The following is a 123603-nucleotide window of genomic DNA, read 5'->3' as shown; positions in this document are numbered from 1 at the left end:
TAGCAAAGTCAACGCGTTTTTGCCCCTGGTCAACGCGAATTTGCCCCTGTTTTTACCGTTGACCAGGGGCAAAATCGTGTTGACTTTGCTACAGTTAAGGGCAAAATCACAAAGTTAGAAAAGCAAGGACAAAATCATAATTTCACGTCAAAGTAGGGACAAGAACACAAGAGCCCCATATTGTTATTAACACGACAGGGCTACATCAACAGTATATGGGCCTGTAAATCACAGCGATCGTTACATTTACAAGCACACGCAGCAACTAGAGCCGGCCGCGGCCCGTCTTCTGATGGGCCTTACACGTACAGCCCACCGTACACTCGGGATGGGCCCTACGGCCCCTCTTCGACAGTTCGACGAGATACCCCCCACATCCCTCTTTCAATGCTCTCATCACTCCCGCACGGCCCGACCGCCCAACCGCCTGCCTGTGCGGCGGGGCCCGCCTCTGGCCTCGTGGACCCCGCCGCCCGTCGATACTCCCGATGCCCGCGGCCGCATCGCCACCCCGCCGTGTATAAAGCGCTCGCTCCGGCCAGGCCACTCTGCTCCAACTCCAACCTACCCAGCAGCGGCCAGCCACCTCCCCGTCGCTCTCACGCTCTTCGTGCCCGCCGCCTCCCCTCTTCGTGCCCGTCTGACGAACATGGCCTCCATCGCTGGATCTTCCGCCCTCTCCTTCGCCAGGCCCGTCAAGGTAATTATGCTCAGATCCGAGGCCGCCAGCGCCACCTGCTGCTGTTCGTTGTCCGCCCGTCGGTCTCTCAGCCTCTAGATCCTGCCTGCCTATCGCGTCCCGCGCAGGGTTTGGGGGGTTTAGTAAGGTTTCCTGCCTCTGATGCGTGCGCGTGATCTAGAGAGACCTTCGTCCCTCGGCGTGATTTGCACTCGTGGTGAACTGAAGAACTGGTGACTCACCACTGCGAGAGCATGTGTTGGATTAACGGCTGGGTGAAGCCTTTTTTTTTCGTTTTAGGGGGAAAGCTGACCTTTATGGGTGTCCATGGCTTCACTGAGCCGTTTCTAAAGGGGATTTGTGCAGATCTGCTCATGCAAAGTTGATGATCTTTCACAAATGGGTTCCGTGATGGGATCACTAAGAATTTTCTTTGCACGTACACGATGAATTTTTCATTTATTTATGTAACCATACTTTGGTCTTACAGGCTTAGGTCATGGACAGAATGGTTGATGCGTGTTCAATTGATATACTGCACATAATAGTACATCTTTGATTTTCACTCAATAATATTTCTAATAGAATTATTTATTCCTGATGGGTTTTCAATTGAAGGGGATAGAGTTGCAATCGTAGTTCTATGTTTCATAGCCTTGATTTTGGTCACACGACAGGTCAAATATTTTGATCCTTCTTCATGCTCCTTAATTAACTGTACTCCCTTGAATTGCAGGCAATCAGCACAAATTCTCTAGCTTTCTCCCCAGTGAGGAAGGGTAACACATTCCTCCACTTGCAACCAGTGCCTATGAGATCTGTTTCCTGCGCTGTGAGTTTCATACTTGACCTTTCAATACACAAGTACATTGGGCTACGTTTTTTATCCTAACAAAGCTAGTGATTTTTCTGAGTTATTGCTTGTGTGCATTATTATGACAAAGCTATTGATTTCCCAATCTACCGTGTCTGTGGATCTCAACTGAACTACTAGTAATCTATACTAATGGTCAGGAATCACCAAAGTTCCATATTGTTAGAAGGGCTCTGTTTTCTTTCCTTACCTTTTGTAGTTTTGTTCTGGAAATCAAGGAAAAATTGTAGTGCTCTTGATCTAGCAAGATACCAATACTTCCAGTGACACCTTTTTAAATATATATTCTCTTATACTGCAAACGTAATGACATTTCAAAATATGGATTGTGACAGGCCAAGAAGGATACAGTGGACAAGGTTTGTGAAATTGTGAAGAAGCAGCTTGCTCTTCCTGACCACACTGAAGTTTGTGGTGAATCCAAATTCTCTGAACTTGGTGCGGATTCACTGGACACGGTAAATCACAATATTTCTTGCTGATGCCATCTATATAGTCACTTTTTAAATGATTTTGTGATGGAAATGTATGGTTGTTAAATCTGTCAATAAACTTAGCCTAATGCAACTACATTGTCCCATTTTTTCTTTTTCCTGAATAATTAGATAGACTGCAAACTGTATGTAACCTATGACCTATCCACTTCGTACTTAGGAGTTAGGAACTTTGATATAACCACTGTACTCCATACTTACTCCTTCAGGACATTGTCAGTCAGTCTGTAATTTGTATTCCCTATAAGGACCAAAGAATCTCTTCGAAAGAATGTTATGGCTAGTATCACAGATAATGCTTTCTCCCTCCCTCCCTCCTCCCTGGATGAATCAACTTTGTCATAACTCAAATCTTTCTTAAGTTTGACCAATTTTATACAAAAAGGTACTAACATCTCTGACAACAAAAAAAAAACATGAAAATATATTTCGTGTATCTAACTATACTAATTTTGTGGCATAAATACCAGACTTTTTTCTATCAAATTCAGCCAAACTTCTGTTGCTATGCCCGTGTGGTAATAATACGAGATTTTTCTATCAAATAGACTTAGGACATCTCTAGAAATGGATTTATTCAGGCCGGAGGGAGGTGATCTAATTTGATAGACGAATGCTTGCTCTTTTGGATATTTTTTTCCTCAAGATTTTACTTAAGGTCCTTCCAAATTTGTCACAGGTTGAGATTGTGATGGGCCTTGAGGAGCACTTCGATATCAGCGTGGAGGAGTCCAGCGCGCAGACGATCGCAACCGTTGAAGACGCCGCTGACCTCATCGACAAGCTTGTTGCTGGGAAGGCATAGATCTGTATCTCCTCTATCATTGGCCTACCACTCTATGTCTCTCCCTTGATCTAGGTTTCTATGGTCTGAAGACTGATTTTCGCTGCACTTCTGTTGCTATGCCCGTGTGGTAATAATACGAGATGTTTTATTAAGCGGTTGAACATTACGGTGGTGTAATCTGTTACTGCTAAGGTGCATTGTTGTATGAATTGTTTCTCCCCCAGAAGAAGAATCAAACCATCCGGGATTCTAGGATCATACTACAATTATTACTTGAAATGATGAGCAACGCCGAACCTTTTTATACAGGTCGACTACATGTATTTTTAGATGGAAACACAGTTCCATTAATCAACAAGCTCCGGCCAAAATCATTGGTCACATACTTACACGAGGAACAACAAAGTCGGGGGCAATACAGTCCGAAAGAGAGTTGCAACTTCTGGGACATTTATACAGAGAACAAAACTTGCAAAATCGGAAGCCATTCTACTCTTAATCTCCCTAAACAATGGCCCCAATTTAGCTCTGTTATGGAGGAAAACAATGTGAGCGCCGAGCATCAGATTCTGTGCATCAGTTTCTCAGTCATCGCCCAGATTCTATGCATCAGTTAATTATCACCCGTTACATACCCAGGGTCCAGGAAGGTTGTCAGTTCGAGTCCTTTCAGCAGAGCCAAGCCTTGAGCATGAAGGGCATTGGATAACTTGTTCAGCGCCCCCAGTTTGTGCCGCAAAAAAAAAATTCATTCCACCTGTCATGCTAGATTGGAAAAAGGCTTTGTTTGTACACACCCTCTAGTGGTGGCTTCCTTTTGTGTTTCTGATGAAATGTACTACTTCTGTCAAAAAAAAAAACAAGAAAGATGCAATTTTATGACTTCAATAGGTATACTGTGAAAATAGATATTTCATAATTTATCGAACTTCCTTCGTAAAAGTCAAACAAACCGCGATATTTCTGCTTAATCAAATCCTAAAACTTTTGCTTAAAGGCTGGCTCCATAGCCATTAGGACCTAGTGCAACGTCAGTTTCATTCCAAAGACAACTTTCTTAGTCTCCTCTTCCTAAGAAGATTTAATCAGATCAGTGTCATCTTGCTTAAGTTTTTTAAATCCTTCCCAAATGACTATGTAAGTTGAATATTCCTTGTTTCAGAGCCTCCAAACAATTGCTTATAGTATTGAACCACATGATTCATGATTTCCTTTTAATTGGTAATTTGACATGTTTAGTGTCAAGATGGATCACCGTTCCTTTCCTTCTTCCATTGGCATGTTGATGGAAATCTTGAATTTGGGTCCCCTAAAGTTAGCCAACATTTGCCTATCCCCGGTCTCCAAAGATAGGCTCGGAGTCCCTCCAAGATTGGTTTTCTTTTGCTTTGTAGGTATGACATGGGCAATGTGGAAGAACCGTGACGAAATGGCGATTGAGAAGAAGTCTATTAGCAATCTAGATGTTGTGATTTATGCTAGTATATCAGTTTCATGCAAATATGGATAGAGTTGCTCAAGGAGGAAAACAAAACCAATATGAAGATTGTGGCTCACCACTTAATTGAATGGATGGGCAAGAAGGAGGCTTTAAAGGAGCAAAATAGTCCTTTTGTAGTTTTGTTCTTGGTCAAGGCTAGCTATCCTTTGTTGTTGGTTGATGCTAAATACTCCTTTTATACCGTAATGAAGCTAGTTTCCCCAGCTTGTAAGACTTTTAACTAGCTTTCTCAAAAGCAGATGCCCTGTTCGCTTGGTTGATAAGCCATGGCTGAAAGTACTGTTGGTTCGTTGGTTGAAAAAGTACGGCTTATAAGCCAAGTGAACAGGTTGAGAGATATTCTCCTATCAAAAAACAAGTATTGTGTGTTTTGACTACTACTGTGCTTTTATGGGATCTATGTACTAATACTTGACAATGAGCTTCAACTCCCTTGCAAAGGCCAGAACTCGGTTATTCCAAGCGTAAATGTGGTGGATCAAAATGCTTGTTCCTACAAGTGTCATTATGATAATTCAGAATCCTACAGCCGTTGTATCCGTGGTTTGTTATATTTGTAATGGGTATTCAAGGAATCCTTGTGAGTTGTCAGGCTGAACTTGTAGAAACAGTGCGTGAAGGAATTTGTATTCCTGGAACTGGCCTATGTGTGCTATGCTACCCTTTTATCTGTACTAATGGGAAATAGAATTTATTATCCATCCTTCTAAAATGCTCACGAAAGGTTATACAACAGATGTGTTAAGTCTAAGCATAAAGGAACCATCCATAGTGTTAAGCTTCATCTACTCACGAATTGTTTTTATGTAATTAATATATTACAATCTTTGTTCGTGATTCTTATGTCTCGTAAGGATCATGGTGATCCTAGCAAGCCTTAGCTTAGTGAAAAACGTGCTTAGACACGTCACGGGAAAACAAAAAAAAATAAAAATCATATTTGTGTCATTTTCTTTCAGGTAACAAAATCATGGTCTATGCAAAAGATCCCGCTAAAAAACTACATAACTCTCATGTGTCTCTGAGAAAAAAAAGGAAAGAATGAAAGGTATAAAACTATACGTTGTATGCCTGCGTAGCCTTGTTGGTACCAAACTCTTAATAAATACACAAAGAAACCAAAGGACTGCTTGAATCCCTAGAGATTTTGGAATTTAAAGTCCATAATTTAGCTACGATCCAAATGTCTATATATTGCTCCCCTGTTCTAAATAGTAAGGTGTTTTGGCTTTTTGCAGATAGATAGGATTACTATGTGGCAGAACTGCCCGAAATAACATACTTACGGAGCCGCTCGTCTTTCACCAGATCCATATTTTTTCTAAGGATCCAATAATAAGAACGAGTTACAATACTTAATCCATTTCATACATCCAGAGTTCTTAAAAATTACATTATTACATTTTCAAAGACAGTGCAGAATATTAAACGGCGGAATTAAAAATAAACATCTATCGATAATGAACAAGGATCCGTCTGTGCCCACTAGAAGAATCCTTCACACAACGATACTCCTCAAGCATTACCTGCAATAGGGGTAAATAAACCCTTAGTACACAATGTACTCGCAAGACTTATCCGACTAGTGAAAATAATTTTCCGACTCCAAGGGATATGCAGAGCTTTATGGTTTGCTGGTTTCTTTATTTGTGTAGAAAGCGATACTAACAGTGAGTCCTTATTTATGTTATTATTAGTAGCCATGATTAATTGAATATCTAGTCATTCTATGTAAGCACATATACTACTTTTAAGCCAGAGTTGAGCAATCAGTTCTATTTCATTCCTTTCATCTTTCAGTTTTTACTACGGTGCTAGACCCAAAACAAGCCGTACCGGATTGCCCGGTGATTCGTAAATCAATGCCTCCAGGCACAAGCAGGACCAACCCATCACCCTCCTATTATGGGGTCCAGGTCTCCGTTCAAACTTGGACTCCAAGCCCTCGCTCCTAAGTCCTAGACTTAGTGCGGTGCAAGGACCTCCACCATCCCCGCCTCCAATCAGTCAGGCCGAAAAGAGCTAGAACCCGCGACAAGAGAGCAACGAGTCTTTCCTGCGTCCATACCCAAGTATGTGCTCGAGATAATAAATCTGTGACTTGTCTCGAGACTTATGCAAGGACCGGTCCTTAACCGACACAGACAGAGAAAAAGTGTAACCAAGCTATGCCATGTTGGCCGCAGGACAATCTCTTACACCCACCAGTACCCAAACCATATCCCTGCCCGGTCACTATTTTTCCTTTCCACCACTTTATCATGAGTGATCATAATTATCACCTATTGTGAGTAATGACAGGTTACTCACGCTACCGATACCCTGAGCAAAGCAGCTACTCGACCTATACTAGTAGGACTCATAGGTAGATATATCTATGCATGTAGTTTTTATAAAATGCATGTAACATAAATGCACATCATATATGTATTCAATAATCATTCCAAAATAGGGGTATGCACCAGGGCTTGTCTTGGGCAGGCGGTGGGTTAACAAAGTCAGCAACGAATGGCTTTGGGGCTCCCTCCTGCACGAGAATCTCCTCCTCGTATTCCTCAATGACCTCCTCATAGTCCTGCTCGTCCATGAGCACGAACTCTACCAACTCATGATCTACATGCATGAAATGATGATGCAACACTTAGTAATACGACAACAACAACTCTTAAAATAAAAATACATCCATCAAGCCACTAAGCTAGTTCTACCGACAAAGGTGCTAAGTTACCTACTGTTAACACTAACAAGTATGCCGCATGCCATATATTATCTTCGTAACTAAAGGTATTCTTACTCTTAATACCGATTTACTCTATATATGATAAAACAAGGAGCACTAGCTACTCTATTTATCCATCTACTCTAGGGCTACAAAATTTACAGTGAGTACATAATAATCTAATGAGCCCACTGTAAAATATTCATGGCTAAAGCTATCACCGATTTGCCACAAAAATTCCTACAAATATTAAGCTAACTAATACTAAGCTTTCTAAATTGAATTTATAAACCTATCATTATCACAGCTAACTATAAACTAACTACACCAACAGATAGATAACATTTTTGTGAACCTAAAAAATTTTGTTTCACTATTTTTGGACACCTATAGATTTTTCTACAATTTTACAAAGATCAGCTCACAACTAAATTGATTAAACATTTATTAATTCACTGAAAATGGAAAACCGAATTCCTCAGCGCGGCCCACGAACGAGTGGCTCGGCCCACTCTAGCGCCCTGCGCGCGCGCACGCGCAACACACCGACGAGGCCCACGTGGCTTGGCCCACGTGCGACAGCGGCCCAACACAGGGAAACCCACGCGCGCGCCAACGATTTTGCAAAAGAGACCCCGACTTTTAACTAAATGAACCCACAGTCCTTTCTACTATTTCACTCCCTCACTGACGCTCGCACTTAACCCCTCGGTTTACTTTAAATTCATGTTTCAAGGTCCCTGGCTAAAACTTAACAGAGGTCGCGGCTCCTCTGGCCAAACGCCGACAAGCATGGACCTCCTCAACCTCAACCATCACCTCCCTAGCATTCTACGAATGAAGCGCAGTCGATCGAGGTAATAAACACCACGATTGGTGCCACACAGAAGCGTGGCCACGCACCACGGTGGGGTTTGGCCGCGGTGGCACTGACGCCGGCAAAAACTTCTAGTCCAGCACTACCATCACTGCCTAGACTCCATGCCTAGAGTACTGATAGCATTCTAGAGGTCCTAGATGTATCAGTTCTACTCCCAATCAATCCGGCCATGGACACCGCAACTACACTACGTCCGTCGGTGGTGGACATGCGCTCCGACAAGCCTTGGCCCAAACCGACTCAACCAGCTACCCTAGGAGCAGTAGGACCTCACCAGTGATGCGTAGGACAGCTTAGACAAAGTCGTGGGGCATGGCAAGGATGCTGGCTATGTACGTGGGGTCGCTCTGGTTCACAGCAAGCGCGACGACGACGTCCCCGGTGACCTGCTGCTCCACCAGTGAATTTGCTACATGGGCGAGGCAACCAAGTCAAGGAGACGTAAAAGCACTGCTCAATTGAGATAATGGAGCAATGAGCGACACCCTGGCCGAGCACCCGCCTCGATGGCCATGGCGGACTACCACAGGGAAAAGCTCCGCATTATCTCACTAGAAGATGGTGGCTCGTCGGAACAACTCCAATCGCGAGCTAACTACCAGAGCTAGTTGGGTGCAGGGCTAATTGGATGGAGGTGGACTATGCAAGGCCAATTAGATGGACGACGACGTTCGGACTTAAGGGGTCGACGGCAGGGGAAACCTCCAATTGAAGCCACGACACCATACGGCCGCAATAGTGGCAGTCTTGGTACGATCATAGACTCCAAACCAAGCTCCAGACGCATGCAATTACGAGGATAGGGCCCGGCTCTACGGGTTGCCTTGGCATGGCTTAGTTGGCCGACGCGACGCCATTCAAGGCGATGTGACGGAGAGCTTGGCGTGGCGCAATCACTAATTGGGAGAGGGTGGCAGCGCGACGATGATGGCTCCACGTGCGTGGACGTGATGGCAAAGGCAGGCGGGGCAAGCCCACTCGCGTGCAGCCATGAAGGGTTAGCGGCAGCAGTGATCGGGCAAGCGGTGGCCAAAGCACAGCTCGACACGATGGCAATGTCAGAGCGGCCAGGCCCGCTGGCGTGGCGCGCGTGCGTGCGTGGGTGGGAGCGTGAGCGCGTACCGGGGCGCGGCAACGAGGGCAGTGGACCGTAGTGTGGAGCCAACGGCATGCCCGCCCAACGTGGTGGCACACGCCGAGCCGAGGCAAAGGGTGACCACGCCCAAACACAGCAGCCGTCGGTAACGTGCCATGCATGGTTTTTAAAGTTGCTAAAAAATCCAACTCAATGATCCAATTGCTAAACCAACTATTTAACGCTCGAGATGGCATGTCAAACTACTAAAACCAACCATGAAATTACACTACTTCTTAATCCAATTCACCTAAAAAAATTCTTAAACCTAGCTTCGTCCAAGCATTTTCTGACTTAGAAATTTTGGCTCAGTCTTAAACGGTTTTGTGTTGAATGCGATTTCCAAGCTATTAAGTAAGCTATCTAGCGAATCCCATGCTCGACCGCAAGTATTTCACCGCCACCTATGAAGTTTGTACTACAAACTTTATTAAAGTTTCATATATGCATTCTATAGCATTCTTGTTCAATAAAAAATCATTTAGAACCCTAAGTGACATAATGCGACATGAAATATAACATTCGTTTTGCGTTTTTGATGAATGTTTCGAGTCATAGAAATTGATTCACACATTATATTTTATACATTTACACATAAGTATGATGCTCATGCAGTGTTTTAGCAAATGACTGTACAGTGTAACACCGAGGGTGGTATAAATCTACCCCCCTAAATCAAAATCTCGACCTGAGAATTCATGTGCCTAGTGTGGAGATAAGAAATACATTTCAACGTAACCCACTACCTATTTGAACCAGAGAGAAGATGGGGGTAATGCTTCAATATATAGCTCTCTTGTTCCCACGTGGCCTCATCCTTAGAGTGGTTTTGCCACTACACCTTGTAGGACTTCACTACGTTGTTCCTCTCTTTCCTTTTCATCTAGGATTTTGACAAGGTGCTCAATGTAAGTCAAATCAGGCTGGAGTGGAAGTCCTTCAATTTCTATAGCTTCATCGGGTACCCACAAACATTTCAACTATGAGACGTGAAACACATCGTGTACCACCGATAAAATATCAGGAAGCTAGAGACGATAAGGAACTAGGCCACACTGTGCCAACACCTTGTAAGGACCCACATATCGAGGGGCTAGCTTGCCATGGATACCAAACCGATGCACCCCTCTCATAGGAGACACCTTGAGATATACATAATCCTCAACTGCAAACTACAAGGGCCTTCTTCGCTTGTCCGTATAAGATTTCTGTTAGCTCTGAGCTACCTTCAAGTGACTCTGAATAATGCTTACTTGCTATCAAGCCTCTTTGATAAAATCAGGCCCAAAATATCCATGGTCTCCCACTTCAACCCAGTTAAGTGGCGTCCTACACTTTCTTCCATACAGAGCTTCAAATGGTGCTATACGAATACTCTCTTGGTAGCTATTATTGTAAGAAAATTCAGCTAACTTTAAGCATCCATCCCACTTCTTAGGAAAAGAAATGGCACAAGCTCTCAACATATCTATCGGCACGAAAACGCGTCGACAAATGAACAAGGCAGAAGGGTCTGCTCGATGGAGCTAGAGATCCATCTAGCTTCAACGTAGGGATGATCAGTCCTACGTACTTCTCCCGAGACGTGCCAGTCAATTTGACCCTACAATTGACAAGGAGAGAAAGTTTATTAGTAATTTAAGGTGGAACATGCCGGTCTGTGCCCAGATGGTTCCAAGTGTGCCACTTTGAGAGCAGCCATATAGGAAGAGCGACTGAGTAGCCGATCCGCACAGAAATTGGCTGTTACAGACTATAAAGCTTGTTGGTAGCGATTGATTTTATGTTGACAGGTACAATGCATGTATATGTAAATGAGATCATCGGCTAGGTGGATATTATCAGTATGAATCATTGAGTCGATGAGTCTAACGAGAAAAGATATAACATACGAATAAATCGACTATCTAATACAAATGAATCTATAGACGCTCTGAATCTAATTTGTTACCACCAACAGTGAGGTTCGATCGAATCGATGGTAGCTATGATGATAGTAACAAACTAAAACCGAAGAATCCACAAAGACATCCATACTTCAACAAGCTTTTCGAAAGACATGCTATACGTGAAGGCTCGGATGAATCGGCTAAAACAGTCGATTCAGATGAGAAGGACTACGACGTGTGAACAATCGACTATTTCACATAAACAAACCTATGGCTTCCTCAGACTCAACCTGCTGTCTCTAACAGTGGGGTTTGACCGGATCGATGCAGCCATGGAAAAGACAATGAATCAAACCCTTAAAGCACACAGATCTATTCACGATTAACAGAATCATGGACGCACACCATAGGCGTTAACGCACAGGCGATCGGCTATTTAGACGATGCAGGCATAGCAAACAGCTAAGGTCATTCATAACCAAGAACAAATCTACTAACTAGCATCCTCCAATCTACAGTGCCATCAGTGGGGATCGACCGAATCGTTATAGCCATAATGGTGAACTATAAACCAGATTCAACTAGCCAGCAAACCTCTTTAAGATTATTCATGCCTTAACCGTGTACTATGCGTGATCAAGATCAAAGTAAAAACAGCCAATAAAGCATAATCTGTCGCTCAGAATAAGAAAACATCGTGTTATAGTAAAGCGAATGACGGACTAAAAGGATATAAGGCCGATCTAATTCGATCTTGACCGGGTGGATTGATGTTGCTGAAGCTAATAACGATGAAAAACATTAGCAAGATCGATAATTTAATGAATCTACCCAAAGGATGCCACCCTTAGATAGAGCCGATAACTTGACCTTAATCTAGTTCGAGCAGTGGATGTTGACTGGATCGATGCAACCATACTTGAACTAGACAAGAGTTGATAACTATCTTATACCAGAGTCATAGTGGAGGTCGACCGGATTGATGCAGCCGTACAAACAGAAGTATAAGCCATGACAGTACTTACAGACAAGCCGGAGGTCGGCCGAATCGATGCAGTCCTGCTCGCTGAAGAACTCGTCGAGATCTACTCTACTCCTAGTCCTAAGGGGTGGCCGGAGCTGAAAAAAGTAACTTATATTTGATTGATTGTGTCTCTTTACAAGGAGCAGGGGGTACATATTTATACTCTGCAGTAATGATCCAGATGAGCTATGTACATAACTTACCTAACAATAATATCTAAATGAAAGGAAATATTAAAATACATAGACTCTAATTTCCCTTATGCAGAGTCCTCGCTGATAAAGCTTCCTTGTTTGATTCGTGTCTTTATCCCGTTCGGTTCAACCGGCGTAGATTCAGTACGTAGACATGCCACCTTACCGAGCCATATATGGACACAACATCTAATCGGCTATGTATATACACGTATGTGGTACATGTCCTTGCTTCTTGCATTGTCAATGTGCATCTGGATGCCATATCCTGAATAGAATAATATTCCCTTTCCTTTGTTGCACATACGTGATGCATCTAGAGCTTTCCAAACACATCATCCTGCCAATGATATTTCTTTTGTTGCTTTACGTGATATATCTATCAGGCCGACTTCAAGATGTTGTACGCCATCACTGATTTTCTCAAATATTCCATATATTAGCAAATCTTTTAAACTTGGCCGAATATAATAATCAACCGCGCGTGAGAATATCTCTAATAATTCTCTCAAGTCATGACACGTGCACTTTCCTCGATCCTTTTGACTTTTTCCTTATTTCACATGAGCAGATCTTGGGCGTCGGGCTTCACTAGAATTGAATAATATTTCCTGACCAGCTCCCAAATATCCACTAATTAAGAGTTTTTTCTTGTTTTTGATATTATCGGACGATCTCTTCCTCTCCAGGGTAAGCTTACCAAATTTTGGTGTCAACAATATCATCAAGCACCTAGTTCACCCTTTCTATTTGGCCATCAATTTGTGGATGATATGCTGAGCTCCTAAGGAGACGAGTACCGAGACATTGTTGTAGTTGCTCCCAGAAACAAGAGACAAAAACTGACCCTCTATCAGAGATGATAGTAAGGGGAACTCCGTGTAGGGTCACAATCCAATCAAAATATATCTCAACATACTTCTTGGCTGTATATTTAGTGTCCACCAGAATAAAATGAGTAGACTTAGTGAGGCGGTCCACAATGATCCAAATAGAATCATAGCCCTTGGATGTGCGGGGCAAACCCACCACAAAGTCCATGGAGATATCTTCCCATTTCCAAATAAGAATGGGCAAAGGCTGCAAATATCCCAGAGTTCGCATATGATCTGCTTTAACTCTCCCACAAGTGTCGCACTCCGTGATGTACTGGGTGATGTCCTGCTTCATGTTGGACCACCAGTACAAGTAGTGCAAATCGTGATACATCTTGTTGCTCCTAGGATGGATAGACAACTTTGAATGATGGCTTCATTCAAAATCTTCCTTCTTAGCTCTTCATTTGATGGAACCACCAATCTATCTTTGTATCTCACTACTCCTTGCTCATCAATACTAAAGTGAGGACCATGCCCTTCAGCAAACAATTTCTTGATGGGAGGAATTTCTAAAGTGTCTTGCCTCTACTCCAGAATAATCTGCTCTAGCAATTCTGAGGTCAAGGCAATGTGAGCCAACACCTCTACATGGTTGAGAGACAAAGGTGTTTCTTCGACCTAATATGACTTTTGGCTCAAGGTATCAGCTACCACATTGGCCTTTCCTGGGTTGTAATGTACCTCCAAGTTATAATCCTTGATCAATTCCAACCATCTCCTTTGCCTTATATTCAACTCAGACTGAGTAAAAATATATTTGAGGCTCTTATGATCTGTAAAGATATGTACTTTATTGCCCAACAAGTAATGCCTCCAAATTTTTAGAGCATGGACCACAGCAGCTAGCTCTAAATCATGAGTGGGGTAATTCACTTCATGCTTTTTCAGTTGGCGCGAAGCATAAGCTATCACATGCCCATCCTGCATAAGCACACATCCCAACCCCATCTTTGAGGCATCACAATATACATCAAAAGGTCTATCAATATCTGGTTGGGCCAACACATGAGTAGTGGTCAAAAATGTCTTCAAAGATTGGAAGGCTTTTTCATAGGCTGGGCTCCAATCAAACTTGGCTTCTTTTTGGAGTAGCTTGGTCATCGGTTGAGCTATCATGGAGAAGTCTAGAATGAAACACCGATAGTATCTAGCTAGACCAAGGAACTGACGAATTTGGTGCATAGACTTGGGAGACTTCTAAATCAACACATCTTGCACTTGATAGGGTCTATAGAAATGTCGTCTAGTGTCAACACATGCCCCAAAAACTACACTCGATCTCACCAGAATTCACACTTGCTGAATTTAGCATATAGCTTATGTTCCCTCAATCGAGTCAGTACTATCCAAAGGTGTTGGGCATGCTCTTCATCATTCTTGGAATATATTAGGATGTCATCAATGAATACCATAACAAACTTGTCCAACTTCGGCATGAAGACTGAGTTCATCAGGTACATGAAGAATGCAAGAGCATTGGTAAGACCAAAGGACATGACCAGGTATTCATACAGCCCATACATAGTAGAAAAAGTTGTCTTTGGTATATCTTGTGGTCTAATCTTGATCTGATGATAGCCTGAATAAAGGTCAATCTTGGAGAACACCTTGGCACCAGCTAGCTGATCGAACAAAGTATCTATGTGGGGCAAGGGATACTTGTTCTTAATGGTTACCACATTAAGAGGGCAGTAATCCACACACATCCGAAGAGTGTCATCCTTCTTCACAAAAATGGTTGGACAACCACATGGTGAAGAGCTAGGATGGATAAAGCCTCTTTCCAACAATTCTTTCAACTGCTTCTTCATTTTAGCCAATTTCTTTGGAGCCATGCGGTACGGGTGTTGGGAGATAGGAGCAGTACCAGGCTCTAGCTCAATGGAAAACTCCACCTCTCTGTCCGGTGGCAACCCATATAGATCTTTAGGAAAAACATCTAGGAACTCACATACCACAGGGATGGAGGTAAGATCAGATGAGGCTTCAACATGAGTAGCAACAGGTAAGACTAGATCTGAGGGTACAAGAAGAGACATCCTATCCTTAGAAGAAGTAAGTCATAACTCCATAACTCTATGCTTTAGATCCAAGACTACCCTATACACCCACAACTAGTTCATCCCAAGAATTGCATCTTGCCTAGGCAGCACCATGAACTAGAGACGGTAAGTGTGAGTGGCTAATACCAAGCTCATTGTGTCTGTCCGAGTATTGATGCACATCTGCACACCCGGAGTATGGATTCTATAGGCAAACGGTATAGCCATAATGGGTATATTGTGCCAGTCTACAAATCCCATGCTCATGAATGAATGTGATGCACCAGAATTAAACAACACATAAGCTGGATGGGAATCAATGGTAAACATACCAACCATCACCGGTTCCTATTGTAATATCTGCTCAGCATCCGTGAAATTCACCTATCCAGACCGGTTGACTGGCACTTTTTTCTTTATCACTGTCCGCTTGACTAGCCTGGAGTTAGACGATGGTTGAGCAGACTAGGCTGACTGGTTTTCAGGACACTCTCAGGCATAGTGGCCATCCTTGCTACATTTGAAACAAGCACCTAGCTTGCTTCCTTGTCCTAGACAAGGTGGGACCTGCTACCCTTGGGGCTGCTGATGTGGCACCTGCTGAGTAGGTGCACGGTATTATGTGGAAGGAGCCTGAGAAGTATGTTGGGGCTATCGAAACGAATGCTCGCCTGATGATTGATAGGGCACCTGCTTGACAACCTGTACCTTTTGAGTATGGGGATGACTAGAAGACCCCATAGCCACCCGCTTTTGCTTCCATTCTGCCTGGGAATCCTACTGCAAGCCCTCCATGGCGATGGTAGCATTCATCATAGCCCCAAAGGTCTGATAGTTCCCACTATACAATTCCTTCTGAAGGCTACAAGAGAGGTCATGATAGAAGCGGTCCCTCTTCTTCTCATCTATATCCACATGAGTTCCCGCATACTGGGACAAGCGATTGAACTTATTGACATAGTCCATTATGGACATACTCCCTTGCCGCAGGTCTAGGAACTCAGTCAGCTTCCTGTTGAGAATACCAGCAGGAATATAAAATTCTCTGAGTGCTATGGTGAACTCCTGGCAGGTCACCCGGTGATCTGGCTACTACATGGCATTAAAGGTATCCCACCATGCACTCATGGACCCCAACAACTATTGAGCTGCAAAGCGCACCTTCTGCTCATCAGTCACAGTGAGCAATAGAAACTTATGCTCTAGAATGTGAAGCCAATGCTCTGCATCTAGGGGCTCAGCCAATGGTGTGAACATGGGTGGGTGCGTCTTGAGGAAATCCTGATACGAGTAGGGTCCTTCAGGACCGTGGGCACCAACCCCGTTCCAACCATTGCCCCTGTGGCCTCCATGGGCGAAGCCACTGATAGCCTATGCCAGTAGTTCCATGGCACGTGTTGACTCCCGGCGAGCAGCCATCATTTCCACCATCATCTCCACGTGAGTCATTGAAGGCACGGTGGCGGAGGAGGAGGAGCCAGAAGTGGAGCCTCATGGCTCTCCCCGCCGTGTTCATTGGCCCGACCACTTTCGCCTTGGCCTTCACCAAGACCGTGGCTCGCCCTGGCACTAGTGCTCCCATGTCTAGACCTCATATTCATTTGTAAGAGATAAGAACCAACCACTTAGGATGCATGTATGTATCGGCTTGTACGCTCACTCAAGCTGGAATATAGCGGCATTCACAAAATTTCAGCACATTGTACACTCACTTTTCGTATGCTAAGTGATTTCTTACGCAATGTAAGTTAGTGTACCTACAGAAAACTGATTAGATAAAATCAGTGCCGCTATCCTAGATAGACCATATTGCTAGGGCTTATACTTATTTACATAATTTTAGCACATCCTACTTTTCACAAAACTTTTGTTGGTCAAATTTTAAGTTTTAGAAAAGAGTGATGAAACTCGTAAACTCATTATTGGCTCTGGTACCAACTGTGGCAAAACCGCTTGAAATAACACACTTACAGAGGCACTCGTCTTCCACCGGACACTAAGCACCCCGAAAGCAAGCTACAGCAGGCGGTATCCGTCGGGCACACCCCAAGGGAGAGCCCAAAAGATCCACATTTTTCCCAAGGATCCAATAATAAGAACGAGTTACAATACTTAATCTATTTCATACATCCAGAGTTCTTAAAAATTACATTATTACATTTCCAAAGTTAGAGTGTGGAATATTAAATAGCGGAATTAAAAATAAACATCTATCGATAATGAACAAGGATCCATCTGTGCCCGCTAGAAGAATCCTTCACACAACAATACTCCTCAAGCATTACCTGCAACGGGGGTAAATAAACCCTGAGTATACAATGTACTCGCAAGACTTATCCAACTAGTGGGAATAATTTCCCGACTCCAAGGGATATGTAGAGCTTTATGGTTTGTTGGTTTCTTTATTTGTGTAGAAAGCAATACTAATAGTGAGTCCTTATTTATGTTATTATTAGTAGCCATGATTAATTGAATATCTAGCCATTCTATGTAAGCACCTGTACTACTTTTAAGCAAGAGTTGAGCAATCAGTTCCATTTCATTCCTTTCATCTTTCAGTTCTTACTACGGTGCTAGACCCAAAACAAGCCATACCGGATTGCCCGATGATTCACGAATCAATACCCCCAGCTGGGTACCCTGAAAACACATGCCCTGCTTGTACCCTAGGCACAAGCAGGACCAACCCATCACCCTCCTGTCATGGGGTTTAGGTCCCTATCCAAACATGGACTCCAAGCCCCCGCTCCTAAGTCTTGGACTTAGTGCGGTGCAAGGACCTCCACCATCCCCGCCTCCAATCAGTCGGTCCAAAAAGAGCCGGAACCCATGACAAGAGAGCAACAAGTCTTCCCTGCACCCGTACCCAAGTATGTGCTCGGGATAATAAATCTGTGACTTGCCTTGAGGCTTATGCGACGGCCGGTCCTTAATCGACACCGATAGGGAAAAGGTGTAACCAAGCTATGCCCTGTTGGTCGCAGGACACAACATCTTACACCCACCAGTATCTAAACCATATCCCTGTCCGGTCACTATTTTTCCTTTCCACCACTTTATCATGAGTGATCATAATTATCACCTATTATGAGTAACGGCAGGTTACTCACGCTACCTTACCCTGAGCAGAGTAGCTACTCGACCTATACTAGTAGGACTCATAGGTAGATATATCTATGCATGTAGTTTTCATAAAATGCCTGTCATCATATATATATTTAGTAATCATTAAAAAATAGGGGTTATGCACCGGGGCTTGCCTTGGGCAGGCGGTGGGTCAACAAAGTCAGCAACGAATGGCTCTAGGGCTCCCTCCTACATGAGAATCTCCTCCTCATATTCCTCAATGACCTCCTCGTAGTCCTGCTCGTCCACGAGCACGAACTCTACCAACTCATGATCTACATGCATGAAATGATGATTCAACACTTAGTAATATGACAACAACAACTCTTAAAATAAAAATACATCTATCAAGTTACTAAGCTAGTTCTACCAACTAAGGTGCTAAGTTATATACTATTAACACTAATAAGTATGCCACATGCCATATATTATCTTCGTAACTAAAGGTATTCTTACTCTTAATACCGATTTACTCTATATATGATAAAACAAGGAGCACTAGCTACTCTATTTATCCACCTACTCTAGGGCTATAAAATTTACAGTGAGTACATAATAATCTAATGAGTCTACTATAAAAATTTCATGGCTAAAGCTATCACCGATTTGCCACAAAAATTCCTACAAATATTAAGCTAACTAATACTAAGCTTTCTAAATTGAATTTATAAACCTAATAAATTTTGTTTCACTATTTTTGGACACCTATAGATTTTTCTACAATTTTACAAAGATCAGCTCACAACTAAATTGATTAAATATTTATTAATTCACTGAAAATGGAAAACCAAATTCCTCAGCGTGGCCCGCGGGCGAGCAGCTCGGCCCACTCTAGCACCCTACGCGCGTGCACGCGCAGCACACCAGCGTGGCCCATGCAGCTTGGCCCACGTGCGACAGCGGCCCAATGCGGGGAGACCCACGCGCGTGTCGACGATTATGCAAAAGAGACCCCAGCTTTCAACTAAATGAACCCACAGTCCTTTCTACTATTTCACTCCCTCACTGACGCTCGCACTTAACCCCCCCCCCCCCCCCCGATTTACTTCGAATTCATGTTTCAAGGTCCCTGGCCAGAACTTAATAGAGGCCATGACACCTCCGACCAAACGCTGGCGAGCATGGACCTCCTCGACCTCAACCATCACCTCCCTAGCATTTTACGAACGAAGCGCAATTGATCGAGGTAATAAACACTACGATTGGCGCCACACAGAGGCATGGCCACGCACCACATCGGGGTTTGGCCACGGTGGCACTGACGCCGGTGAAAACTTCTAGCCCAGCGCTACCATCACTGCCTAGACTCTATGTCTAAAGTACTGATAGCATTCTAGAGGTCCTAGATATACCAGTTCTACTCCTAATCAATCCGGCCATGGACACCACAACTACACTATGTCCGCCGGTGGTGGCCACACGCTTCGGCGAGCCTTGGCCCAAACTGACTCAACCAGCTACCCTAGGAGCAGTAGGATCTCACCAACGACGCGTAGGACGACTTGGATGAAGTTACGGGGCACGACAAGGCTGCTGGCCACATACGCGGGGTTGCTTTGGTTCATGGCAAGCACGGCGATGACGTCCCCAGCGACCTGCTGCTCCACCGATGAATTTGCTACATGGGTAAGGCAACCAAGTCAAGGAGACGCAAAAGCACTACTCAATTGAGACAACGAAGCAATGAGCGATACCCTGGCCGAGCACCCGCCTCGATGGCCATGGTGGACCACCATGGGAAAAAGCTCTGCATTACCTCACTAGAAGATGATGGCTCATCGAAATGACTCCAATCGTGAGCTAACTACCAGAGCTAGTTGGGTGCATGGTTAATTGGACGAAGGTGGACTATGCAAGGCCAATTAGATGGACGACGGTGTTTGAACTTAAGGGGTCGACGGTGGGGGAAACCTCCAATTGAAGTCCTGACACCGTACGGCTACAACAGTGGCAGTCTTAGCATGACGCTAGACTCCAAACCAAGCTCTAGACGCGCACAATTATGAGGATAGGGCCTGACTCTATGGGTTGCCTTAGCGTGGCTCGGTCGGCCAGTGCGACCCCATTCAAGGCGATGTGACGGAGAGCTTGGTGTGGCGCAATCACTAATTGGGAGAGGATGGTAGCACGACGGTGATGACTCCATGTGCGTGTACGAGTCCGACACGACAACAAGGGACCGCAGCGCCATGACCCGCAAGACAACGACGGCACGACACTGCATGCCATAGTGGCTGGCGCCGGTCCGGGGAGGCAGTAGCATGGTGACGCACCGAGCACGGACATGATGGCGAAGGCAGGCGGGGCAAGCCCACGCGCGTGCAGCCGTGAAGGGTCAGCGATAGTAGTGACCGGGCGAGCGGCGATTGGAGCGCAACGCGACCGGTGGCGCAGCTCGACGTGACGGCGATGTTAGAGCGCCTAGGCCCACTGGTGCAATGCGCGTGCGTGCGTGTGTGGGAGCGTGAGCGTGTATCGGGGCGCGACAACGGGGGTAGTGGACCGCAGCGTGGAGCCAGCGGCATGCTTAGCCAGTGCGGTGGCACGCGTGCATGAGCGTGCGTGTCGGCGAACCAGCGCAGCGTGCTGAGCCGAGGCAAAGGGTGATCGCGCCCAAACACAACAGCCGTCGATAACGTGCCATGCACCGTTTTTAAAGCTGCTCAATAATCCAACTCAATGATCCAATTGCTAAACCAACTATTTAACGCTTGAGATGGTATGTCAAACTATTAAAACCAACCATGAAATTATACTACTTCTTAGTCCAATTCGCCTACAAAAATTCCTAAACCTAGCTTCGTCCAAGCGTTGTCCGACTTAGGAATTTCGGCTAAGTCTTAAACGGTTTCGCGTCAAATGCGATTTTCAAGCTATTAAGTAAGCTATATGGCGAATCCCGTTCTCGACCGCAAGTATTTCATCACCACCTACGAAGTTTATACTATAAACTTTATTAAAGTTTCTTATATGCATTCTATAGCATTCTCGTTCATTTCGGCTGAGTCTTAAACGGTTTCGCGTCGAATGCGATTTCCAAGCTATTAAGTAAGCTATATGGCGAATTCCGTTCTCGACCGCAAGTATTTCACCACCACCTACGAAGTTTATACTACAAACTTTATTAAAGTTTCTTATATGCATTCTATAGCATTCTCGTTCAATAAAAAATCATTTAGAACCCTAAGTGACATAACGCGACATGAAATATAACATTCGTTTCGCGTTTCCGATGAACGTTTTGAGTCACAAAAATTGATTCACACATTATATTTCATACATTTACACATAAGTATGATGCTCATGCAGTGTTTTAGCAAATGATTGTACAGTGCAACGCCGAGGGTGTTACATACTATGTTCTAAATATAATATATAAGTAGCAGAAGTTACGTATCTAGAAAAACCAGAATGTATTAGAATTTGACAAGCTGACGAGCTTGAATTTTCCAATTAAGTAGTTGGATTCCACGATCCCACAAACTAAGCCTAACAGATGTGTCACATAATTTAATATATTCCGAGAGAACGTCAACCAGTTCCTATGCCATCAACCACTGAGAGCAAGTATAATAATTGTTTTATAGCTTAAGCTAGTCAACCATTTTGTTGATGCGGAGGAGAGAACGAAGAAGAGATGATAGAGTTTGATTCTCATGCAAACAATAAGATGAGCACAAAAGACTATACAATAGTGGACCCAGATAATAATTGTATGTGAGGTGAAATAGAAAATAGAATGTAAGACATAATAATAATAATAACAATAATAATAATAATAATAATAACAACAACAATAACAACAACAACAACAACAACAACAACAACAACAACAACAACTTTTTGTAGACAAATACTACCTCCATTTTTATTTATATGTCATATTAGGTTTGTCCTAAATTAAACATTTGTATCTTTATTCATTGATTTTTTTTTAAATTATGTAGGTTCATGACATAACATTTATGTTTTTAGATTTATTATGAAAAAAATACTTTCATAATATATAATTCATATGTTGTAGAATAATAAGAACTTTTTGAAATGAATAGCTAAAGATAATAATGTCTGACTTAGCTTAATATGACATGTAAAAAATAGAGGAAGTAGAAGAAAACTATTGTATAGTTTGACACTAATAACTTGATTTATAGCCATGTATTTAGCCCTATTAATAAGCTTGCTCTAATGCTCAACGGCCTTTGGATGTACTCCGTGCAAGTGATTAGCAAACTTAGACTACGTGATTTTTTTTCGAGTCTCCTACAACTAAAAAGAACAAAAGTAAGATAAATTTTTGGTGTGACTTTTTTTGGTCGCTCCTCCCTTCCGTCCGTGCGATACCGCGGCTCCAACCTCGCCACCCATGCTGAAGCCGCTACGATAGAAATGGACCTGTCCACGAAACAGGCCCGTCTACCACCCGTGCTGAAGCCGCTGCGATAGAAGTCTTCCTGTGATTTTGTAGTCTGCCGACATGTGGGCCCCTTCTCTCTCTTCCGCATGAGTCCTCTCCTTGCTCCTAAGCCCCTACCCCAACGCCGCCGCCTACCGCCGCCTAGCCCACCCCTGCCGGTTCTGTCGGCTCATCCCCTGCCCTGATTGGTTTCCCCTCCCTACCCCCTCCCCTGATTGGCGCACCCCTCTCCTCCCCAAGATCACCGTTGCCCGTCCTCCGCGTCCCACCCCCAAGGTCGCCTCGCCCGTTGCTGATCCCATTCGCCATGGTAGTGGTGATCGCCGTTGCCCGTCCTCCGCGTACCTCCCCATATTCATCCATCGCTCCGCATCCCTCCCCCAGATCACACGTCCAGCCCAGGTAGCGGATGGAGGAGCAGGCCTCTGGCCAGAATGGCCTAGATCCCCTTCACCATGGTAGTGGTGAGATCCATGGTGCGACGGCCGTCCCATCGGTGGGATGGAGGCCATCTCTTCAGGAACAAGGCCAAGTTCCAGCCGCTGGTGATGGAGGGTGGTGGCAGCAACAACTTTTACGACGATAATGTTAGTTCTATGGTGCCATGGCCTCAAATCCATGGGTTTCCAGCGGTGAGGTCCCACTCCATCTCCTCAAGGTCCAAGAGCCGGAGATACATTGGTTCTAATTTTTCCCCTTTGGAGATCAATGGTGTTCCAGGGCACCGATGGCTTCTGGGTGCACAACAACATGGGAAGGCTGGTGTTCTGAGTCAACAACTGCATACGCGTTGCTGAGCTACTGCTCAAGGATGGGCAGGGCATGCTACTCCTGTTCATCAGGTCACAGCCCACAGGTGAGTGGTGGTTACTGCTTGGCTTGCTTCCTCTTCTGCATCATCTAGCGTCACAACAAACTGCATGTATCTGCTCATTCTGCTCTCTTATTGCTAGCCACAGATCGAAGGAGAGAGAGAGTATAAATGTATTCCCTGAAGTGTAAGAGCCGGTTTATAACTTTCTATTGATTTGATTAAGGATCAAAATAAATTGTGGAATCATTTGTATTTATATTCACGGCGTTTGTGGAGGTGGCTAATGAAACTGTGCAGCTTAGATGACTGCACAATTATTGTCCAAATCTTTAGAGACAAAACTGTTTGCTCTGGTTAGTGTGGTTAATGCAGCGATGATGCCTTGCTATAGCTTCTTGGTCTGTGATTTGTGAATTGTTGATACATAGAGTGCTAAATATATTCCCATGGATATATTTTGTGCATAAAAAATATATTTCAGTCGTATCATATATATCATCAACTAACTATAGATTATCTATCATCTACACAGATCACGATACAAGTCCATTGTTCCTAAACAATCAACTCAAGGATCTTAAGACAGTTTGTGAGGTTTGTTTCTCATTCTAACAAGGCAATTTGTTAATTACTTTTACTATATTTTTTGCCCTCCTGCATCAAGTGGTTATGGCTTTTCAAGTAATAAAACAATTGGTGGGAGTGGTGGCTTTCCGCAAGGAAGGCGGTGCCCAAGGAAATCAGAAAGGGCTTTGATTCCATGGTATTGTTAATTGGTTGGATGCTTTAGAAGGAACGCACTGAGAGAATGTTCAGCAACAAAACCAGGACAGTGGTGTGGCTGCTTTAGGATATGATCGACAAAGGAACTCTTTGGGATATGGCAGGCTTCAGACAACTCTGGCGGCTCTTACATCAGTCGTAGTTTAGTGTCCCTGTTTTGTAATGGTTTGTATTCCTTTGGCCCTATCTGTTTGGTAATCCTTGGATTACCAGAGTTTGTATTTGTTTAAACTCTGCTTCCTCTTAATCAAATACATAACTCATGGTACGATAGAGAAAAAAGGCTCTATTGTTGGATTACAACCTTGTTCTGAACATTGGAGCTACAATTGTTTTTTCATATATAGTGATGTTATGGTGCAATAGCATTGGGGTGGCAAATTGTACTTATGCACATACTTGTGTCAAGTAAAAGTTGGCCATTTTCAGCAGTCGCTTGCAACTTTTAAGTGTCTGTCATTTATGTGATGTTAGGTTTAGTCGGTTAGCCCTGACCTCTATTTAGACAACAATACTAGGTTGTTCACATACTGGACTGTAAGTCTCACAAATTCAGTTTCTCTTGCTCATATTATTAATGTTTTAGTACTTGATTAGCATATATTATAGCGCAATGATGCATCACCTCATTCATTGCTGCATTGCTTTGCTATTGTCTATTATGCAGAGTGATTCATACCAGGCTACAAGATACTGCAAAGGGTGCCAATGGTATCCCTACTCCTTACTATTCTTGTTCTACTGCTTGTCGGAATCGTCCATTCAGTTCCTCTAGTTCTAAAGCTCTGTGTGTGATTCGGTTCCAAAGTATAGCAACATGTTGGTTTCTTCATGGTAATTCATGTTTTAGAGATATTAAAAGAACGCATGGACATTTATTATTTTTTAGTAACAATTTAATGCGCTCATATTTACACTATCGTGGTATATTTTTTTCCATTGCAACGCACGGGTATCTCCTACAACTAAAAAGAATAAAAGTAAGACAATTTTTTGGTGTGACTTTTTTTGGTGTCGCTCTTCCCTTCTGTCCATGCGATACCACGGCTCCAACCTCGCCACCCCGCGCGCGTTCAACAGGAAACATCGCGCCGGATGAACCAAAAGGAAACCTCCGCCTGTAGTCTCCTGATTCCACGCCTCTCTGCTCCATCCACGTTTATGACAACGCTGTCTAAAAGGAAGGCTCCAATCTCATAAAGTGCAGCACTCTTTCCCCTTCCCCCAATCAACGCTCTGTAAAAAGGAAGCATCGGTCAATTCCATCTGTACCAAAACAATCGCTGAATTGGTGGCTCGGCCGAGCAGGCAGTTGCGGCGTCCGACGAGCGCCGAGGGCAGGCGGTGGTGGTGGTGGTGGTGGTGCGTGGCCGCGAGCGTGAGCATGGGGCCACCGGGCACAGCAGCTAGCAGTAGCCGAGCACCGGGGAGGTGGCGGCGTGAGCCTACGGGCTCAGCCACGGGCGTGGAGGTAGAGGGATGGTAGGCTCCGGCACGCCACATGCGGGAGGCGGCACCGCGGTGGCTGGGCCCGACCGGCCTACTGTTCGAGAAGGCAGAGGCAGCAGCAAGCATACCTCCTGGTTTGATCTGCTTCACCTCCTGGATTAGTAAGATCTACCCTCTTCCCTCTTCGATTCTGGCATCATGTATTGCTCATATATGACATCTCCAACTTCAGTGTTCGCTCGTACGTTAGGGACTTCATGACCTTGGAAGAGATGTGCCCTGTAGCACCACTCACAAATGGGCATTCTGGCATTCAAGTAGGTTCAGTAGCCACGTAGGGGAGGTGTTTGTCAAAATTTCCCAGAGAAATGTGCTTGCGGTTTTTACCATTTGTTTTGTTCTAATCTGTGTCTTTTTTCTTTCTAGATATTTGAGCTAGATCACCCGAACATGTTCAACCAAACATTATGTTGGATCCAATGAGTATATACTGAATATATGGCGATTGATGATCAACTGCAATTTCTCAGATAATATGTATGTTTTTCCACCATTTATATAGTTTCAATGATAATTTTTGTTTTTTCTGAATCGACAACCTAATCTGTATCAGACTACCAGGACACACATATACTAGCTGAAGCTTCTCTGTAAGAGCTTCAGAAATGATCTGTATTTTTCTTACATAAATTTGCATTGCTATAGCTGGGTTTAGTGTTTTATTTTTTATGGGGACATTCTAATAAACATCCTGTTAGTTGTTGCCAAATTTCTGAGAATGTTTATGAAACTAGAATAGTCTCTCGGTTTAGTACTTCTCAGTTAGCTCTCAGTTTAATAATTCTCAGTTTAACATGTTCGGGTGATATATACAGTACAGAGAGTATTGTCCTATATATACAGTATAGAAACTAGCTCTCAGTTTAATAATTCTCCTTTGATTAATTTTGTTCCCTATAAATTTTTGTCAGAGTATAGATATATACAGTACAGAGAGTATTGTCCTTAATTTTGTTCCCTAAAAGTTTCAGCTATGCATGAGCTGCAAAGCTGCCAAATGAGTTGCAAAGCTGTCCTTAATTTTGTTCCCTATAAGTTTCGGCTATGCTTTTGCAGCAGCAAGTATCCAACTCCATGCCTCTCCTTTTCAGATTGCATTTGAGAACCAGGGGATGTATGCAAATCGCCACATGTGCCCACCACTTTTTTTTTCAAAAGTCAAAGCACTTCCTGAATACGTTTCTAAGTAGTAAAACATGAACATCGAGTAGCCTGGGTTGTAAATAAACTATTTCCCCTTCTATTCATCATCTGGCGAATGCTTGAGAGTATCTGATGACTTTGCTTTACAGACTTGATTTAGGGCAGCTTTGTCTGCTAATTGCCCAAGTTTTGCTGATGAACCACCAAGGTCCTCATCATGAAGAGAGCAAGATAACTCTTCTACTCAAATTGGGAGAAAATAAAGTTGATCTTTTAGATGTGAAAAAAGAAACTAGCAATGGATTCCCTTTAATTGACAGGAAGGAGGCAGCAGGAATTTACCATGATAACCATTTTTCTGTATTAGTTTGCTCCAAGTTATTAATCCACAAACCTTGCAACCTTTTCTGGATGAGAGGATGTTGATGTATGGAAGAAAAATATAGATCATTTCTGTATTAGTTTGCTTTAAGTTATTAATCCAAACGACCCCTTATTGATTTCTACACTGAAAAATAATTGTTCTCGTGCATCATTGGAAGACAAGATTAACACCTACAAACAAGATAAGATAGTATAGTATTAGCCATGTGACAGGTACTAATATTTACATATATACTCAAACATATTTACAGGATGGTATGGAGATGCGGCAGAACTTATTCATGGATTTATTTGCGCACGAAAGAAATGGATATCGGAGATTTCTTTCTACCAATATAAAACATTATCTTAGCCACATCACAAAAAAGATCTATAAAGTAGAGTTTGTGAGCCTGTGACGCCGCGCTCTTCGTGACTTGTGTTAATTTTACACACTTTGTTTTTTGAATTAAATGTCACTTTAACATTTGTATTTAATTTTTACAGTATTGTTATCTTATCGTGTGATTCGTATGTTTTAAGTATAAAATGTTAGCTATCTCGTAGCAACGCACGGATACGCTACCCATTACCCTACAAATATGAAGACTGGTCGTAGAAATGTACAGATTATCCGCGATTAGAAAATTAAAAACACACAAGATAGATTGATTGTGGATCAAATCCATGAATTACGACCCAATACCACGCCACGCCATTTCCATCAAGCACTCGCAGTTGCAGCTAATCCTCGCGCACAAATAGGTGGGGTCCAAAGTCGCAGGGCGCAGGCCCTAAAAAGTTCGCACAAAGGACTATAGGAGTATCGAAGAAACAAACAGCAAGCAGTTGTGGACTTGTGGTCTTGCTGACTACTTACGGATAAATAAAATCTAATTGCCCTATTAACACATAGGGCGTTTGGTCTAGTGGTATGATTCTCGCTTTGGGTGCGAGAGGTCGCGAGTTCGATTCTCGCAACGCCCCACACTGCCCCTCTTTTGTTTTAATTGATTTTTTTAAATATCAAACATTATTAATCAAGGGACCGGCGTATACACCCGAAAGAACGTAACGTTGCCGTGGCGTTCCTGTGCTTCTCGTTTCAAATATATTGTTTTTCAGATTTTTCTGAATCATCACCTGACATTCCCGGGGGTTTTTTTTTTTTGCGTTTCTCTGCTTCTCCTTTTCAAATATTGTTTTTTAGCTTTTCTTGAATCACTAGCAAATATATATGTGTATTATAACGGAACATACAACTTATTATGCAGAAACTTGAATGCCTTGTGGCTCTGAGATTGATACAACAATTGTGACATATGTTCTAACACGGTCAGTTGAATGATTTGTGGCTCTAAGATTTATACAACAATTATATCATATACTCATATATTCTAACGCATTTTCGAACCAGACTCTGTGCCATGGCTAGATACGTGCTATTCGAAACATGGTCTTGCGTTAGATTTGGATTGTGCTAGTTTTGGATCGGAAACATGATCCTATATTAAATTTGGATTAGAAATGTGTGAATGGCAAGAGCGAAAGACGGACAGGGGATACTATCATACTAGAGTGCGATGAGAAACTAGCAGTGAGAAATGATGATGGGCGAAGCAAACATAGCAGTGCGTTGCAATAGGAGAAAGAAATGCCATGAAAAACCAAAAAGGAGATGCTCGCCCCCTACATATGTGTTATGTTTTTTTCATTTCTATAAACTTTAAGAGATAAAATTTACTCATTAATTTTCCATATGCGTTTTTAATAATGAATATGAATCTTTACTTTAAGTCAATGTTGGCAATGATATTATAATGTCCTATTAAGTTTGTGTAAAATAGAAACATATTCTTAAGTTTTTTTCCTTCTATTGCAAAGCACGAACATAATCATAACTTTAACTCCCATAATATCCATGCGTTGATATAGTTAAATATCAAGTTCGGTGACTTCCTTTGAGAATTCATAAAAGCCTGTAATTCTAAAGTTTAATCTAAGTCGGTGAGAAGTTCATCGTAGATGTGTTAGGGACCGGTTTGTTCACTAATATTTATAATGAGACCTATTTTAACTTTTATGTGACAACCCTCGTCGTGGATTGCACTAGTGTATGGGTATAGCCTGGGGTGTATTTATTTAGACCGAATTGGACAACAAATTTCTCATCTCAATTCATAGAACCTAGGTTTTTTTAAATAAACTGAATCTAGTTTTAATATAACAAATTTTGTTTTTAATCTGATAAAAAAAGATGCAAAAATAACTTGGTGGTGAAACAATTGTCAATTGTCCAAAGGCTCATGTTGTTCTCCATTTTACTCTGTTTTCGCATTTGTTTTGTGTGAGCATATTCCCTTAACCTGCCCATGAAAAAATATATATTCTCTTAAATTAGAAAACAAAAACCCAAACCTAGTGGTGGAAAAAATTTCATGAAACAAAAAAAACTAGCGGTGGAAAAATTGGGAAACAAAAAACCGATAGAAAAAAAAGAAAATAGAGTTATTCTCGCACATGACTGATAAAAAAATTAAGATATTTTGTCTCTCCAAGAAAGTTAGAATCTATATCTATACCTAATAATATAGAGGCAAATTTTTTGGGCATTTTTTTTCGTCCATCCTTTTTTTTTTGTCGTCTCCCTCTAATTACCGGACAATGGAGAGTTTCTTCCCGGGCTGGCTAAAAAGCGAACGTGGTGAACGATCAGACAACCCCGCAACTTTCCTTTTTTGGCAAATTTTTTTTTTGCAATTTTCCATTTTTTTTGGAAAGCTTTCCATTTTTGTCAAAAAAAATCTGCAACGTTTCCTTTTTGGAAAGTTACAAAGTTATACTAGTTATACTCACAACTTTTATGTATAACCTCTGGAACAAATTTAAAGAGATAACTTATACATATAACTTACACACATGACTTTACCGTATACCTTCAACTTGACAAAGTTACGCACATAACTTATACATATAACTTACTACGTGACACGCATAACTTTTATGTATAATATGTCGCGGAACAAACTTATCAACATAATTTCTTTCCCAAAAAGCTAAAAAAATATACATAAAACTTTTATGTATAACTTAGATATATAACTTGATGAATGGCTTAGATGTAAAGTTAGACGTATAAGTTATATTAAGAACTTAGAGATACAAACTAATAGCGTAACATATATAAAAATATGTTGATAATATAAAAAGAAAATTGATAGACTACTATAAAAGTAAAAAAAGAGAAGAAATATATTATTAATTAATTAATATAAGCGCTGGAGCCATGCAGACGACTTGTATTAATTACATCGAACTTCTATTCCCTCCGAACGTTCACGAATACGGAGTATCTCGCATGGAAAAAAAAAGAAAAACGAGTCCGAGTCGTAATTAATGGAATAGAAGTAGGAGGGAGTGTTCATGGAAGCTGAGCGAAACGAGCGCCGATCTGGAATTGGGTCATCCGTATCCACAGCCCGTGGAGTGAGCCGCGTGCACCGTTCGCTTTTACTATATTATTTTACGAGATTATAGTAACTCCTTACTAAGTGGTTTAATATAACGTTATGGTAAATATCCCCATGTGTTATAGTAACCCAACTATCGTAAATATGTATTTATATTATGATAAATTAGTATATAAAATTATAGTAAATGGAGGTGGCTACAGAATAACTTATTTTGTAGCCGGCTATTGAATAGCCTCTCCCTATATATATATATATATATATATATATATATATATATATATATATATATATATATATATATATATATATATATATATATATATATAACCCGTGCTCATATGAGTTACATATTGGGTTGTGTATGGTAAATTCGGTTTTTTTCTTTTCCTATTCCGTCATCTGTTCGGCCTTTTTCTGTTTTTTTAGACTATCTCCGATCAATTACCATATTCGATCCATTTTTTATTTCAATATCTGTTCCACTTCTTTTCCTGATTTCCTCTTTTTGTTTTCTTCTTCTTTTTTCTCTTTTCTTTTTTGGACTATCAAGTCCATTCATGCCCTTTCCCTTCTTATTTTGCATGTCATCTTTGTTTTCTCGATTCTCTCATGATTTTTTATAAACATAATAATAATAAACACAATATTATGGGTCTTTGGATCCTTCATTCATCCATAATCCTTAATAATCAAATATTCCTACTACTAAATTATTGATCTAATTTGATTAAGAATAAAAATTATTCTTATTATGACCTAGCTGGTGCGCCGCGGGAGGCGGTCGTGGTGGTAGCCGAGCGGCGAGGCGGCCACGACAACCTGTTGGGGTGGGGAGGCGAGAGGAGAAGGTGCAGGGGGTGGGGAGGAGGTGGTGGATGCTGCGAGGTAGCTACCGACGACGATAGCGACGGCGAAGCGAGACGCGGCCGCTAGGGCAGAGCCCTAGCAAGCGAGGCGGGCTTCGTGCAGGGATTCCTCTTTCCCACTAAACTTTTCCGCTCTTTCATGGATAATTAAGTATGTTTATATATTTCTACTGATTTTGCACGAAATAAGGAATTTGCTAATTTAGCTAGCATTATTCTAAATTGCACTTTTATAGACGGTCAATGTCCTAATGTAATTATTGTTTCATTGCCGATGGATTAAATGCAAAATATACATATTAGTAACTAAGTAGAGGTAAAAGTTTTGATTTTCTCCCGTTGCAACGCACGGGCACATTTGCTAGTAGCTTATAATTTGGAGCGGAGAGAGTATTAAGTAGAGATAAACTCAGATTCAGAAGTAAGGAATTATGTCAGGTACACCAATAATACATTTGTCAGTTAGTCCACTAGGCTATATATTATTGCTATTATTAAACACCAAATCGACATCTGCATACATGTTTGCTCATCAAATGAACACTATATATATATTCCTATAGATAGAGGTAATATACGTATGTATAAAGCTTACAGCGACAACCGACAATCTGTTCCCCACCCAGCCACGAATGGATCCGATCGACGACGTGACGACGTCTCCGGTCAGATCATCGTCCCATGGTACAGCAGCATCCAGACCGCATAGCCGAAGCCGACGACGACTGAATTACTGCGCGGCGCTGGGCGACCTCTTGGAGCACTTGGCCTGCACGGCGAGCGTGGCGGTGGTGCCGGGGCAGTTGACGTCGCCGCCGTAGACGTCGGCGGACACGGGCAGCGTGCAGATGCGCTGGCCGAGGCAGGACTTCTCCACCACCTCCTTGGCGCGCGGCGTGTGGCAGCTGCCGATGGTGTAGTTGCCGCAGATGCCCATGGGGTTGCCGTAGCTCGCGAACACCACCTGCTGGATGAGCTTCTTGGGCGGGCACGTCAGCGTCGCCCGGGCCTTGAGGTCGTCGGAGTTGGCCGTTATCTGGCTGTCCTTGCGCTCCCACGACTTGATGTGCGCCGGGTTCCGCTCCGAGATGTAGGTGCAGATGTTGTCGCGCTTCACCGTCAGAATCATGATGGCGTCCGGCCGCCCGAACTCCTCCTCGAACAGCACCAGCACGTTATCCTTCTGCCGCAGGTAGGACCGGGGCACGTGGTACCTGCCCTTGCGCGCATGCATATCAGCATATATGCTTATATATATATAGTTGACAAAACCTAAGAATTACAGCAAATTACTAGTAAGAGCTTAGAGCTTACAGCTGCTGCGATGGCCGGCCGAGGGCGTGCTTGTAGGAGATCCAGTAGCGGCCGATGCCCTGGCCATTGACATACATCATGCCCTTGCCCATCGTGCTCATATCCAGCACGATCGGGTCCTCTCCTGACGGCATGTCGAAGTGCCTCTGACAAAAACACACGCAGCAAAGTTAACAGAGAAGCGCGCACAAACACACCAACAATTGTCGTGATGAGCTAGTTCACCTTGTACCAGGTGAGCGGCTTGTCGTTGACGGCCGGCTTCCAGGTGACGCTGGCCATGCCCTTCTCGGTGTAGATCTCCTTCTGCTCGCCGACGAGGCCGACGATGTGGCCCCAGCCGTTATTCGTCAGGTCCAGCGTGCCCGCGTTGAGGCCCGTGATCTGCACCCTGTCGACGCCGGCCAGACGGTGCTCCAAGTAAGCGCCACTGTCCTGAAACAATCGTTTCCAACCGGATCGGAGCCTGATCTCAAGCAAGAACAATGCTCTCCGATGCGGCATATGCACAGATGAATCTAACAATCCACACCCACCATCATTCCCATCGACGATGCCAAGACGGCGACGTGATTCACGCCCTTTTTCAGCTCCATGGGCTTCTCCAGCGTGAACGCCTTGTTCATCTTGGTCCCGTGCCCACATCCTGCACACACATGTATATATACATACAGTGGAGTTCATTCAGCTTCTTTCTAGCTCCTCAACTATTGCTGCAGTCTGGAAACCAAGTTGTATTACCTACGAATTTGTTGTTGACAAACGCCACGCTGGCGTGCCCATGGCTGTTGACCTCGAGCACCGTCTTGATGTCACGGCGGATCGGCATGTCGTCTGGCTCCAACTTGAAGCTGTTGCACACACAGGCAGGCAGGCAGGCAGGGATCGACACTCAGAACACCCAAACATACATGACACCACCTACCAGCTTGAAGCTTTGAAGCAAGCAAGCAAGCGACCGCGCACCTGGAGGTGTACCAGACGTAGTCGGTCTTGTCCTTGGTGAGGTTGTAGAGATCGCCGGCCTTGCGCGTCCTGATCTTGGCCTGCTTGTACTTGGGCACCTTCTCCTCGTCGAACATCTGCCACACGTTGTTCTGCGTCGTCTGGTCCGCGAAGTGGAACGTCCTCTGGTTGTGCTGCGCGTTCACGTGCTGGGTGCCGAAGACGACGGTCTTGCAGTCGGCGAGGATGCTGATGGAGTGCCGCGGCACGAAGTAGGACTGGCCCCGGAACGTCAGCGTCACGTCGTCCTTGGTGTTGTGGTTGGACAGGAACGCCACGCACACCTTCTGATCCGGTATCTCGAACACCCTCGCCTCGAACTGCTTGCCCAGCTTCTCCGTCGACGGCGTCCCCCAGAGCAGGGCCTTCTTGCACAGCTTCAGCGCCAGGTGCAGGTCCCTCAGATGGCCCCACTTAGGCTCCTTGTACAGACCTGAATATAGTCCATCAATCTTCAGAGTTGACAAAAGGAAAACTAGCAACTGATCGATCGCAATCAGCTACTGCCAACGTCGGCCGGCGTCTCACCGAATTCATCGAGAGGTGCCTCGTCGTAGTATTTTGGCATCACAAAGGCAGCAGATGTCCTTCCAAAGTTTGTTCCACCATGGTACTGTACAGAGTTTCAAACAAAGATATGTAATGTAACCGTGCGGTTCAGCGACAACGACAACAGTTACTGTCTCATCCTAAAAGTGTCATTGAGCTTTCTTTTTGTTATTTCTTTTCATACTACTGTTGAGTACCATGTAATAGTTTGTCATAGTACCGCCCACGGAGAAGAAGCGCGCCACCGCGAACGCAATGTCCTCAGCAGAACGCTGGGATGGTGGGTCACCGAAGACTCTGTACCTGTTTACATACACCAAGAAAATGATTGATTTACGATGAAGGTTCCTATGGATAGTGATCTAGCTTGTTGAGCAAAGGTAAGTTAGTGGATTACTATTGCTGGAGAAAGAACTTACTGTGCTGTCCAGTTCTCAGTCCACAAGAGGGGCAAGCTCTTGTTCATTGGACCTGGCCATGTATCTCCACAGTTTCTCCCATTGCAGGTAGGAATCTACACAAGAAGAAAAAAAAACCCAGCGTGTTATTGCTGGTATCTTTTTAAAGCAGTGCAAATTTCCTTATAAAAAAATAGTACAAATTTAGCTCAAAAGGCTATCATTTTGTTAGTTTGAGAGTAACAACTACTGAAGTTTGCTATTCTCAAACTCTAAAATGTCATCTGAATGCTAAGCCTATAAGGATTAACCCCAGTTTGTTGAAGAGGGAAGCACAACATATATATTCGGTATAAAAAAATGAAAGTTACCACATCACCAGGAGCTTTGGTCTGCTTGCACATGATCCATGGTATGCCGATGTTGGTGCCGATGGCCATCTGTGCTGCCCAGTTGATGTACTTGGTGCCCTCATCTTTGAACGCCGCTTCCAAATGCTGGTACTCATTCTCAATCTGGTTCGAGATTTGGGCACAAACATTTTGTTACAAAGGAACATATTTAATAACCAGATAATTGTCCGTCAGGCCAGGCCAAAAAGCCAGAAAGGATTATGTATAGCTAGAGCATTGTTCATCATCAGGCCAGGCCAAAAAGAACCTCAAGAGGAAGAGGCTGCTACAACAGTTTTGACTGTCTAACTATAACCTGTGCTAGAATGATGGGGCCTCCTTGTGACGCGAAAAGGTTTGCATCCTTGAGCCTTTTTATTATGATCTTCACAAACGTCTCCATGTGCATCTGCGTAAAAGAAATCAACAGATCACATATCATCATGGCTGACATTTGCCTCATGCACAATTAGCTGTTCTGGTTATCAGATAGATAGTGATCACGTACCTTGTATGGCTCGTTGTTCGTCCGGAACACAATGTCAGGGATCTCCCTTAGCCAGTAGGGCAGTCCTCTGACAAAGAATTGGTACAGAACAAAAAGAAATGAAAAAAGTTAAGTCAGAACAGAAGAAAATGGAAAGACTTTGGAAGATCATACCAAATGCTAATTGGTACAGAGCAATGAAGGAAGAGATGTGGAAGGCACACGAACAAACCCATGGTTCCATTCTGCCTGGATGAAGGGCCCGAGCCGGACCATGGCGAACATGTCGTGCTCCTGGATCAGCTTGAAGAACCTCACCATGTCGTACTGCCCCTCGAAGTTGAACTGCAAGGGAATTAAGGAACGCAGGTGTGTGTGCGTTAACCGATTGATGGATGGATCGGGCGTGTCGATCACCATGAGCTAGCATTCTCATTCTCCTGTTTCGCACGCGCATCGATTTATCGGATCATCGAATCGAGAGATGCGGTATGTACCTGTCCCTTCTCGGGCTCGTGGATGTTCCAGAAGACGTAGGTCTCGATGGTGTTGAGCCCGCCCTCCTTGGCCTTGGCGATGAGCTCCGGCCACATGTCCGGCGGGCTCCGCGGGTAGTGGATGGACCCGGAGAAGAAGATCTCCCGGCGGCCGTCGATCATGAGCGAGCGGCGGTCGTAGCTGACCACGGTGCCGTTCTTGGTCAGCTGCCACGCCGCCGCGGCGCCTGGGACGAGCGCCAGCGCGGCGACCACGACGAGCGCCGCTGCCGCCGCGGCGAGCCGGACGCGGTGGGACATGTCGACATGCATGCGTCCGGGGGACGGGGGAGGGAGACCGGGACGGGACAGCGGACGAGGGGCGCGAGGAGGGGAGAGAGACTAAGGGCTAGGGGTTCGCGGCCCCTAGTAGTAGCGATCCTGAAATAGGAAGGGCGCGGGAAGGGAGGGGCCCGGAGGCCGCAGCGGGGGGGTGAGCGGCCGCCCGGGAACGCCGGGCGCCGCGGGCGGGTTCCAGGAGACCGACGCGTGGGCGCGCGCGCGGGGGAACGCCTGCTGCGACAGCACCGACCACCACTCCAGCCACGACACAGGCAGGCAACGGTTGCCGCCGCGCGCGTGCGCGTACGCGCTGGGTTTTGTTGGTGTGCTTTCTGATGGCAGCATGCGTCCGCGAGAGGGAGAGAATGGCAGCAGATTAAAGAGAAACCATTTCGGTTATGGACGCGACCTCATAAGCTGCAGTTTGTGGCGATGTAATTGCGGAATTGTTACCTCTTGTTGTCATTTGAATGTTGTGCTAAATTGTGGTAGTCAGCTCCTCCCATGCAGTCCGAGGCATGGCGGCCCGACCCGAAGCGGGCAAATTTAGCCTGACACGAGTACGGCCCGCCCCGGTGGCGTATGGGCCCGGGCTGGCACGGCCCGGTATAGCAGGCCGGGCCTGGGCCTTACCCTAGGCATGGCGTGCCAGCCCGGCATGGCTCGGCCTTCAACGACCAGCCCGGCAGTGGCCCGTTATCCCCCAGCCCAGTCGGCCAGCCAGCCCCAACGGCTCCCCGCGGCTGCGGCCCCGTGCCCCCGCCTACCCCCCCTCATATATAAGTGGGAGGCTGCGACGCTCCCTCCCCTCACCCCGAAACACTAAATCATTTCCCCACCCGCTGCGCCGCTCTCTCGTCTCGCTCTCGCCTCGCGCATCGTGGTCTCCTCTGCTAGCGTCTGTCCTCCCCGACTCCGGTGACCCCGACCTCGATCCGCCTGTTGCCGGCGATGACGCTCCCTTCTCCTCCTCCGTGACCCTGATCCCTCCCTCTCTGCCTCTCCCTTCTCCCTCTCCCTCTCTCCCCTCTAGATCTCGGTGATGTGTGTGAGTTCGTGTCCCCGTCTATCCCCCCTCTGTCGCTCGCCGTCGTTGCTAATCGGTGTGTCATCTTCCTCTAGGTGGCCCTCGTCTTCTCTTTCTCTGGCACCGGGCTCTGGTTGCGTAGGTATGAACCCTAACCCTAACCCTTTTTTCTTCTCTTTGCGCAGGTCGGTAGCTTATGCGTCGTCCTCTAGCTGTGGCATAGAGCGACCAAGATGGCCCCGCGCACCGTTGAGGAACGGGGCTGGAGAGGATGACGACGAGGGCGCCATGGCTGAAGACGATGTCATCTTGCCACCAGGTTTGGCCCCCGAGGGCGAGGACGACGATGATACCCGTGAGGACACTGTTGCGTTGTTCGGTATCGATGTCAGTAGCGGCTCTGCTCCGATCGATCTAGATGGCGGCGGCGGCGGCGGTGATGAAGGGGCGACGACGACTGGGACCCCGGTCGCCTCCAATAGCTCATCTCCATCTGTTGTTGGTACCTCTTCTGTTGGTAAGCGTAAATCTGTTGTGGGCTGATTTTGATGAGGTCTATGAGACTGTGAATGGTAGACAGATTTGCACTAAAGCTACCTATAAAATGTGTAAGCATATGTTGTCTGCTAGATCTTCTGCTGGCACTGGCCACTTAAAAGAGGCGCCAGAAATTTTGTAGGAAAAAAACTGATCAAGCTGCTAGGGTTCAGTCTAGGCTTGCTTACAATTCTGATGGTTCTGTGCATAACTGGGACTATAAACCTGATGTTGCTAGATCTGAGTTATGTCGCTTGATTGCTAGGCTTGATTTACTGTTAGATATTGGTGAGACAGAGACCTAGGAGGAGTACATTGTTCGTGCTCATAACCCTAGGTTTGTTAAGGTATCTAGACAGACCACCATTAAAGATCTTAGTAAGTTGTTTACTGAACGTCGTAATATGCTTAAGAATTCTGTGTTGTCTGCTGCTTCCTCTATTGCTTTGACTTTAGACATTTGGTCTGGTAATGCTAAGGAGAACTATATTAGTGTTGTTGCTCATTATGTGAATGTTGATTGGGAGTTACAGAAAAAAGATTATTGGTCTTAGGTTGATAGAGGTGAAACATTCTGGTAAAAATATTGTTGAAAGAATTGCTTATTTGATTGATGAGTATGGTCTGATTGATAAGGTTTTCTCTGTAACTTTAGACAATGCTTCTTCTAATGCTAAGGCTATGAATACTTTGATATCTATGTTTGCTGGTTATTCGGGTCCTGATCCTTCACCTGAGCCTTCAGATCCTTCTAAGCGTAAGTATAGTCTTGTGCATCAACGTTGTGCTTGTCATATCATTAATCTGACTGTAAAATCTGGTTTAAAGAGGTTTAAACCTTACACAGAAGATTTTAGAACTACTATTAACTTTTTAAATTCCTCTAATCAAAGAATTGTTATCTTCAAGAACTATTGTACTGCTCAGGATGTTAGACCTAGAAAGTTTGGCTTAGATATAGATGTTAGATGGAATGCTACATACCTTATGCTTAAACACTTTATTCCATATAAGCATGTTTTTTCCATATTCATTAATTCCAATTATGGCTCACAATTGTTGTCTGCAAGGCATTGATATGTAGCTGAAAAGATATTGAAGTTCCTGAAACTATTTTATGACTCCACTGTTGTTCTTTTTGGTGTTTACTATCCAACTAGTCCACTTATTCTGCACCATCTGCTAGAAATTTCTTCTCATTTGCATGCAAGTGAAAAAGATCAAAATCTAATAGCTGTTGTATATCCTATGAAGCTTAAATTCCTTAAATGCTAGTAGGATATACTTCTGTTATATTCATTTGCATTCATTCTTGATCCTAGAGCTAAGATGAGAAGTTTATTTAATATTCTACAATTACTTAAAGAGACCACTGGTTGTGAGTACAGTTCATATTATGCTGATGTGAAAACTGAAATTTACAAGTTGTTTAATAAATATGAGAGAAAGTTTGGTACAGCTAGGTCTCAAAAGGCTGCACATCCTGCAAGCCATATAGGTAAGAAAAACAGGCATGGGGAAGAATCTTTAGAGGCCTTAGATCTAGAATTGTTGGTCCTTCCCCTGCCTCTGCCCCTACTTCATCTTCATCTGGTTCTACTGTTTATGAGCTCTCAGTTTATCTGGACAGTGACAATGTCACTGCATATTAGGATGATTTTGATTTACTTCTCTGGTGGCATGACTACAAACTAACATATCCAATCTTATCTATAATGGCTAAATATATTATGTCAGTTTCTGTTTCTATTGTCTCTTCAGAATCATGTTTCAGCTTGACAGGAATGATAATTGAAGAGCGGTGACGGCACTTGTTGCTTGAAACTGTGGAGATGCTAACCTGCATAAAGGATTGGGAGTTAGGAGAAAGAAGCTTAGAGCATGTTGTTTACAACCAAGAGTTGGAAGACTCCTTTAAGAATTTGTATCTTGATGAAGATGAATATGGGGCTGTTGCTGGTACAACTAGGGCTGGTGCTACATTTGGGGCTGCTGGTACATCTGGGGCTGCTGGTACATCTGGGGCTAGTGCTGGTTAGTGTGAGACTTAGTGAGTTAGTGTGAGACTTAAGAGATGAGAGTGTTATCTGATGCTGGTGCTGGTACTTAGTGAGTTAGTGTGAGACTTGAGAGTTGAGACTTGAGAGAGGAGAGTGTTATCTGGGGAGTGAGGACTGGAGTTGGTGCTGGTACTTAGTGAGTTAGTGTGAGACTTGAGAGAGAAGAGTGTTATCTGTATCTGTCATCAGTGAGACTGTGACTGTGAGACCTTTGAACAATTGTTTAGTTTAAGAGCTGTGCTGCACTCCTTTTCTCTTTCTAGGGTTTCTCACAATGGTGAGTTTTACCTAGAAAGGTTTTTAATAAGGCAGCATTGCACAAACAGCTCATTTATCTTATCTCCTTTGGTGCCTTTTGTTTAGTTGGATTAGGTCATTTGGAGTTTGCTAAGTTCTTGACTTAGAAGTTAGAATATGTGATCAGTTTGTGTCTGAGTAACTGAGTTTGGTCATTTACTTAGAAGTTTGAATCTATGAATAATTATGATTGTGAATGAGTCATTTGGTCATTTACTTAGAAGTTTGAATTTGTGAATAATTGTGATTGTGACTTGTGAATTGAGATTTTGAAATTTGAATGAACGAATCTGTGCTTAGTGTTGGATGAGAAGCATTTTGAGATGCCTTAAGGTCATCGGGCTTTGGGCTGGCACGACCCGTAGATCTGGCCGTGTTTAGCGGCCGGCACGACACGAATTACGGCCCATAGTACCGTGCTTGGGCCGAAGGCTAGGCATGAGGCCCGAAGAGGCACGGCCCGGGTGGCATGGCGTGCCGTGCCGGCCCGACCCCTTACGGGCCGTGCCTAGCTCGTGCCAGTGCCGTGCCGAGCTGGGCTGGCCTGTTGGCCATCTATAGCTCCTCCTCACTGATTTTGCAATGATGGGTCCAATTTCTATATGAAGGCGACGACACTTACCACGTAACGATGCTTGAAGAATGATCCCTGCAATGCGACTTGGCAGAGGTAGACCATACCGCAAAATTTTTATGGGCCAGGCAAACCATGGGTCGCTTATATGCTTCACACAGGTGATGGCTGTCAAAATCGTAATTTTAATCTCCTCGCATTTACTGCACCCCTATCATCTCTCAATCCAGTGTTGAGTTTCTGCAGTTCGATATGTGTAGTAAATGTTATAAGTATTATGTTATTGGAACAATCATCGCGACTACTCTAGTTAATGAAGTGGTATGATCTTTTCTCTGTCATACTAATTTGTCATTAACTTGCTAGAAATCTACTTATTCAGGGATAGAGGGAGTAACAATCATACATAAGTGGCACATGAAACTTACCCGACCTCTTATATTTCACCTTCATAATGTTGCTTAATTAATTACATTCTCTATGTCGAAATGAATGTTATTCTATAAACCTGAACAAATGTTCGTCTAGATTCATAGCAAGAATGACAACTTTTTCAAATGGAAGGCCTATTTTTCAAAGCGCAACTTCATTTCATAAATTATTTTTCCTTCGTGTGTCCCTCTTTTCACCGTTGTTTACACCTAGAACACGGTATGTTTGCATATCTCCCTTTTATTACTTACTCTCTTGATTAATTTTTCTCTACGTCCACAAACAGATTTTTTTGTCCTTGGCTTAAACAAGTAGATGGCAACTTAAGTTCTCAAGTTTGTGTGGGAGCAAGCTCATTTGGTTTATTTGGTTGAGTCGAAATTATTTGGTTTTTGACAAAAAAGATACTACCGTCTTATTTGCAGATTGTTTTTAGAGCTACACATAAGACACAGTTCTGGTCCATCTTATAAAAGGACCAGGACTGACCAACGTTAAAATGGACAAGTTGTATCCCGAAGACAACAGCAATTGAGATCTTCGTCAAACATGGATGGCCGTTTTTGAATAGGCTTACAGCATAGTTTATTGTTACTTCTTACGATCTTTTTGAGTGCATAACTTATGCAAAGATCGGAATAAAACTTAGCAGCAAAAACACTTTCCAGAAACTGAACGAAACACAACTATAGTATATGCTATCAAGTTTATACATTAGAGTGCTTGCTAGTAAAGCACTATGTGATCTGTTCCAGCTTGCCCCTTGCTAAGAAAATAAACATTGGAGCTGCCCTAAGCCTGCCGGCTGCCGATTATTAGAATGTAGTAAAAGAAAAAGGCCCAGTTGCATTTGATTGGGCTGTCATGTCAATAGGGCCGTAGCTAGGCCGAATTCTGGACCTGAATAAACACGCTTTCAGCACGGACGGGTTTAGCGGCGAAAACAAGAAGGAACAGGTTACACCGAAATAAACGCAACAAGCCTTGTGACAACTGGCCCCACTCGACAATGGTCCCACATTCCATGCACGCGGGCTGACTGAGCCACCGGCAGCACCCGGTAGCCGTAACTGTCACGGGTGGATTTTTATTTTATTTTTAACACTTTTTCTAAACTAATTTTAAATCTAATACTGTTTTTCCCCTAAACTAATACTTTTGGCCGCACTTATTATCATGGCGCGGTGAAACGCCTGTGCCGCGCCATGCATGGTGGCGCGGCCAGAGGATGACGTGGCACTTCCACGCGCCATGGCCGCTGACGTGGTAGGAGCTGCCGCGCCGCCATGCATAGCGCGGCACTGCTGCGCCCCCGCCCACAGCGCGCCCCTTCGTCAGATGTCTTCTACCTTACCGTAACGATGGTCTGTTCTCCGTTCAATGTACCTTTTTTCAAACTTTATATCCCGCTTCTATGTCGTTGTACTTATCCTATTAGATTTTATCTCTTGTTTCAATGTCGCTGCATATACTGTATCCATCTTATCGATTTATCCTTACTTGACATAGCACTGCGTTGCTGAGTCTAGTTTCGTAGCCCTGAACTATAGGCCATGCCGCTTTGCTCTGTTACGCAAGATTGGTCATACCGTCTAATCAGAACCAACTTTTTGCAGTCTGAGACGACGTGCCTATAGATGCTGCTGTCGGTGCTGTAAACAACTACAAGTGCTGCCGAGACGTATTGAAATGAATATGAAGCAAATAAATGGAGTCCATGCGCAAGTTGACAAGTTGCCACATAATATTTTCATTGGTTCATGAGTCTGCAAGTTTCGGACGACAATATTTGTTCGACGTTCGACATAACAAACTAAGTCCTAGGAGTGTAAGAATCCCTCAGATGCCTTTGTCTCTTTGGATTTGTAGTCAACACATTGGAAGTGTAGCCAACGTCGGTGTGGTCGCATTGCCGGTGCGTACGGCTCGTACCCTGCAAGTATACGATATGCACGATTACTTATAATCTTTATGATCGTTAGTTCATGGAGCTTACGTATTTAAAGAAACTACCTTTGTTACTACCTGTGAGGCTCCTTGGGTACCAAGCGGGGCACCACCTAGCTGAGAAATGCCGATCTCGTCCTACGGCCAATCGTCCCACTGGTCGTGTTGTATGTAGAAGCCCGGGGGGTCGTCGTCCTCGTCCTCGTCCTTGTTTGCAGGGTCTTTCGTAGCGCTATGATGTGGTGATGTACGCACTGCGGAAGTGGCACCTGTCACCTGCTGAGAAGAGCCGGCTGGTGTCCTCAAAGAGCCAGAAGACGTGCCACCCGACTGTGCAGGGACTGTCGGTTCCACCCAAGGAGTGTCCATGTAGCTCAACTTCTGAGCTAGCTTCCTACAGCTCCGCTTCACCTTCTGCATAAATAGACGTTAAAGTTAGTGCATTTCCCAAACGTATATACACTAAAGAAACATTTTCGGAACAGACAAGTTTATATTTACCTCCACAAAAGCCTCGAGAACGCCTGGCCCCTACCCTCTAACTCGTGAAGCCAAAATGTTGCTTCATTGGACATCCTTGATAATTATGTCGCCTGGGTACAGAAACACAGTTGAACAGTTTTAGTACACATACTTAATAACAAATGGATAACAAATTATACCATTCGAGTATCTTACCACGTATCTTTGAAGCGGGGCTCTCTATAGTTGTGTGTCGTCCCTAGTGGCAACGTCGTACACATCTTCGATCACATCTTCCTCATCGTCCTCGTCAATCGCCTCCTCAGTGTACGAGGACTTGATATGTGTCCTCGTAGACTTGTGAAGCCACCGCAGGTACTCGTCGAAGGTGTGCTGGTCATGTGGGGGACCCGCATCGACCGGCTGCCGGTCCTTGTTCTGCCACAATTGGATGTACGCGTTGTGTGTCACGCGTCAATCCTTGGTCTTGTACCTCTTCCTACGGTCATACCTACAATAAAACGATTGTTAGTTATACCATACACACCTCTGAATTGTAGCTTTGTTATTAATCGATAATGCACCTATGCAATTCTTGGTTTGTGGAGTAAAGCGGTGGTGGGTAGCCTGTCATTCTTCCAAACTGCCTGCAAACCCTGATTGGCAAGTAAATCTCGACCATGTGGAAGAAAATAAGAGGGACGTTGTAGCGATATTCGTCTGACTCATCCCTAGTGATAGGACTCAGATAGGTTGTGATATAGTGTACATCAAACAAGACACATGTATGATAGTAAAGAGAGCATAACCTGGTGCTGTGTTAGGACATTGAGATCGTCTGTGTACTCCCTATACTTGCGCCTCGCATTTTCTCTAACTAACTCTGCTTGCATCTAGATGTACAGAGCTATAGGGAGTGTATCCTACCCGTTCTAATGCTGCATTGAACACGATAATAAATTAGCCATTAATAATTTAATCATATGTAACTGCCTCGAAGAATATAGTGGACCGAAGTACTTACCGGTAAACCAGTAGCAAGGGGCCTCCCAACAGGCCATCGTTCCCAACACCAAACCTGGAGTAGGTAGGAGCAACCCCCAAGGTTCTCATACCCTGAGGTGCGACAGCAGGCAATGCATAGCTGTCGATACGTCCATGCTAGAACTGCGCTACCCTAGTTGTACACCGCTATGTTATCCCATGGCTAGCATAGTATGTTAAGGAAGATCCAGCTGATAGTGTTGCCCGAGGTGTTTGGGAAGAGGAAAGCACCAAGGAAGTGCTAGAGCCACACTCTAGCGAATCTATCGATCTGAGCCTCATCAACCTGTGGGTCCAAGTAATCAAAGCACTCTATGATCCATGACGACGAAACACCATAACTTTTCCTGAAATTCACCAAAGAAAATAAGACCCGATGGCTGCAGGAAAGTAATGCAAGTATTGAATAGGCTTGAATTGCTCACTTATTTTTCTTGGAAACCTCGTCATCCGGTGGAAGAAAGCCAGTGAACTAAGCCACCAGCTCCCTCCAGTGATCGTTGTCAACTATACCTGTCACTGGAAGCCCCCCCAACCGAAGGCCAAAGATAGCCTTCACGTCCTGCATGGTCAAGGTCATCTCACCGCAAGGTAGGTGGAACGTGTGGGTCTCAGGCCTCCACCTGTTATAAGAATAGAATGACTGTTAGTTGCCTCAAATTTTTTATAAGAATGTTTACGTACAATGAAGGCACTTGCACCTGTCTACAACTGTAGTAAGTAGTGCTGGGTCAAGGGGTGGAAGACCGTAGTTGACAACACGAACAAGCTCAAGAAAGCCGGCACGCCGTATGTACGGCGCATAACGCTCGTCCCACTAGTGCGCCCTGGTGTGCGTGTGGGGCCTCAAAGGAGGCAAGGGCACCTCTACATCGGTGTCACTCAAGAAGTGTGCTCGGTACGGCTCGTCGTACTACACCTCAAGAAGGGGGTACAACAGATGCTGCATGGGAGAGGCCATCCTGTTAGAAATTGATAAACAAAGGGTTAGAGTATTCAAATTAACATTATGTAGCATTGTAAAATTTGAACTACTTGTTATGCAATAGGAACACAATATGAAAGCACATGTATATATTCAAAGTAACATTAACAGAATTATTAAACAACTTCACTAGGAAAATAAGCAACTTCTATGTATTCAAACGGACAAAAACGTCATTAAAGCTAGGAGGTTCATCAAACCATTCCAAATCACTGTATCACGCTCTACTAAGTACCGACACTTGAAAACTAATATCTATACTGACAACCTTTACTACTATAAACTAACTAAATAATAAATACCTAATCAATCCCTAAACCCAAAGGCCTAACTAACAGCAACCTAAACCCTAACTACATAACCAAACCTTAACTATACTACAACACACAACCTAAACCCTAAAAACTACCTACCTAAATAAACAAATTCACTAACCTAACTATACTAAATCACTAACCCTAACTATCCTAAATTACTAACCCTAACTAAAATAACATTCATAATAACAATAAATCGAGAGAGTGAGCTACCTTGATATGAGCCAAAGAAGAGGAGGCGACGCTAGCAGGCGAGGCGGCGGTGGCTGGCGTAGGTGAGGAAACGGCACTGGCAGGCGGCGTCTGGCGCAGGCGAGATGGCGGCGGCGCCTGGTGCAGGCGACGCGGCAGTGCTGGGCGGGCGGGGGCACAGGCGGCGACAACGTTCAAGGGCGAGGGTGGGCGTAGTGGGGGCGTCATGGGATTTAATTGGGCCTTGTCGCACCACTAGCGATGGCGCATCACAGCCGCGCCAAGATGGGTGGCACGGCAGACCCTGCCACGCCGCCGCCACATCATCCTCTCACCACGCCGCCATGCATGGTGTGGCACAGGCGTTTCGCCACGCCATGGCAATAGGCGTGGACAAAAGTGTTAGTTTTGGAAAAAAAACAAACAGTGTTAGATTTAAAATTAGTTTACAAAAAGTGTTAAAAAAAATTCCTCGGGTGTGGGTGCGGCGCAGACGAGATGAGGCGAGCAGATGCAGCCCGAGCGGGTGGTTCGTTGGCTTGGCGTGGCATCGGCAAATCAAGGCCAATCGAATCTGTCGCTCGCGTTATCTTCGTCCTCGAGTTGTCAGTTGTCGCCTCCTCCCCCTTCCCATCCCCACTGCGCAGCTCAACAGTCAGTCAGTAGTCGCCCCCACACGCCTCCACTCTGCCCATGCTTCCCCACCGGCTCTTCGATCTCTAGGAATCCGTGGCTGAGGCGCCGGCGATGGCGGTCCCGTGGTCGACACCGACTACCTATGCCAGGTCGACAGGGCACACCGCCACCTCCACGCCCTCATCTCCAACAAGGGATGCGCCTCGATCATGCTCCGCCTCGCGTACATCGCCAATCACTCACCTCCTCGCGCACTAGTATACTACTCCCCCAGACCCCCAACTACTACTGAATTTTTTTTCTTCATGGCCCTATTGCCTCTGATTGGCATGGGGATTCCTTGGCTGTTGGACTCTCTCTTATTGGCTTAGCGGCCTAGTCTATGGCATGCTTGCTTGCTTGCTGCTCTCTCATGCTTCATGGTTGAGCTCATTGGCCTGGTGCCCTGGTTCCGTGCCTAGTCGTGGCTTCATCTAATTTGGTTTGGCTTTTTGGTGAAGGAATTTGTTGAGCACCTTGCCTGCGTGTGCATGCGCGTGCCCTAGCGTTAAGAGCATCCTAATCTTAGTTTCCTTGCTATGGCTATCGCACTGATAAGCGAAGAGTAGGGGGTGATGAATTTTGAGTTGTTAATTTCACATCTGGTTCCGTTGATTATGTTATAAAGCGGTTAGGATCTTCTTCTCTCTGTCTTTCATGATCAACATAGTAGATGAAAATAGAATACGCAGACACAAGATAGGGAGACTATTCTTTATTCATCTAAATATTGGTGATTACAACATAGAACTCCCACGTATATATAGTCCTGCCAAGGTTTAAAAGTTTTGGTAAGAGCCCACATACAAACGGAATAGGATTAGGATTTCTCCCTCTCCTTTCCATATAGGATGGAGTCCGTATGTTTTACAATACCCTCCCTTAGACGATTACCACGATATGCACATGCCTCATTAAAAACTCCATCCAAAAATCCAGTGGGGAAAAATGGTTCTTGGAGAAAAGAATACATCGCATTCGTAAATTGCATTGCACATGTGTAGGGTCGAGATGGTGGACTAGAGGGGGGTGAATAGTCCTTTCTAAATTTAATCGCGTCGGCTAACCGAAACAAGTGCGAAATTAAAACAATTGGTCTAGCCAAGACTACACCCCTCTATCTATGTTCTCTAGCACCTTGCAATGATTCTAATTAAGCAACTAAGGTGCCAAGCTAGCTAGAGCTCACCTATCCAATTCTAGGAGCAAGGTCATACAAACCTATGCCACTAGTATTTTGCACACCGGGAAGCTCCTACACAATTCTAGTAAGCAAAAGCCCAAAGCTCCTAAGCTCACTAGCAATGCTCAATAACAAGACAATCAATGCCTAATTAGAGAGCGCAAATACTTAGCTACATAAACTAAGCAATGTGACTAACAAGATTACACAATCCAAATTAGCCACGCAAGGGAGCTACTTCTATGCTACACAAGCAAGAAGGTAACTAGTGAGCTACACAAGCTAACAAATTACAAGAGCAACTACACAAGCACAATGTATATGAAAGTAATTACAAGCTTGTGTAAGGGGATTGCAAACCAACGGGAGGAACAATGTTGACACGGTGATTTTCTCCCAAGGTTCACATGCTTGCCAACACGCTACATCCCCGTTGAGACAAGCTCCAAGGTTGCCAACGGTCCTCTTGCTAGTGGTGACCCACAAGTCACACTCTCCCACGTGGAGTGCTTACCACAAGCTCTAGCACTTGATCCGGTCGGACCACTTGTTGCCATTCGTGTCTTGCTCTACTAGAGTTGCTCTTTGCAGCTCCCGTGGGGTGAGCACAATGCCCCTCACAAAGCTATTCTTTGGAGCACTGCATAAGCTTCTTGTGGGCTTCGACGGAGACCACCACCAAGCCATCTAGGAGGTGGCAACCTCCAAGAGTAACAAGCACCACCAGCTTGCAAGGCGACCACCTAGTGCCACTCGATGCAACCTCATGATGCAATCGCACTAGAATCGCTCACTCATACAGTAGGATGATCACTGTCAAGCATGTGTGATATGGAGGGCTCCTAAGCACTCTCAAGCATGGACACAAAGTCCCTCAAGGTGCTCAGCTCTAGCCATGGCTGAGATGACCTTCTATTTATAGGCCCCACAAAAATAGAGCCATTGTACCCCTTCAATGGGGATAGCTCGTGGTGACCAGATGCACCCGGTCTAGCGTCCAGTCAATGGATGCACACCATAGGTCACCTCCATTCAACCTCAGTCGCTTGATCTCAATGATCAGTTGCCACGCGCTAATGGTCAAGTGATGACTGAACGCAGCAAAGTGCCAAGACCGGATGCACCTCTACCGAGTCCGATCATTTATAGAGAAGTTCCATTCATGACCGGACGCGTCCACTGCTGCACGATCGGACATAGACTAGCCAAAGTCTAGTCATTTATAGAGAGCTCCCCGAGCTTCTATGTTGCGACCAGACGCGTCTGCTCCTGCATGACCGGACGCAACACCTGAGTCCGGTCATTCTCCGAATGCCATGCGTCACTACTGTTCCTCAAGCCAGCACGTCAGCGTATGTCAGAACTGACCGAATGCGGACCCTAAGCGTCAGGTCACTCTTCATGCCAGCATCTAGTGACAAGACCGAGACCATGTGCTCACTGCTGCCACTGACCGAATGTGCCGGTCCTGCTGAGGCTAGCGTCGGGTCACTCATAGTGACCTCCTTTCGCCTCCGTTTCTTCACCAAGTTGATCCACATCAAATCCAACTTCTTCTCCTTTGTAAATGTGCCAATACCACCAAGTGTACATCACCATGTGTATGTGTGTTAGCATGTTCATAATCATTTTTCAAAGGATTAGCCACGCCACTCGATCCTAGTGACGATGCAAAGTTAGATCACTCGAGTGGCACTAGATGACCGATATGCAAACAAGTTTGCCCCTCTTGATAGTACGGCCATCTATCCTAAACCCGATCATCAACTTCTCCACACACCTATGACTAGTGAAATAAAATGCCCTAGGTTAAACCTTTGCCTTGAGCATTCTATTCCATCTCCTTCATTGTTGATGCAACACATGCACCAACCAATCACCAAATGATATGATCCACTTCATATCATCACGTGACCGTATTGGTTCATCGATCTTGACTTCACTTGCTTTTCACCGTTGCCTTCGTCCATCAGCGTCAAGACTTGCTCAAGCTTCACCGCCACACGATCCATCGCTCCAAAGCCTCTGACTTGCCCTTTACGCTTGCAACCGGTCCATCAAGCCAAGTCTTGTCTTGAACTTCTCCACCTTGATCACATGACTCAATGTCATGTCTCATGTGCAATGAGCTCCATCATCATCACATGTATGAGCTTCGCAACATCTCTGAGCCATTTCAACCTTCATGGCATATGTTGCTCACACACATGTATCTATAGACTAATCACCTGTGTATCTCACATAAACATAATTAGTCCACCTAGGTTGTCACTCAATTACCAAAACCACACAAGGACCTTTCAATCTCCCCCCTTTTGGTAATTGATGACAACTCTACAAAGATATGGAAATTAAGCTCTTTTGGATTCATGTTGCTTGCCCAAGCAATTTTACCATGTGTAAATAATTTTGGACAAGTACCACAAACCTGAAATAGTAGTATTAGCTCCCCCTACATATGTGCTAGAGTGTTTGGTTTGAAGCTCGCACATATGCATAGATTGGAATTGTGGGAGAGTAATTACTACCAAATGATGCTAAGGTGTATAGAGTAAACCTTTGAAGTGTGATACCAATCAGAGTTGCACTTTTAACACCATCTGTAGCACCATGAGTAGCTAGACAACAAAAATACTAGAAACCCTGTGAGATCAACATTATAAGCAAGGTTCTAGTACCACGTATAAAAATACAAGTCTAGCTACCATCTTATGCATGCTAGTTATCAAATCATCATTCAAGTTCTATAACTAGCATACACCACACAAGCATGCATATTAAATTTAAAAAAAATTATGCAATGCAAGCAAGCACATGACTATGCACATATCAAATGCAACCAATCAAAGTTCATGAGCTTGCTCTCCCTACTTGTGTGCTTCTCTTGTCTAAGAATTATGATCCATCTCTTTTCTTCATTGTTGCTCCCTCTTTGTCCATGTCCATGTCCAACCTCTACTTCTTTTCTTAAATGTCTCCCAAAGCTTTCATATCTTTGTACAATCTCTCCCCCTTTATCATTAATTTCCATAAAAGGTGTGCTTCTCATTGATGCAAAGACTTGCTTTTGGGTAGATGGTTAAGGCTTATATCTTGCATTTTTTATGGACATCACTTGATTATTGGAATGACACCACTTGTAGATACCACTTGAAATGTAGGGCTTCTTGAGATACCACACATAGGATCTTTGATCTTGATACCAATTTATGGGACACCTCCCCCTATGACATATCATGAGTCATCCATTTTCTAAACTTGAACTCTTGTAGGTGAGGGATGCATTCTTCATTTGAGGATCACTTAAAGTTGAGGATCACTTATGGAACCATCGTCTTGCATGATTGATACCACGTGTAGAAGTGATACCACTTGAAAGAATTTTATAGTATGGAACCACTTGTTGTATTTATCAATAAAAATTATTTCTTGAACCTTTGCTATCATCATGAGTACCACTTATAGGATATCACTTGTGAGTTGATCTAGATATCACTTGTGAATTCTTGATGAAATACTTGAGTCTAGATACCTCTTGAAACAAACAAACTAGATATCTATTGTACTGTTGTCTTGTGCTTGTACTCTTATCATTATCATGAGTTTCTATGGTTGACTTGAACTAAATTGATTTGCCTAAGCTTATAAGTCCGGTTTGAACCAATGGCAAGCTTCTTCACACCTCTTGCAAGGGTTATCTTGCCAATATTGTACTTGTCACTTGTTGGCAATCAAATTAAATCAAATACTTGGGTTCACTGTCTCATGAACAAATTCATATACTAACCACTAGATCAACTAATCATTCAAGCAATAGTGGTAGGCTATGAATTTAAAACTTTCATTTGTTATGCATGATCCTATAAAGCATGTACTATATGCACTAATCGCATACTAGTAAGAAATAAAATGATCATGCACATTACAATGATACATTTGCTATGTTGGAGTAGAGGATAGTCACATAGATTCCAATTCATTTCTCCAATAGCAATGTGAAGTCCAATTATAAGCTTTGTGAAGACCAATAGATACCATTTTGAATTTCATTCTTCACACATATGAAATGAATACCACTTATAATCAAGTGCACTATCTTGTTGTAGTTAGCTTGCTTCATCTTTTGATCAATGCTTGCATGAGAGAATTATTTGGAATACCACTTGAATTGCCTTGACTAGCTCTCTTTTGGGTGTTGCTTGCTTTTCTTGATCAACCCTTTTGATTGCTTCAACTAAGCATCTCAAATGTCCCTCGGATCACCACTTCCATATTAGCCTTCCAAGTACCACACTTGGTTTACCTACACATAGGCGGCAAGCCCCTACACTAGGGAGAAGTGATCTCTCTCCAAAAATCATTCTTGACACTTACTTGAAATAACTTGATTGATTGATCTAAGTGATGGACTTAACTTAATGAGTAACCTTGATTTCCTCTTTAAGTCCTTTTCTTTCTACTTGTTTAAGTCTTTTTCTTTCTACCAAATGATCTTCAATAATCTATAGAACTTAAACTTCATCTTCATCTTGAGTTTGATCTTGATCTTTCAATTTGAGTACCAAATATGTGCAAAGTACACTCCTCAATGAAATTGCCTTGTACTCTTTGCTTGTCATGCTTCTAGATCATCTCAAAACCAAACTTAGGTACCTCAACCACTTATAAACATGTTACCAACTTGAGGACCTTTTAATCAAAGTGACTCTAGATCAATCCAACATTTGTCACTTTTCTGGCAGATTTTGTATCCTTTAATGAGAAATGCATATCTCCCAAAGTACAAATACAAACACCACGAAATTTGGTGGAGATGTGCTTCACTAAGTTATCTAGCAGCTATAAAAATTTGAGATTCATTTGACTTTTATATTGCTACCAGATTTCAATTCTTCCACCACTGTTATATGCTAAAAACTGATGCACTATAACTAACAAGACCCACTCCAAAATCAAAGCATCTCTTATCCAATTCTCATAAAATTTGTATAGTATCTTATACCATAAGTATAGAGCATGTACACCAATGTTTATGCCAATCCAATAAGTTTTGATCACTCAAACATGGCTAAGATCACAACTCACTTAGATTTTCAATATAGTACAGATTTGAATCACTTGAGCTATACTTTATCAAATGTGAATCAAACTTGAAATCAACTTGTTTGAATACTTTCACAAGACATAAATCCATTCAATCCACTTACTAAATGTCATCTTATGAATTTATCCAACATAAATCAATCCAAACTTGATTACTAAGCAATTATCTATTCAATCATCTTATAGCAAGCAATCATTGCATATTTATTCAATTTAATCAACTCATATGCACCCAAATGAAATGATCAACAAGAGATATACCTTGGTTAGCTCATGATCATCCAACTAGGAAGCTTTAACTCAAATATTTTTACAAGCCATCAAATAATTCAATAAATCACCACAACTTGAATATGACACTTGTATGTTGATAGCACTTGAACTTCACTAATTCTTGGCTTGGCATTGGGATAGAATTGCATTAAGCTTCAATGCTTGATTATGGTGATCAATATAAAAACAATTGAATCAAGCCTCCAATGCCATGGTACCTACACACATTCATCCACTTTTTGATGGTACCCAAACAAGTTTGGATCCACTCAAGTTAGGAGAAACATACTTAGGCAAAGTCTTAGTATAAGTAGCGGAATGTTTTGCAATAGCAACCATAGAGGTACCATTACCATCCTTCCTAAGCATATAATCATCATCAATTGAAATAGGCTTATGAATGTTACCTAGGGGACATGAATATGCCATGTGTCCCCTTTCCCGGCATGAGTAGCACTTTCTCTTTGATTGAGCCTTCTCTTCCTTGCTCATGTGGTGCTTCCCATTGCCTTGCCTCTCATGAATTGCTTGAGCCTTCTTCTCAAGCTTGGTAGGACACTTATAGGCCAAGTGTCCTGTATTTCCACACTTGAAGCACTTGATGTGAGCATAGACTTTTTTCTCATCTAGTGTCTTGCTCATCATCTTGGCATCTTGAGTTTGCATTGGATGCCTTGCCTTTCCACCCCTTCTTGTTTTCTTCTTCTTCATCATTAAGTCACCACCATCTTCATGATAGATCTTGACTTGCTCTTGGGGTGTCTTCTCTTGCTCAACTCGTGGCTTTGGTTGAGGCTCTTCTAGTTGCTTTGCCAATTGCTTGGTTGGGCACATTGAGGTAAGATGACCCCAAGTGCGGCACTTAAAGCACTTGACATGCTTTAGCCTCTTTTCTTCCTTTATCTTCTTGAGCTTCTCAATGTTAGGGCAACCATTTACAAGGTGTCCTGCTTCATGACACCAGTAGCACATGGTATGAGAGAGCTTTCTTTGTTGTAGCTTCATCATCTTTCTTTCTCTCTTTCTTTCGCCCTTTGTCATCTTCTTCTTGAAGCCAAGGCCACACTTGTCACCATAGTTTCTTTGAGTCTTCAACATGTGCTCAAAGGTGACTTTTGAGTTGTAGCACATCTCTAACTTGTTGCTCAATTTCTTCACTTTATTTTTTGAGTTTATTGTTCTCCTTCAAAAGGTTAGTCTTACAAGACAAGGAAGTAGTACAAACATCTATATGTGAAGAGCATGGCATATATAATAAATTATCACAAGAGGTGGATATATCCTTCTTGCCTGCATCACAAGGGTTAGCAACAATATGTGATTGATCAATTGACCTATGTGATGAGCTCTCACTAGTTTTAGTTTTTTCATTGGAAAGCTTCTTAGTGAGAAAAGCATGGTCTTGTACAAAGTTATCATGAGCAACACTAAGTTCCTCATGAGCCAATTTTAGCTCCTCATGTGAACAAGTAGTAACATAAAGTAGATGCTTTTATTGTTCACATGTGTTCTTTAGAAAAGAGTTTTCATTTTTCAATTTCTCGATTTTAGCCATCTCTTTTTCTAAAGCTTTGATCATGCAACCATATCTATCTAGAAGCTCCTCATATGAATCAAGATCAATCATATTTGCATTAGATACCTTAGTGTCACCTTGTGACATGAAGCAATGTGATGTAGTTGGAGAGCTTAAAAAACATCACTCTCATAGCCCAAGCATGATCCATCATTATCACCATCAAGTGTGCATAGAGTAGCATCATCATTGGCATCACTTGTGGCATCATCATCAATCTTGTCAAGTGATCTTGTCGTATGATCATCATCATCATCACTTGACCATGAGGTGGAGCAATTTTCCACAATTACCGAATTGTGGCTATGCTCAATATCCTCATGTGCCTCCTTCTTGGGCTCATCATCATCATCAAAGACCATCCCATACTTCTCATTGAGATAACTCCAAATCTCATGAGCGGTCTTCATGTCAATGATCTCACCAAATATGCTATCATCCAAAGATCTATACATGATGTCAATAGCTTGGGTGTCAAGATCTAGGCATTTCTCTTGTGCTTGAGTTAGATTATTTTCATCCAACACATGAGAAAAAACTACATCTATCATCCACCATATTTTAGGGCAAATAAACTTAAAATTTCATATCATCCAATTTTCCCACCGTGCAAAATATGTGCCATCAAAAATATGTGGACACACAACATCTAGCCCATAAGTCGCCATCCTCTTGGGTCGGTGAAGACCGAAAATGAGAGACCTAGTTCTGATACCACTTGTAGGGTCGAGATGACGGACTAGAGGGGGGTGAATAGTCCTTTCTAAATTTAATCGCGCCGGCTAACCAAAACAAGTGTGGAATTAAAATAATTGGTCTAGCCAAGACTACACCCCTCTATCTATGTTCTCTAGCACCTTGCAATGATCCTAATTAATCAACAAAGGTGCCAAGCTAGCTAGAGCTCACCTATCCAATTCTAGGAGCAAGGTCACATAAACCTATGCCACTAGTATTTTGCACACCGGGGAGCTCCTACACAATTCTAGTAAGCAAAAGCACAAAGCTCCTAAGCTCATTAGCAATGCTCAATAACAAGGCAACCAATGCCTAATTAGAGAGCGCAAATACTTAGCTACACAAATTAAGAAATGTGACTAACAAGGTTACACAATCCAAATTAGCCACGCAAGGGAGCTACTTCTATGCTACACAAGTGAGAAGGTAACTAGTGAGCTACACAAGCTAACTAATTGCAAGAGCAACTACACAAGCACAATGTATATGAAAGTAATTACAAGCTTGTGTAAGGGGATTGCAAACCAATGGGAGGAACAATGTTGGCATGGTGATTTTCTCCCGAGGTTCACATGCTTGCCAACACGCTATGTCCCCGTTGAGACAAGCTCCAAGGTTGCCGCTGATCCTCTTGCTAGTGGTGACCCGCAAGTCACACTCTCCCACGTGGAGTGCTTACCACAAGCTCTAGCACTTGACCCAGTCGAACCACTTGTCGCCCTTCGTGTCTTGCTCTACTAGAGTTGCTCTTCGCGGCTCCTGCAGGGCGAGCACAATGCCCCTCACAAAGCTCTTCTCTAGAGCACCGCACAAGCTTCATGCAGGCTTCGATGGAGACCACCACCAAGTCGTCTAGGAGGTGGCAACCTCCAAGAGTAACAAGCACCACTAGTTTGCAAGGCGACCACCTAGTGCCACTCGATGCAACCTCATGATGCAATCGCACTAGAATCGCTCACTCACACAATCAGATGATCACTATCAAGCATGTGTGAGATGGAGGGCTCCTAAGCACTCTCAAGCATCAACACAAAGTCCCCCAAGGTGCTCAGCTCTAGCCATGGCCAAGACCACCTTCTATTTATAGCCCCCATGAAAATAGAGCCGTTGTACCCCTTCACTGGGCACAGCTCGGGGTGACCGGATGCTTCGGTCAGATCGACTGGACGCACCCGGTCCAGCGTCCGGTCAACGAATGCACGCCACATATCGCCTCCATTCAACCTCAGTCGTTTGATCTCAATGGTCAGTTGCCATGCACCAATGGTCAAGTGATGACCTGACACAACATAGTGCCAAGACCGGACGCACCTCTACCGAGTCCGGTCGTTTCTAGAGAGGTTCCATTCACGACCGGACGCGTCCGCTGCTGCACGACCGAACGCAGACCAGCCAGAGTCCAGTTGTTTCCAGAGAGCTCCCCGAGCCTCTATGTTGCGACCGAACGAGTCCGGTCCTGCACGACCAGACACAACACCTGAGTCCGGTCATTCTCCGAATGCCACGCATCACTGATGTTCCTCATGCCACCACGTTAGCGTATGTCAGTATTGACCGGATGCAGACCCTGAGCATCCGGTCACTCTTCATGCCAGCGTTCGGTCATGACACCGAGTTCCCACGCTCACTGCTGCCACTGACCAGATGCGTCGGTCCTGCGGAGGCCATCGTCCGGTCACTCACAGTGACCTCCTTTCGCCTCCGTTTCTTCACCGAGTTGATCCACATCAACTCCAACTTCTTCTCCTTTGTAAATGTGCCAATACTACCAAATGTACATCACCACGTGTATGTGTGTTAGCATTTTCATAATCATTTTTCAAAGGATTAGCCACTCAACTTGCCACGCCACTCGATTCTAGCGACGATGCAAAGTTAGATCACTCGAGTGGCACTAGATGACCGATATGCAAACAAGTTTGCCCCTCTTGATAGTACAACCATCTATCCTAAACCTAGTCATCAACTTCTCTACACACCTATGACCGGTGAAATAAAATGCCCTAGGTTATACCTTTGCCTTGCGCATTCCATTCCATCTCCTTCATTGTTGATGCAACACATGCACCAACCAATCACCAAATGATATGATCCACTTCATATCATCACATGATCATATTGGTTCATCGATCTTGACTTCACTTGGTTTTCTCTGTTGCCTTCGTCCATCATCGTCAAGTCTTGCTTAAGCTTCACCGCCACGCGGTCCATCGCTCCAAAGCCTCCAACTTGCCCTTCACGCTTGCAACCGGTCCATTAAGCCAAGTCATGTCTTGATCTTCTCCACCTTGATCACATGACTCAATGCCATGTCTCATTTGCAATGAGCTCCTTCATCATCACATGTGTGAGCTTTGCAACATCTCCAAGTCATTTTCACCTTCATGGCATATGTTGCTCACACACATGTACCTATGGACTAATCACCTATGTATCTCACATAAACACAATTAGTCCACCTAGGTTGTCACTCAATTTCCAAAACCACACTAGGACCTTTCAATCTCCCCCTTTTTGGTAATTGATGACAACTCTACAAAGATATGAAAATTAAGCTCTTTTGGATTCATGTTGCTTGCCCAAACAATTTTACCATGTGAAAATGATTTTGGACAAGTAACACAAACCCGGAATGGTAGTATTAGCTCCCCCTACATATGTGCTAGAGTGTTTGGTTTGAAGCTTGCACATATGCATAGATTGGAATTGTGGGAGAGTAATTACTACCAAATGATGCTAAGGTGTATAGAGTAAACCTTTGAAGTGTGATACCAATCGAAGTTGCACCTTTAAGTTCATCCTTAGCACCATGGTTAGCTAGATAATACTTGGAAAAATAAAAAGCACTAGATACCTCGTGAGATCAACATTAAAAGCAAGGTACTAGCATTACTTGAAAAACATACCAAGTGTCTAGCTATCATCCTATGCATGCTAGTTTTCATTTCATCAATCAAATTTTACAACTAGCATACATCACACAAGCATGCATATTGAATTTAAGAACTTATGCAATGCAAGCAAGCACATGAATATGCACATATCAAATGCAATCAATCAAAGTTCATGAGCTTGCTCCCTCTACTTGTGTGCTTCTCTTGTCCAAGAATTTTGATCCATCTCTTTTCTTCAATGTTGCTCCCTCTTATCTTATCTCTCTTGTACAATCTTAATCTCTAGGCTTTCATATCTTTGTACAATCTCTCCCCATTTGTCATCAATTTCCATAAAAGGTGTGCTTCTCATTGATGCAAAGGTATGCATTTGGGGTAGATGGTTGAGGCTTGAATCTTGCATTTTTTATGGACATCACTTGATTGTTGGAATGACACCACTTGTAGATACCACTTGTAACTTGTACCACTTGTATCTTGTGTAGGGCTTCTTGAGATACCACACATAGGATCTTTGATCTTGATATTAATTTGTGGGACACCTCCCCCTATGTGATAGCATGGGTCATCTATTTGATACACTTGAGCTCTTATTGGTGAGGGATGCATTCTTCATTTGATGATCACTTGTGGAACCATCGTCTTGCATGATTGATACCACGTGAAGATGTGATACCACTTGAAAGAATTTTCTAGTATGGAACCACTTGTTGGATTTGTCAATTTTGACCATTTCTTGAACATTTGCTATCTTCATGAGTACCACTTATAGGATGTCACTTGTGGGTTGATCTAGACATTACTTGTGAATTCTTGATGAAACACTTGAGTCTAGATTCCACTTAGAACAAACAAACTATATATCCATTTGCATTGTTGTCTTGTGCTTGTACTCTTATCACTATCATGAGCTTCTATGGTTGACTTGAACTAGATTGATTTGCCTAAGCTTCCAAGTCCGATTTGAACCAATGACAAGCTTCTTCACACCTCTTGCAAGGGTTATCTTGCCAATGTTGTACTTGTCACTTGTTTAGCAATCCAAATTAAATCAAGTACTTGGGTTCACTAGCTCATGAACGAATTCATATACTAACCACTAGATCAATTAATCATTCAAGCAATAGTGGTAGGCTTATGAATTTAAAACTTTCATTTGTTATGCATGATCCTATGAAGTATGTACTATATGCACTAATCGCATACTAGTAAGGGATGAAATGATCATACACATTACAATGATACCTTTGCTATGTTGGAGTAGGGGATAGTCACAGATTCTAATTCATTACTCTAATAATAATGTGAAGTCCAATTATAAGCTTGGTGAAGACTAATAGATACCATTTTGAATTCCATTCTTTACCCACATAAAATGAATACCACTTATGATCAAGTGCACTTTCTTGTTGTGGTTGGCTTGCTTCATCTTTTGATCAATGCTTGCATGGGAGCATCAACATGAGAATACCACTTGAAATATCATGATTAGCTCTCTTTTGGGTGTTGCTTGCTTTTCTTGATCAATCCTTTTGATTGCTTCAACTAAGCATCTCAAATGTTTCTCGGATCACCACTTCTATGTTGGCCTTCCAAGTACCACACTTGGTTTACCTACTCATAGGCAGCAAGCCCCTACACTAGGGAGAAGTGACCTATCTCCAAGAACCATTCTTGATACTCACTTGAAATGACTTGATTTATTGATCCAAGTGATGGACTTAACTTGATGAGTAATCTTGATTCATTCTTTAAGTCTTTTTCTTTCTACTAGTTTAAGTCATTTTCTTTCTACCAAATGATTTCCAATAGTCACTAGAACTTAAACTTCATCTTCATCTTAAGTTTGATCTTGATCTTCATCTTGAGTACCAAAAGTGTGCAAAGTACACTCCACAATAAAATGACCTTATACTCTTTGCTTGTCATGCTTCTAGATCATCTCAAAACCAAACTTAGGTACCTCAAACACTTGTAAACATGTTTTCAACTTGAGGACCTTTCAATCAAAGTGACTCTAGATCAATCCAACATTTATCACTTTTCTGGCAGATTATGTACCCTTCAAAGAAATAAGCATATTTCCCAACGTACAAATCCAAATACCACTAAATTTGGTGAAGGTGTGCATTACTAAGTTATCTAGCAGTTGTTCACTATTGCCTTCATCCATCGGCGCCAAGTCTTGCTCAAGCTTCACCGCCACGTAGTCCATCGCTCCAAAGTCTCTGACCTGCTCTTCACGCTTGCAACCGGTCCATCAAGCCAAGTCTTGTCTTGAACTTCTCCACCTTGATCACATGACTTAATGTCATGTCTCATGTGCAATGAGCTCCTTCATCATCACATGTATGAGCTTTGCAACATCTCCGAGCCATTTCAACCTTCATGGCATATGTTGCTCACACACATGTACCTGTGGACTAATCGTGTGTATCTCACATAAACACAATTAGTCCACCTAGGTTGTCACTCAATTACCAAAACCACACAAGGACCTTTCAACATGTTGTCTTATTAAAAACCTTACGTGAGAAACCTTCAAGTAAAAACTCACATAGGAAAAAAAGAGTACAACATTTAACCTTCTTGGTCATGTATTCTTTAGAATATTCTATTCTTCATGAATAGATATTTATCTTCGTGATCTATGCATAAACTTCAGTGTTTTAGCAAATATGATCTACATGATCTTTGTAACTCTAGTGGTTTACCTTCAAGGTAGATTCAATAAAATATGCTCCCCCTCATAAAGCCAAATTTTGAACTTCATCGTTCAAACCACACTTTTCATAAATGTGTGCTTAATTAATGATATGTATTACCAAAAAGTTGGCTCATAATTCTTCTATGAATTATATGGATATAAATAAGAGCAATATGCTTCATGCATAATGACCACTTATCAATTGTGCAAAACAAATAAATTTATCCTTTAAGGTAACAAATCCTTTCAGAGGATTATGAGGGTAAATAAGTTCATATTCAATATTTTCTAAATAGTTTATCAAACTTATACTAGAGTTTGAGTACTTATAATTCTTTCTTAGTGGATTTTCAAATTAAATGTTCTACAAATCTTTAGGACTTTAATTGTACTACTAAATAATAAATCTAGTCTTGCATTTGGCATTTAGGGGATAATTCAATTGTCAAAATCACCATTATTCTTATACCTTCTATGGTATTTAGAATTCCACATTTTCTTTCTCTCGGGTCTACTTTCACTTCAGGAATTAATGGTGTTTTTCAAGAATCGACTGGTAAATCCTTCATGGATTAAATCCTTCAAGGATGTTCTCATTCTTAGTGAATAATATTTCTCTTCTATGAGATATATTCTCTACTACATGAGAGATTATTATGTGATATACACAATAAGTAGTGTTATTCACTACAAAGTCATTCGATGACTATTCCTTCTAGGACATGCCCTTCTTGAGACTTCAATAGTCATTCAGGAATATATTATACCTTAGACTTCTTAATACTTGGTATTAGATTTAATTTCTATATGTTGCGATTTCTATTCTTCAGGAACTATATGGATTTTCATAATCCACTTACTAACTGCATATTTCATAATCATTAATTTCATTTGCTAGAGATGTAGCGGGACATTTATTTCTTCTTAGTAGAAGATTCAACCTCAATTGCTTTCCTCATTGACCCGATATAATCGCTACAGGCGACTTTGCCATGAACTTTGTTTTCTAGATCCAGGTTCTCATAAGAGAAACATTTGCAATTATAGAGGGAGCGTTGTCGACAACTATTATTTTCTCCCAATATTCTCACAATGTGAGATTATTCTATCTCTTTGTTATTTCCCAAACAAGAGATGATTTGTTGTTCTGCATATCCAACACTAATGATGCGTGCTCTTAGTGTGTTGGATTTCATGTTCATGATGATCCTCTTCATGAGGTGCTTAACCTTCTTCATGAGGTATTCTCTTCATGAGAATGGAGGAGTTTGTTCCTATTTCATTTGACAAGTATACACTAAACTAGAATCCACATGCGTCCCCATAGATTTTAGCTTAATAGTATATAATACTTAGTTTACTACTAGTAAAAACTTCTGATTTATAACTTCAAGTTACTCCTCTCATTTTTCAAAAATATCTGGCATATACTCTGCTTCATACTTCATAAGAGCATTTGTCAAACTATTGTTTGATTTAGTGCATGAATAGCTTCAAGGAATATTTTTCTCTTATAAGATCATTTTCCTTCTACGGAGATAATATTTGGCATTCAAAATAGGCTTTCTCTCCCCCCTAATGCTAATATTAGATCTTTAAAAGTATAGTTCAAAAGATATCCTCTATCATGGGCTTAAAATAATCAAATTCATGCATCTCCAACTACAAGCGGATGCCCATTCATGTATGCTATGATGAAATTTTATGGGAAACATTCACGCACATATTTAAATATGGGGGTTATTATACACTAAATACAGTGAGCTAGAATACATAAAGTGCACTTAAGAATGTTCAGCATTCCTACAAATTCAGGGTCTCCCCCTAATTTACACATATCATAGTTTTGAAAACTATTTTATTTTCTAGCTTCTTTACTGTTTAGCCAAAACATTGATCCAAGTACTCATACCAAATTCACATGGAATTTCTTCTAGAATTTTCTAATTTTCATTAATGCAAAATTCCTGAAATACCTTTTCTTCATAAATATATCCCAAATCATCATAAGTGTTTTATCTATCAACCCAATTTCCACTATAATCCATCCTATTTAATTGGGTCTCTTCTCCATTTAGCCAATTTTAATTTAAGAAAACCCCCGATCTTAGGCTACTTGGCCCTAAACCAATTTATTGCTTAATATGCGATCCATTGAAAGCAAGATATTTCTTAGTTCAACGGGAACTATAGACATAGCGTACTAGCTAGCCAATCTAATTACGAAGAAAGTGCAAGGTAGCTACTAGCTACATATATAGCTTCTATGCTAATATTCATGCAGGACTGGCGATAGTTGCAGCTCGACGAGAGCACAACATAGTGATATACATTCAAGTGTAATGTGGAATGGATAACAACAAAATACAAAGCTACAAGCTTGCTTGCAATTAACTCGGTCGGAAGGGACATGACTAGGATTTCAAGTCCTGATACATACACTTAAAGATAGATTTAGAAAGACTACGTCTATTAAATATATATTACCCATATTTTCTTACGCCTTTTCCCAAAAATTCCTCCCTCTCATGCTATAGTTACTTCAAGAAGTAATGTGCTTCATGCATCATCTATGGATAATCATTCCCAATTTTTTATTGAATCTAATCATACTTCTAGTATTCATTGGTTGTGGCATGAAATTCATACATTCAGTGTACAAAACATATTCAGTGTAGGACAAACTTCTAGTTTTTTTGGGCTAAAGTATTAAATACTTAGTTTTGGGATTATATAATTTTTTGGCTAAATTGATCCTTCTAAGATCAATTAATATGCCAGTATACTCCAATTGTTCATGTGCTTCTAGAAACTTCAGTTTCCCTTCTACCTCCATGGTAGTAGTGCACAAAGAACTATAACCTTCATGGTTAACTGAGGCTTCTTCGTGGATAAAATTGATGCAAAACTTATTTAGATAGGCAATAGGCAATAAATCATTCTAGGCAAGATTAACATATATTACTACAAGTAAAAATTGCAACTAAGAATATTAAATGATTCGTATTAGTCTTCAAGCTAATAAATAAACCATTAACTCTTCTATGAGTATATGAGAACCACTTAAATCAACAGAAATTAAAACTTAATGCACCACCGCTACTACTAATACTTCTAGATAGTAATTTTAAAGACAAAATAAGTATGTAAGCACATGATTTAAGTTCTCCTAGAGAAACCTTAAAAATTCTTATCCATTCTTACATGTCTTAGCTTCTATACGTGACATTTAGCAGCTTCATGCATGCTTTATTTCATAGTGGTGACATGTAATCATGATCCTTCTAGGAGTGTAACATATGCAAGCATATATCCTGGTTCATAGAGCTTTCTAAAAATTCTAACTCAAATTCTATTTGAGTGATATCTGATAATAAATTCAAATACTTCATGTATTACATTGCTCTTTGATATTATATACACAAGAGACATTTCTTCAAGAAAAATCTTATTTACCATCTTATTTTCTAGACATTCAATACAAAGCTTCAAGCTATTGTTTATAGATCAGCATTATACCTCAATATATAGGCATACAAGCTTGAAAATTCGACTTTCAATGCAATGTATTCTTCTATAATCATAATTTAGGATTGTTCTCATCCAGTGAGTACCACAATGCATTTGTTATTTCTCTCGGCCATATACTCATTCTAGAGAGTAATCACGAAGTATATATCCTGAATTCACTACACTTCAATGGTAGCAAAATGTCCTGCATGGATTTAATAATGACCATAACAAATAATTCTACTATTCAGAGTAATTCCAGGATATTCTTCTTCCTTTAGGGATGCATATATTAACAAAAATTGGACCATGTGCACATAAGCTTACTACATGTAAACAAATAGCAAGGTGCAAAAAGATAGTAGACGGTTATTTAAAATATTCTTAGAAGCGTCCTAGCATTTTCAGGATTATGGTATATGCAAATTTTCAGAATTAATACTAAGTATTCGTTCATCCCAAAAATCCATTATACTAGGAAAAAAATATGAGCGTCTCTCAAAGGTGACAAGTCTAAGATCTGCAGGATTTAGAGATCCCATATACTTTATACCATGTTTTTAGTGTAATCGTTCAAGATTTTATCCTTGCCAATCACATGGTAGAAAATTTATGATGTGTGATAAATAAATGCATTCACAAGAGCATAAAAAATATCAACACAATGCGGTTTAGTGCCGTGAGGACCACGCTAAATTCTGGTGAGGGGTGTGTTGCTTACAGAGTCCCATCAGTGGCAAGAGCCGCAGAGGGACGACAGTAATTCGGTAATTCCTCCTCGTTGCACTTGACGTGCATGGTTGCTGCCAGCCAACCACGCATGTATGCATCGGCAGATATGGCGCGTGGCGTGCGAGCCGCGCGGCCACCTCCTCGTTGGGCTCCGTTGAACTAGCAATGACTTCGAGTCGGCCTCGTGTACGTACGTACTGCGTATTGTGGGCCTTCGGCAGCGTGCAGACTGCGTAATACAAGCTGTGAGGAACCGACATGGCGGCAGATAGTGCAACCTGCAGCGTTGTGCGAGCGCCGGCCGTGTACTTACTGTACCATGGTTCCATGGCACGTGATGCTGACGGGATTCAACCGGAGGATTCAATCAAGCTGCCAGGGCCTGATGAGCTTGCCGGTGGCGTGCAAGCCGCCGACAGCTTCAGCGACACGGCTGTCCGAGCTGCGGCAGTGGCCCGAGTGCTACGGGTTTGGCATGCTGACCTACAGGATCCTGGCCGTGATACATTTATATATTATATTATATAAAAAAAAGGGTGCCAAGACCAACTCCGTTTCGTTGCGTTTAACTTCTTCAGGGAGTCTGCCACATGTCTATGTCCATGCAGGGACAATTTCCATCACAGTTGCTGCTATATGATAAGGTCAGTTTTTGTGTCGTGCTTGGCTTCATGCCATGGCCTTCATGGCGTTAAAAAAACACGTAGATTGAAACACACCACGAACCTTCTGAGGTCCGATCGTTTATATCAATATATATCTTCTACTTATAATTTTTGTTAGCCCTAATACTGGTGACGTTCAAGTCAACATACTTGTATTTGTTCTTGCATGTAGGATGGCGGCAACAACGACTTGCTAGTCGGTGATAGCCTCGGGAACGTTCGCATTTAAAGCCTACAGTTTCGGCGTATTCTGTTCTAGCATGTGTTTGGTGCAAGTTCATCTTGTATACGTGCAAGTATACAGAGTATAGCTGCTGGCATGTGTAGGATATACATGCTACTACGTGCATTGATAACTAGGGCAAAATATTAACCCGGCTCGAGGTCGGGACAAACGCGATTTGCAAGATGCGATTTCATTCCTTATAGGATGTCAATTTGATCTACCTCACAAGCCGCGTAGTGCAGTGGTTAGTAGATACATACCACATTGGATGTTTGGCATTATCGTAGAATTGTCTGCTTGACGACGACGATGCATGTCGATGCAGTGCAGATTAGTTGTAGGTAGAGGTAGCAAATCTATTCCGCTAACAACGTCGGGATGTTGACGTCGTCGAAGTAGTCGCAGTGGTGAAAGGTCCTAATGGCTAGAGGGGGGTGAATAGCCTATTAAAAATTTCTACAACAACACTTAACAAACCGGTTAGACAAATATGAGGCGAAGCAAGTGTTGCGCTAGCCTACTAAAAATGCAAGCCACCTACCACAATTCTAGTTTATATAGTTTCTATCCACACAATAGCTATGACACTACACTAAGTTAGTGTACTCTCAAAAGCTAACTAAAGAGCCACACTAACCAAACTAACAAGCTCTCACAACTAGCTACACTAAAGAGCTTGACAACTAGTTTGCGAGAATGTAAAGAGAGTGAGCAATTTGTTTATACCGCCGTGTCGAAGAAGAAGCCAATCAATCACAAGAATGAATACCAATGAAGACCAATCACCTCAAAATCAAATGATGAGCACGATGTTTTTTTACCGATGTTCACTTGCTTACCAGCAAGCTACTCCTCGTTGTGGTGATTCACTCACTTGGAGGTTCACGAGCTAATTGGCATCACACGCCAAACCCTCAATAGGGTGCCGCACAACCACCACAAGATGAGGATTACATAAGCCACGAGCAATCCACTAGAATACCTTTTTGCTCTCCGCCGGGAAAAGGTTAAGAACCCCTCACAATCACCACAATCGGAGCCGGAGACAATCACCACCCTCCGCTCGACGATCCTCGCTGCTCCAAGCCGTCTAGGTGGCGGCAACCACCAAGAGTAACAAGCAAATCCCGCAGCGAAACACGAACACCAAGTGCCTCTAGATGCAATCACTCAAGCAATGCACTTGGATTCTCTCCTAATCTCACAAAGATGGTGAATCAATGATGGAGATGAGTGAAAGGGCTTTGGCTAAGCTCACAAGGTTGCTATGTTAATGTAAATGGCTAAGAGAGTGAGCTTAAGCCGGCTATGGGGCTTAAATAGAAGCCTCCACGAAATAAAGCCATTGTACCCTTTCACTGGGCACAACACAGGATGATCGGACGCTCCGGTCATATCAACCGGACGTTGGACCTCAGCGTCCGGTCATGCGATGCGTGCCGCGTGTCCCCTCTCTTTAAAAGTTGATCGCCCGATCTCAATGGTCAAGTGATGACCGGACGCTGCAGCTCAAAGTGACCGAACGCTGAACCCCAGCGTCCGGTCATGCTCGACCGGACACACTCAGTGTCCGGTCACTCGGCGACTCCTCTGTGTGCGACCATGTTAGTTTGACCGGACACAGTTAGCCAGCGTCCAGTCGTTTCAGCGCCAGCGTCCGGTCGACGATCGACGCTGCGCTTCTTCTGCTGCTACTGATCGGACGCACCAGTTCTTCAAAGACCAACGTCCGATCACTTACGGTGACCTCCGTCTTTTCTGTCTAGGGCGCCGGTGGCACTGTCGGACTGTCTGCACGCTACGGGCGGACACTCCGTCGGTGAAGTTCCTAACCCTTGCTCAAATGTGCCAACTACCAAGTGTATCACCTTATGCACATGTGTTAGCATATTTTCACAAAATATTTTCAAGGGTGTTAGCACTCCACTAGATCCTAAATGCATATGCAATGAGTTAGAGCATCTAGTGGCACTTTGATAACCGTATTTCGATACGAGTTTCACCCCTCTTAATAGTACGGCTATCAAACCTAAATGTGATCACACTCTCTAAGTGTCTTGATCACCAAAATAAAATAGCTCCTACTATTTATACCTTTGTCTTGAGCCTTTTGTTTTTCTCTTTCTTCTTTTCAAGTCTAAGCACTTGATCATCACCATGGCATCACCATCATCATATTATGATCTTCATTTGCTTCACCACTTGGAATGTGCTACCTATGTCATGATCACTTGATAAACTAGGTTAGCACTTAGGGTTTCATCAATTCACCAAAATCAAACTAGAGCTTTCAATCTCCCCCTTTTTGGTAATTGATGACAACCCTTTTGAATTAAATTTAATTGAATCCATGTTGCTTGTCCAAGCATATTTACCATGTGTAAAAGGATATGGACAAGTTTTATGAATCCCAAATGGTAGCGATTGCTCTCCCTACATATGTGCTAAGAGTTTGGATTATAGCTTGCACATATGCTTAGATAGAAAATATAGGAGACAATGTCTACCAAATGATGCTAAGGTATAAAAGATGGACCTTTAAAGCGTGATACCAATCGGAGTGCACCATTATACCATCCTTAGCACCATGGTTAGCTTGATACCACTTGGAAACACTTGGAAATGAAATCATTAGATATCCTATGCATGCTAGTTTTTCGTTTTATCATTCAAACCTACAACTAGCATACACCACACAAGCATAGATATTGAAATTTAAAACTTGTGCCATGCAGGCAAACATATGGAATGCACATTCAAATGCACCATACAAGTTCATGTGCTTGCTCCCCCTACTTGTGTGCTCAAAAATTTAATTGATCCCTTTCCTTAGTCATATTCCTCCCTCTATGTCAAATTCTTCTCCTTTGTTGTCTTTTCACTGTCTTAGTACACGAATATCTTTGTTTTTCTCTCCATGTACTAATATCTTTGTTTTTCTCTCCATTTACCATCAATGACCACAAAGGTTCAAAATATAGATATGTAGAGATTATCAATGTTAATCAATGGTGTGAGGATCATATTTCCAAATTTGGTTCAATCTAGATCATTTGCCAAAGATATTTAACTCGGTTTGATCCAAGGACAAGCTTCTTCACACCTCCAAATAAGGGTTATCTTGTACCATGTTGAGTTAAACACTTAGAGCTCATTTTCTAGATTAAACACTAGGTTTACAAGGCCACAAATATATCATATGTTACCACTAGATCAAAATAAGTATAGAAGCAATAGTGATACCATATAATCATCAAATTCATTTGATTTTTATTAATGAGCCTATTAAAAGTGAAAGATGTCTAGATGCACTAAACATGTCCTTAGCAAGGATGTATGCCATACCAATCAACTTTTACCTTAGATTGCTCGAAGGAGAGGCATGTCATATAAGTGGAGGGTGCATCAACACATATTTGAGAAATCTAATATGTTCAACTCATTCCTTAGCTTGTAAAACCTTTTCTTATCCAATGACTTGGTAAATATATCGGTAAGTTGATCTTCGGTGTCTACACTCTCAATGCAAATGTTCCTTTTTTGTTGGTGATCTCTTATGAAATGATGGCAGACATCGATGTGCTTTGTTCTTGCATGTTGAACCGGATTGCTGGTCAACTTAATTACACTCTCATTGTCACATAGCAATGGCACTTTCTTGAACTTGATTCCAAAGTCACTTAAAGTGGCCTTCATCAAAAGTATTTGTGCACAACAACTACCGGCAGATATGTATTCGGCTTCGGCAGTTGATAATGCAACACTATTTTGCTTCTTGGATAACCATGAAACAAGTGATCTTTCCAATAATTGACATGTGCCCGAGGTGCTCTTTCTTTCAACTTTGCATCCCACATAATCCGAGTCAGAATAACCAACTAGCTCAAACTTTGCTTCTTTGGGATACCACAAACCAACATTTGGTGTATGCTTCAAGTACCTCAATATTCTTTTTATAGCCTTCAAATGACTTTCTCTTGGTGAGGCTTGAAATCTTACACACATGCATACACTAAACATGGCATCCGGCCTTGATGTGGTCACATAGAATTAGTTTTCAATCATAGACCGATATAATTTTTGGTCCACCATATTTCCACTTGCATCACTATCTAAGTTGCCATTTGTGCCCATTGGTGTACTAATGGTTTTACTATCACTCATGTCAAACTTCTTGATCATGTCCTTGATATACTTGCCTTGACTCACAAATGTACCATTTTTCAATTGCTTGATTTGAAGATCAAGGAAGTAACTCAACTCTCCAATCATGGACATCTCAAACTCATTAGTCATCATCTTTCCAAACTCATCACAAAAATCTTGATTGGTTGATCCAAATACGATGTCATCAACATAGATTTGCAACACAAACAAATCTTTTCCAATCTTCTTGATGAAGAGAGTGGTGTCAACCTTGCTCATCATGAACCCTTTAGAGAGTAGGAAGTCTCTTAATCTCTCATACCATGCTCTAGGTGCTTGCTTCAAGCCATATAATGCCTTCTTCAACTTGTACACATGGTCAGGCTTCTTGTCATCTTCAAAACCGGGAGGTTGCTCAACAAATACTTCTTCATTGATGTAACCATTAAGAAATGCACTCTTAACATCCATTTGATAGAGCTTGATGTTGTGGGCACAAGCATAGGCTAGCAAGATTCTAGTAGCTTCCAATCTAACAACCGGGACATATGTTTCTCCAAAGTCAAGACCTTCAACTTGTGTATAGCCTTGTGCTACCAATCTTGCTTTGTTCCTTACTACTATCCCATCTTGATCTTGCTTGTTTCTAAAGATCCATTTGGTTCCAATCACATTATGTCCCTTTAGTCTCTCTACTAATTCTCATACTTAATTTCTTGTGAAGTTATTTAACTCTTCATGCATAACATTCACCCAATCAACATCCTTCATTGCTTCATCTATCTTCTTTGGTTCAATGGATGACACAAATGAAAAATGCTCACAAAATGAAGCCAATCTTGATCTAGTTTGCACACCTCTTGAAATATCACCAATGATAGTGTCCAATAGATGATCCCTTACAATATTGGTTGATTGGAGGATTGAAACTTGATTGCTTGCACTTGCTTGATCATTGGGTTGAGATGATGTACTAGCCACTTGTACTAACTTTATTTGTATCATCTTGCACATTTGAGTTAGAGAGCCCTTGCACTTGATCATCTTCATCATCATTCACTTGCCTAGGCCTCAATTCACCAACATTTATGTTCTTCATGGCATTTGAAAGTTGAATGCCTCTAACATCTTCCAAGTTCTTATTCTCTACTTGTGAACCCTTGGTTTCATCAAATTCAACATCATGAACTTTTTCAAGAGTACCACTATCCAAATTCCAAACTTCATATGCTTTGCTTGTAGTGGAGTAGTCAAATAGGAATCCTTCATCACATTTCTTGTCAAACTTGCCCAATCTAGTGCCTTTATTCAAGATATAACATTTGCAACCAAAGACCCAAAAATATGTAATGTTGGGCTTTCTACCATTCGATAGCTCATATGGTGTCTTCTCTTTCAATGGGTGACAATAGAGGTGGTTGCTACAATAACAAGCCATGTTGATAGCTTTGGCCCAAAAAGATTGACTAACATTATACTCACTAAGCATAGACCTTGTCATATCAATAAGTGTTCTATTTTTCCTCTCAACAAGGCCATTTGATTATGGAGTGTACTTGGCCGAGAATTGATGTCTAATTCCAAATTCATCACACAACTCATCAATTCTAGTATTCTTGAACTCACTATCATTGTCACTTCTAACTCTCTTGATGGTTGTTTTAAACTCATTATGAATGCCCTTGACAAATGATTTGAATATTGCAAACACATCACTCTTGTCCACTAGAAAGAATACCCATGTGTATCTAGTGTAATCATCTACTATCACAAAGTCATATTTGTTACCACCAATGCTAATGTATTGTGTTGGCCCAAACAAATCCATGTGTAATAACTTAAATGCTTTACTAATGCTCATCATGCTTTTCTTAGGATGTGTGTTTTCAACTTGTTTTCCGGCTTAATAAGAGCTACAAAGCTTATCTTTTTTAAACACAACATCTTTCAAGCCTCTAACCAAGTCATGCTTAACCAATCTATTCAATTGTTTCATTTCAACATGACCAAGCCTTCTATGCCATAACCAACCCATGCTAGACTTAGTGAACAAGCATGTAGACAATCTAGCATCACTAGCATTGAAATCAACCAAGTATAGATTCTCATATATAAATTCTTTGAAGATCAAATTAGAGCCATCTACACTTATGATCTCTACATCATCTACCCCAAATATGCATTTGAATCTAAGATCACACAATTGAGCCATGGATAGCAAATTGAAGTTCAAGCTCTCTACTAGCAACACATTAGATATGCTCATGTCATTGGATATTGTAATCTTACCAAGCCCTTTGACCTTATCTTTGCCATTATCACCAAATATAATACTATCATAACCATCATTGCCATTGGTGTTGATTGAGTTGAACATTCTTGCATCACCGGTCATGTGTTGAGTGCACCCACTATCAAGAACCCAATGCCTTCCTCTAGCTTTGTAATTGACCTATAAAAGAAGATTAATTCCTTTTAGGTACCCAAACTTGCTTAGGTCCTTGAAGGTTAGTTACTAAGCTCTTTGGTACCTAAATGGCTTTCTTCTTTGAGCCCATCCATAGTTTACCAATGAACTTAGTCTTTACACCATTTGCACCCTTGGTAAGTGCATAGAAAGAATCAAGCTTAATGGAGGATACATTAGCATGTGACTTATTGTTCACGCACTTTTGCTCTACATGACCAACTTGCTTGCAACTAGTGCAAAATCGATCATTGTTCTTCACAAAACTAGTCTTATGAGGAGCAAAGGCCGCCTTGTCTTTCTTGAGGGTATAGCCCAATCTCTCTTTATAGAGAGAAGCTCTTTGGCTACCCAAGCATATAAGCAAGCGGTCCTTACCACCATAGGCCTTGGCCAAGGTGTGAGTGAGCTTATTGACCTCCTTCTTAAGGTTCTCATTCTCAACCATTAGTGAGGCATCACAAGTGAGACCATCACTACTAGATGAGGTGGAAGTAGAAGTACTATAAGGAGGGTTAGTGGGAGAAACAATGATAGGCATAGATAATGATTCATCAATTATATCACAAGTTAAGCCTACATTGCAAGTTTCAACATACTTCTTTTTATTTTGCTCATTAAGCAAAGAGGAATGAGATTTTTTAAGCTTCTTGTGAGCCTTGCCAAGCTTCCCATAAGCTTCCTCTAGCCTCTCATGAGTTGCTTTGAGCTCATCAAGGGTTTGCTTAAGGGCTTTTACCTCCTTATTCAAGCTCTTGCATTCCCTTCTCTTAATGTTAAAGTGTTCTTTAGCATCTTCTAGCATGTCAAATAATTCATCTTTAGTAGGTTCATCATCATCACTATCACTATCATTTTTATTTTTATTTTCGTTATCATGTTCTTCATCACTTTCATCATCATAAATTTGTACCTTAGTGGCCTTAGCCATGAAGCATGATGGAGTGTCGAAGAGAGAAGGCTTCTCATTGATTGCAATGCTTGCAAGTGCCTTCTTGGTGGTCTTGTCATCATCACTATCATCATCATCACTTGAGGAAGCATCACTATCCCAAGTGACCACATATGAACCACCCTTCTTCTTCTTGAAGGTCATCTTGTCCTTCTTCTCTTTCTTTTCCTTCTTGTCCTTCTTGTTCTTCTTGTTGTCATCATCATTGTTGCTATTGTATGGACATTGAGCAACAAGATGATCTTTGCTTTCACACTTGAAGCACATTCTTGACTCTTCTTTGTTCTTGGATGAAGACTTCTTTCTTCTAGCATGGTAGCCCTTCTTCATCATGAACTTGCCAAATTTCTTTACAAAGAGAGCCATCTTCTCATCATCATCATCATCATCCCATGAGCCATCATATTCACTTGATGTTTCTTGCTTTGCCTTGCCCTTGGATGATGTGGCTTTGAATGCCACACTCTTCTTCTTCTCATCTTTCTTCTCCTTCTTTTCTTCCTTCTCATCATCATCTCTATATGTATCATCGGTCATTATATCTTCCAACACTTGGTTTGATGTCATGGTGTCCAAACCACTCCTCACTAGAATAGTGACCAATGTGCCAAATCTTGACGGTAAGCATCTTAAGAACTTGTGGGAGAAGTCCTTATCATTCACCTCTTCTCCAGTGCTTTGAGATCATTGACAAGCACTTGAAGCCTATAAAACATCTCTGGCACACTCTCATCCTCCTTCATCTTGAAGCTTGCAAACTTCTCTTTAAGAATATATGCCTTTGCACCCTTCACGGCTTGAGTTACTTCAAATGATTCCTCTAATTTCTTCTACACCTCATGAGTCATCTCAATATTCTTGATTTGCTCAAATGTTCTCTCATTAATTGCATCATGAATGACAATTAGAGCAATGTCATTGTTTTGGAGAAGCACTTCTTCGGCCGCGGTGGGATTCTCGAGATCATCAATCTTAATTTTGGTTTCTACCACCTTCCACACTTTTCTATTGATTGACTTGATGTGTGTGGTTATCTTTGATTTCCAATATGAATAATTTGTGCCATTAAATTGGGGTGGCTTCTTGGTGTTGTTGATTTGAGTAATTTTTTACACCGAAGGTTGTTAAGCCTCAAATCACGGTGACCTCGGCTCTGATACCACTTGAAAGGTCCTAATGGCTAGAGGGAGAGGGGTGAAAAGCCTATTAAAAATTTCTACAACAACACTTAACAAACCGGTTAGATAATTATGAGGCGAAGCAAGTGTTGCGCTAGCCTAATAAAAATGCAAGCCACCTACCACAATTCTAGTTTATATAGTTTCTATCTACACAATAGCTATGACACTACACTAAGTTAGTGTGCTCTCAAAAGCTAACTAAAGAGCCACACTAACCAAACTAACAAGCTCTTACAACTAGCTACACTAAAGAGCTTGACAACTAGTTTGCGATAATGTAAAGAGAGTGAGCAATTTGTTTATACCGCCGTGTCGAAGAAGAAGCCAATCAATCACAAGAATGAATACCAATGAAGACCAATCACCTCGAAATCAAATGATGAACACAATGATTTTTTTACCGAGGTTCACTTGCTTGCCGACAAGCTACTCCTTATTGTGGCGATTCACTCACTTGGAGGTTCACGAGCTAATTGGCATCACACGCCAAACCTTCAATAGGGTGCCGCACAACCACCACAAGATGAGGATCACACAAGCCATGAGCAATCCACTAGAGTATCTTTTGGCTCTCCGTCGGGGAAAGGTCAAGAACCCCTCACAATCACCACGATCGGAGCCAGAGACAATCATCTCCCTCCGCTCGACGATCCTCGCTGCTCCAAGCCGTCTAGGTGGCGGCAACCACCAAGAGTAACAAGCGAATCCCATAGCGAAACACGAACACCAAGTGCCTCTAGATGCAATCACTCAAGCAATGCACTTGGATTCTCTTCCAATCTCACAAAGATGATGAATCAATGATGGAGATGAGTGAGAGGGCTTTGGCTAAGCTCACAAGGTTGCTATGTCAATGTAAATGGCTAAGAGAGTTAGCTTGAGCCGGCTATGGGGCTTAAATAAAAGCCCCCATGAAATAGAGCCGTTGTACCCCTTCACTAGGCATAACACGGGGTGACCGGACGCTCCGGTCATATCGACCGGAGCTGGACCTCAGCGTCCGGTCACGCGATGCGTGCCGCGTGTCCCCTCTCTTCAAAAGTTGATCGCCCGATCTCAACGGTCAAGTGATGACCGGACGCTGAACCACAACGTCCTGTCGTTTTCAGTAAGCATCCAGAGGCGACTTTTTACGACCGGGCGCGTCCGGTCATGCTCGACCGGACACACTCAACGTCCGGTCACTCGGCGACTCCTCTATGCGCGACCATGTCAGTGTGACCGGACGCAGCCAGCCAGCGTCTGGTCGTTTCAGCGCCAGCGTCCGGTCGACGACCGACGCTGCGCTTCTTCTGTTGCTACTGACCGGACGCACCGGTCCTTCAGAGACCAGCATCCGGTCACTTACAGTGATCTCCGTCTTTTCTGTCTAGGGCGCCGGTGGCACCGTCGGACTGTCCGCACGCTACGGGCGGACACTTCGCCGGTGAAGTTCCTAACCCTTGCTCAAATGTGCCAACTACCAAGTGTATCACCTTGTGCACATGTGTTAGCATATTTTCACAAACATTTTCAAGGGTGTTAGCACTTCACTAGATCCTAAATGCATATGAAATGAGTTAGAGCATCTAGTGGCACTTTGATAACCGCATTTCGATACGAGTTTCACCCCTCTTAATAGTACGGCTATCAAACCTAAATGTGATCACACTCTCTAAGTGTTTTGATCACCAAAACAAAATAGCTCCTACTATTTATACCTTTGCCTTGAGCCTTTTGTTTTTCTCTTTCTTCTTTTCAAGTCTAAGTACTTGATCATCACCATGGCATCACCATCATCATGTCATGATCTTCATTTGCTTCACCACTTGGAATGTGCTACCTATGTCATGATCACTTGATAAACTAGGTTAACACTTAGGGTTTCATCAATTCACCAAAACTAAACTAGAGCTTTCAAGCGGGACGGCGATGGTACAAGCGCCGGCATCGAAGAACGGTGACAGCTTCAACGACGATGTTGACGAAGAGCTTGTCGTGCTGATAACATGTTATAAAACATGTTGCCAGCGGATAGGATCTTTCCCTCTCCGTCTCTCATGATCAACATAGTAGATAAAAATAGAACACATAGACATAAGATAGGGAGACTATTCTTTATTCCTCTGAATATTGGTGATTACAACATAGATCTCCCACGTATATATAGCCCTGTCAAGGTATAAGAGTTTTGATAAGAGCCCACGTACAAACGGACTAAGATTATGATTTCTCCTTCTCGTTTCCTTCTAGGATATAATCCGTATGTTTTACAATAGATTAATCTTGTTAGAATTGCTAAGATAGAGCCCTCAGTCAAATCACAACCATAGCCGGCAGTAGTGCTGCCACTATCACAACCGTGTTTCTCAATTCCATAGAGAGAGCGCGGAAATCTCACACAAGATACCTGTTCTAGCTCAACTGGGATTACCTTTGCTTTTATGTGGACTGTGGAATTGCTGAGAGGTGGATAGGGTACCTCTGTATTCCTGTATGAGTTAGGACCTGGGAGAAAGTATTTTATCCACTAATAGATCGAAATATATGGTGCTTACTTAGTAACAGCTTATGAGAAGCTCCAGTAGAGCACAATTTTGTAGAGGGCCACTCCAACTGATATGGCGACTAGTCTATATGTTGGAGTTCCCATACTTTTAGATAAATTGGACTCATATTTATACCATTGATATGATAACCAGTTAAATCACACCAAATTGGCCTCCATTTTCTGTAGGATTCATCCAGGAATGTATTCTGCTTAATATGGATTTAGCTTACACCGTTCTTCCTGTTGTTCAAACACTGAAGACTTCTTTGTTCTCCCTTGCAGATGGCATGATGCTGGAACTTATGACGTGAACACAAAAACCGGTGGAGCAAATGGTTCGATTAGATATGAGGAAGAGTACACCCATGGTTAAAATGCTGGTTTAAAGATTGCTATCGATCTCCTTGGTATGCATTGTTTATACTCAATACGATACTGGATGCCTATGCAATAATATTATATCAACCTATAAACTATGTATGAGCTAATTGAACGAGGATTTCAAAGAAATCAATTTGCACCTTTTACTAGTTTCTTTCTGATTAACTGAAGCTCCTTTTTTGTGGCTGTGGGTTTTCTGCTATCTTCAAGGTCAGATAACAAATATTGGATTTTCATGTCAATTATTCTGGGATGATAAATTGAAAAAGTTATATAGTATGCTTTTAGATGCTTAGGAATTAGGAAAGAAGTCCTCCCATAAATATCTACTTGGTCAGAACTATTAGTTTGTAGGTCTATGACTTGTCATGCAGACATGCAGTTAGACTATGTACTCATGACAATGGTTCACTGTATACCATAAAGCCTTAAATGTAAAATCAGAAGTGTCTCAGTCAGAGCAACTGCAGTTTATGAGAATGCTACTTCGTTTGTTAATCGCACTCCATGTGGGATGATGGTGATTTGTATTTCTTGTTTTCTTCTGTATTCGTTCACTGCTGAAATAACTGAAATCAGTACTATTGCTTATTCAATTGTCTTTTGTTTCCCTCTAGAGCCTTTCAAAGCAAAGAATCCAAAGATAAAATATGCAGACCTTTATCAGGTAATTTGGGATCACCTTGAATTTGCTCTTCTATTTGATGTCTGGCTTTTTTTTAACCTTGCCAGGATTGGGCTTTTTAATCCTGTTGGGAAGGGTGAAACTCTGGATTCAATATAAATACTAACCTACTTGCAATTATAAACAGCTTGCTGGAGTGGTTGCAGTTGAAGTGACCGGGGGGACAACTGTTGAGTTTGTTCCTGGCAGACGTGTATGTAGAAAAGAACATTCCTTCATGATTGGATTCATCTTTCCTGATGTTCACTCTTTAACTGGTTGACATTAATCAGGATTCGTCATTCGTCAGTGTGCCCCCGTGAAGGGCGTCTGCCGGATGCTAAGAAAGGTACTATTTACTACCTTGGGCTGTACTTGTGTGGTTGTAATTGTAACATGTCATGTATCCTAACTCTTTTAACGTGTTTATTTTGGAAGTTTGAGAGGGAAGGAAGGAAGTATGGTACTTGTGTTATTCATGTGTCAAACCTTCTTGTTGCTTCTCAGCATCAAACTGTTATGTGTATCCGCCTATCTGGGCTCCATGTCTGCATGGATTTCTTACATGAAGTTTTATTAAACAATATAGATATCATTTTCTATTAGGAGCTGTTCCTGCCTTTCTTCATATAACTAGTACTATATGCAACATGCGTCTATATCCAGCTTTGGTAATTTTTATCCTCATGGTTTGGTGTTATTTTGAAGTGCGGACTGGTGCAAGCGGTAGAGTCTTACCGCCTGTAACCGGAAGGTCCCGGGTTTGAGTCGCGGTCTCCTCGCTTTGCACAGGCAAGGGTGTAAGGCTTACCACTGACACTCTTCCCCAGACCCCGCACAGAGCGGGAGCTCTCTGCACTGGGTACGCCCTTTTTTTATGGTTTGGTGTTATTCTGTACTTATTATTTGATCATATCTGTTGCTAATGTACATCTCTTGGTTTTTTAGCTTCTTTGCATGAATAGGTGCACCACATCTGAGGGACATCTTTTATCGAATGGGCTTATCGGACAGATATTTTAGCTCTGTCAGGGGGGCATACTCTGATAATTTTTTATAGTCTCTGAAAGAATTCCTCATTTGTTCATAAGTGCATCTTAATACCTTTGTTCTTTTAGGGAAGGGCTCATACTGAGAGGTCTGGATTCGAAGGTGCCTGGACAAAAGAGCCTCTTAAGTTTGATAATTCATACTTTCTGTAAATTATACACCGCGTGTGTGTCGTACCGTCGTGTATGATATCATACACGACGGTACGACGATTTGTTTGTTCCGTCCACCTCAAAATACTAACCGCAGCAAGCATGCGGAGTTGGTTCGGGAGTGGGTGCACCAACGACAGACGACACCCGGCACGTGCGGATGAGGGCACCGTCCCGCTGCAGTATCCCCCCATTATAAACACATGATGACGCTGGAGTTCACCAACCTGAGTGTCTGACTGTCTGCCTACCTGGATGAATCTGAAACTGGCGGCGATATATGCTGCTAGCTGGCAGCTCTGTAAAGTAGTACATATCCAGTCACGTTTGTGTATGTTGACTCTCCGGATTAGGCTCTGTTTGTTTGTAATAAACCACCTAAAAGCATAGCCTCCTGTATTAGATTAGGATGCAAGGTCAAGGACGGCAAACAGACAAAAGGCACACGTGTTTAGTTAGTGTGAGGAAGGATATATATGACGACACTGACACGGACCCCCGGCCAGTTCACCGCGCCCGGCGCGCATCAACTTTGTTGTATCATGCACTGCCCGTGGCACGACGATCGACCACCTAACTCTTGAAAACTCCATCACCAGGAATACAAATCGTGAGGCTGAATATTCACGGTCATTGCTTAGAAATTGGAATGCGTGGATGAATGCATGTAACGTGACACTGAACTGTTTGGAGTTTGAAGCTAGCCACGGATGAGGGGAGGGCCAGACGTCCAGACCTACCACCACGCATGAATCCATCACCCAAAGAATGTGTTTGGTAGGCAGTAGGATCGGACGGCACATGGCAGGGCGAAGGGAGTAGTTTCGACTTTGGAGCGTTGCGGGACCGGCCGGCCAGCCGACCGAACTGATTCATCGGCGGCGACCTGTCGCCGTCGTGTGTCGTCCCTGACGGTCCAGTTCAGTGCGGTGCAGGTGCAGCAGGGGCGATCGAAATGGCTCCTCCGATCGATCAACGAGGTGCTTGGTAGGTGCTAACGTACGGCAATGCGAAAAAAGATTGAGACGATTCGGTCCATTGTTTGGTTGGTTGGTACACTGATCATTTGCGCAGGTTTGCGCAAATCCAGTTCAAGGTTTTCGTCGGGCCGTGATAGTTCCTCCTAACGAGACAGGCAGACAGGACCTGATCGGTGCACCTATTTTGTACGACCTCCGCCAAAAAAAAAATACAATTCTCGAATTTCCACGAGTCAAACAGCACGTACTTATTCACTGCCTCCATCCACAAAAAATGCAATTCTCGAATTTCCAAGAGTCAAACAACCTGAGTCTTGACTAAATTTATATAAAAAATACAAACATTTGTGATACAAAATAAATATCATTAAATTAATTATAGAATATACTTTTATAATAAATTAATTTTAAGACATAAATGTTAATATTATTTACTATAAATGGTCAAACTTAAGCTCGATTGACCCATAATTGCATTCTTTTGGGAACGAATGGTGTAGTATTTTTTTAAGCAAACAGAGTGAGTAGTATTATATAGGCGAGTTGTAATGCAACTCACGTCTTGTTGTATGTTTTTTTTTATGAAACTAGAGCGGCTGAAACCCAGTATAGACTTGAAATTGGACTCCGTACCATTGTTACATAAACGTGTGCGATTCTAACTTATATGGGCATGGATTGCGAGTTCAGTAGCATAGCGCACACGAGACAAGGAGAGACTAGGTGCATTATGGGAAATAAAAAAGATGGATGAACGAATTCATTTAATCTTTAATATTAAAGTATATATATGTATATATATATATACATATATACATATATACATATACTTTAATACACACACACAAAGATATAGATGTTGTCGTAGATAGATATAGATGTAGATGTAGATACATATATAGATGTAGATGTAGATGTAGATATACACACTGTTCGCTTGATCGTATCAGCGATGCTTATCAGCCATGATACAGTGTTTTTCTCTCACAACAAAACAGCATCAGTCGACTTATAAGCCACATAAACGATCAAGCGAATAGGGTAGATACATATACAGATATAGATGTAGATACATATATAGATGTAGATGTAGATATAGATATGGATATATAGATTGAATTATATATATAATATTCTTTGGTTTCATTTCATCTATATATATATAGATTAAATTATATATAATCTTGCGACTAAATTGTATATTATTTTTATGTGTTTATATAGTCTTCTTTGGTTTCATTACATCTACCAACAGAGAGTGTGTGTATAGTCCCGTCCTTGAGTAGTGGTTTGCCACGCACGGCAATATCCACACAAAACAAGGTGCTGCGTGTTCCGTTCCTAGATACATATAACAACTACTGTACATCATACACGTGAACACGTCGAAGACTGAAGAGGGTCACGGCAGAAGTTTTTCCGTGAGCTGCTGCAACAAGAATTTCAGTTCTACTGACGACAATCAGCGCTGCCGCTGGCCTACCGTGCTAAACGCGGGTCGGGTCGTCGGGCCGTTTCCGTCCCGTCCCGTCAACTCACACCCACACCCAGACCGCCAGGCGCCCAGGCCCTGCAACCCAACCCAACCCAACCCAACGTTTGCCCACCTACGGACAGTCGGTTCGCTTACTCGTATTTAATTTATTAATTAATAAATAATATTTTTTTAATATCAAATCAGTCAACAATATTTTTCATGACCTTAACTTGTAAGCCCAAACCAGCCTAAACCACCAGCGCGCAACTCCCTTTCCTTCCCCCTCATATCTCATTTCTCGCCGCTGCCAACCAACCGCCTATAAAACCCGCGCCCCCGCTCACCCACTACCTGACTTCTCCAATCCAATCGCGGAGCTCGCTCCCCTGCCCTGCCGTGCCCAGCCCAGCCCAGCCGCCACCCGCCGCCGGCCGCTCCCGCTCCCGTTCCGGTTTCCGACACAGCAAGGCCAAAGCGAAAGCGAAGCAGCAAGCAGAGACCGATGGGGCGTTCGCCGTGCTGCGAGAAGGCGCACACGAACAAGGGCGCGTGGACCAAGGATGAGGACGACCGCCTGGTGGCGTACGTCCGCGCGCACGGCGAAGGGTGCTGGCGGTCCCTGCCCAAGGCGGCGGGCCTGCTGCGCTGCGGCAAGAGCTGCCGCCTCCGCTGGATCAACTACCTCCGCCCCGACCTCAAGCGCGGCAACTTCACCGCCGACGAGGACGACCTCATCATCAAGCTGCACAGCCTCCTCGGGAACAAGTACGTGCCGCCTCTGCTCCCTACTCTCACTGGTTGCCTCGCTCTGCTGGCTTCATCGGCGCCACCCAACCAAGCTGAACATCCGATCAATCAATTGCCTGCAGGTGGTCGCTCATCGCCGCGCGGCTCCCGGGGCGGACGGACAACGAGATCAAGAACTACTGGAACACGCACATCCGGCGGAAGCTGCTTGGCAGGGGCATCGACCCCGTCACGCACCGACCCATCGCCGGCGCCGGCGCCGGCGCCGGCGCCGGCGCCGTGACCACCATCTCGTTCCAGCCCAACCCCAACGCTGCCGCCGCCGCAGCAGCGCAGGCGCCACAGCAGCCGATCAAGGCGGAGGCGACGGCCGTCAAGGCGCCCAGGTGTCCCGACCTCAACCTCGACCTCTGCATCAGCCCGCCGTGCCAACAGCAGGAGGAGGACGACGAGGAAGACGAGGAGCTGGACCTCAAGCCCGCTGTCGTCGTCAAGCGGGAGGTGCTGCAGGCCGGCCACGGCGGCGGCCTCTGCTTCGGATGCAGCCTGGGCATCCAGAAGGGAGCCCCCGGGTGCAGCTGCAGCAGCAGCAACAGCCACCACTTCTTGGGGCTCAGGGCCGGCATGCTCGACTTCAGAGGCCTTGAGATGAAGTGAATGATCGATCGAAATGGCCAGCCGAATTCTTCTCTTTTGTTACTTTGGTTCTTGCCGTGTTGGATTTGGGTAGGGTAGCTAGTTGGTTAGCAGTTTTTATTAGTAGGAGGAGAGAGAGTGCAGGATGAGGAGGAGAGCCAAGACGGCGAGGAGGATTCGTGGCTCGTGTCACTACTCACTACTACCTCAGAGAGCACAGTGGTAGAGAATAATTCCTCCCTGCTCACTCTTCCCATTTTGTGTAAAAAAAAAATCCCCTGGCTACCTGAATGAATGTCAGGAATAATCATATATACTCTGATGCTAGCTAGCAGTAGCAGGAAGGTAGTACATGTAAATTTTCAGCCTCAACGTCTGTTTTGTGGAGAACATATAAAACAAGAGTCGATACAGAGCGTATGCTCTGTTCTCTGAATACCAGATCCTCCCTCTGTTAGTATTCCAGATTGTATACGCTGTGGCATGTGCTTTGCTTACCCATTGGCCACTGGTTCTCCAGATTTAGCCGTCCAATCATGGTGCGCTTAGCTTATCTGACCTGACCACACAGCCTGCATGATCGCTAAAGACACTTGTGTTTATTGGCCATGCAAAAGATCTTGGACCTGCTATACTAGAATTGTTCTGCTGGGTCTCAAGAGCACTTTCTTCCCGGATCCTTTGCCTTCTGCTAGTGGTAAAAAGAAAAGTGTCCCTGACCCGTCGAGAGAAAAAGAGGGACGAAAGGAAAGATCAACGGAACAGTTAGCGAGGTGAAGCTCCAGCAGCAGGAGCGCGTCTCCTCCTCTTTGTGAGGTCGCCATCGTTTCGGGCGAGCGGTGGCAAGTAGCCGGTGAGAGTAGAATGCTGCAGCAGCGACAAGGAAAAGCAGCGGCTTCGGGTGGCCGAACCGAACGGGCACAGGTCGCTGTCGCCGCCGTGAATGCGGTGATGGATAAGCATAGGAGGATTATTTGATAAAGGGAATCATGAAATCGAACTAATTTATATATAAAACTAAATTAATTTGAAGGATCACGATTCTTGCAAAATCCCTACGTTCCAGACACGCCCGGAAGCTTTCGAGCGTTCAGGACACGGAACGAACAACAGGGATGAAGCCTGAATGGCAGGACGCCACGCGCCCAAGAGATTTCGCGGCGAACTGCAGACAAGCAGTCAGAGGGAGACGGTGCATCGACACGCTGCTCTGCTGCCATTTTTCTTTCTTTCGGGGTACACAAGTACAATCCTTTTTTTTTCGAAAGGCGGCAAAATTTTTATTAGACGAGAAAAAATAAAAAATAAAAAGGGGTTACGGCATTACAACAACGAGCCGAGAGCTCGTGACCACTCCGGCACTGAGAAAAGACCACTCAACTCTGTAGACTACCAAAGGAGTAAAAGACCGAAAAACAACTACCCAAACTGCCACCTTGAGAGAAAACACAAAAAAACGCAACAGGAAGAAAAAATACTGCTACTAACTGGCTTCCACATTTGGTCACGTGGCCCACTGATATTGATCGACCTCTTCTTTGCGTAAGTAAGCCACGTCTCTTGCCTGTAAACTTTTGTTTTGAAATGTTCTTCTATTTCTCTCTTTCCATATATTCCACCAAAAATATATCATTAATCCATTAAAACCTCTCCTACGAGCTCTGTCTATCTTCACTCGACATTTGCGCCAGTAACTATGCAACGACCCATTAGTACCAAGCGTATCAATGATTGACAACTCAAACCACGATTTCAGGATAGACCAAACATATGTCTTGATATAATTTCACGATTTCTTCTTTGATATAAATCCACCGCGTTCTTTCTTCTTGTGAAGCGATATGTCTTGATCGTTGTCTTTTGACTAAAGAAATTAGAATATCTAAGAGCATATGCCGCGCGTTGTTTGTGGAGCTGTGGATGATTTGGATTTTGAAATAAAATTAGACTGGATATAATTATGTATATAAAAGATAACTATTATAATTAATGTTAGCGAATGACGTTTCATGTTAATATGGACAACTTAAATGCATATTAATAGATAATGTATCTCGTTGAGGTATGTCATAATCGTATATGATAGTGTATTATAATTGCATCTTACAGTGAGCTACTGAGACAAGCAATGTAAGTGTCGAAATCGAACTCTAGTGGGTTTAAAATTATATGATATAGATAGGGTTGGATAAAATACTCGCAGCTCGTCAACTCGCTCGACTCGTGTTCGGCTCGGCTCGGATTTTTCACGAGCAGAGCTAGAAGTCTAGCTCGCTATTTTAACGAGCCAGCTCGCGAGCTGCTCACGAGCTCAAACGAGCTGAGGCCTATCAACCCATGACCATGAATTCAGAAGATGATGATGCTGACCTAAGTGTACACCTATTCTATTGGTGCGTAATCCTTATTTTCAGCTGTTTCATATGAATTTTGATTTTATAATTGTTGTGGTACTTAAATGTTGATTTATGGATTGTTTTCCAGAGAGAAGATGATGCTGACATTGAATTTGTGGACTTTCTAAGTCCGTGGTGGCAAGCAACTAGTAAGTATGCTGGAACTACATGGATAATGGATGGACCAGCTATGTTGCATGATTGATACTTTTGATGAACCTGATATGTATTAATCATGTATGGTTGTATAATGGTGAACATCACCTTATGAAATTATTATGACGTAAACATTATAAATATGTGTGTCCTATTTTTTTTTTAGCTCGCGAGCTAAACGACGAGCCAAGCTGAGCTGCCCCTCTAGTCATAATATTAACGAGCCAAGCAGAGCCGAGCTAGCTCGTTAGACTAACGAGACAGCTCAAGCTGGACCTAGCCGAGCCGAGCCGAACTAGCTTGATATCCAGCCCTAGATATAGACATAGATACACATATAGATATAGATATACTCCTCCTAGATTACTTTAGCTACAATATATATAAATTAAACTTGTCTACCTTCAATCATAATATCTAAAACCTACAGTAAATCCTTCTAGATTTGCTCTAACTAAAAAATAGATTTGAGAATTAATATCTAAAATTATATATATATATATATATATATATATATATATATATATATATGTCATTGCTGGATCCATTACCAAAACAACTTTTATAAAATGTCTATATATCTCTTTTCATTTAAGATAGTATATTCTATTTTCATTTAAGATAGTATATCTTATATACTTTTAACCAAATGAAAAAGATTTAACTAATCGTAAATATAAATAGATTTAGTGGGATCGGAACAAGTATATAAATTCAATTCAAGGTGCTGCTCCAGAAAAAAAAATTGATAGAAATCGGACGCATGAGCACGCCCTGTTCTATAGCAATACTTTAATAATACTTTTCAATGAACGAATAATGTTTTTCTCTCACAGCAAATCAGTCTGACAAACACGACCAATGATTCCATGTCGATCGTCAACTTTATGATCTAGCAGTGCTTATTTGCATTTTTAAAAAGAGAGAGAGAGAAACACTTTCATGTCTCCTGTGTGCTACTGAGCCCCGGAATTCCGGATGGTGGTTTCCACTTCCGTTCGCTGACCCGGATTCCGCTACACTGAACCTGTCCGGTTCTTGCCAAATTGGTGAGCAACTTTCACCTTATTGGCTAAACGCCTAAACCGCATAGCTAATCCTAGTTTATGCAGCGGTGGTTGCCGATTTCGGCTGCTGACGAATTCCCGCTGCTGTTTCTTTCCCCTTCTTTTCACTAGCGCCACTGATCCCTTCCATTTTCAATAACAATAGGCATTGCCTAGTGTGGTATGTTGCTACTGGGATTACTCAAACGCCGAGAGGCGGTGTTTGGCTCCGAGTGCAACGGATGGTCTGCAGGGGCGCATGGCACTGATAGTGAAAGCTGAAGCCTCTGGTTCGTCCCCTGCAAACATGAAGGTTTTAAAAATTGATGGGCTGAGTGATCTTGTCCGTGTAGAGCCCAGTATAACCATAAAAGCACCTGTTTAATATTAATACTAGTATACTCTACCTTAGTCGGATTGTGTGATATTTGTTTCTTGGACAGTTGCCATCTTTTTTTCTTCTCTTTTATTTGATTATTAATCTTGCTGACTGTTCTCGATTCCACGGATGGATGGATTCGTCGTCAGAGACCCCAAAGACCATGGTACAGTGTCCACGAGATGAGACGATCGACTGGAATGGCTGGAGAGAGATCGGTGATGATGATCAGGATGAATGGACTGAAACAGATCAGTCTCATCGCCATGAGTTTTTCCTTTCTGTCCGGTCGTCCGGACAGTTTGGTAGGCGGCAGAAGCTTCCACGTTCTCCCTCGTGTTTCCTTCGGATTCTGTTTGTTTCCTCCTCGTCATGTTACTTTCAGCTGCCCTTTTGCTCCCGTTGGTTAGCTACGCCCTCCGTTCCAAATCATTAGGTTTTGAAAATTTTCTGACTTTGAATTTATAAAAAGAAATGCACCAATAACACCTTCAATATCAAATAAGTTTTATTAAATTGTCCATTAGATATGTCTTGGTATTGCGTTTGTTTAAATTTGTTGAATTTTTATTATATTTCTCTAGAACTTAGTCAAAGTTTGAAAATAAATAACGTAAAACAAAGTAAAAAAATAAAGCCTTGTGCATTTCCCAAGACATAGCTTTGATCTCGCACACGTTTCTTCTCCTTCCAATTTCGAAATAAATAAAAACTCTGTTATATTAAAAAAAAAACAGAGAGAGAATTGCTCCGGTAGTCCTCTTTTCTAAAATTGCACGAATCTCAAAGCGGTCCACCCAATTAGTTAATCATTTTTCTCAATTATTATTATTTATTACCAGCCCGGCCCTTCCAAGACCAAAACAAAGCTCAGCCCAGTCCAAGTGCATCACGTATCCATCTCCCTTCGGATCGGTTCATGATGGACGTCCGCAGCCGACTAATGGCCATGTCGCAGTTAGGCGAGGATGGCCACCGTGGCTGCACCGTGGCCGAGGCAGCACCCTCTCACAGATCCCACATTCCCGGGCGCTGGGCGGCGGAGGTAGAGCCGGCGGACGGCCTACAGTATCCATGAAGCATCGCTCCAACTCAATCCAAGACAAACTAGTAAAATGCCAACAAATTAACTGCTTCTGTCATAGAACTCATAGTTTGCAGAAAATCATGATCCAATGCAAAATGCCAACAAATTAACAGCTTCTGTCATAGAACTCGTAGTTTGCAGAAAATCATGATCCAATGCGACACTAGTGGAAGGACTGCACAACATCCTATACGGAAACGTAATGAAGCCGCTGACAGCTTAGTCCTGATACAGGATAGAATCAGAGCTTCCGAGCACTGAACCTTCGTTTATGAAGAGCAATCTTGGAGATAAAGTTGAACTGACGGGACCTAATGGCATCCTGGTAATAGCCTGATTACTGAACAATTCCAACAATTCAAAAGCCACAATTCAGAAGAAAAAAAAAATCCAATTTTATTTGCTGCATCAAACCAATATGATGCTATAAAATGATTTGATTCATTGAGCATGATATCAATAATGTACGTATACGACAACACATGCCACTGGAGTTTTGATGCATGCTGCACAGTTGATAACAGTACAGACAAACAGGCTTCATCACTCTAAATTCTAAAATACAACGCTAATGTTTTGATGCATGGCCGTGTGTAACACTCCAGCACGGGAATACGGCTAAGATCCACTCTACACGTTGAATGGACCACACCTGCTAATTAACTCTCTTGTGCTTTCGTCCTCGCTTCACGCAAAATATTCGAACCGGAGTTAATTCCCTCCCAGGCTTAGGCTTTTAAGTTGGTTCAGTTTTCCCTTAGGTTCCGGTACGGGACTAAAGCCGTAGCTACAGTGTTCCACTGATATAGTAAACAACAACAGGAGCTACAGTACTCGTCCGTTCGGCCCAGCCCATCGGACCGGCCCAACTTGGCCCATTTTAGCGGGTCCCACATACACCCACGCTTGAGGACTCGACATCCTCGTCGAGGGCCGAACCAACCTACCCAAACGGGACAAATGTCCAGGATCGACTCTTTTGGCCCACGTCCATATTCCCAGCTCCCTGGTCCCAAGTGTCATGTTGTCGGGTTCATAAACCCGGGGTCCCTAAAGGGCCCGCTTCCTAGCAAAAGCTCGGCCCAGCAGACGACATTACGAATGACGCACAACTCCCGGGCTGGTCCAAATACCTAACGATAGGCCGGAAGAGCAATCCAGCCTTCGACCGGAAGGCCTGGCCAAGGAGGTGAAGGTGCTCGCTTCCGACTCCGATCCGCTTCTCTGACCGGAAGGCCTGGCCAAGGAGGGGACGACGCTCGCTTCCGACTCCGACCCGTTTCTCCGACCGAAAGGCCTAGCCAAGGAGGGGACGACGCTCGCTTCCAAATCCGACCCGCTTCTCCGACCGGAAGTACACCGAACCTCTACTTATAGCTCTTTCTTCGACCAGCGTGGTTGGAGCCAACTGGGAACGACCAAACGGGGACGCCCACTCAGTAAAGGACCCAAGAATCAGGCGGAGCAGATAAGGCAAGGCGCTCAAGTCAACCGCAATACCGAGGACCGTACCCTACACACCTGCAGAACAGTACTATCAGGCCATGTCGGAAGGGTGCTTTACAACCTTCCAGACATGTCAGAACATGAATAGTGTTGTGGGCATCAACATTTGTCCTACAGTATGGTAGGCGCCGACATTTGCCATACCAGAAGAACATGATGGAGCCTATCACATTCATTTGGGCGTCAACAGTATTGTGGGCGCCGACAAACTGTCTTGTACCTAATGGCGTGGGCAACAAGACTAGGTAGCACACACGCTCTCTTTCTCTCACACGCTCTCTCTCTCACTTGTAAGTCTATCCCTTTCACCTATAAAAAGGGATGCGCTCTCTCCTAAAAAGGACGGTCAAATTCTGACTCACTCTTTGCTAGCTTTAGACATTCTAAGCACTAGAACAGCTTCACAGCCCTAGAACACTAAAGCTACATAGAACATACGTTCCAATACTTAGCGCACGAAGGAGCTCCCGTCACTCTTGGCCCTTCAGCCCATAGTCTGACTGGACCTCTAACACCCCCATCTTATTCCCACTCGTTTGTAACCCCACAACAAACTTTGAGCACCTGGGCTCAGAAATAAAGTCACCGACCGACTCAAACTGGACGTAGGGCACGTTGCCTGAACCAGTATAAACCCTGTGTCATTGAGTGCTCGGCCACATCCGATCACAACGTAGGACAAAACAACAAATATTTACTTGTTGGTCACTTTTCGCACCGACAGTTAGCGCCGTCTGTGGGGAGGACGCCATACGTTCACGCTTTTAGTCATCGGATGGCCCACCTTTCCGCCATCTTCGTCAAGACAGGCTCAAGCGATATGACTCGCTTTGTCTCGCTAGAGTTTCCCGCGCTCCCACCTATTAGGATGTGGGTTCCTTTCGTCTTCGAGCCATCCCGAACCTTCCTCTTCGGAAGCCTAAACTTCATCGCCGACTAGCTTGGCGTGCTTCGCCTTCGCGAGGAGGCACTTGTCTCCGCGCCGGTCAGAGGAGGAGCGCCCTCCATTAGCTCTAGGCCACCCGGCGACCTCAACGACGAGACGCCTATGCTTTGCTCTGAGTCCATGTTGGGCTCAAACCCCACTATGAGTAATGTATATATTGTTCTTTACCCGCTATTTAATATCTTCCGCCGACTCTCCGGAGGGACCCCGTTGTCCTCGCCGCGACCGCCATGTGACCAGTTCCCTTATGGCCTCGCGTCCCCCATGGATGCATATGTGTGGGGTCTCCGAAAGATGCTGACGTCGCCCCCTCTTACATCTGAATTTGTGGGGATGACGGGCTATGCTCCTGCCTCTTTCCACGACCTCGTGGATGATGAGGTTGAAAGCGACGGCTCTAGCATCGGTGATGTCGTGGCACCTAGCCACCCTCTGTCCTAGGAGTGCGCTATGGTGGACGCTCTGGGATAGCCTCCGGTGGTAGCAGAGTCTCTATAGACTCACACCCCTCTGGATCCTCGTGTGGAGGCCCTCGTGAATGCGCAGGAGCACGGTGAGGAGCTACGACAAAGGTGGCAGAGCCAGCCGCCACCGGTACCGATGCGCTCAGTGCAGCACTGTAAGGTCAAGATGGCGGACTAGAGTGGGTGAATAGTCCTTTCTAAAATTAATCATGTCGGCTAACCGAAACAAGTGTGGAATTAAAACTATCGGTTTAGCCAAGACTACACCCCTCTATTTATGTTCTCTAGCACCTTCCAAAGATACTAATTAAGCAACAAAGGTGCCGGGCTAGCTAGAGCTCACCTAACCAATTCTAGAAGCAAGGTCACACAAACCTATGCCACTAGTACTTTAAACAACAAGGGAGCTCCTACACATGCTAGTAAGGAAAAGCACAAAGCCACCTAAGCTCACTAGCAATGCTCAATAATAAGGCAACCAATGCCAAATTAGAGAGCGCAAATGCTTAGCTATACAAACTAAGCAATGTGACTAACAAGGTTACACAAACTAAATTAGCCATGCAAGGGAGCTACTTCTATGCTACACAAGCAAGAAGGTAACTAGTGAGCTACACAAGCTTAACTAAATATAAGAGCAACTACACAAACACAATGTATATAAAAGTAATTACAAGCTTGTGTAACGAGGATGCAAACCAACGGGAAGAACAAGGTTGACACGGTGATTTTTCTCCCGAGGTTCACGTGCTTGCCAACACACTAGTCCCCATTGTGTCGACCGCTCACTTGTGTTTCGGCGGCTAATTGGCATCACCCGCCAAGCCCGCATGTCGGGCACCGCAAGAACCTACCCCAAAAGTGAGGGTAGCTCAATGACATACTTTACTAGAGTTGCTCTTCGCAGCTGCCGCGGGGCGAGCATAATGCCCCTCACAAAGCTCTTCTCCGGAGCACCACACAAGCTTCTTACGGGCTTCAACGGAGACCACCACCAAGCCGTCTAGGAGGTGGCAACCTCCAAGAGTAACAAGCACCACCGGCTTACAACTCAATCATCTAGTGCCACTCGATGCAATCGCACTAGAATCGCTCTCTCACACAATCGGATGATCACTATCAAGCATATGTTAGATGGAGGGCTCCCAAGCACTCACAAGCATGGACACAAAGTCCCCTTAGGTGCTCAACACCAGCCATGGCCGAGACCCCCTCCTATTTATAGCCCCACGGGCTAAACTAGCTGTTACCCTTTCACTGGGCAAAACTCGGGACGACCAGACGCTCTGGTTGTATCGACCAGACGCACCCTGCCAGCGTCCGGTCAACGGATGGCTACCACATCATCCTTGGCTTCAAATACTGAGCGCCCGATCTCAATGGTTAAGTTACAACCGGACGCTGCACAGTGAATGATTAGACGTTGCTGCGCCTGAGTCCGGTCGTTTCTAGAGAGCTCCCTGAGCCTCTGTTTTGCGACCGGACGCGTCCGGTCCACCATGACCGAACACAGAACAAGTTTGCCCCTCTTAATAGTATAGCCATCTATCCTAAACCCGGTCATCAACTTCTCTACACACCTATGACCGGTGAAATGAAATGCCCTAGGTTATACCTTTGCCTTGCGCATTCCATTCCATTTCCTCCAATGTTGATGCAACACATGCAGCAACATGATCAACAATGATATGATCCACTTCATATCATGACGTGATCATATTGGTTCATCGATCTTGACTTCACTTGCTTTTCTCCGTTGCCTCCGTTAGCTAGATAACACTTAGAAAAATAAAAAGCACTAGATACCTCGTGAGATCAACATTAAAAGCAAGGTACTAGCATTACTTGAAAAACATACCTAGTTTCTAGCTATCATCCTATACATGCTAGTTTTCATTTAATCAATCAAATTTTACAACTAGCATACATCACACAAGCATGCATATTGAATTTAAGAACTTATGCAATGCAAGCAAACACATGAATATACACATATCAAATGCAATCAATCAAAGTTCATGAGCTTGCTCCCCCTACTTGTGTGCTTCTCTTGTCCAAGAATTTTGATCCATCTCTTTTCTTTAATGTTGCTCCCTCTTGTCTTATCTCTCTTGTACAATCTTAATCTCTAGGCTTTCATATCTTTGTACAATCTCTCCCCCTTTGTCATCAATTTTCATAAAAGGTATGCTTCTCATTGATGCAAAGGTATGCATTTGGGGAAGATGGTTGAGGCTTGAATCTTGCATTTTTTATGGACATCACTTGATTATTGGAACACCACCACTTGTAGATACCACTTGTAACTTGTACCACTTGTATCTTGTGTAGGGCTTCTTGAGATACCACACATAGAATCTTTGATCTTGATATTAATTTGTGGGACACCTCCCCCTATGTGATAGCATGGATCATCTATTTGATACACTTGAGCTCTTGTAGGTGAGGGATGCATTCTTCATTTAATGATCACTTAAAGTTGAGGATAACTTATGGAACCATCGTCTTGCATGATTGATACCACGTGAAGATGTGATACCACTTGAAAGAATTTTCTAGTATGGAACCACTTGTTGGATTTGCCAATTTTGACCATTTCTTGAACATTTGCTATCTTCATGAGTACCACTTATAGGATATCACTTGTGGGTTGATCTAGACATTACTTGTGAATTCTTGATGAAATACTTGAGTCTAGATACCACTTAGAACAAACAAACTATATATCCATTTGCATTGTTGTCTTGTGCTTGTACTCTTATCACTATCATGAGCTTCTATGGTTGACTTGAACTAGATTGATTCGCCTAAGCTTCCAAGTCTGATTTGAACCAATGACAAGCTTCTTCACACCTCTTGCAAGGGTTATCTTGCTAATGTTGTACTTATCACTTGTTTAGCAATCCAAATTAAATCAAGTACTTGGGTTCACTAGCTCATGAATGAATTCATATACTAACCACTAGATCAATTAATCATTCAAGCAATAGTGGTAGGCTTATGAATTTAAAACTTTCATTTGTTATGCATGATCCTATGAATTATGTACTATATGCACTAATCGCATACTAGTAAGGGATGAAATGATCATACACATTACAATGATACCTTTGCTATGTTGGAGTAGGGGATAGTCACATAGATTCTAATTCATTACTCTAATAACAATGTGAAGTCCAATTATAAGCTTGATGAAGACCAATAGATATAATTTTGAATTCCATTCTTCGCCCACATAAAATGAATACCACTTATGATCAAGTGCACTTTCTTGTTGTGGTTGGCTTGCTTCATCTTTTGATCAATGCTTGTATGAGAGCATCAACATGAGAATACCACTTGAAATATCATGATTAGCTCTCTTTGGGTGTTGCTTGCTTTTCTTGATCAATCCTTTTGATTGCTTCAACTAAGCATCTCAAATATTTCTCGGATCACCACTTCTATGTTGGCCTTCCAAGTACCACACTTGGTTTACCTACTCATAGGCGGTAAGCCTCTACACTAGGGAGAAGTGACCTATCTCCAAGAACCATTCTTGATACTCATTTGAAATGACTTGATTGATTGATCCAAGTGATGGACTTAATTTGATGAGTAACCTTGATTCCTTCTTTAAGTCCTTTTCTTTCTACTAGTTTAAGTCCTTTTTCTTTCTACCAAATGATTTCCAATAGTCACTAGAACTTAAACTTCATCTTCATCTTAAGTTTGATCTTGATCTTCATCTTGAGTACCAAAAGTGTGCAAAGTACACTCCACAATCAAATGACCTTGTACACTTTGCTTGTCATGCTTCTAGATCATCTCAAAACCAAACTTAGGTACCTCAAACACTTGTAAATATGTTTCCAACTTGAGGACCTTTCAATCAAAGTGACTCTAGATCAATCCAACATTTATCACTTTTCTGGCAGATTATGTACCCTTCAAAGAAATAAGCATATTTCCCAATATACAAATCCAAATACCATGAAATTTGGGGAAGGTGTGCATTATTAAGTTATCTAGCAGCTGTTAAAATTTGAGATTTATTTGACTTCTAGATTGCTACCAGATTTGAATTCTTCCATCACTGCTACATGCTAAAAACTGCTGCACTATACCTGATAAGAATCACTCCAAAACCGAAGCATTTGTTATCTAATTTTCATGAAATTTCTACATAATCGCATACCATAAGTCTAGAGCATGTACACCAATTTTAATGCCAATCCAATAAGTTTTGATCACTCAAACATGGCTAAGATTACAGCTTACTCAGATTTTCAATATAGGACAGATTTTAATCACTTGAGCTATACTTCATCAAATATGAATCAAACTTGAAACTAACTTGTTTGAATACTTCCATAAGATATATATCCATTCAATCCACTTACTAAATTTCATTTTATGAACTTATCCAACACAAATCAATTCAAACTTGATTACTAAGCAATTATCCATTCAATCATCTTATAGCAAGCAACATTGCATATTTATCCAATTTAATCAACTCATATGCACCCAAATGAAATGATCAACAAGAGATATATTTAGGTTAGGTCATGATCATTCAACTAGCAAGCTTCAACTCAATTATTTGCAAGCCATCAAATATATCCAATGAATCACCAACAACTTAAATTATAGCACCTGTATGATGTAGCACTTTTGGATTTCACTCAATTATCATGGCATTGGGTTTGGATGTCCACTAGGCTTCATATCTTGACTCAACATATGATGATCAATGTGAAATCAATTGAATCAAGTCTCCAATGCCGATGGTACCTACAATCAATCATCCACTTTTTGATGGTACCTAAATAAGTTTGGGTACTCTCAAGTTAGGAGAAACATACTTAGGCAACGCCTTAGTATGAGTAGCGAAATGTTTTGCAATAGCAACCATAGAGGTACCATTACCATCCTTTCTAAGCATATTATTATCAACAATTGAAATAGGCTTAGAAATGTCACCTAGGGGACATGAATGTGCCATGTGTTCTCTTTTTCGGCATGAGTAGCACTTTCTCTTTGCTTGAGCCTTTTCTTCCTTGCTCATGTTGTGCTTCTCATTGCATTGCTTCTCTTTGTTTGCTTGAGCCTTCTTCTCAAGCTTGTTTGGACAACCCAAAGCTGGGTGGCCCAATGTGTCACAACAATAGCATCTCATGTGAGCAATCTTCTCTATTTTCTCTTCTTTGTTCTTGCTCATTTGCTTTGTATCTTGATTTATTCTTGGACGCATTGCTCTTTCTCTTGCTTTTCCACCTCTTCTAGTTTTCTTCTTCTTTATCATCAATTCACCACCATCTTTATGGTTGATCTTGATTTGCTCTTGGGGTGTCTTCTCTTGCTCAACTTGTGGCTTTGGTTGAGGCTCTTCTAGTTGCTTCACCAATTGCTTGGTTGAGCACATTGAGGTAAGGTGACTCCAAGTGCGGTACTTGAAGCACTTCACATGCTTGAGCCTCTCTTCTTTTATCTTCTTGAGCTTCTCAATGTTAGGGCAACCACTTACAAAGTCTCCCACTTCATGACACCGGTAGCACATGGTATGAGAGAGCTTTCTTTGCTGTAGCTTCTTCATCTTTCTTTCTCTCTTTATTTTGCCCTTTGTCATCTTCTTCTTGAAGCCAAGGCCACACTTGTCGCTATAGTTTCTTTGAGTCTTCAACATGTGCTCAAAGGTGACTTTTGAGTTGTAGCACCTCTCTAACTTGTTGCTCAATTTCTTCACTTCATTTTTGAGCTCATTGTTCTTCTTCAAAAGATTAGTCTCACAAGACATAGAAGTAGAACAAGCATCTATTTGTGAAGAACATGGCATTTCTAATAAATCATCACAATAGGTGGATACATGCTTCTTGCCTACATCACAAGGGTTAGCAACAATATGTGATTGATCAATTGACCCATGTGATGAGCTCTCACTAGTTTTAGTTTTTCCATTAGAAATCTCCTTAGTGAGAAAAGCATGGTCTTTACCAAGTTATCATGAGCAACACTAAGTTTCTTATGAGCCAATTTTAGTTCCTCATGTGAACAAGTAGTAACATAAAGTAGATGCTTTTGTTGTTCACATGTGTTCTTTAGAAAAGAGTTTTCATTTTTCAATTTCTCGGTTTTAGCCATCTCTTTTTCTAAAGCTTTGATCATGCAACAATATCTATCTAAAAGCTCCTCATATGAGTCAAGATCAATCACATTTGCATTAGATACCTTAGTGTCACCTTGTGACATGAAGCAATGTGATGTAGTTGGAAAGGTTGAAGAAACATCACTCTCATACCCCGAGCATGATCCATCATTATCACCATCAAGTGTGCATGGAGTAGCATCATCATTGGCATCACTTGTGGTATCATCATCAATCTTATCAAGTGATCTTGTGATATGATCATTATCATCATCACTTGACCATGAGGTGGAGCAATCTTTCTCAATCACCACATTATGATCATGCTCAACACACTCATGCGCCTCCTTCTTGGGCTCATCATCATCATCGGAGACCATCCCATACTTCTCATTGAGATAACTCCAAATCTCATGGGCGGTCTTCATGTCAATAATCTCTCCAAAGATGTTATCATGCAAGGATCTATACATGATGTTAGTAGCTTGGATGTCGAGATCAAAGCAATTCCCTTGTGCTTGAGTTAGATTATCTTCATCCAACACATGAGAAAAGCCTACATCTACCATCCACCACATTTGAGGGCAAATAAACTTAAAATTGCATATCATCCAATTTTTCCATCGTGTAAAGTGTGTGCCATAAAAAAATATGTGGACAATCAGCATCTAGCCCATAAGCCGCCATTCTCTCGTGTCGGTGAAGACCACAAATGAGTGACCTAGCTCTGATACCACTTGTAAGGTCGAGATGGCAGACTAGAGGGGGTGAATAGTCATTTCTAAAATTAATCGCGTCGGCTAACCGAAACAAGTGCGGAATTAAAACTATCGGTCTAGCCAAGACTACACCCCTCTATTTATGTTCTCTAACACCTTCCAATGATACTAATTAAGCAACAAAGGTGTCAGGCTAGCTAGAGCTCACCTAACCAATTCTACAAGCAAGGTCACACAAACCTATGCCAGTAGTACTTTAAGCAATAAGGGAGCTCCTACATATGCTAGTAAGGAAAAGCACAAAGCCACCTAAGCTCACTAGCAATGCTCAATAATAAGGCAACCAATGACAAATTAGAGAGCGCAAATACTTAGCTACACAAACTAAGCAATGTGACTAATAAGGTTACATAAACCAAATTAGCCACGCAAGGGAGCTACTTCTACGCTACACAAGCAATAAGGTAACTAGTGAGCTACACAAGCTTAACTAAATACAAGAGCAACTACACAAGCACAATGTATATGAAAGTAGTTACAAGCTTGTGTAACAAGGATGCAAACCAACGAGAAGAACAAGGTTAACACGGTGATTTTTCTCTCGAGGTTCGCGTGCTTGCCAACACGCTAGTCCCTGTTGTGTCAACCGCTCACTTGGTGGTTTGATGGCTAATTGGCATCACCCGCCAATCCTGCACATCGGGCGCCGCAAGAACCTACCCCAAAAGTGAGGGTAGCTCAATGACATGCTTTACTAGAGTTGCTCTTCGTGCCTCCCGTGGGGTGAGCACAATGCCCCTCACGAAGCTCTTCTCTGGAGCACCGCATAAGCTTCTTGCGGGCTTCAACGGAGACCACCACCAAGCCATCTAGGAGGTGACAACCTCCAAGAGTAATAAGCACCACCGGCTTGCAACTCGATCACCTAGTGCCACTCGATGCAATCGCACTAGAATCACTCTCTCACACAATCGGATGATCACTATCAAGCATATGTGAGATGGAGGGCTCCCAAGCACTCACAAGCATGGACACAAAGTCCCCTATGGTGCTCAACACCAGCCATGGCTGAGACCCCCTCCTATTTATAGCCCCACGGGCTAAACTGGCCATTACCGCTTCACTGGGCAAAACTCAGGATGACCGGATGCTCCGGTCGTATCGACCGAACGCACCCTGCCGCGTCCGATCAACGGATGGCTACCACATCATCGCTGGCTTCAAATACTGAGCGCTCGATCTCAACGGTTAAGTTATGACCGGACATTGCACAGAGAATGACTGGACGCTGCTGTGCCTGAGTTTGGTCATTTCCAGAGAGCTCCCCGAGCCTCTGTTTTGTGATCGGACATGTCTGGTCCACCATGACTGGATGCAGACTAGCGTCAGATCAGTTCTGTGCCCGTACGCCTAACTCTAGCGCCGCCTACATCACCATATGTCAGCATTGACCAGGCACAGACCCTGAGCGTCCGGTCACTTTTTACGCCAGCGTCTGGTCATGAGACCGAGACCACGCGCTCACAGCTGCCATTGACCGGACGTGCCGGTCCTACCGAGGCCAGCGTCCGATCACTTATGTGAAACCCTGTCTTTTCTATACAGGGCATCGGTGAAGTTTCAAACCCTTCTCACCTCCGTTTCATCGCCGAGTTGATCAACATCAACTCCAACTTCATCTCCTTTATAAATGTGCCAACACCACCATGTGTATGTGTGTTAGCATTTTCACAATCATTTTCCAAAGGATTAGCCACTCAACTTGCCACGCCACTCAATCCTAGCGACGATGCAAAGTTAGATCACTCGAGTGGCACTAGATGACTGATATGCAAATAAGTTTACCCCTCTTGATAGTACATCCATCTATCCTAAACCTAGTCATCAACTTCTCTACACACCTATGACCGGTGAAATGAAATGCTCTAGGTTATACCTTTGCCTTGCGCATTCAATTCCATCTCCTCCAATGTTGATGCAACACATGCACCAATATGATCAACAATGATATGATCCACTTCATATCATCACATGATCATATTGGTTCATCGATCTTGACTTCACTTGCTTTTCTCCATTGCCTTCGTCCATCGTCGCCAAGTCTTGCTTAAGCTTCACCACCATGCGGTCCATCACTCCAAAGCCTCCAACTTGCCCTTCACGCTTACAACCGGTCCATTAAGCCAAGTCATGTCTTGATCTTCTCCACCTTGATCACATGACTCAATGTCATGTCTCATTTGCAATAAGCTCCTTCATCATCACATGTGTGAGCTTTGCAACATCTCCAAGCCATTTTCACCTTGATGGCATATGTTGCTCACACACATATACTTATGGACTAATCACCTGTGTATCTCACATAAACACAATTAGTCCACCTAGGTTGTCACTCAATTACCAAAACCACACAAGGACCTTTCAAGCACGCTACACCACACACACATAACTCGGTGAGCGGCGCCCAGGGTCATGCCCACCAGGTCTAGCGCAACATCATGGATAGGGAACGATCCCCCATAGTTCACTCAGGCTGGCCAAAACATCACTGCTGCGGCAAAGCTTCTACGTGGCCTTCTAGAGCCTATTGACCCCCAGGAGCAGGCGGTCCACCGAAACCTCCGAGCGCTAGTGGAAACTACCACCATTCAATAGGCAGAGAGCTCCATGTCACGACACTGACTCGTGGCCTCTCTCCCCATTGGGGGAATGGGGGCGCACTAGTCGAATCGCTCCATTCGCTCACCATTATAGTCGCTGGGTGTGAAACAGGAGGCCGCATCAGCACCATGGCCTGACCCGGCACCCGCTCTGCACCGACCGCCTATGCGCGAATGGCTCGAGCCAAACCAAGATGCTCGCAGCATCATCAACAATCGACGTCAACCCTAGCATGATGATGACGTCCATCAAGGGGAGGTGAGAGCAGGCGGCATGGGCCCCAGCCAGACCATCGAGGGGAGCGGTGAAACGCACCCCAAGCATGGTCGCTGACCCGATGACCGGAGTCCCAACCCAGATGGCCTGGGACCACAGGCCTTTAGTCGACGCATCTAGAGAGCGCCATTCCCATAGTGGTCCTGACCACCTACCAACATCACCAAATACACTAGGGAAACGAATCCCGGTATATGGCTTGAAGACTTTCGACTCGCCTACCGAGCTAGAGGAGTGGATGATGATCACTTCATCATTCAATACCTCCTCATCTACGTGGGGGAGCATGTTCAAGCATGGCTTGAATTCCTCCTACCTGACAGCATCCACGACTAGGCGGATCTCAAGAGAATCTTCATTGGGAATTTCTAGGGGACATACGTTTGCCCTAGGAATTCCTGGGACCTCAAGAGCTGCCAACAAGAGCCCAACAAGTCCCTACAGGATTACATCTGTAGGTTCTCGAAACAATGCAACTGCCTTCCTAATGTCGTTGACACGGACATCATCAGCGCGTTCCTCTCTAGTACAACATGTGAGTCCCTTATCCACAAGCTTGGCTGTCTGAAGCCCCGTACCACCAGCGACTTGCTCGACATCGCCACGAACCATGCCTCTGGTGAGGAGGTGGTCGGAGCAGTCTTTAGTGGAGGCTGGGACAAGGGCACGGCCAAGTTTGAGGACCAAGATGAGGGCCCCTCCACATAAAGGTAATGGTACCCAGACGTCACCCATGAGTACTGGACAATGTACTTCGATGGGTCGGTAATGGCGCCCAACTTAGGGGATGGAGTGGTTCTGTTCTCCCTGGACAGGAGCAGTCTCCACTACGCGATCCGCCTCCATTTTTTGGCCTCAAACAATGTCGCAGAATATGAGACCCTCATCAATGGGCTACACATCGCCATCGAGCTCGGCACTATGCGGCTTTACGTCCATGGTGACTCAGAGTTGGTCGTCGACCAAGTTAAGAAGGAGTCCTCTTGCAAAAGCCCCTCATGGCAGCATACTGTCAAGAGGTGCGCAAGCTCAAGGACAAATTCTAGGGCATCAAACTACATCATGTCCCCCAAAAGGACAACGATACCACTGATTTTCTTGCAAAATTGGCTGCCAGGCGGGTTGTCTCTAGATGGGGTCTTCATCAACAACCTTCACGAGCCATCCGCCTGCATCCTAGAAGGTCTGATCTAGACACACCCTGATGCCAACCTAGCACTCAGGGGCTCCAACCTTAGTGCCTCCATGACGACATCATCATGGTTGCATTCGATCAAGCCGACTAATGAGCACCGCTACTCGCCTACCTCCTCAAGGAGATTCTCTCACCCAAAAGGACTGAAGCACGAAGGATCGCTCGACGCACCAAGACGTTCATCACATTTGGTAATGAACTTTACAAACAAAGTCCATTAGGAATACTCATGAAGTGCATCCCTACCGACCAAGGGAAACAACTCCTTCTTGAGGTCTATGCCAGAATCTACGGACATCACATGGCCCCAAGGTCACTGGTCGGAAAAGCCTTTTGCCAAGGTTTTTACTGGCCCACCGCACTATGAGATGTAGAGGAGGTTGTCCGTAGGTGTGAGGGATGCCAGTTCTACGCTCGGCAAACCCATTTGCCAGCATAGGAGCTTCAAACCATCCCCATCACCTGGCCATTCGTAGTCTGGGGCCTCAACATGGTAGGACCCCTCAAAAAGGGCCCAAGCGGCTTCACTCACCTACTCGTAGCAGTGGACAAATTCACCAAGTGGATAGAGATGAAGCTCATCACTAACATTCGTTCGAAAGAGGTGGTCAAGTTCTTCCTTGATATCATCTACCGTTTCGGTGTTCCTAACTGTATCATCACTGACCATGAAACTAACTTCACCAAGAAGAAGTTCCTAGACTTTTGTGATGGATATGACATTAGGATTGACTGGGCCTCAGTCATACATCCATGTACTAACGGTCAGGTTGAGTAGGCCAATGGCATGGTCCTCCAAGGACTCAAGCCATGCATCTTCGACTGACTCAATAAGTACATCGGGCGATGGGTTGCAGAGGTCCCAGCGATCCTCTAGAGGCTGAGAACAACCCTGAACCAATCCATAGGGTTCACACCCTTCTTCCTGGCCTATGAAGCTAAAGTAGTGTTGCCCTCTGACCTCAACCACGGTGCCCCAAGAGTGAAGGCCTTCGACCATGACCGAGCCACGAAGGCTCAGCAGGACACGGTTGACCTGCTCGATGAGGCTCATGAGACGACCATCATCCGCTCCACTCGCTACTAGCAAACTCTCCATAGGTACCATGAAAGAAAAAATAGAGGGAGGATCCTTGAGGTCGAAGACCTCGTACTCCAAAGAAACTAGTCAACCAAGGAGAAACACAAACTCTCTCCACCATGGGAAGGTCCCTATATGGTGACCAAGGTGATCCAACCGGGTGCCTACTGACTGAAGGATGACAATGGCAACATTCACACTAACACTTAGAACATTGAATAGTTACGTTGTTTCTTCCCCTAAAAATTTGGTTTTATCGCTTCTTTCATTCAACGTTTGCTCCTACAAGCACCCCAGCCCGAGCATTCTTGGTCGGGGTCGCTCGGGGGCTCCATAAGGTTACGATACTACATCTCTTTTTTACTATCATATAGTAAATACTTTTTACCCAAATGAAAGGGTAGTCCATTCCTTTAATTACCCTACGTAACTTTGTTTTAAACTCCTAACCGATCATACCCCACCATGACCAACGGTTACGAGCAGCTGAGCCTTGTGGGCCACGCCCGGGTTCTTAAGGTTGCAGCCTATGGGTCAAACGGGTAGGTGCAAAAAAGAAGGGACAAAAAACAAAGATATGCTAGGATAAAAATAAAGAACGGATGGGACATGCTTCCCCTTATAAGTGATTCCATCACAAAACAAAACTGATGTATTCATAAATACAAAAAATTATTCACACGGGGGCTCCCCCACAAACTTATCCTTTACATTTACTAACTACTTCTACTCTAAATTCTACTGTGACCGATAGGCGGCATTAGCTGACGGCTCGGTCAATAAGGATAAGGGATGCTCACTATCCAACGGGACAACGTTTGGCTCAGTCAGAGGAGGGATGACACCCACTTCTGACCTGGCCTCCACTCCATCCATAGGCTAGATGACATCTTCTTGATGCATGCCTTCAGCTACGCTCGCATGGTGAGCCTCCATCACCCACTACGTGGAGACTTGCTCAGCAACCATCTGCGCATATGGTACCAAGCTCTCCCCGAGCGCATGGATGGTGTCCATGCTCCAGCCATCAGCATACCCCTTGCAGATGGTGGTGAAGTCCAATCTTGGGTGGTGCATTGCCACTGAGGTCAGCACCCCCGATGTCCCATAGAACATACCGTTAGAGATGAGTGCCCAAACCTTATTTAGGACCTCTGCCAGCTGGACAGTGGGCGTGCTGGTGCTCAGCGCCGACCCGAACACCTCCAAAACAATGACCTGGGTGACATTGTAGATCTAGTTGAGCTCCCCCTTGAGAGCACGTCGCTCTTCAAGGGACTTGGCTAGTGCCTCCATGCTCTAACCAATCGCTGCCTTGGCTGTCTCTAGCTCTTGGTCTAGAGATCCAATCCGTCCGCCCAGTTTAGGAAAAAGGACAACAAGCTCAGAAGCATAGGAAAGGAAAAACCAAGGCATCAACTAAAGGCATAACAGGTACATACCAAGGGGGATGTTCTCGAGGATGGAGAGTCCTTCCTCCTGTCGGGTCACCTTCTTGAGCAGCTGAGTGTTCGACTCCTCTACCCCAAGCACTTGCCCCTGGAGCATGAGCACTTCCCAATCAACCTCTGATCAGGCCTTCTGCTCCATCTCTAGAGCATCCAAGGACTTCTAGAGCACCACCTCAGTCTCTGCCTAGTGGACCTTCACCGCGTCAAGTCCCCGCTCAATGGCAGTCACTCGTTCTGCCACGAGTAGCTCCTCTAGCCACACTCCCATTGCCTTGGCCACCTGGTCTTGGGACTCATGGCGGGCAGACTCCAGCTGGCACTCGAGCTCATCGACCCACCATGAAATCACGGCTTCCTGTTCCATCCGATCATGCTCCTCCCAAAGGAAATGAGACTTGCAGATCGACGTCGCCTCTACTCCTGTAAAGCAAGAAGCAATCATGCTGAGACAACCAGTGGAAGGCCAAGGAGTTGAGGACAAACACTAAAAACACAAAACGCTTACCTCGGCGATGCACGGTAGGTCGACTAAGACCGCCTGATGGATGAGCTCAACCCACTCTAAGGCCTCCTTGAGCTTCACCTTGGTTTAGGCGAGATCGGACTCCATCGACAGTCCTCTCTCCTCCAAGAAGTGCTAGAGCACCACCTCCTCCCCGTCACATAGGATGAACCAAGCCTTCCTCGGGTTGCTGGGGTAGGGCCACACCACCTCATGGGTTGCCCCCAACCCACTGGAAGATCCGGCCGTCGCAACATCATGCGATGACCGTACCACCACCAGCTCCTGTGATGGCGGGATGGCTGGCGGCTCCACCCTTGTGCCTACCTCACCGGAGCAGGGGATCTCCACTACCTAGACCCCATGGCCTACTGGTGGATGTTCTACCTCTGGCCTAGCCATGTCACCTCTCGACACCTCTAGCTCTGACCAAGAGGGCAAGCCAAGTGAGGTAGGGAGCCCGGTCTACCTCCTCTCTTCCGCCGTAGATGGTGCGAGAGGGATCGCAAGGGTCACCTATGACCCTACCCTCACCATCGCCAAGGGGATCACTGCCATCACCACCGCTGCCGCTACCACCATGCTCACGACTGGCTAGGAGGGCGCATCCCCTAGAAGGGAAGGTCACACCGCCGCCAGCCTGCCTACCCCACCACTTGTCGCAACTCACTGCAGGATGGGTCTCCACTCCTTCGACATAGGAGGCAGGGCGATGCTTAATCCCATCAGTCCCTGGCCGCTGTCAAAAAGTATAGGTCAGTCGCACTAAAAAAACTCAACTGTGAGATCAAAAGTGACACAGGTACAAACCTAGATGAAAGGGGCAGGGCCCTAAAGCCCTGACTTGCTAGCGATGAGCCTACCAGACAAGGACCGCTTATGGGTCGCGAACCGTGCCCCCTCGCATCAACCAACGGAGGAGCCAACCCGGCCAGTTCCCGATTGGCCCACGAGTCGCCGAGACCGTCGGCACGTGGGGCACCTATAAGGAAAATGGACCCTAGACCTATTTACTTTGGATTTTGGTGTTTGATGACCAACACAATCAAATTGGACTAATAAATTTGCAAGTGATTGTTTTGTAGTCTAGTAGGGTGCAAGACGTGACTTGGACAAAGGCGACGTGATGATCCGATGATCAACACCATAAGCAAGACCCTAGAAGCACAAGAGAAGACCCAAGATATCAAGCAAAGTCTAAGCATGAAGATAGAAACCAAGCCATACGCAAGATCACGAAGAAACGAGCTCACAGAGGTGATCGGACGCTGGACCGGACGCTGGTGGAAAGTGACCAGACGCTCCGATCAAGAGCCTTGGCAAACAGGCATCAGCAATAGTGATCGGACGCTGAACCGAGCGTTGGCGGCAAATCAACCGGACATAGAACTACAACGTCCGATCGAGTACAGAAAGGTTCCAGAGCGGCAAAATTACGATCGGGCGCGTCCGGTGGCATGTGATCGGACGTTGGTAGCGTCCAATCAGTTGATCGTGGCTCTAATGGTCGAGACGACCGGACGCGTCCGGACAGTAGTAGAAAAGCTAGATTTTGTCCCCAATGGCTACTTTCTCAGTGGGGCTTATAAATAGACCCCCCAATCAGCCATTTGAAGTCAGTGGAGCTAAGGTAATATACCAAGGGTGTTGATACACCATTTTAGTGATCTCCACTTATATAGTGCTTAGTATTTTATTTGGTGATTAGCATAGGTGCTTTGCGAAGTGCTTAGGTTGATCAGACCACCGCTTATGCGCTTGCTCTAGGTTTAGGCCTAGTGTTTAGTAATTTTTGCATACCTCTTACCACTCGGTGCTTGCACGCACCATTGTTGTACATCAGAGGGGCATGTAGTCTTGCGAGATCACACCAACCGTGTTTGTGGTGTGGCCGCCACCGTGTATCGGAGGGAACAAGGCCCGCGGTGTTTTGGCTGAAAGCTTGATAGTGAAGTTGGTGGGGAGCATCCGAGAGAGGCTTAACAGAAGGCATGTCGGAGACCCACTTGCGCGTGGGGAAGGCCCGAGGCTATCCACGGAGTTACCCGACTGAGAGCTTGGCCCTTGCAAGGGGCTCCAATGAGGACTAGGGGGAAGCTTACACGCTTCTTGATACCTCGGTAAAAATACCAGAGTCGTTGATGGGAGTTTGCATATCTCTACCTTGCTCTTTAGCTTCTGCATTTACATTGATTGTATTACTCCTTTTGCGGTAGAGATAGCAACACACTAGCAAAACCGTAGTTGCACATTTAGATAGTTTATCTATTGCATAGGTTTTACTAGGGTTAGAACAAGAGGCCATAGATTAGAATTAGGTTTTTAAGTTGCCTAATTCACCCCTCCTCTTAGGCGTCACGGTCTCCTACAAGTGGTATCAGAGCCGGTTGGCTCAATTTGGACCTTTGGCTTAACCACCGTTGAGCCGACGCTATTTAGAGTAGTTGGGATGGATACCTCTAGGCCTCCGCACTTTACCGACACTAACTTCCCCTATTATAAAGCTAGAATGGCTTGCCACCTTGAAGCGGTTGATTTGGGTGTTTGGAGAGTCACTTATGATGGGATGAAATCCATTAAGAATCCTGATAAACTCACAAAGTGTGACGAAAAGGAAATGCATTTCAATGCTAGAGCTAAGAATTACTTGTTTTAATCATTTAGTATGGATGTGTTTAACCAAGTGTTCACTTTAAATACGACACATAAAATTTGGTTAAAACGTCAAGAGCTTCATGACGACACATCTAATGTCCGTGAGCAAAAATATTGTCTAGCTAAACAAAATTATGATTCCTTTAAAATGAATGATGATGAGCTTGTTCATGATATGTATTCTCGTTTGAATCTAATTATCAATGAGTTCCATTCAATAGGATTAACAAAGCTAGATGATGCGAACATCATGAGGAAGATCATCTCCGTGCTACCACAAAAGAAATATGCAAGCATCATCACCATCCTTCACAACATGGAGAACTTGAGCACCATGACCCTAGGCATAGTCATTGGCAAGATAGTGGCATTTGAAATGTCACGTAAGATGGGTCTAGATGAAGCCTCTTCATCGAGCAAAGGCAAAGCTCTCACATGTAGCAAGAAAAAGAAGATGAAGGGCAAGCAAGTTGAGACAAGCTCAAGCTCAAGCTCCTCAAGTGAAGAAGAAGAAGAGGATGAGGACGACGACGATGATGATGAAGATTCAGGTGAAGATGATCAATCTTCCTCCTCCACCTCCGACCTTGATTAAGAATCAATCAAACTAATCAACAAGGTGGAGAAGATGATCCAAAGGCTCAATATCAATGGTGTGCCCATCAAAATCCAAGATCTCATTTTCACCAATCAAAGAAATGAGCAAAGAAAGAGAGGATGCTATGGATGCGGCGAGTTGGGACACTTTGTGGAAGTTTGTCCAAACAATCCCACACCCAAGAAAAAGAAGAAGGCATGCAAGAACCAAGCACTCACATCAATAAGGTTATGGGATGATTCTTCAAGTGAAGAAGAACACCATCACAAGAGCGCGAGGGTGCAAGCACTCATCATCAAGCTCTTCTCGTATGTGCCTTATGGCACGAGGTAACAAAAGCTCATCCTCTAGTGAGAGTGATAGTGATGATGAAAAGGCTTCTTATGATGAAATTGTGCAACAGAATCTTAATTATGCCAAAGTTTGCACTAGTCAACAAAAGAAGCTCGAAAAATTAAAAGAAAAACTAGATAGTTCACAAGAAGCATACAAAACTTTGCTTGAACAATATGAGAACTTTGCTAATCTCAATGTTGAACTATCTACTAAAATTAAGCAACTTGAGGCTAGTGCAACAACAAATGCATGCACAATCAATGATGAGCAACTTGTAAAAAAAATGAAAAATTAAAAGAAAAGTTAGCTAGCTCACAAGATGCTTATAAAAGTTTGCTTGCTAAAATGGAAACCATGTGCAAACATTGTGATGAGCTAACAAATAAAGTTGATAATCTAGAAGCCGTTAGTACAACCCCCACCAAAGCATCTAAAAAGAAAAGTTCTATCTTCAACATATCTAAAAAGGATGCCTCTACTTCTTGTAATGATTTATGTTTAGACTCATCTTTGTACAACCAAGTTTATGTTGAGAAAGTTGTTGCAGATACATGCACACAAGAGGTTGCAAAGGAGAATGAGCAACTCAAGCAAGAAGTAGCTCGCCTCACCAAGGACTTAACTCAAGTGAAAGGCAAGGCGAAGCAAGCCTAACTTCATCAAGATAACACCGTCAAGGGAGTGAAGAAGCTTGATGAAGGACAAACCGTGGTTTGCTACATGTGCCACAAGGAAGGGCACACGTCCTTTGAGTGCAAGGTGGAGAATGGGGGAGGAGCAAAGAAGAAAGAGAAGAAGCAAACAAGCAAGCTCTCCAACACCTACACCAACAAGGTGGATAAGAAGGCCTACACACCATACTTGTTAAAGAAGAAGAAAAATGACAAGGTGGTGGCCATCAAGGTGAACAAGCAAGCCATCAATGGGGTCAAATGCTTTTGGGTGCCAAAGGAAATCATTTCCAACATGAAGAGCACCGAGAAGGTTTGGACCCCAAAAGGGAAGTAAGAGGTCAAATGGACTTCGAAGAATTTGGAGACTTGGCAAAGTATAGATGCATTTCATGGGGTGCATCATGATGGACAAAATCATTGCCAAGTGGGTTAGTGAATACTATAGACCCAAATTCCCCTTCCCATGTTAGGTAACTAGATTCAATTTGCTTCAAGTAGTACTAGATTGAATTTCCTACAAGTGGCATCTTTAAGCATCTAGTTACTCTTCATGCCTAGGTTTGCATTTGCATGCTTATATCTTTTGTCATGCATACACTAGGTATATCTTATGGCAGGCTTGCTCGGTTTCATTCTTAACCCTTGGAGCAAACCTACATGGTTTAAAATTGTTTAGGAGCACGGCACATAGCTTGTCTTTCGATTGTTCATCTAATATGCGCCAAAGTCCAAATTGTAGATAATTTCTCCCAAATATCATCTTCAAAAATGACTCACATTTATGAGATGTCATCTTTCAAGTGGTATTTTTTATTCTAAAATTAATGTGCATGTTTTCTACAAGTATTACATACTTGTGTGCACAAATTTAGGGGAGGTTACTCTATAAGTTGGATGCTTTGAGACTAACACCTTCTCAAGCTTATCATGTGTGTAGTAGTCTCATTGCAAGGAAAATGGAGTCTCCGGAGTTAAGCATCATACTTCAAATATCCACCACCTAATGCAAGTGGTAGAAATCAAATTGGTTTTCACATGTGGTATTTCTAAACCGATATCATCATGTTGATTTCATTTTGATATTTATATGCTTTCTCCATGCATTATATAGATTAAATTCCCTTGAGTAATAATTTGCCAATTATGCATATGCTTTGCCTTCTGCCATATGTATGCATATATTTAGGGAGAGTTTAATCTATATAATGTGAGAGTCAAATTTTGTGACCTATTCCACTCTACACACAAAGGATCACAAAGTTTGGCCCTCCCTCGTACTACTAATATCTTCCTTTTTGGTGTTTGATTCCAAAGGGCTTTAGAGGACCAAAAGCAATCATTAATTTGTAGGACCAAAAGCTATATCATAATAATTTACAAGTGGTAATGGTCTACAAGTGGTGTCTACAAGTGGTAATGGTCCGAGAAAGGGAGAATAGTGGATTATGAATTGACTATGTAATGGGAAGAATTTGTAGGAAGCAAGGCTCAAATCCATAATGCCACATGGGGATATTTGCAAAGGCAAAATAAGTTTTTATGTAGTATCTTTTAGTCTTACAAGTAGTATCTTTTAGCATCATATAACCTTGCCCCTTGCATTGCATTCTAGCAAGTAGATAGCTTTTAAATTGTAAATTTTTATTATTTACTTGTTTTGGTCGTGTTGTCATCAATCACCAAAAATGGGGAGATTGTAAGGAAAATGGACCCTAGGCCCATTTACTTTGGATTTTGGTGTTTGATGACCAACACAACCAAATTGAACTAATGAATTTGCAAGTGATTGTTTTGTAGTCCAATAGGGTGCAAGATGTGACTTGGATGAAGGCGACGTGATGATCCGATGATCAACACAATAAGCAAGACCCTAGAAGCACAGGAGAAGACCTAAGATATCAAGCAAAGTCCAAGCATAAAGATAGGAACCAAGCCATACACAAGATCACGAAGAAATGAGCTCACAGAGGTGATCGAACGCTGGACCGGACGCTGGCGGAAAGTGACCAGACGCTCTAATCAAGAAGCTCGGCAAACAGGCGTCAGCAGTAGTGACTAGACGCTGGACCGAATGCTGGTGGCAAATCGACTGAATGTAGAACTGTAGCGTCCGATCGAGTACAGAAAGGTTCCAGAGCGGCGAAATTGCGACTGGACGCTGGCAGCGTCCGATCAGTTGATCGCGGATCTAACGGTCGGGACGACTGGATGCGTCCGGTCAGGACGTGATCAGCGTCCGATCAGTAGCAAAAAAGCAGGATTTTGTCCCCAACTTTCTCAGTGGGGCTTATAAATGGACCCCCCCCCCAATTGGCCATTTGAAGTCAATGGAGATGAGGAAACATACCAAGGGTGTTGATACACCATTTTAGTGATCTCTACTTTTATAGTGCTTAGTGTTTTATTAGGTGATTAGCATAGGTGCTTTGCGAAGTGCTTAGGTTGATTAGACCATCGCTTATACGCTTGCTCTAGGTTTAGCCCTAGTGTTTAGTAAGGTTTGCATACCTCTTACCACTCGGTGCTTGCGCACACCATTGTTGTACACCAGAGGGGCTTATAGTCTTGCGAGATCACACCAACTGCATTTGTGGTGTGGCCGCCACCGTGTACTAGAGGAAACAAGGCCCACAGCGTTTTGGTCGAAAGCTTGATAGTGAAGTCAGCGGGGAGCATTCGCGAGAGGCTTGTCGGAAGGCACATCGGAGACCCACTTATGCGTGGGGAAGGCTCAAGGCTATCCACAGAGTTACCCGACCAGGAGCTTGGCCCTTGTGAGGGATTCCTTATGAGGACTAGGGGGAAGCTAGCGCATTTCTCGATACCTCAGTAAAAATACTAGAGTCATCGATGAGAGTTTGCATATCTCTACCTTGCTCTTTAGCTTCTGCATTTACATTGATTGTATTACTCCTTTTGCGGTAGAGATAGCAACACACTAGCAAAATCGTAGTTGCATGTTTAGATAGTTTATCTATTGCATAGATTTTGCTAGGGTTAGAACAAGAGGTCATAGATTAGAGTTAGATTTATAAGTTGCCTAATTCACCCCCCCCCCCTTTTAGGCGTCACGATCCCCTACAGCACCCACCAGAGCAACTAACATGGCGTCTCCCTGTTGTGGGTCACGCGCACGCACCGACCCCAAAGACGCGGGGTACGAGCGTGCTCCTCCGACCGGTCGACATGCCCCGTCACGCTTGGAGCAGGGGGGCGAACCAATGATGCCTCCGAAGGGTGCGACGACCGCGCTCGCTTCACCTCTCGCTCGACAGCAGCGTCTAAGCTCGTGGCATGCTTCCTTGATGCGGGAACGTCGCCGCACCTCTCCGCATCTGGCTCGCCGCTAGCAGACGCGGCCGTAGGCGTACGATGCTCCACTAAGGTCGCAATGATGCCCTAGTATCCATCATCTTTGGAGGTGCTCATGCCACCACCCATCTCCGTGGGCTCCTCCGACTTGAGCTCCGCCTCCACATCGCTTCGGTTTTCGCCAGCCCGCACTCGTTGAACGATCTCCTTCTTAGTTCTCTTCTTCTTCTTGGCGTCTGCCACCTCCTTCAGGGCAGCGTGCTAAGCCACGCCCTCCGGCCCCCTCAAAAGATGCGGCCAGGATTTGTAACCGGCAAGTCCCTATGAAACAGACGACTCGAAGTCAAAATACAGGAGAGGAAAAGGGAAGAAGACACAGAATAAGGAGAGGGGAGCATACTAGAGTGGACAGCTTCGCAACGTGAAGGGGTCTGGGCTTTCCTTCAAGGAACTCTTGGGCCCTCAGTTGCAGCACCCTGTCAAGCCGACTCTAGACCTCATCCTTCGCTAGCTCCTCCGGCGACACATGGTCGGGATCTGTTGGGCCCAAGTAGTTCCACATCGGACACCTCCTCTCCGCCAGCGGGGCGACTCGACAACGAAAGAAGGTGTGGAACACCCACAGCCCATCGAGGCCATGCTGCACCAGCTTCTGGAGCTCTGCCTCGATGACGTCCAGCTTGTTCTACCGACTGGAGGGCCCCCACAACCAGCTCTCCCGCCTCTTCGGCCTCCTTCCGTTGAATGGCGGGAACGACGCCTTCGCTGAGTTCTTGATATAGAACCACTCCCCATGCCACCCCCAATTGGAGTCGTAGAGGGAGTACGCTGGGTAGGAGCCCGACGGCTTTGGCTTCTTCTGCAATGTGAAGCCCCCAACCAGCGCGGTCCTAGGCGGCTTCCCCTCTGATAGGGCTCGCCCGGTGAAGATCCGCTGAAAGAAGTCCACGTGTGGCTCCATCCTGAGGAAGGCCTCGCATACGGTCACAAAATCGGTGATGTGCAGTACCCCAGTTAGATTGAGGAGCTGCAGCTCCAGGCCCCACTCATTGAGGAGCCCGCGTAGGAACCGGTGCGTAGGATATCCTAGCCCACGCTCATGGATGGCGAGGATGGAGACAACCTCGTCGGCCCGAGGTTGCGGAACAGCCTCCCCCGACGTAGGAGCCCTCCAGTGCGCCACCTCCTTCGGCGGAAGCAGCCCCTTCTTGATGAAGGTGGCCAGCACCGCCTCGTCCACGTTGGATGGCCTCTAGTTTGACATTGCGCTTCGGATTCACGAACGGATCTGTGAGTTCTCCTCTCCCTCGCTTTACCCTCTTTTTCCTAGGAACCGCCACGGCGCATGAATGGGCTTGGCAAAAAGGAAGGAGGAGAGGCAGCAGTTGGAGAATAGGCGAAGGAATGGGACAAAACCCCTCTCCCTTCCCCTATTTAAGGAGAAGATGCAGTAGTTGGAGAAAGGCAAAGAATTGGGGCAAAAAACCGTCTCTCTTCCCCTATTTAATGCGGATAGGCATGTGGTGGGACGCGTCTTGACTGATAGGATGCGCCCTGCCCAACGAAATGATGTCTAGTTAAAAAGGACATGGCCTAGGCATGGCCCACCACTACCGCATGCCGGGCGCAGGAAACAAGGCGCAACCGCACGTAAACGGCCCTCTGCCTTCCTAGGAAGGACTTGCAAGGGCCCAACAACAAGATCTCCATCAAGGGAGAGACCAACATGCTTCCTGAGTCGATCGGATGGCTTAGGAGAATGCCGAGAGACAGGTAAGGGGCAGAGGGATGCCCCATGCGGGCTATGCCAAATCCATCATGAATGATGTACACAGATCCCCTTCGAACATATCCGATAAGAGCTCCTCAAACCCGTCACTCGAGTCATCAAGGTAACTTTACCAAACCTTCTTACTTTATTTTCTGATGCATGATCATTCATTCATCCTTTCTCATATGCATTCACACATTCATTCATACAATCATTCATTCATCATTTCTCATACGCGCATTCACACATTGATTCATACAATCATTCATTCATCCCATACATCCAAAGCATCGCATATGCAATTAATGTATCACAACGCTTCGTGTTGCGTCATGAAGCAGTAGTTGCCTCATTCAACAAGAGCAACGACCGACCGGGGTTCGAAGGCCGGCCCACGAAGGGCTCGAGGCCGCCTCGCGTCAAATAGAGCCAGGGGAGAAAACGCAGATGAGTCCTAGTGACCCTCGCCCGATCTACCCAGAAGCAGACAGGGTCATCTCAACCTTCTTGTTCGATCCTAACCTCGAGCCATACCCATAGAATCTGTATCGAGGGGAGGCCAGTGGGCCACCTGAGTTGGTCTCTGGAATGACCCGAGCATCTGCCGGGAGGCGGGTTAAGGAGCAGTGGAATGCCACATGAGGGCTATGACGCCCCTGTTACGAACGACGGACCTGGATTCCACTCGAACGTGCCTGTTAGTGAGCTCACCGAGTGCGTCACTCGAGTCATCGAGGCAAGCGACGTTAGTTCAGCCCCCTCCGGTTGCGAAAACCATGGACGGGGTAACGCACGAAACTAGACCAACCCCTACCAAACCCAACGGGGCTCAAGGGCTTAGGTCGCCCGACGCCGACTCGGGAAAACAACCGACCGCGCAAGTCGCGGGCAGGACAAACTTGGGCAAACACCCTGAACGACAGAAACATAGGAGTCTGTGGCCCTAGAAAAGAGTACCAAAATATTCAGCCTCCAACCGACTCACCAGTCGAACGCAGGCTTGGGGGCTACATCCACCGGGTGCGCTCACAAGCACCCGCTGACAAAACGAAAAATCACCCAGACGATTCTACCCGAATCACCCGGGGGCTCCTGTCGGGTTCATAAACCCGGGGTCCTTATTGGGCCTGCTTCCCAGCAAAAGCTTGGCCCAGCAGACAACATTACGAACGACGCACAACTCCTGGGCCGGCCCAAATGCCTAATGACAGGCCGAAAAAACGATCCAGTCTCCGACAGGAAGGCCTGGCCAAGGAGGGGACGGTGCTCGTTTCCGACTCTGACCCGCTTCTCCGACCGGAAGGCCTGGCCAAGGAGGGGACGACGCTCGCTTCCAACTCCGACCCGCTTCTCCGACCGGAAGGCCTAGCCAAGGAGGAGACACGCTCGCTTCCGAATCCGACCCGCTTCTCAAACCGGAAGTACACCGAACCAGCCCAACTTGGCCCATTTAGCCGGATCTCACATCGTGTCCACCTCCTCTCTAGCTCCGGGGTTGTGAAGGCAGCCAACCATACATTCAGAGGGTGGTGCTGCCTCACGGCGGCGTCCATGACACAGCCATCGCGGTCGCCGTCCTCGTGGACCCCCAACACAGGCAGCGGACGTCCATCAAGATGAGGCAGAGGGCCTCCTCGTACTAAATGGAACGGCGCTGAACAGAAGGATTCAGAGGTGGATGTAGGTGTCGCTGTGGATGAGCCGACGAGCTGTCGACGAGGTGATCGAGGTCTGCTCCTTGCCGCCGCGCACCCGCACGCGGAAAGCAAATGTCCAATGTCCCAAGAAAGGGGATCTGCGATGAGGATGAGTTTGGCTTGGGTTTGGGCTGGGCCTGGGAGGGCTGGGTCCATGTGGATCCATAATAATTAAGAAATTAATTAATTGGATTGGGCACTTTGAGATACGTGCAATTTTAGAAAAGAGGACTACCGGAGCAATTCTGTAAAAGAAAAACTTATGGATCAGAATAGCACCATTGGCAATACCGTGCTCTCAAATTGTACGTCTTCATATTTTTGTACCTGTAAACTGTGGCGTAGTTTTGCTCATTAATTACTTCATTAGTGATGATTGTGACCCGTCACTTAACTTACAGTATTATGCAATCATTATTAACAGGTCCATTTCAGACCCGTTAATAATGTATGTCAGCCTATTAGCCAAGTACAACTAGCTAAGGCTAACCTTTTATTACTAAACATACATGCACATAATAGCCTAGAATTCAAGCATACATTGGTTAATACTCCATCCAAACCGTCCTTAATTGTTCTCCCTACATGATTGTTGTCCCTTTACAGAGAGCAACCCGGCCTATAGATGGCCCAATACCTGCTTGTGGACGCGGGCTTTTGGGCACATTTTTTGCTCGTACCATCTCGACTTTTCGTCCCGTCACTCACGGTCGCTAACGCGGCACGTGGTGAAATTAGACTCGAGAGACGATGGTAGTGTAATTTCCCAGCGCGAGTCACGTCGTCGTCAAGTGCGGCGATGATGCAGACTGAAGACATGGAGCCTGCTCGATCCGATCTTGTAGCAGATTGCATGGTAGGTGCAGTACAGTGCCAAGGCCGGGGAGGACGAACGAAGAAACCCTGGGCATGCAGTACGGCGCCCGCCATTTCGCGACGGTAAAGCTTAGCTGCTGCTGGCGTCTCTTCTCCCTGGACTCTTGTGGTTTGGTTGGTGCAGCTCTTCTCCCTCTCTTCTCGTCGCGGTGACTGGTGAGCCAACCAACACCGTTCGACGTTCGTCCTCCAATCCTCTCCCTAGCTTGCAGTATGTACAACACAATAACCTGGCTTCATCTTGCGACGCCACGCTGAAGCAATTCAAGGGGCACGCGGCAGGCACTGCGCCACTAGTACGCAAACTGCCAGCTGATTGATTCCGGAAGCCTCGCTCCGTGACACTAGTACACTACATAGCCCAGTCTCCGAAGTGGTTAGGTGCTTCCGAGACGGCGAGACCTCGGCCTTGTTGAGATTGCAGTTTTTTCGCTTTTTTTTCGTCACATCAAATCTTTAGACACATGTATGGAGTATTAAATATAGATAAAAAAATAACGAATTACATAGTTTGATTGTAAATTACGAGACGAATCTTTTGAGCCTAGTTAGGCCATGATTAAACAATAATTGTTAAATACAAACAAAAATGCTATAGTGCTAAATACTGATTCCTAACCTCAATCTTAACACGGCCATCATGAATTCGACTGGACTGCATGCCCAGTTGCCTGTTCGTCGCACCCCAAATCTGTGATAATTAATGATAACAAAGCTGTACTACTAGCGGTTGATGCGAAGCGGTAACAGTGACCGTCTTCATTGCGTGAAAAAGTGAGAGGGTGGCTGTGCAGCAGTGTGCAGTGCAGCCATCAAGGTCGGTAACGGGCGGATAGCATAGCTGGACCATACATGCAGCTGTTGGGGTCGCTGTGCGTCCAGTGGTCAGTTTCCGAGGCGACAAGGACATTCCCCGGGCGCTGTCGTCGGGGACCGATCGGTCTCGGTGCGTAGCATGTGATCTCTCGTACAGTCTACATCAAGAAACCCATATAAACACTTTGAACTAAAAATAAATAGTAAGAGACCTAAAAACAACCTCTGAGTACCTATACGGAAGATTTATTTTGGGTTGTTTGAGAGACACAACCTAAATATGAACATCCTCTCTCCTGAAAATCCATTTGCAGAAAGAATTCTCTTTTATGTGTTGGAGAAAATACCGAATATGTATTGAACGTTTTGCCTGTAGCAAAGAACGAATAAGTTTTGTATTTTAGGTGTTATTGTTGAGATAGCTTAGATCTGATGAAACACAACTGAGCATACTACTGGAGTTCCGTCCATGGTCTGGCACAGTCTTCATGCGGCAAGTTTGGCAACATGGGAGACTGAAACACAACAGATGGTCTACGTCAAACGAGTTTGGCAACAAGTAGCACTTTCCTTTCCGCCGGAGCCCACCGAGGCGCACTTGTCTTTCCTCTCGTCCATCTATCCATCTGTCCGTAGCCGAGACAGATCAGGTATCCACCGAACCGGCCGAAACACAGGCCTGGTCTGCTCTAGTCTCGACGGAATCCCAGTCCATGGGCGACGCAGACGGGCACTTTACGAGGATGACAACCACTTGCCTGCACGGACGGACGGACGGACGGACAGATCATCCCCATCAGGCGCAGGCAATGAGGCATGGCATCATCGGATTTGGAACTCGATTGGGGAGATCGACATGTTAGGTTGATTCGCGTCCTGTTCTAGGGCGTCTAGCCGTTCTCCTGGCTAATGGATCTCTATCGCGCAGCACTACAAAGACAAAGGTGGAGGCCGCAGCAAAACGTATGAGATTCATTGCTGCCGCCAGTTCTCCACCGAGTCTAACCCTAGTCCGATCAAAAGGAAAGTGTTGTGAGCGATGAAAAGCTCCATCGGTGTCGCTACTGGAACGCGCCCCACTACGATGCTATTTTATTCCGACATCAGTGGCCACGTCGCGGCACGCCATGGCCGCCACTGCATGCGGCGAGGTACATCAGCAAGTCCCCTTATCTAAGCCAAGAATTTATCGACTAGATCAACACCTAGAGGTTCTATTTATCTATCAATGGTATCATAGACGTGTTTCTAGTATGTAGATCTAGACTGGGATAGAAAAGTGAAAAGAAATCAAGGAGATGAATCGGATTGAACTACAACTCTAACCCTAACCCTAGATGGATGGACGGAGAAAGGGGAGGACCTACCCGGTTCCTCGCCGCCATCGCTATTGCCGCGCGCGGAAAGAAGCAGCCGAGCCACGCTCGTCACCGTGCGCGCGAGCCACGGCCGAGGGCACTGTCACAGGACCGCTCGACGGCGGCGCGCTCACCCACTAGGGAGCGCGCGCTCCGGTGAGGGGACCCACGGCAACGCCGCCCTTCTTCTCCTGCGTCTGTTGCTTTGAGGGCTGAAGAGGAGAAAGGGATCTAGGGTTTAGGGAAGAGCGCGTGTGGGGGCGCAAAGAGCACCAACGCGGTGCCACCCAACGACACCACGCGTGGCCTGAGCAGCACGCATGCACCGGCGAAGGGCGCCACGACGGCGCCATCACTCTTCTCTCCGGCCACCGTGTTTCGGGGGAGAAGGGGGAGAGCAAGCCGACGGCTGTGGCAAAGAGAGAGAAGGCGAGGGATGAAATGAGGTTAGGGTTTCGAGAGCGCGGCCGCGGACGCCATTTTTATTCCGAGCGAAACCCACGGATGACCGTCGATCTCCATCCAACGGTCGGTAGAACTCGGACCGAATTCGGCCCGGGCGGGTGTGGAGAATCCTGGCCCAGGCCCAGGTTGTGGCCTGGGTGAGGGGACGGCGCGGCGCGCGCGACTGAATGGGCCACTGACTGTTTCATCAGGCCAGGCCGAATGAACAGTAAAGATTGTGTTTTGGTTTTATTATTTTCAAAAGCAAATTTTGATGATTTTTGTTAAATTTAAATCTTTGTCGAAATTTGAACCAATGGGATAATTTTTTCAGAGAGTAAATAAGTACAGTAAAATGCTTCTGAAAAGTAGATAAATAATTTTCTCATGTTTCCGCTGTAAAGTTTAATATTGATTATTTTCCAATTAAATTCGAACTAACATGAGAATTTAATTCGAAGAGCAGTTACATTTAGTAAATTATGATTATGTTTATCCTCTAATTAAATTAGAACCAATAGAAAAATTTAAATTAGAGAAGAAGGTCGATTTGTGTATGTTAGATTATGGTATTGTTATTTTCTTATCAACGTTGTTGATAACAATATTATAATGAATTTAAGTTTGAAGTTTAAATCTGTGATAAATTTTACACCAACGTGGTCAATTTTTCAAAGAGTAGATAAGGAACAAGAAATGCTCCAGAACTAAAAGAATGTATTTTATTATCAAGTTTCCGCTGCAATGATGTTGATTATCTTCTAATTAAATTCGAACCAATAGGAGAATTTAATTTTGAAGAGTAGTTATATGTATTTCAAGTTGATTTCTGAGTTTTATCCATTAATTTTGTTTTCTGCCCAACGATAATATAGAATTGATGCAGAAGCACCTTGTTTATTTAACCGATGAAATCAATCGGCTGCATACCAACGGTCTGCAATGCTGGGCTATATAAATGAAAAGGCTTGAGTCAAGCCAGTTCAGGACTGTTTATTGTTAGTTTATTTATTTTCTGATTAAATTAAAATCAACAGAAAGATTTAATTGGAAAATAAACTATAAGTGAATGTTTTTATGATAAGAGTTGTGTGGCAGAACTGTCTAATCTAATGCCTTTCAGGGGTACTTGTCTTTCATTAAACACTAAGTACCCAAAAGAGGACACTAAACTATGCAGTTCTATCGACCACACCACAAGAGAGAACTAAAAAATTCATATTTTTCCATTAGGTTCATAAATGAGAGAATAAAGCTTAAAACAATCTTAAGTCATTTCTTACATCACTTTATTACAGTACTAGAATATTAACTTAATTTATTACAACAGCGAAATATAATAATATTATCAGAGTTACAGAGGAAAGCAGGATTAATTTATTGACATGGTGAAGCATTAACATAGTGGACATTCATATACAAGAGATGCTAACAGATTTTACATCTTTTCTTATAAAAACCTTTAGTAAGGGTTATAAATAAACACTACGGTTGTAGCGTAAAAGGAATCCTCTCTGATCCCATCAGAAAGTTTCTACACACAAGTCAGCTCTAAATATCCTCCGATCACCTACAATAGGGGAATAAAACCCTGAGTACTCGATTGTACTCAGCATGACTTACCTGATAGAAGAAAAATAAAAGACTCCAAGGATATGCAAGGCTTCTGGCTCGTGGGTTATTGCATCTGTGGAAGCATTACTAAACGTGCGTCCTTATATTCAATTTCATTAGCAGTCATCATTAGTTCATTAACTAATCCTTCTCTGTAAGCACTTATGCTACTTTTCAAGCAGGTGGTAAGCAATCAGAACCATTTTATCATATTTTATATTCCAGTTCTTACTACGGTGCTAGACCATAGTCAAGTCGTACTGTATCACACGACGATTTATGAACCAATGTATCTTAGTTGGGTACCTCAAAACACACACCCCGCTTGTACCCTAGGCACAAGCATGACCAACCCACCATTCTCCTATCAAAGGGTCTAGGTCCCCATCCAAACTTAGACTCTAAGCCCCCACTCTTGAGTCTCGGACTCAGTATGGTGCTTAGACCTCCACCATCCCTGCCTCTAATCAGTCGGTCCAAAAAGAGCCGAAACCTACGACAAGATAGCAACGAGCCTTCCCGCTCCCATTAGTAAATATATGCTTAGGATAATAAGTCTGTGACGTGACTACCATCTACAGCAACAGACGGTCCTTAATCGACACAGATGGAACAAGTGCAATCCGAGCCTCACTCGAATGCCTAACCAAGTCTAGATCCAAAGTACCATTCCACCCGGTCTCTAATTATCATTCATATATATATTCTATGTGACAATAACAATAATATCTTTCCTATCTCTCACGAGTGATAGGTAATCACTCGACTTCTACTGGATCCTATAGCATAGCAATCTATACGATCCTGACATACTAGTAGGACTCATAGGAAAAGAATATATATATATATATACATTAGTGGTTTCTATTTAGCTCCTTAAAATTTAATGCACAAGCATAAGGTAAAGTACAGAATAATAGGGGTTATGCACCGAGACTTGCCTGGGTAAGATATAACCAAAAGTTAGCATTCCATCAAGGTGACACGATCATCAAGGCACCATCTTTTCCGCTACCTCGGTCGACTCCATGATCCATCGTTGTTCCTATTATAATATACATATTTACAACGTAGAGACACAATTAATCAACAGTAACCGCAACTCTTAAAAATACGATTACGCTCCACAAGTTAACGAGCTAGCTTAAATGACTAATGTACTAGTCTACGTATCCGCGTCGTCAAGTAAGGCTTTGTCTCTAGAAAAATGTTCTAATTTTAAAATCCCAAGGTACTTTGGCATTTAATTGATTAAATATATATATATTTGAACTAGGGCTCATTTAGCTACCTTAGCAAACTAATTATTATGGAGCTACAAAAATTATAATGAGCACCTAATAATGTTAGGAATTTACTATGAAAATTTCAGAGCCAACACTATTACC

At 43.8% G+C, this 123603-nt stretch overlaps 3 protein-coding genes, 1 non-coding gene and 1 pseudogene across 4 annotated transcripts; 4 read left to right on the top strand and 1 right to left on the bottom strand.

The window, feature by feature from the left end:
* The first annotated feature begins 536 nt into the window (after window positions 1-536).
* Window positions 537-3113, top strand: LOC136477038 (acyl carrier protein 3, chloroplastic-like). Its single transcript, XM_066475048.1, has 4 exons — window positions 537-700; window positions 1416-1511; window positions 1889-2011; window positions 2727-3113. The coding sequence occupies exons 1-4, from the start codon at window positions 650-652 to the stop codon at window positions 2850-2852; spliced, it is 396 nt and encodes a 131-aa protein (XP_066331145.1). The 5' UTR covers window positions 537-649; the 3' UTR covers window positions 2853-3113.
* Window positions 3114-28166: 25053 nt separating this feature from the next.
* Window positions 28167-28238, top strand: TRNAP-UGG (transfer RNA proline (anticodon UGG)). Its single transcript has one exon. It is a non-coding gene; the product is annotated as a tRNA-Pro (tRNA).
* A 3750-nt stretch (window positions 28239-31988) lies between these two features.
* On the bottom strand, window positions 31989-36633 carry LOC136473009 (beta-galactosidase 11-like). Its single transcript, XM_066470708.1, has 14 exons — window positions 36233-36633; window positions 35968-36080; window positions 35757-35823; window positions 35565-35657; window positions 35228-35371; window positions 34878-34972; window positions 34656-34761; window positions 34438-34522; window positions 33871-34342; window positions 33646-33755; window positions 33441-33550; window positions 33130-33339; window positions 32905-33050; window positions 31989-32804 (listed from the first exon to the last, which is right to left on the bottom strand). The coding sequence occupies exons 1-14, from the start codon at window positions 36542-36544 to the stop codon at window positions 32321-32323; spliced, it is 2547 nt and encodes an 848-aa protein (XP_066326805.1). The 5' UTR covers window positions 36545-36633; the 3' UTR covers window positions 31989-32320.
* Window positions 36634-37868: 1235 nt separating this feature from the next.
* LOC136469607 (probable L-ascorbate peroxidase 8, chloroplastic) lies at window positions 37869-80095 on the top strand (annotated as a pseudogene).
* Window positions 80096-83060: 2965 nt separating this feature from the next.
* Window positions 83061-84544, top strand: LOC136473008 (myb-related protein Zm38-like). Its single transcript, XM_066470707.1, has 2 exons — window positions 83061-83454; window positions 83559-84544. The coding sequence occupies exons 1-2, from the start codon at window positions 83192-83194 to the stop codon at window positions 84091-84093; spliced, it is 798 nt and encodes a 265-aa protein (XP_066326804.1). The 5' UTR covers window positions 83061-83191; the 3' UTR covers window positions 84094-84544.
* Window positions 84545-123603: the final 39059 nt, after the last annotated feature.

Source organism: Miscanthus floridulus, chromosome 8, assembly GCF_019320115.1.
Source record: "Miscanthus floridulus cultivar M001 chromosome 8, ASM1932011v1, whole genome shotgun sequence".
Taxonomy (NCBI): Eukaryota; Viridiplantae; Streptophyta; class Magnoliopsida; order Poales; family Poaceae; genus Miscanthus; species Miscanthus floridulus.
This window is presented reverse-complemented; position numbering and strand designations above follow the sequence as displayed.

Coding starts and splice junctions, on each gene's coding strand:
- LOC136477038 (XM_066475048.1), top strand. CDS start 650: ATGGCCTCCATCGCTGGATCTTCCGCCCTCTCCTTCGCCAGGCCCGTC. Junction 701..1,415: donor CCTTCGCCAGGCCCGTCAAG/GTAATTATGCTC, acceptor CTTGAATTGCAG/GCAATCAGCACAAATTCTCT. Junction 1,512..1,888: donor TGAGATCTGTTTCCTGCGCT/GTGAGTTTCATA, acceptor GGATTGTGACAG/GCCAAGAAGGATACAGTGGA.
- LOC136473009 (XM_066470708.1), bottom strand. CDS start 36,544: ATGCATGTCGACATGTCCCACCGCGTCCGGCTCGCCGCGGCGGCAGCG. Junction 36,081..36,232: donor ACGAGCCCGAGAAGGGACAG/GTACATACCGCA, acceptor ATTCCCTTGCAG/TTCAACTTCGAGGGGCAGTA. Junction 33,756..33,870: donor TACGTCTGGTACACCTCCAG/GTGCGCGGTCGC, acceptor TGTGTGCAACAG/CTTCAAGTTGGAGCCAGACG.
- LOC136473008 (XM_066470707.1), top strand. CDS start 83,192: ATGGGGCGTTCGCCGTGCTGCGAGAAGGCGCACACGAACAAGGGCGCG. Junction 83,455..83,558: donor CACAGCCTCCTCGGGAACAA/GTACGTGCCGCC, acceptor AATTGCCTGCAG/GTGGTCGCTCATCGCCGCGC.